The sequence below is a fragment of the Staurois parvus genome, unplaced genomic scaffold (genome assembly GCF_062004578.1).
Source record: "Staurois parvus isolate SC_StPar_1 unplaced genomic scaffold, SC_StPar_1.0 ptg000738l, whole genome shotgun sequence".
NCBI lineage: Eukaryota > Metazoa > Chordata > Amphibia > Anura > Ranidae > Staurois > Staurois parvus.
In genome coordinates, this window is record NW_028318534.1 from 446,876 (window position 1) to 591,054 (window position 144,179).

The 144,179-nt window shown below is 39.8% G+C and overlaps 1 long non-coding RNA gene across 2 annotated transcripts; it reads right to left on the reverse strand.

Moving 5' to 3' along the window:
- Nucleotides 1-33,369: 33,369 nt before the first annotated feature.
- Nucleotides 33,370-119,509, reverse strand: LOC149445221 (uncharacterized). Of its 2 annotated transcripts, XR_016306432.1 has the most exons (7): nt 119,005-119,508; nt 118,264-118,307; nt 55,610-55,721; nt 53,342-53,394; nt 51,946-52,023; nt 49,635-50,311; nt 33,370-37,588 (listed from the first exon to the last, which is right to left on the reverse strand). It is a non-coding gene; the product is annotated as an uncharacterized LOC149445221 (long non-coding RNA). The 2 variants fall into 2 exon arrangements; XR_016306433.1 differs by lacking the exon at nt 53,342-53,394 and having other exon boundaries at nt 119,005-119,509.
- Nucleotides 119,510-144,179: the final 24,670 nt, after the last annotated feature.

Sequence of the window (144,179 nt, forward strand, 5' to 3'; positions counted from 1 at the left end):
AATACATAGTTCTTGCACCTACATCCAGTTCATAATCTGCAGGCATGCCATATGTTGTAATTCTGTAATATGCAGGCAAACTTTTAACTCTTATCATTTACTGAATACATAACAGCCCTCTCTCCTGTGTTAAAACTACTCTGTTAGTACATCCCATTGCTTTCCCTCAGCTTGGCATCCTTTAGCTGTTGTTTGCCTCAGGGCTAAGGCGGTAACGCAGTTGGCAGTCAGATAGCCACCAGTTTGCCGGGTCTTTCCCCAGGAAACAAACGTCCCCAATGCTGTCCCCAGCCACCCAGCAGTATTGTATAAACATTGCACCATGCAAGCACCAACACAGCAGTTCTGTTGCTCATGAACCAGCCCAAAATAGCGCTGCTTGAGCAGTTTCTGCTTTGTGCAACAGACAATAAGCTTCACTTAAGCAGATGCAGGCTTCTGTCCCCATCTGCCACCAGTCGGACTTATAGTGCAGAACAAAGGAGGAATTTGATGTGTATTTCATATCTATGAATGGATGGTGGCAGTCAGACTGTATATTGGGTAAACTTCCAAGTGATAACAGGTAGTTGTAAGCAGCCACACTCATCTCAAAGATGTCTTATTAAACAATAAATTGTGTGTAGATCCTGTATTATACAATCTGTATACATTATCCTTTGTTGTTTAATTCAGGGGTATATTTGGTAAGCTTTGTGGAATCAGGTTGTTATTTAGTTACCATGCATCATCATCATTGACACGACCTTATTAAACTGATTACTAGGAATTAGACAAAATGTACCCTTGCAATGCCATCCTCCCTTTCCTACAAGGGTTAAATGCTTGTTAAGACTAGGGGGATGATTAAGAAGATGTATTACTTACTTTACCCCTGCTTCTGTCAGTTTCAGTGCTTTCTTTCTTCTTCCTGAAGATCCGGTCTGTGGGCGGTCTCTCGGAATCATCGCATGCGATGCAGGGCTATTAACCAAACAGTGGTGTACTAGGCTGTTTTTTTAAGGTTCCATTCACTGTTCCCTAACCTGTTTTCCAAACTCTGTGCTTGACTAGAGAATTTGGCTTTGTGGAAGAGGGTGATCCAGTGAAATGTTATGTACTGAAATAGGTGTTTAGGTCATAAACACTCACTGTTCATTATTAGACATGTGCACACTGGAAATTTTTGTTTCGTTTCGGATGCATTCATTAAATTGAAGAATTGTGTTTCGCCACATTCGTTACGTTGAACTGATTCATTTTTTTAATTGAATCATGTGACGTCATCTGAATGAAAGAAATGCATTTGTTAATTTCATTATAACTTTTTGGGGGATGTTTTTACATTCATTACTATGTCCATTTGAAAATTCGTATACATCCGGATCTCCGAAAATCTAATTTTCAAATGAAAATTTATTAATTAAGAAACAAAACACGCATGTTTATTCATTATTGTGTTGCAAGCGACTAAATGGCAGGTTTGGGTTTTCCATGTGTGATGCTGAATGACAATCAGTGGGGCTAATTTCAAGTAACCAGTGTCTTACAATATGTTTTTTGTTGCTTTATTAAAATGTATTTTTTACTAATCACTTGCCCCTATTAATAAAGCAGCCTCCAGGACCCCTATTATTAATATTGCCTGATAAGTTCCTTTTACTAAAACCTCTTTCATGGACTCTGTTAGTGATATGGTCTCATAAGTCCCTATTAGTAAGACAGACCACACTACTTCAACCTGATCCAATTTTTGTGCATGCCAGTCAGCATTACTCTCTAGTCCTGGTGTTACATCTACAGGTCATTTGTGGCTTCTCAAAGAGTTTGGCCTGTGGAACACCAAGATTAAGCATGGCAATAGGATATACACCTAAGCACAAAGTATAACTAAAATGTTATACAATACTAGTATCAGGCTGCTATATTCTGTATGTTTCTTTGCTAAGAGTCTGAGGTCGGTTGACACCAGACTGCTACAGATCAATGAGCATGATTGCATTTTATTCCATGAATATAATGAGAAAATGAACAGAAAATGACACTTCAAATAACAATTTGTTTTTGTATCTGAGTTCTAAATGGTTGTTATGAGAGTATATACAATTTGGGTCCATTTATCAGTGTCGGTATTTAATTATACTCTTCTTCTGACACCCCTAGATGTACTTGTACATCCCGCAAAAATGATTTATCAGAACCAGATGGCAAAGTTTGCTTTCTCCCCCATGTCTTTTCTATTGACTTTCACTTCAAGCCAAACAGACCACAAGCACAACAAAGGTAAAAGCTGCCACTGAAGGAAAGAAAGTAAGAAGGATAAAACACCTTGTATGCAGTTATTATGAAATGCAATGCATTATCATCACCGGATTCGTAACAAATGGGTTCACATGTGGAACGCATGAGCAAATGGTATAGTAAACATCAACTTTTATTGTTATATCTATCACATAAGAGAAACATTCATTCATGCAAGTATACCAATAATCATTAAACATTTTTGAGGTGTATGTAAAATGTATGTACACTCTAATAATGAACTTCTTTAATGTGCTCCCTTTAGGTCTATTAGATATACAAATGGAAGTGTTTTCTTATATCTGTTTGATTAATTCAGAAAAATACTTCCTGATCTTACCAGAAACATAGTCAGCAGATTTGTATGTTCTCTGCCTGTGCTTCTTCCTACTATTTTATGGAGAAAGGGTATTCTGTAGTACTGTCCTAAGGTGACAGTGCCAGGTGTCACCCTGGGACAGAAAGTGTGTTACTGGTTGGATCAAAAGATGAAAAAAAACTCATTCACTCACAGGGGCGGACTGACCATTTGGAAACTCGGGCACTGCCCGAGGGCCCGGGGTCAGTAGGGGGCCCCATGAGATGCCCCCGGTACCTTTTTCATAGGCTTTTTTGAGTTTGGGCAAGGACACAGGGGCCCCATGATCCCCTATTGCCCGGGGGCCCCATGAGTTGTCAGTCCGCCCCTGCTCACTCTCGGATCCCCTACTGATGGCAGCAGAGCAGCTCCATGTGAAAGAGCCCTAAGCCAACATGTAGCTTTAAACACTTGCCTTCTGAGCACTTTTACCCCCTTCATGCCCAGACCAATTTTCATCTTTCAGCGCTGTTGCACTTTGAATAACAATTGTGCTGTCATGCAACACTGTACCCAAACAAAATTTTTATCATTTTTTGAGACAGATAGAGCTTTCTTTTGGTGGTATTTAATTTCCACTGGGTTTTTTATTTTTTCCTAAACTAAAAAGGACTGAAAATTTTGAAAAAAAAGGGCTTTTTCTTAGTTTCTGTTATAAAATTTTGTAAATAAGTAATTTTACTCCTTCACTGATGTGCGCTAATGAGGCTGCAGTGATTGGCACTGATAGGCGGCACTGATGAGGAGGCACTGATAGGTGGCACTGTTGGGCATTGACAGGCATCACTGGTGGGCTTTGACAAGCATCACTGATGGGCACTGAAAGGCAGCACTCATATATGGCACTGATAGGCGGCACTGATTGGAACTGTTAGGCAGCACTAATGGGCACTAATAGGCGGTACTGATGAACACTGATAGGCATCACTGACTGGCACTGATAGGCAACACTGATTGGGGGCACTGATGGGCACTGATAAGAGGCACTGACTGGCACTGATATGCAGCACTGACTGGCATTGATAGCTGGCACTGAAAGGCAGCTCTGATGGGCACTGGTATGTGGCATTGATGTGCACTGATGAGCACTGATATGTGGCATTGATGTGCACTGATGGGCACTGTTATGTGGTATTGATGGGCACTGACAGGTGGCAATTATGGGAACTGACAGGTTATAGCCTAGCAAACTTTTTGAGGTTGTATATTATTTGAATGCTGAGCACTATGCGTATTCATTATATGGCTGCTGTCTAGTATAACCATACTGTACACCTGTTATTCCATCCTAGTAGCCCTGGTGCATAGTTGATATAGGTGTCCATCTAGCGGGTGTTGGGGGGGGTCTGGAGTGTCAGTGGGCTGGTGTAGTTACCCTCAGCTCCTCTCCCTCTGGTTGCAAGGGGGGTGACAGGGTGGGTGGGTTTTCCATCTGAAAGGGTGCATTGTGGGTTTTTGGGGGGGTTTGGTGGGTTGGCGGGAGTGGTTGGTTGGGTGGGAGGTGATAGGGGTTGGCTCATAGGGGTTTTTTTTATAATCGGGGTAGGTTAGACCTAGTGAATACCTTTCCATATTTGATGTCCCACTTGGAGGGTCCCCTTTTCTTCGGGGGGTTGCGCCCTCTGTGATGTTGGATTGTATGTCGTATCTCTGATGTTATTCTTTGTTTTGTGACTGATGGGGCTACACTGATCATCAGGGCACTGATGATCAGTGTAGATGTCCCCTTTGAGGAATGCCGCTTATCAGCTCTCCTCTCCTCACATGCTGTCTTCGTAAGGAGAGGACTTCTGATAACTGGCATTTCCTATTTACATGCAATCAGCTGTGATTGGACACAGCTGATCACATGATAGAGCCTACATCATTGGCTCTTTACTGCTATCGGTAATCCGCTATGTCCCAGGGACACAGTGCACCACCGATTGCCGCCCATGCACAGCTAGAGTGGAAGGATGTCATGTGACATCCTGCCAGAATGAGAGAACCGCCGCCCGTCCCTCATTTCCTTATATGGTGAGTGGGAGGCGGTTAAATATATGCATCTCTGTTAGGACATGGATAAATATCCTTTACATGATATCACATTGCTAAAATGATAACACGTATCTTTTAATTTCTGAAAATCTTATCCACGACTGTATAAAATAAGGCCACATTTTAAAATGATCAGTATAAAACTCCCTCTTTCTGTTGGGGTCCCTCAAGGTTCTGTCCTTGGACCCCTACTATTCTCCATCTACACCTCCTCCCTTGGTCACTTGATAAACTCCCGTGTCTTTAAGTATCATCGCTATGCTGATGACACACAAATCTATCTTTCTACTCCTCACCTCACCCCTTCAGTCTCCTCTCGCATTACTAACCTACTAAGTGACATATCGGCTTGGATGTCACTCCACTTCCTCAAACTCAATCTTTCCAAAACTGAGCTCTTAGTATTCCCCCCAGCCCGTGCCCCCTCCCCTGACTTCGCCATCAAGATCAATAACACAATTATCAGTCCCCCCCCTCATGCCAGGGTACTAGGTGTAATCCTAGACTCCCATCTGTCCTTTTAGCCCCAACTCCAATCACTGTCTAAATCTTGTAGACTTCACCTCCACAACATCTCCAAGATACGCCCGTTCTTAACCTCGGAAACTACTAAGCAACTTATTCACTCCCTTGTTATCTCTTGCCTTGACTATTGTAACTCCCTCCTCATTGGCCTACCTCATTGCAGGCTATCCCCTCTTCAGTCTATCATGAATGCTACTGCCAGATTCATCCACTTTACTAACCGTTCCGTATCTGCCACCCCTGTCTGCCAATCCCTCCACTGGCTTCCCATTGCCCAACGGATAAAATTCAAAACATTAACAATAACATATAAAGCCATTTAAACCTCTGCCCCAAATTAAATCACCAATCTTGTCTCCAAATATCACCCAAACCGCACTCTCCGCTCTTCACACAACCTCTCTACCTCTCTTGTCTCCTCCTCCCATGCTCGTCTCCATGACTTCTCCAGAGGTTACCCCATCTTCTGGAACTCTCTACCCCAATTTATCAGACTATTGCCTACTCTGCTCACTTTTAGGTGATCTCTGAAAACCTATCTCTTCAGGGAAGCCTATCCTACCCTCAGCTAATAATGGAATCTTCTACTTCTCCTACCAGTCCATCCCCCACAGTTACTACCTTTTGTACCACTAGCCCCTCCCTCTTAGATTGTAAGCTCCAAGGAGCAGGGCCCTCCTAACCCTCTTGTATTGAACTGTAGTTTTGCTGTATTGTCTCCTGTTATATTGTAAAGTGCTGAGCAAACTGTTGGTGCTATATAAATCCTGTATAATAATAATATAATAATTGCAGACCTCACCTTCTTCAATATTCTAAGCCTCCTTTTTTGGTCTTTGTGATGGGTATTCTCTCCGGCCTCCAGAGGGGGAAGTATAAATGCTCTCCTTCCTTTTTTACCCTAATAGGGTCACTTTAATTGTATATGATTATACCATGTAGTGGCCTTTTATTTGAGATCACACATATCATTTATATTTATTACATTTCTAATACTATTACATTTAATTGGACACAGTGAATAAACTTTAAAAACATTCTGCATACTTCACAGTGCTAATACAATTGTTTATGCTAAAATAATGAAGCAGTTAAAAATGGAAGCATGGTAGCTGGAATGTGGGAATCTCAAATATTTTTATGCTCCATTTACTTTAGTTACTCTTTGAGGTTGCCATTCAGGGGCAGGAAACACAGACTGAAGACATGGGAGAGCTCTGACAACTTTAACTCCAAATTGGGTTCTTTAATTACAAAAAGAGTACTGATGCATCACAGTATAGAATGAAGACTCTTTCTATTAAAATGTTAAACAAAGTAGTTCTTCAGTTTCACTGATCTTTGCGTCAGATATTGTGGGGTGGAAAGATAAGACCAATTCAACCCAACCATGAGTAGAAGGATAACATTAATGCTCACCACCAACATTTCACACAACCCACTGAGTATGAGGAGTGTAAAAAAGTATAAGGTTAATTTGAGATTGAAGCCCCTTTTTTTGTAGCCCCACCTATGAATATAAAGGCAAGTTTTTTTTGTTTTATTTTGTTTTTAAGCTGGCTCTTTTACAAAACACATATAAGCCCATAGCTCAAAAAAACAAAAACAACCTAAAACTAAAAAAAAAAATGCTGGTAGAATGGTTGGTGTCCCAAACAGGCCACTGCTGACAGCAAGTAGCAGCTAACCTCACGAATGTTACAAGTCTAGGAAAGCAGAAGGGCTGCTTTACCCAGTATCTGGTGGCAGTTAGGTCAATTGACTGCACAATGCAGAACATAACCCCCGTTATGTTTACACTAGTTTCTTTTTGCATAACTTATGTAGAAGACCATAGTGCTCATCAAAATACATGATTTACTTGAATATGACATTTTTTAGTACTGTACTATATGGAAAAAGCAAAGGCATTAGATTTCATTGTCACTCAAATGGTGTTTGCAGGATCAGCTTCCTCCAAATAACAGTGATATAGCCAACACTGTAGTGAATATGCACAGTCAGAATGTAAAAATAAATGTGTTCTTAGTACTACTGCATCATATAAAGAATGTGTATAAATGAGAATAAGGAATAAACTTGTTTTTATTTTGTGCTGCTTTTTAAATATTACTCTAGAGACAGTAAAGACTTTATTTAATCATATTCTGTGGAGAATTTTATTAAATCCATATGTTTTATAATAAATATGTGATGAAGAACTGCTATCCTAGCTTGTTTGCTAGTCTGCTATGCTCCCTAATTTAAAATATACAAGCAAAATTAAAAAATACATAAATAAAGAAATATATATATATATATATATATATATATATATAGGCAGCACAGTAGCTAAATAGTTAGCACTTCTACCTGGCAGTACTAGGGTCGTTGGTTCGAATCCCAGCCACAGCACCTCCTGCCTGGAGTTTGCATGTTCTACCTGTGCCTGCGTGGGTTTCCTCCTGGTACTCTGGTTTCCTCCCACACTCCAAAGACATGCTGGTAGGTTAATTGGATCCTGTCTAAATTGGCCCTTGTATATGAATGTGAGTTAGGGACCTTAGATTGTACACCCCTTGAGGGTTAGGGACTGATGTGAATATACAATATATATGTAAAGCGCTGCGTAAATTGACGGCGCTATATAAGTACCTGAAATAAATAAAAAATATATACTGTATATATATATATATATATATTCTGTACATGTATAATATATATGCTGTGAATATTTATAAAAGTGTTGATTTTTTTCGTGGGGTTCTCAACAAAATCCATACCAGACCTTAAGGGTCTGGTATAAATTTTGCAGTGACTCCACGTGTTTTTTGTTTTTAACACTATCCCTTTGTTTATATTCACCTGTCTGTAGGCAGCTGCAGTTAGCTTTCCTGCTAGAAGAAGGCTTTGTTTCCAGTATAGTATGGCAAAGGGGTATGTGCAACTGGGTATTCAGTCCCCTAGAAATGTTCCTCCTTAGTGATGTCATGGGTGTAGTCAGTGCCCATAAAAATGCCAGTATGGGAGGGACCTGAAGAGAATTGGGGCATGGGTGCCAAACACCCCAGATTTGCTAGCATGTTATTGGTTACCAACCTAAAGGGTCCTATTGTGGGGCTGATGTTCCAGGAAAGGAGGTAAGGAACTCAGTAGGAACAGCTGTAGTCATGCTGTTTCCCCTGACCCTTTTTCTGCGGGTCCTGCAGCAGGATGCAAAATGTCTTATAGGCCTATAGCCCTATGAGTAGGGATGTGAAGCATGGGAATGGGGAAGTCATATGGGAGTGTTCCCAGTTGGGCAAAGCTATTGGGATAGACTAGTATCCAATGAGGGCACCTTGACTTGATTAAGGAAGCTGAATGTTGTGTGCTGCAAAGTTACAGTAAAGTGCAGAAAATGCATCTTATGTGTGGACATTCCTTTATTCATGAATATTAAGGCCTACGGCCAGGAATGTTGTGAGTGGGCCTATGGCCTTCAGTTTGACACAATATAGTGGTGGATTCCATCATCAGCAGGTGGGTTGCTGTCCTATCCAAGAAGCAGGGAGGGGACTTGCACAGTTTGGCGCCAACACCTGTCCAATCCTAGTCCCCCTTATATGTCACCAAGGAATCCCCAGCTGATAGCTGAATGTGTCTAGCAGATATGAGTCACTGTTCTTAGGACACCAGCAGGTACCACCACCTCCACTGTAGTTGGAGGTTCAATTGGTCAAACACCCATTCATTTGACTGTTTGCAGAAGAATCTCCATAGACTGTGTACATAGTGCTCAGGTCTCCCTCATATTATTTCCCATCCTGGTTAAATGTTCCTATACTATATTGTTAGGTGTTTTTTTGTTTCTTATTGAGTGTTCTTTAACTCTTATGGTTGAATGTTCCTATACTTATTTTTCTCTTAGAATCAAAAGTTAGGGAATTGTACATTCAACCAATGAAAGGCAACAACTGGCATTACATGCATGTTATAAACATTACAAATATTATTTGTTAAATTGGCTTGAATGACGAGACATTCACAAAGCACATTTTTATAAATAGACTACTTTATTTCTTACCTTTCCTGGATTCTGCTGATTTATTAGAAATGTGCTGAGAAAAAGATGACATCTATTTAAAATGCTGATTTCCTCGCTGTTATGTTTATCAGGTATTTTGCTACTTGCTAAGTAACAGATCTAGAATAAGGGATCTGTTTGCAAAACATTCCTTGCATGAATGTCAGAAACATTCATAAAAGCTGAACAAAATTATAGCGTATATTTTCTAATTGATTAATTCCTGCCATCTACTCCATCCAGTAGCTAAAATGTGGTACATATTCACATTGAGGTATTTCAGAAATGATGTCTCATTTTGACCGTTAGATGGATCTGATGATATAGGGATTAATCTATTAGAAAGCATAAGGTGAAATTTTATTCAGCTTGCACAAATCTGTAGCCTCCCTGGCGGTATTCTCGAGTGTAGCTCGGGGTAAAATTTCAGTACCACAAGAGGTAACCCTGAGCTACACTTGTGCTTACCATGCGGCGCTGCTCCGGGATCTATTCTTCTCTTACCTTGCCCTGCGCTCCCATGATGTCCCTCCTGCAGTGTCCCCTGTAATGTCCTCCGGCGGATGCTGGCATCTGTCATCTGGGTTCCGTCCCCTGCGACGTTGGGACATACGGGGGGACGGAACGGCGGGAAATTTGAAAATGACAAAAAGTGACATTCACTAAATTCACTAAAATCACACAGTAAAACATTACTGTATCAAACCATTTCACATACATTTTGTCCCTAGTGCTTTGTCCTGTGCCCTGCCTACATTTTTACTGTTCTGTCTGCCTGGAAACTGAGAAACGTCCATGGCATCCAAAAAGCGTCCCTTTAGGTCAAAAACAGTTTTAGACCAGCTAGAGAACAGCGATAGTAAATTAGAACTACTTGCAGAATTGAGAGATAATGATTCGTGGGGACATTCGTCATCAGACACTGAAAACGATTCTGCGACTTTGCTCAGCAATGTGCGAACTTGGCGCTATATTTCAAATTTCAGTGTTTTTGGTTTGATTATATTATTGAATTAAATTTAATATTATTATATTATTATTTTTTATAATTATTTATTAAATTATAATTTATGATTTTGTGTTTCAAATTTTAACATACCCGGGATGTTTACTAGACTCTTGTTCGGACAGATTTCAGTGAGTTATTCCTAAAAATTGCAGGCATGCAATAAAAAAATACAAATTTCCATGCAAAAAAATGTACCACTCTGAGCACAGAAATATGGACATAATTAGACTGCTAGGGAGGTTAAGACCTTCCTGCAACACATTTTATAAACAGACCCCCTAAGTGTATGCCAAGTTAAATTAGGCTGAATGCAGGATTACTATATGATCCAGGCCAGTACCACAAAATATACAGACACCATTGCATCAGTCAAATATTTTTCCATGCTACTTCACATTCCGTAATCATATCTCAGGTGCTGGAGCAGCTCTTCTCCACCAAAGAAACCAATTGTATTAGCAATGTGCCTAGCACAAAGCATATCAGAATAGCACGTGTTCCTGCTGACTATTTTAGTAAAGGAAAAATACTATTTTATATCTTATTGTGCAGTATTCATGTTGCTGGTAACATTGCAAACGTGTTCACAATCTGGATTGGCAATTCCCGTCTATATTCTTTACTGAGGCAAGTTTCTTTTAAAGATAATGCATAAGCAAAAAGGCATCCAAATGTTACCTGTATACATCCTTTCCCCCAATTAGACTGCAAGCTCTCTTGTGGACTTCTCCCTCAGAAAGATTGTAAGCTGATCTTTTATGAAATAAAACACAGAGAAAAAAAGCCTGTGAGCGAGGCCAGGTGTTTGGTACCAAGTGGGGAGTAAATGCATATGGAGACCAAGGAATGCAGCACAATGTATTAACACAAACTTCCAACAAGGTGGCAATAGGGCCTGAATCACACGGCCGCAAAATTTAGCAGTTCCTTGTAGAGAGGCTTGAGGAACACAGTCTGAATACAGTAAATGACACATTATTATTTTACAGTATTTATATAGTGCCAAAAGTTCGCTCAGCGCTGTACAGTACATTAGTAAGCTTATGACACCCAACAGCTTTTGATGAAGGAGGTGGCTTCTAGGTGGTGTGGTGGCAAGAGCAGCAGATAGGCAGGAGCTCCTAGACAGAGGTTTCAGACGTGAGGACCCTACTCTCTGCCTCCTTCACCAGAGCCTTTCGCTATGCTGGACACACTTTCCCTCACCCACAGGTAGCTGTCCCTGACCTAGCCACTTCACAAATGTGCACCAACTGTAGTGGGATAGTGCTATTTATTAGCACTGCCCTCACTAAAGATGGTCACAAGGGTCATCCAGCGCAGCAGCATACAGTCGGATGGCTGCTCTCCTGAAATTGCTTACAGAGGCCTCAGAGGAAGAAGAGATCCTCCATGCTCTCTGCATGGGAGATGCCATAACAGTGCCACCTGTGCAGGGAGACTGTGCTACACCTGTATATGCAGACAAAGTGGTATGGCATGCTCAGACACAGTTGTATGAACTGCTCGAACATAGCACAGCTGTATGACCTGCTCGGATATAGTTGTATGACCCACAGATGAATATATTGGGAGTTTTCAGAATGCTACATTGCTTCAGGAATCTCCATTCTGAGACCTGATAACACCACTATGCTCTGTTCAGTTCATTTACAAAAGGAAAATATGCTGTTCAGTTCGCAGGAAATTTTCCCCAGAGCTTAGTAAATTGGAGGAAATTTTATTTTGCAAGGAATACCCAATCACACAAGAAATGCAAGCATTCAAGAAAAAAAAAAACAGCATTTTGATTGCACATGATTGGATGATGGAAGTCAGAAAAGCTTTACCTCATTCACTAAGCTATGGGGCAAATTTCTTAGTAAAATGAACAGTGTATTTTACTTTAGTAAATCAACCTCATAGGACAAGTAATAAGTCAAAACTTATTCTTCTACTCTTGAGAAAAAAGAATGAAACGGTCAGAAGAACAGTTGTGAGATTTCCCCATTTGAGAGAGCCTCTCTCGATTGAATACAGGTATAGCAAAAGCTTTTTTTTTTATTTTTGACTGTCAATTAATTTTTTTGCTATTTGTGTCATGTTGGAAGATATCAACTTACTTCCTGTACAAGAGATGCAACAGGAAGTGACATTTTCTACATAGTAAGGGGAATTCTCCTGACAGACAGGTATCATGGAAACAGTTGCCCCCAGTGGAGGATTTTCCCTCACATCTTGTCCTTGAAACAACACTAAAATTTTGAATTTACCAATAAATTCTATTTTGGTGATAATGGTTGACAGGACAGACTTGACAAGGGTTTGATCTTTGGCCAACTTTATCCAAGTATCAAACATAAGTCAGTGAGAAAGCAAAGGGGTTGAAATTTCCTCTTTCTTTGAGAACATTTCTACTCACTTTCTGTTTTGGTACAAAACAGAATGTGGCGGCATTTTACTAGTCGGGTTGATAAACACTTTAAATAATAGGAAATAGGTAATAATGTTTGTATTCATTTTCTGAAGAGAAGGCAATCTCAGCTGCAGCATGGAGAGACAATGTGAAGCAGACCATTGAGGCTGGTACTGAAAGTTTTAAATTGCTGGGTAGGCTGCAGTGGGCTGTGAAGCCTTATCATTATGATTTATGAGCAGTCAGTTTAGATTTTGTTACGCTTAATGTTTAAAAAAGCCCAGCGGCAAGAAAAACATATTTCTTAATAAAGTGTAGAGCAGAGCAGTTTTAGTACTTTTGTTATGTTTTTTTTTTTTTGCCGTCTGTTAACATTTGGGAAATTTTCCATCACTTCCTGCCCTGGTAAGGAAAAAATTCACATTGGGGATGCAGATATTAACTAAAGTGACATTAAACCCAAAACTTGAAATTCTATCTTATGATGTAAAAGTATTACATCTGATTATGTGTGCTGTTTATTTTCAATTAAAAGTTTTATTGCTTTTGTGATTACTTGGTGATCCTGCCAGATCCCTAAGTGTGGCAACACTGTTGCGGGTGATCTGCACTCTTCTGCATTGCTCCAAATTCCTTCTTTCTTTACTTTAGGTGTATGTGTTTTGTTTCACATAATGTTATTTATATTAAAATTTTTAGAGGTTTTTTTTTTAGATTTTTGTCAATCATGTGACTTCCAGTGCTCCACCCACATACTCACATAGACAGCAATGATAAACCGCAGAGCAATGAGAAAATGCTCCGTGTGTGGTAGCTGAGAAGACTTTTTTTCCCATAATAAAAGTTTGTTTACATAAATGAAAGAAAGTATTGCTTTCATGTGTTTTAATTTACATAATGCTGTTTGCGTTTAGATTATTTTTTAAAAAGTCATGTGAACACCAGAGCTCTGCCTGCATATTGCACATAGACTAATGAAGAAATGGAGTAAGATCAATTGACCTACTCTAAGACTACCTAAAAAAGGTATTTATAGGCTTTCCAATTTGCCAATATATTGACCTTGATTTATTGATACTATACACTACATATACTGTCTATTAGCTATATATTAACACCTGTGCACATGGATGTAATAACACTTTAAAAACTTACTCACTCTACTAAAAAGAAGCTTTTACTGCTGTTTGAGTCTTTCTTGGATTGATTCTGCTTACCCTTTGTCCCAGTGATCACACAGAATGCAAAAGATAATCTCTGAATTTTTGCACAGCACATGTTGGGACTTGGGAACCTGTTTATACTGTATGTTATACAAAAGAAAAACTTTATGTTTTCCTTTCCACACAATTATTCATATTTTCATGATTTTGTACAATTGAAAGTGTTGCTGTGCAATAGAGGAATGTGCAAAGCGAAAAAAGAAATTAGGAGTTATTACAGTCATCGGCTGCTATTACTCTTAGATACAGGTTTATACAATAACTGGTTGGTGAATGATTTTAAAGTGTTACTAAATGATTTGTTTTAATTTAAAATAATAAGCATGGTGTACTCACCTGCTCTGTGCAATGGTATTGCACAGAGCAGTCCCAAACCTTCTCTTCTCAGCTACCCCAATTGTGATTTCAGCTCCTCCTCTTCTCTGTGCTCCCCCATAACAAGCCTCTTGCTATAGGGGCACATGTGAGTGAATGGTCCTGAGCTGTGTGTGTCATGGAGCTGTGCTAAATGTGGCAACAACCCCCTGCTGCCTGAGTCCCTGTGTGAAATAGTAGAGAAGAGATGCAGCCGTGGATTGATAGAGGACTCGGGTAAGTATTTAGGGAGGTGGGGGAGGACAGAAAGCTGTAAAACCTTTTTTTAAACAGTACTTTAATGCAGGGAATGCATTGCATTGGCTTTAGAAACATTTTAACCTTTTGGTACAATTAAGAGACTTTTGATTCCCTGTGAAGCTGCTTATCGATTCAAATGTTAGTTTGTACATTTGTTTTTCATTTATTGAAGGACCAAGGATTTCAAGTTGTGCCAAAAATGATACATTAGAAATTCAGGATGTTTGATTTTAAAAAGAAAAGAAAAAAATATATATTTCTTTTTGCTTTGATAAAAGGTGAAAAATCATATTTGACAAAGCAGACTTTACCATCTTCCTTCTGCAAATTCTCGGATTGTACAAAGAATTGATATTCTATATACAGATGTGTGTAGACAGATGTATACAATGTATGCTTATTAAAAAAAGAAAAGAAAAAGAAAACTTACTTGTTTTTAGAATCAGAGTTTATTATATAGGACATAGACAAAAATATACCACACACATTTTGAATTGTATATTTCATATTTTTATTGCACAAATAAAGATGTGCTTATTTTGCAACATAAAGCAAAGATGAAAGAAATGAGCATACATACTCAAAGTGAGAATTTGTTGCACACCATAAAAGAAGACAGAAAATGCTCACATAAAGGTACACTGAGGGAATTGTACTGATATGTTGTTTATTAAAGAGGTTGTACAGGCAAGGGAGACAAGAGATGCATAGTATTTGATTTCTTCATCTCGCACACAACTTCCTACTTTTGTCAGCCACACTAGCCCAGTGCAAAATATTGTCCATATAAGATATATTTAGGTAGTCAGATAAAGGCACTGCCTATAATTTCACATTCCTATTAAAAGTCATTGGCAGACAATATTACAAATAAAAATCATACTTCAGCTTATCACAACCCTTTAACTATTATTTTATTTTTCAAAGCATCCATTCAAATAATATTTCTGAAGATTAATGTAAAAGTTCAAATATTTTATTTACAGTTATACAGTATTTCAGATTAAATACACAATAAAGTATATTTGACGCACATTATGAATATTGTTTTAACAAAAAAGTTCATGTTTTGTAGAAATCCTGAAACAGTTTTTGTAACAACAGTTGATAAAAAAGGTAAACAATAAACTCACAAATGTTGAAAAAAGTAATTGAAGATTTTTTTCAATGTACAACACAAATTAGTATAAGTTTATCTTTACTGAAGCAATGTAATAAAACCACTGAAGGGGAATTTACTAAGACTGGACCAGACAGAATTTGGAGCAGTTAGGCATAGCAACCAATCAGCTTCTAGCTTTCATTTTCAGAGCATAACTGAAAAAGTCGAGGCTAGAAGCTGACTCGTTACCATACACAGCTGCTCCAGATTCTGTCTGCTCCAGTTTTAGTAAATTCTTCTCTGTGTATAAGAAAAGAAGGATAAATAAAAAACAAGGCAGAAAAATGTTTTCCAAATATTGTCTTGGTTCCTTACCCCTTCCTGCTGAGTTATAAAAGCCAAGAGGCGGAGGCGGGCCTTCAGGTCAGTGACAGTGGTCACATGATCAGAAAGCACCTGATTGCATCGGGAGCTTACCGATCCCCACCAGCTACCATGCTGGGAGCAAGCAGGGAGTGCGCTCTCAGCATGGTAAGTTGATTGCACAGGGCCGCTTATATGCGGTCACTTGGCTTGGAGGCCCACACGCCAAAAGGCTGCATATATGCATGCGGCCAGTAGGAAGCGTTAAATATGGCACTGAATATTCCATATAACTTTACATGGATGTTAATGTGAAACTAAACCCACTCATTTAATGGAAGAGCATAGCCAAAGATATTTTGGCTATAATTCTCCTATGGGTCACAGGATTGCAGTTTGTTCTGTACTCCTGTGACCTGTTTTCGGCCGACAGAGGGCTAAATCCTGCTGTTGGCTGACATCACTAAGCCAGTCTAGGCTCAGAAAAGATCCTGACTTTACCATCAGGATCCACCAAGATGCCTGGCCCGGCAGCTGGCTCACCCTCTCAGTATTCAGATGAGAGCCTGTGCCAGCCGCTCCTGTCCTCTTTATAGCCTGGCACTCTAGTGAGTACTAGAAGGGTGGAGCAGGGAGCTGAAGACTGACAGTCACCACTCTCGGTTTAGAGCAGAGGGGAGAACTAGCAGTATTTGATTGCTCAGTTCTCAGGGTAGAGCCGTTAGGGGACAGCTGAAGCTGTGTTGCAGCCATCTACCGTAGGTGAGAATGAGGTTTTTTTTATCCCCGCATTTCTTTTTTAATTGTTTCCCAAACCAGTTACAAGGCAAGTTACCAGTTACAAGGCATGCAGCTACTAGTGTGATTATGTTAGCTCTCAACAGAACTGTCAAGCCATTAAACGTCTGGTGTCATAGTTGATGACATGTTCTGCAATGGCAATTGCAGATGCATTTGAGAGCATCAGATGGTATCTGTCTTGGCTGTAAATTCTAGGGGGGCTTAGTTCCACTTTAAGACATAAATATATTGGCCGTGATCACTTCTATCATTAGGAATACAGCCTATTTGAAAAGGTAATTTCCATCAAAATACCTATATGATATAACAACACATGGTGTCCTTATTCTTTTCTATCTCCTTCTCCAAGACATCTATCCTGACATGAAAAATTACTTTGGCCTATAGTATTCAATATTTGCTGTATACGATGGATCAATTTAGTGCACACATTTTTCTCAAAATCATAAGGACCAAGTTTAAAGTCCAGCTCCAGGAAAAGTAAAACTCCATCCTTGCAGTGGGGCTGCACTCCCACTGCAAGGGTAGACAGCTCCCTATAGCATAGGGGACAGAAAAAGCACTTTTACTTACCTGATTCCCCACTCTCCTGGCAGACAGCACTCTCCTATTCTCCAGAAGACTGCCCCCTAGCACCCTCACATCCAAGGCAGGGCTATGGGCTCTTTATTAGTCTTGATGGCATCATAGGATTCCAGCCCCTGGAATGTAGGAGAAAAAGGCTGCAGGGACTGGTCTAGCAGCAAAGAGTAGTGGCAGTGGAGAATCAAGTAAGTAAAACTGTTTTATCTGTGCCCCCTAGACATAAACAAGCAGTTAACCCTTGCAGTGCAGGTGCAGCCCCACCGCTAAGGAGGACTTTTACGTTTCCTGGAGCTCAGTTTTAAATAACTGTCCCTTTTATTTCATCAAGTAAATGTTATGGTTGCTAGTACCTATCCAAGAATCAGCTTCTGTTACCTAAGAGCAGCAGACACTCCCAATTCTCCAGACCACATCATCTATCCAGGACAAAACCTAACCAACATTGCTGAGGATTATATGACTGGAGCATGTAGAATAGAAGCTGATCCTTATTCTCTTGCAATTAACCTTACTGTTTATCTCTAAAGTGGAACTTCAAACTTTCTTTTAGTTTTTGATGGAGAAAAGCAAGTTTGATGCACTGGTATGTCTGTAATGATGTTTATGGCCCCAGTGGGGAGATGTTTTCACCTCTTTACTACTTTGACAACTAGAGCTTTGCTGTTAGCTGAGCTTCTTGGTCTCCTTTCTGTAGTACATTTCAGTGAAATTACCACTAAACAAAGGCTGGTGACACCAATAATATAATATCACTGGCCCCTTGTGGGCCATCCTTAAGAACATAAAAGAATATTTGACAAATATACTCCAGACAGTGGGGCCAGGAAGTTCATAATGGAAATTTTACCAGTCGGGTCAAAGATGATAGTGGGCATCTGGTGTGGATGGAACCATTTCCCAATCCATATTATAGCAAAGAAAATGTTTATAGTCAAGTTCTGCTATAAACAGCCTGGAAGGTTAAGGTAACATAAAGTCATATTTATAACAAGCACTCATTCACATTTTAGTTTTGTGCAGCTAACAAGGAAATAAAATGCACTGCCAAATCTTTAACAAAGTTCAATATTCCTGCTTCCACTGAAGAAATTTACTTTATAATTCAGTTGTCTGGGACAAGCAGCTCTGGGTGTTAGGTTACATGCACACCCTATCCACATGTTAGTAAGTTAGTGAAAATCCATGCTGCAGATCATAATGTCTGAAGACATAACTAGTTGCAGGCTGCTGACACAGGGACATCAATCATTATAAGAACTTTGTTAAGGTATTCACAAGACATCGAATGAAAAATGACAATCACCACGTAAGACTGATATGCCTTGAACCAAAACCACATTTAAAGTGTACTAAAAGCAAGAACAAAGTTTTATATATTGAAGCTTATCAGTATTTAGATGTAGTAGCTGCCTTAGTTTTCTTGTTTTTCAGGCTTTTTTTTTATTTTCACCTGTTGATCTTGTCATAAAGATATTTTCTGTTCTAGGGTTACAAGGAAGAGCAGCGTTGCAACCCCAGAATGGCATATTAGGACTATGGAATATTTTCCTCTTTCCCTATCTCTGTAGCTTAGGGGGACCTTTTATACAGTCTACAATGAGAAAATAAGAAAGGAAGATAATGTTCTTTGAGAATTAAATATTAAACACAGGAAGTTACAGGGGCAGTGGATGTCTGACAGGATCAACAGTTATTTTTCTGTATTTTCAGATAATGTACTTAGCCTTAAAAAGAAAACTAATGCTGCAACTCCATTTTAGGACTTTTAAGCTGCAATGTAATAAAACTTTATTCTTGTTTAGATAAACTTTAACTGTGAGGAAATGCAGGTGTAATTTGAAACGAATATAGCTCAAGGCTAGATTACAGAAACAAATAGCAGCATGCAATATATTGGTTTTAATGTTAAAGAAGTTAGGACTTGCCCCAAGATGTTAGTAAAACCCTGACAATCCATAGGTAAGCAATTCATGCCAGTACAACTACTGTAAAACCATAGCTTATATCATCTGGTGGAAAAGTACACCACGCAATGTGTAAACCTGAGACATCTGAGGCATCAGCCATATTTTATAGCAGCTGTAATATCAAGATTGCCTGGCTAGGGATTACAGTATATAGTCATGTCCAAAGTAGTATATTGAAAAAGAAGACAATGCTCCTTACTAAATTATAACATAACATAAGCTATGATCATTTTTATTTTAAAAGGTTGGTAAAGTATTTTTTATGAAGTTGTTTAATTTTTGTATAGGTGTATATACTTTAATAAAAGCTTTGTATTGTAAAGTGCAATGTCCTTTTATCAGTGTTGCTATATTTGCATTGATCACATTCAAGACAACTATACCTGTACTTTATGGATTGCTTTGCTTTTGTTTGTCACAATAATGCCAAAACGTCTTTAGGAGACCTTCAATATTTATGCATTTTAATGATCAAGCATTTGTTGATCATTGTTTCAATGGTGCTAGTAAACTAATGCAGCACATTGACATGCATTGGCAAAATAAAAGTCGAATATGGGCATCAAAGAGATCTTTTAGATAGAAATTTCTTTAGGTGGTATTTAATAACCATTTTTTTTATTTTTTACTATATACAGGAAACACTGTATATATCAAAGTGCCAGGACAGTACAAACATCTCCAAAATTACCCTTTTTTTGGAAAAATAGACACCCCAAGGTCATCTAATTGTTTGCCACAATATTTTAAAATTAGGATACAAGCTGGTACTAATGTGGTTAAAAAATGAATTCATGTGCACATAGCTTTTAAAAGTCACCCAGTGTATCTAAAGCTGGCCATAGATGGAGCAATTTTCTTACCTGCAACCATGGGTTGCAGGAAAGAAAATCACTTGATTCCCCCAACAGCACACTCAGTGTTGATGGGGGAATCACTTCCATGCAGTCATTGTGTTTTCCAGGCGGGGGAACTATTTACGCTCTGGAGAACACAGTGATTACTACCAGCGGCTATAATCATGGCTAGCAATAATCACCTGTAAAATCTGACATTCTGGTTGTACCCAAGTTGATCGATCAATTAAATTGGGTACATTCAGCCTGCCCATACATGGTTCAAATTTTAGCCGGTCCCTGCTGAACCAACCGAGATTCAAACTGTCTATGGCCGGCTTAAGTTCAAGTCTTCCAAGTCTTATTAGTGGAAGAAAGTTAAAAGTGTATTAAAACTGTACTGTGTGCAACGGCTAGATGTCACAGATAAACCCACAAATAACCTCAAATGTTATCTGCAATACAAATTTTTTTAAACAGCAATATTTAGGAACAGTGGTAATATCTCTGAGAATACTCTTACAAGTGGCAACTGTCTTCTTTTTCCTTAGTTTGATTTAGTGTTTAATTTGATGCAGGGTTAAAGGTCAAAAAAACTTTAAATGCAAGCAAATTTATATTTAATGGTTATAAACATACTGACACATGTAAAATCTTCTAAAGTTTATCAACCTTGGGATTACTGGACGCCAACCTAGGTATGCAATCAAAATGTTAAAATGCAGCATCTTCTGTAAAAAGGAAAACTTGCCTGCCTTTTTTCTACCTCCTGAACCTTCCTGTTGTCCAATGAGGCAGCTCTATATAGTGATCAGCTAATAGGGAATGTGTTGGGGGTGGAAAGTAGTGACAAGCTCTGACACTAATCAGAAGTGTCTGAGTTTTTCTTCTGTATTTTTTTTTTATATTGACAGAGTCTCTTTAATGGGCCAAGAATGATTTGGAGGTGCTGCCAACTTTGTTCAAGATGCATTGTTCCACTGCTTGCACCTAGCATATTTGCTATGTAATAATAAAATGCTTAATACCATGACTAATGACAGATTAGTCTGTCCGTTTGTGCTTGGCATATATACCAGCTCAGCCTTGAGCTGGCAATATCACTGTTCAGTCATGTCCCTAGGAGACTTCCGCCTGAATTGTGAATTCTTATTGAATTTAGGGATTATGTACTTTATGCTTGGAATGCACACAAGGCTTCCTGATAAAAGAATGCATTTGAAAACTGCCTATGGTATCCTGAAATTTCTTACAAGATATAATAAAAAAAATGTTCACCTTCCTTTTTCTACCTCCTTCTACCAACCTTCCTTTGGGACAGTGGGGCAGCCCTTCATATTGATAGGCCAGTTGGTAGAGGATGATAGAAGTTGGTAGGATACATCAACAGGAGCCACTAGGATGGGACATTCATACTCATGAAAGTTCATATATTTATACTGCCTATAGGTTTAAAAGGCTGGTATGTGTACCTCTTAATTTACCCATCATTTAACTATTCTGAATATTTTCTAGAGATTCTGCAATAGACCTCTACTGGTCAAAACCATGGGTAACATATACAATAAATTACACTCACCTCACCACCCTCTTATTTAGTGAGTTTAAGCTTAGTAATGCAATGGTTTGGATTTCTGAATTATACAGTCTTTCTCATTATAAGGGTTTTTACACATGGGTAGCTTTTTTCATGTGTTTCATTTGTTATCCATCTATTTTGTGTTGGCATTGCTAGCTGATAACAAAGAATCAAAAAATGCACATATAAACAGCCTAAGTGTGCTTGCATTTTATACTTATTCGACCTTTAACACCAGCAAAATGAAGCTCTCCTGGAGCCCACAGAACAGGGAAGAAGATCTAGTCATTGGAGCAACCATGGTTATTAATTTGTTAGATTTCAGTTGACTGGGCATTGTGCTGTAAATAACAGGTAAAGAACTCCACTGTTATGAGCTCTGTTTTAATAACTAAAGTGGTTCCAAACCTTTGTTAGGGGAAATCCCCATCTGTCTTACCTACTTATCAACCAAACCCAACTCTGAACTAGACACTCTTTAAAGACACACTCTATGCTAATAAAATTATTGACAAACCACATCTGTTATTACTTTAAACATCATTTTTTTTCAAATTTTGCACTGGTTGCACCCATGACAGATCCTTCTAGATAACACATTGTTAGTAAATCAGTACAGATTTTGTTAGAATTTTAGTAAGTTAATACAAATTTGTTAGAGTTTAGTAACATTAGTTTCTTTATTGGTCAGTAATAATAAGCAAATACATTCACGTTTTAGAGCAGAACATAGTTTAAAGGAGTTGGACATGCAAGCAGACACAATTCTGTCATAGAACATCAGGGCTGTGAAACTCCTTCCATTGCCAAATTGGTCCCTGCAGCAAACAGAAGTATTTAGGCTATGTGCAATGTTCCAGCTGTTATTATGGCCGTGTTTCTCAGCATTCTCTGCCAGCTAGTGGCTAGAGTAGAATGACAAGTGTTGAGACTGAATCACAGCAGTTTGCCTAAATCAGTAACAATATGCATTTATACACAATTATTTATCGAACTTACCTTACAAATTTAAAAAAAAGCATACCTTAAAACAGTGGTTTCCATGACAGAAATGAATCTTCATAATACATTTGAATTTAAATGTAACCGATTGTTAGCACTGTGTTAGTATATTAAGCACCCAGCAGGTTTCAATATACATGTTAGTTACCAAATAGTAATTAATTCATTCAATCTATTAGTAAAGCACAAATCCTTCATTTTGTGTTTAATCATAATTAGTCGAGTTACTCATCTCATCATTGTACAAATGATTTCATGCATTATCATAAACTAAAGAGTAATATAGTTAATACCAATGGCATTGGCAATCAATCAGATTCAATAAGTGATTTCTGACTGACTACCTAGAATTATTGCACACCACTTACTCTTCACACTGGAACTAAAACAAACTGAGCATGTAAAGTTAAAGCTGAAGTTTCTTCTGCTCATAAGATGCCTTCCCTGGTTCCTCCCTTCCCCTCTCATCAACATGCCAATAAAACTTTTAAATAAAACCTTTCATTTCTTATACCTCATACCTGTGCTTCTCTATGCAATTAAGGCAGATAATGGATGGTGGGAAGGGCTGGCTGGATGCTGTACACAGCTTCCTGAAAATGTCACAGCAACCTGCCTCAGGGTGCAAACAGTAGACTGGCTCCTGGGAAAAGTTTTGCAAATATCAAAATGCTTTGATGGAAAATATCAGTCTGGAGGAGTTGACATTCCTAGGCAGGTTTCATTTGTATGAAGACTGCCCTAGGTTCACATGTGATGCTAATCATCCATAATTGAACAAACTAAAATCTGATGAATGAAAGGGAGGCATAGGAGCTGTTTGGCTGGGGAGGAAAGGAAAGGCTAGATGATGCTAGACATCCTCTAGACAGGAAATAAGGCTGGCCATACATTATACAATTATCTGCAGATTTTTGGTTTAGATTTACCAAAAACCATATAATAGGAGGACAAACCTAAACAACACTTTCAGTTGTATCCAATTAGGCAGGCCCTTGCACTACATAGTTGAAGGTAAATCTAAAGGAAATTGGGCAGAAAATCTGCAGATAATTGTATAATGTATGGCCAGCCTTAGGTGCGTTATATCTCATTGTAGCAGCTTCTAATGCATACCATGAAATGCTCAATCTATTTAGCTGTTTTCCAATATAACCATGTAAAAGCATTGTACAAATATTTCAATCATTTAAATGTTATACACACCTGCTGTAACTATTTACTTAAACTAATGGAAAGTTACCTATGCCATATTTCAAACAAATACTCTATTTAGTTACCAAATTTAAAGGCATCTTATCTATACCATATGCCTGTAGTGTGTCATATGCTGGGACCACGCATGAATTAACTAGATCTGAGAGTTCGCACACTCCAAGGAATGGTTGTGCATAGACAGTGAGCAGATGTTACTGAAATCTCAGGGTTTGTAGGCATATGTAATTATGTGTTTAACGGGATATTACTTTCACACAACATGTGGTCCCTCCAAACCAAATTTACTGTAAGCATGGATAGTTTGGATGTTAAAAATCACCTTAGGCACAAAAAAGGTAATTTGTAAACCATAAAGATAAATATTAGTTGCATTGCCAGTTGTGTATATCATTTTAAAAAAGGCTCACAATCTATGGAATCTAAGACATAAATTAAATTATATTAATTATATGTTTAAAAAATTAAGAGCAATATTATAGTTATATACTCTTTCTTTTCTGTAGTGATGGCATACTTTTCTTCTAATTTTGTCCCTCTCTATGCAAACATATAGTATGTATATCAGTATGAAAATACAAAATGCAATGTCAGGCAAAGATTGCTACTATCTGCCCCTGCTGTCAGCATTGTTTTAGAAAATTTAATTGGTATTAATGACAATGACAACGTGCAGTCTCTCACGCTGCATGTTTTCTGTTTCTCCTATGCATCTCGTTTCACCTTGCCCAATTTACTGTTTAGTCATCAAATTGTGTATCTAGTAGTGTAGAGCTTTAAAATTTGAAAATAAACTATATTAAAAAACCCTCATTAAAATCCCCTTAAAATTTTTTAACAATGATAAAACAAAAATAAGTGATATAATGGTGTTTTACTATTATTTTTTTGCTGCCAATATACCGTATATATATATATGTACAGGCATATTAAAGACTGGCTGCTTTTTAATGGCTTTGATTTGATATTTTATTGTCTCAATGACAATAGTTCCATTAAGGACAATTGAATCAATAGAAATGACCCGTAGATCTTTTTGCTATAATACTGCCTATTAATGTTACCCCTGCATCCCATTTGCATTTAAACCCATGAGTAGAAAGGAAAGCAAATAGGCTAGGCTAGAAAACAATTATATTGTTTTTGATGGTATTTTTGCAATGACTAAGGCCAACTCAATGTGTAGATTAGACAATTAATTATGGGAACACAGGACATAAGACATGCTTTATGTATAGATGTGTTTCTATACAGCAACAACATTGGATATGTATACTTCTTCACAGTGAAAGTAAAATACCTTCATTAAATAATATTCATCATCACAATGAGTGCAATTTCATTACTGCATGCAAGCAAAGGAGTGTTCAATATCCTGTTAATAATGGCAGAGATGAAGCAAGAGACAGTTCATTATATTATATTCACGTTCAAGCACTTAAACATGTCAATAAACAGTAAATTCTTTAAAAAAGGTATTTTGCAACATTCCCAATTATATGTCAATGTTTATCAGCAGTAGAATAGTTCAAAGCAAATCTTGAATGACATCTTAACAAAATATTATCTGTCCTAATGGGATAGATACATGAAGATTACCAGAAGGTTTGGAGTGCATTCATCCTAAAAGAAATTCTGCTCCAGCCTGCATTCAGTGCTGGGCACAAGTGTGAAGGCTAGGCATTTGGACTGGTTCACTAAAGGAGTTAAATGGACCCTCACTTACGATTAGGACATCATAGTATCCTAACCCTCCCCCTTCCCTATTACACATTTGGAACTTTTTTGGAGGTGGTAGCAAGTATCTTTTTCAGTAGATACTTACTCCCACTTCCTCATTCCTCACCTAGGCAAGGACGTTTAACCCTCAGCCGCCCCCCACCAATAGCCTCCTGGGATGTGCCACACGTCCCAGGAGGCTTTAGAATAGTCTTCACCAGTTGACAGATCTGCCCATTGAAGGGCCAACTGTAAGTGATCAGAAAGTAACAGGCAGCTCCCTATACCAAGATGGTGGCATGGGAACAATAAGAGCTGTGAAGACTTTTAGGAAGACAGCTTTGGACTTCTTTAGCTGTTGTGTATGTTTTTAAAAGTACTTGTTCTTACTGACTTTTATTTTTTGGATAGTAGGGTAAGCTTCCTTTTTAAGAATCTTTGCACAATACATTTGTAAATATTAAATTAATTTATCTAAAATATGTGCAGATTAAGTAAACAGTACTTTGTTTTTCACATGACTGTATAATTAAAGTGAATATTCACATCCACCCTTTCAGCAAATGTCACATGACCAAATGCATAGGTCTTTAGATAAGTACCTAGCACTAAATGTAACTCGGAACAGCATTTTCTTTAGGAAAAGAAAAACCGTTAACGTATTTTTGTTAAAAGAGAAGTATGGCCAAAGCCATACTTCTCTCTTGGGTCACATGAGGGTACTTAATTTTGCTCTCCTGTGACCTAGAATCAGCTCACATGGGCAATATTCTGCTATCAGCTGATGTGGAAGAGCCATTTCAGGCTCTGGAAAGTTCCCAACATTTTTATCCGGATCCACCCAGCTGCCATGATTGACATCTGGTTCCTGCTCTCGGCACATGGCTGAAAGCCAGAGCCAGATGTGCCAGCCCCCCTCCCTGCCCAGTGCTCCAGTGGGCACTGGAGGGACAGAGTGGAGAGTGGTGACAGTCATGGCTCTCCACTACAATTAAACTGAGAACTGAGCGATCGCTATCATGTGATCGCTCAGTTCTTAGTTTTAGAGCTGAGGTGGGACAGCTGCAGCATTACACAAATGCTGCAGTATAGAGGTGAGTGTATATGTTTATTTATTTTTGCAAACCACAAAATACTTCTTTAAGTTTTGCTTTAGAATATTTGTTACAGAATTTTTATTTGTTTTGGACAAACTATTATTTCTAATCATTTTACATTTTTCAGATACAGATGGCAAATGGTCTGAAAGCTTCAAAACATGTTTTTTGCAGCACTGCTATATTTAATATTTTATAAGGAACTAAGGCAAAATTGTATGGCCAGAATAAGTCAGGTTGCTATGTCAACGCCCATTCTAATTAGCACTATGATATGCATAAAAATAACTTCACAAATCTGTTGTTAATAGATCAGTTTCAGTAATATGCTGAAAATGTCATTTGTAAAGCATTTCCCTAAATAGCAACAGTGTTTTAAATTAATCTGCCCTTTAACAATGCCATCTTTTCTGTATTGTAAACTGGTTGAAGACATTATACTGTACCTTCTTTGTATTTAACAATCATGATATTGTAATGTATGCAAAACCAAACTTAAATTAAAATTTTTTTTTAATTAAAAACTAAAGTAAAAAAATCATTAAAATTAATAGTTGCACTGCATCTTGTTTCACTTAACACAAGAAAGATGTGGTGGCTTCTACTGACTGAGCACGCTAACATATGGGCTTTCATCAAATATCAAGCAAAAATACACCAAATCAGTGACTAAATTTCTGTATGTCAGTAATCTCAACAAGCACTGCTGCATAAAAAAACATACTATTTGGCTACTAAGCAGACTTGTTTTGAAAGCAGAATGGACCCAGAATAGTATCCTTTTTTTGGAGTGTGGTGCATTTACATGCAATTATAAACGCATATTAGTAACTTCATATGAAAAAGACAATGTAGATCTTAAGAAAAAGTTGTGTTAAATTTAATATAAATTATTTATCTTATTGTATATGACATTAGCCTGCGCAAATAATTAAAAATATTTTTCATCTATACGTCAAATCATGTCTGGTTTTCATAAGACATGGGGCCCTAAATAAAACAGAGTTAGATCCTTTGTGGCCCAGAGCTCATCACTATGAACTTTTGAGGCAGAAAAATATGTTTTTCTCTCTCTTTCATTTTTGTTCACAGTCAAACTTAAAGGAAAACTTCTCTGCTTGATATTCAGGTGTTGTTACTTAAAAATGAAATGTCTCCCAGCTGGAGATTCATAATGCTCCCCCCCATAACTTATTAAAATATTTATGTGCACTCTTCTGTATGCTTCATTGTGGTTGAGAAGATTACTGTATACTTAAAAATCCATTAACGTGCTTTCCATTAATCTTTGCAGATGCATTGTGGCTTAGTGACAATGCCATTCATCCAGGTAAGGCGCAATATAACAGGATTATGGCTGCTATCTAACTAAGTCCTGTGCATGCATGTTGAAGGAATTAAAATTATCATTTAAAAGGCAAGTTAAATACAGCACATGTTTACTAGAGATACACTGAATAAACATGCAAGAAATGTACTAGTTTTACTCTGCCGGGTCTAATGAAATATTATAAGAAAACAAATAGGCCTCTATCTAAGTTTCTATTACATTACAAAGAAAGAACAAGATAAATAATATAGTATGATAACTTTTTTGGATTTTGCTTAATTTTGTAATACAGACTTTGTTATGCAGTTTTGTATTTTTAAAGAGTATGCTCAAGTGTGTAACTGTTAGTAAAGTATCTAAGTGCAATGAGTAAAATACAGAAATGTCTTAATAATCATTCATCAATATAAATTCACTTTTCATTGCGTGAGATATAATAATATGAGGAAATCTGATATGCACTTGATTTCTGGTGGTATTTTTAATAATAACACCATTGCACATTGTATTATCAAATACACACCTTGAATATTATTCAATAAAGCATTGCAAAGTACCGAGATTGTGCAAAAAGCAAAAACTCAAAGCAACCAATCACAACTCATTTAATTTTTTTAATGATCTGATATACAATGGTTGCTATTGGTTATTGCACAAAACAAACTGTGATTACGCTTTGCACTTGTGTTATTTTTTTGTGCCTGCCTTATTGAACATGGTGGTGTAATTATTGGTGACTGTCCCTTGAAACTGTTATATCTTTCTTTAATTGATTGCTAATATGTTTCTGATAATAGTATCATACTATAACAGCTTTCTTTGCTCGTAAACAAAATACTGTAGGGAAGTCGATATAAACATGTACTGTACACAGACATGCATTTATATTTTACACTGTATATCCTAATTCCATATTAGTAGGTATAAAAATATAATGGGACATACAGCAGAATACATTAGCTATAGCAAGGTCTTTAGTAGACTGTACCTAGAATAAGAATAAATTAGAAAATAAATGTTGGTTAATAAGTTACATATCCAGTAAACCTTGCAATGGTTAAGGTTAAAAACTCCAATTCTATTTAGTTGGAGATTTTAGCCAATCACATTGAAAAAGACAAAAAGATTCCAGAGATTTTTACACCAGTCATTAGCAAAGCAATTTATGGTTAGAGTCAGACAGGGTAATACACTGATAGTAGATCAAGTGTGTCATGCTTTAGATTAGTATAAGATCAGTTGATAGGTTAATTGCACAGATGCTCTCGGTAGAGCCTTCAGCATGCATCAGGAGTTAGTACGTATTAGTCATTTTCTGTACAGGGATTTAAGCATTGCCTTCTAAATTATGAAGCGTTATGCGTGCATTTTGCATTAGTATTATTGTCACAAAAAGTTGGAAGTTTTATCAGTATATTGTAAAAAATTTATAACAGTACTTTTTTTTTGCATGCATGAGTAGATCATTGTCAAACAAAAAAACATGCAGTATTTTCTGTTGGGGGAAAAAAGGAAACAGGTTTGTGTTCCACAAAGAATTAGAAAGCACATGTTAAAATTTAGCTTCTTTGGTGCACTAAAGCAAAATACTTTTTCACAAGACAGTTGAACAAAATGGCAAAATTTTCTAATCACTAAACATTTCATTTGCAGTCAGAGGAAAGACTTCAAGGTTTGGAGTTCATTTTACAAATGGTTGGGTATATATCGTATGCCAATATCTGAGTAAAAGATTGTTTCAATGTAGCTTTATACAATTAGATTCAATATTTAGTTTTCAAATAGTGCCTAAGGAAAGTGGTACTTGTGTGCTTTGTGTACTCACACATTTAAACCTTCAGCCTAGGCGCTAATACTCCTTCAGATATAATAGCTAAATGTTCACCAGACCTTCTGCTAGGGTTTTTACTTAAAAATGGTTGCTTTTGTGTTGAACCATTTTGTTTGATTTTAATTTCTTTATATGTACCTAACAAGTTGTGCAAGTAATCGGCTTTGTAAGCTGTGATGCACTTAATGAGCAGTTCCTTTAAGGGTAAATATGTGATAACACAAAACATATGTGTACCACGACCCTAAGGTTTTGAAATTAGAGGCCATATATAAAGGATATCCATGAGAAAACTATTATTTCTCCATGCAATAGCCATTATGTGATCTTTATCATATTGTAATAATCATTTTGTATTTTAAAATGATATTCTAGTGCAATACCAGGCATGAAGAATATATACAATTATCCTAAATGTATAAATATATAAAATCATCCCAAACATGTTTCAAATATAAGTTATTTAAAAGCAATCTAAAAGTTTATGAAGATGGGGTTAAAACAATCAATTGGTTAGCTACAATTTTGAAGTAGTGCAACCAAAAGCTATACTTGCTAAGGAGCATCTGAATAGGAAGCTTAGTTTACTCTCTTTGGAAAATTCCAGCATGATCATTGTAAGCTACAGCTTGGGTAAAATGTTAGCCGATATGGTCTCTGTTTACGCTGGCTTTTTTAGATCATTATACAGACCACTAATTTTAATCACCTATGCTCTTAAAGATAAACACTTACATTGTAAACAGTAAAATGCTGTTCCATGTAAAATGCTGTGTAATAAACCGTCTCCATTTCTATGCAAGGCTACTAATTTAGTATAATTAGGAATTTATTGTAACATCCTATAACACTTAAATTAAATTATGGCTAGGATGGCTGTTCTGCACTAGAAGAAGAAGTAAACTACAACAAAGACATTTAAACATAGCACTATCAGTTTTCGTAAATAGGAAAATACATATCTATAAATGACATTGCAGGAGATGTAACAGTACCATGAAACAATCCAACTTCATATGCAGCCTCAGCTACACAGAAAATATATTGGTGTACTCTTACTAAAATGTAAAACAACCATTCTTGTATTATTGCATGCAAACACAACACATGTTTTACTTGGTAAATATATACAGTTGTGTCCAAAATTATTCAACCCCCACTGAAATTGAGTGTTTTGGCCAGTTTGACATTGCTTTTGATCATTCAGTCATCTTGCTTACATTTACATTAAAGAGGCACTTGTAGGTCAGACAAATATAACATAACAGTTATAATGAAATAACCACAAATGTCTTTTCTGTGCTCACAGCATTATCAGTTTTATTCAACCCCCAAGTGACATTCAATCTTAGTACTTAGTACAGCATCCTTTTACAGTTATAACAGCTTTTAAACGTGAAGCATAGCTTGACACAAGTGTCTTGCAGCGATCTACGGGTATCTTCGCCCATTCTTCATGGGCAAAGGCCTCCAGTTCAGTCACATTCTTAGGCTTGCGCACTGCAACTGCTTTCTTTAAGTCCCACCAGAGGTTCTCAATCGGATTTAAGTCTGGTGACTGCGATGGCCACTCCAAAATGTTCCAGCCTTTCCTCTGCAACCATGCTCTAGTGGACTTGGAGGTATGCTTGGGATCATTGTCCTGTTGAAAGGTCCAACGTCTCCCAAGCCTCAGGTGTGTGACGGACTGCATCACGTTTCCATCCAATATCTCCTGGTACTGAAGAGAATTCATGGTACCTTGCACACGCTGAAGCTTCCCTGTACCTGCAGAAGCAAAACAGCCCCAAAGCATGATTGACCCTCCACCATGCTTCACAGTAGGCAAGGTGTTCTTTTCATCATAGGCCTTGTTCTTCCTCCTCCAAACATAGCGTTGATCCATGGGCCCAAACAGTTCTAATTTTGTTTCATCAGTCCACAGAACACTATCCCACAACTTTTGTGGTTTGTCCACATGGCTTTTGGCATACTGCAGTCGACTCTTCTTATTCTTTGGAGACAGCAAGGGGGTACGCCTGGGAGTTCTGGCACGGAGGCCTTCATTACGCAGTGTGCGTCTTATTGTCTGGGCTGAAACTTCTGTACCCACATCTGACAAATCTTTTCTCAGTTCCTCAGCAGTCACACGGGGACTTCTCTCCACTCTACGCTTCAGGTAGCGCACAGCAGTCGAAGTCAGCATCTTCTTTCTGCCACGACCAGGTAGCGTTTCAACAGTGCCCTTTGCCTTGAATTTGCGAATGATGCTTCCTAAGGTGTCTCTTGGTATGTTTAACATCTTTGCAATCTTCTTATAGCCATTGCCCTTCCTGTGAAGAGAAATCACCTCTTCTCTTGTCTTCCTGGACCATTCTCTTGCCTTCACCATGTTTGTAACCACACCAGTAAATGTCTAGAAGGAGCTGAGTATCACAGTCATTTTAAAGCTGCCTAATTGGTGCTTATTATGCTTGATTGCTGCTCGGTGACATCCACAGGTGTTTTCAATACCTGATGGAAAGCACCTGTATGAACCTCTGTTCTTCAGAGTGGTAGTCTTTAAGGGGTTGAATAATTGTGGCAATGAAGAAACCACATAAGAACCATTTACTACTGTATTACATAAACAATTGATGTCATTTTAGTTGCATTTGGGTAGTTACAACGTCCTTGTAGGATTTGATTCTGAATACAATTCCAAATGTACACTATAGTCCCTAAACCCCTTTACAGCATTGGGGGTTGAATAATTTTGGACACAACTGTAAAGGGAAACTAAAGGGTGTTTTGTTTATCAACCTCTGATTTTACATTCTAGTTCAAAGTGCAGAGTGTGTGTGGCGCTAATCTTGTACTGTTACAGAAGCTGTGGTGCTTGCATCTTGTTCTATTGTTTTGTCCTAGGCTGTTATCTTAAATTAAAAGATCATTGTCTTCCTCAAAAGAGATACTAACCTAGCACACCAAGCATACAGGCTGGTATCCTCATAGCGTGTGGCTTCCTGCCATATAATTACTGTGTTACCTAGGGGTTGTCCTTCAGCACCAAGTATTACAAAATATTTGGTGTGCCAAGCTGGAATCTCCTCAAAGTGGGGATGCTTTTTCTTTAACTGTGAAAACCTTAACCATGCAGGACATAGTTTAAAAAGCAAGCTGTCACCAATGATAGCTAAAAGGCCAACATTTACCAAATGAGTAACAGTGCTCAGTTCTTAATGGTTTTTACTAAGAGAACACCATTATATCTTCTGGATAACAATGTTAGAACTGTATTGGTTCCATTTCATGTAAGCTAAAACCATGTTCATTTGTCATTGCGAACAGCATTCGATTGTTAAAGTGCAACAGACATTAGTGGATTTAATACTGTTAGTGCAGTTATTAGTAGAAAATGTTAGTAAATCAGCATTGCAGACTCCAGATCTTTTCCTCTGAGTTGTCACACTCAGCTAAATCACACCACCAGACAATTGAAAAGACAGGACAGGCATTTAATGTTAGTGGGTTTGCTTTTTACAAGTTAGTAGTAAGAAGAGAAAAGACAGGCAGAGTCAGGAACTTGAACAGTTTGCTGTTTCTCTGCATGGTTAGTAGAAAGTGAGGTTAGTACAGCATGCTTTATTTCCTGGTTAGTTTTGTTAGTTGTTTGTAAGTGGTGTTAGTCATTTTTAATCAAAGCTGTAGACTCAGTGATTGCATTTACTGTGTGTCTGCAGTTGTTAGTATGTTAATACACATGCAGTTTTTCACCAATAATACGACTGGGATGCACACATAGACTGGTTAGGAAAAATATAAACGTGATTTGATTGACATTTGTTTCTTGCTGGCATCCTATCAATCTCATTTCTGAAACTTGCACTTCTCTTTGGATACATAAATAAGTGGAAATATTTGACATGAGAGTAAATTCCAAACTAGCCTATTTAACCTGTTATTGTTCAATACTCATTGCATGATGGAGGGTACCTTAAAGGCATTTCCGCCCTAAAGTGACTTTAGCTTATAGGCCTTTATACATTTGAGAAGGATCTGTACAAGCCAAAAAGGTAACGTCAGCTCAGGGTGGATGCCCGCATTTGCATACTTGCCAACCACCATGAATTCCCTGGACTGTCCACTACTGAAGGTTGGGGTTCAGGCCTGTTATGTCCTGGAATTTTTTATGGGAATATTGGCACGTATGCGTTTTTATGTTCATGTATATTTTAACTTAAAATGTGATACTAATAACACATAATTCATATATAACTCATTTGTATTTGACTTATAGGTTATAACAGTTATCATTTCCATTTTGAATAAATATGCTGTGTAACATAACTATAATTTATGAAAATATACATAAATATGTAATTGATTTGGCCTTAGTTGTGCATGTCCTATATATTGGAACCAAATAGTTAAGAAAAAAAGAGATGCATACAAGGAGAAATAAATTTGGATATGTTATTAACCAAGTAATATATACATAGGCAGCATGGGCAGCATAGTGTTTAAGCTATTAGCACTGTTGCCATTTGATTCTCTTCAGGGTTTATACCCTGAAGTATTTATGTTCTGTCACTGTTTGTAGGGACCATCGGGTGGTAAGTTAAATTGACCTAGTTTATGTTTGTCTGTAAGTCATTAACAAGGACATTAGATTGTAAGCTCCTATGGGCCATTGACTTATGTGAGTGGACTCTTATGTACTATGTGCCTCGTGGAAACGTGCAGTATATGTAATATAAAAAAAACAGAAAAATAAGTGCATCACACAAGATCAACCCATCTTGATGGCTAGAAATGTTATTTAATGAAAATGTTATGTCAGGTAGTCTGTATGGCAAGAGTTCCAACCACCCAACTGAACTGCTTGATGGATGCAATGTTGTCAGATAAGCTCACGAAAATATAAAGGTAGCAAGACAGGCATTTGCTTAAATGGGCCTAAATATAGGCCATTTACTACATACACAGATCATCATTAGATCTATAGTGCACTAATCAGTTGACATGACCATTCCCTGTTTAGGAGTCATAACATGTTAGCACAGCAAAGTGGATCATGTTTTCATTTCAAGCACTGTGGTTTAAACTGCTGATACCATTTTAAACATTAATATAATGTTCTCTGTTAGCATGCTACTGACTTAACATTGCCTCTGCTATCTGAGTATGTAGCAGTGCATTCCTAATATTCCATATATTCCCAGAAAGAGTTTCGATGCAAATCCTGAAATAATTGTACCTTTTTAAAAAATAACAATTGGTTCTAAATTATAACTTCAGACATTCTGAAGTAATGAACTGTGCTCCTGAAATGATAATGCTCACCTATAAGTGGCATTTATTTTACAATGCTTATCTTTCCCCAGATTGTAATGGTGACATTTTTATACTACCTCCTAATAATATTCTTTGGATAATGAAAAGTCTAAAGTACTAAAATAAAGAAACTTCCCTACTTTATTAATGGCTTTCACTGGAATAGTGAAACCTCCATAATGGGATGAAAGTGCATAAGATTGTTGCCATGAAACAGGTACATGTATTTTTCTCTGACCCATCATTTTCATAATAAGAGCGTTACACTGCTTTTTTCCCCTAGGTAACAAAATGTAATTAGAACCAGCAGAGAAGAGTTGGACATGTCATTGGAAAGGTGATCTGTTATAAATATATTTCTAGTCATAATTTCCATTTACTTCCAGTTCAGTAGCTCCGCATAATACATATATATATATATATATATATATATTTATATATCTTACATTTGTGCATTGAAGACCATTATGGTTTGGAGTGGGCCATTTTCAGAAGGGGAAAGGATCTTAATATATATGGTGACACTGAGGTCACAGAGGGGCTGCAGCCTATCGTCTGTCTACCTGAGTACAATTATTGTGTAATCTCTTTCTCTCCTTCCACATAGATTGCCTATTTTCTTCCTAGTACATGAACACAGTCTGTTGCTATTAAATGCTTTTCAGACAAGTGTTCAAGATACAATTTCACCACAGACAAGTGGAAAATAAACAAAAGTAATGGAGAGAGCAGATTGCTGATGCAGCTTAAACGAAGACCTACAAACAGGCTCTCTACAAAACTGAAGTGAGACTCAGCAAAGAGGTGTAATGATAGCAAGTGTTTTGGGAATAAAAACAATAACACTCCTATTGTACCTAATTTACAGTGCATGCTCTCCCACTTAAGCAAAAGCTCAAAATAAATGGAACATTAAAAGGCAAGTTCTCATGAGCTTCAACTAGATACTGTAATTATGCCTTGGCTCAAATCTCCATTAGATTATCATGAATATGTACTTGTGCATTTGCTTTACCATGCAATGGTCAAGGGCCATCTTTTATTAATCACTAGAGATACACCATCTCCATCAACCCTGCAAGAAACTAAGTGTAGCTAACTACTTTATTGTGAGCAGCAGATGAGTAATCTACTAATGCAGGCATGCTAAAAAAAAAAAAAACAATCATATAAGAGCAGATGACATTGGAAAGGTAATTAGCATAATTGTCTTTAAGCATCAAAGGAGTGTGAAAGCCTATTTCAGAATGGAATATTCTTTCCGACTTCTAGCTGCTAATTATTCCCATAAAGAAAACTGCATTTTCCAAAATAATCTACTCAAACAAAACATCTGCAGATCATTTGGAAACACAAAGGGTCTAAAAGACGCAAAGCACCTTGCAAGAAGAATTTAAAAAAAATTAAGTAAGCAGGAAAAAATACCTCCCCTTTTCCTTAATGCAGTATTGTTTTTAAAGGCCATGGAGAAATGCCAAAATCACTGTTTTATGGTCCTAAGTAGTTTAGAGAGTGGCTTTGCTGACATATAGTATTAAAGAAAGACAATGCAAAATGGAAGAAAAATGATGAGATTCCACTAACTAGCCAGTTTTACATCATGTTACAATCAGAGTTTGCCCCATTAGTTTAAAGCTCCCTCCATCTGGAATTTGATATTATACACAGGTTTCTGTTGACCCACAACTTAGATTAAGTGGGAGCAATGAAACAGGGGTCAAAAGGATCCTGAAAAACGTTGCACAAGAATTAAAATTAATTGATGGGCAGAATCAGGACATGCAACTTAAGTGATGACAAACGTATCCCCTCTCTTTCCACTGAACGCCACCTGGTGATCTTTTCCTTCAATATTTATAAATGTATAAATACTGTATATCCAAACCTAAAAGCTTCCATATAACAACACAATGCAATAATGGACAGTAACTTTAAGGGAATCTAAATGAGATTCAAATGTGTCTTTCTCTTTAAGATATTAATCATAAAAATTCCTAGTAAGGTCAATTCTATAAAGAAAAATCTAATCTGTGTATCCCTGTAAAATGATGTTTGAGTGAAATAGAAGAACTCAATTCCTAGGCTGGGTTTTCACTTGAAAATCTTTCTCCGTTCTGTTTCTAACCTTTAAAGCTGCCATTTTTTTTTGTTTTTCATTGTTATCTAATACACAAAAATTTCTGAATTGTCCTATAAAGTTCAGTTATATCTATATAAATACAGAAAAAACATTTGCATATATGCTAAAAATAAAATATAACTTTGAAGATTAAACTGTCGAATTGTACTGTTTGGGCAACGTAACGGATCATAGCTTCTTCTTCGCATGTGGAGGCGCATTGATTTCTGGAAACAGTATTCCACAGGCAAAGCACTTATCTGAAAAGAATTGAAATAAATACACCATCAGATGCCATTTAGTTGCGCCTGCAATGTTGTGTATCAGTAACTCAATTCTGCTGCCTCCTAATTACATCTGGCCCAGACTCTCTTCTTAAATGCATGCTGATTGGCAAAGTAGGTGGCAGATCATTGTCACGAATTGTATACACTTGGGTCTTCAAGACTTAAAGGATGATATTGATTAGTGCTTGTTGACATTCACACACAGGAAAAAAAATAATTGGTTCAGCAGATTATCGTACCTTTAGTTCATTTCCTTGACACAAAGAAGGTGTGACTTCTGACTGTGGTTTTAAATTTAGCTTTTCTTCATGATGAACTGACACCATCTAAATTACCATTTAACATGCTATGTGGTGCAATTTAAAAGCTGACATGCGGATGATCGCTAGCTGATTAGTAAAATTAAGTTGCTTAGTTATAGTTCCACTTACCAGCATAAATGAAAGCTGCATATTATCTATGATTTCCATATACCATGACATATCTAACATTCACAAACAGATTGGGATGTATTTCCATTACAGTTTTAAACTAAAATTTCCGTTTTAACGTTGATATTCATAAGGACTGATTTACTAAAGGCAAACAGGCTGTTCATTTTTCCAAGGAATTTTTCCTTAGCTTAAAGTGATATTAAAGGCTTGGGTTTTTTAAAATATCAAATGTCATACTTACCTGCTCTATGCAATGATTTTGCACAGAGCAGCCCCAATCATCCTCTTCTTTGGTCCCCCGTCAGGGCCCCTGGCCCCTCCCCCATGCTGAGAGCAAGCCATTTGCTCTGGGGCACATCTGCGTGCTCGCTCCCGTGTTTATAAGATACACGAAGAGCAGCTAAGCCCCATCCCCTGCTCGATCCTCACTGGCTGTGGTTGACAGCAGTGGGGGCAAATGGTTCCCACTGCTGTATCTCAACCAATGAGGAGAGAGGAACCCAGGAAAGCTGAGACTCCCGTGCACAGCGTGGATCGAGCTCTTGGGCTAGGTAAGTATTAAGGGGGGCTGTGGGGGGAGCAGCACATAGAAGGTTTTGCATGAAGGTAAAAAACCTTCAGCTTTTACAACCACTTTAATGAATAAGGTGAAGATCTGCTGACCGTTATCAACCAATCATGTGTAAGCAAAAATACAGCTATGGTTCCCCTTAAAAATGGGTGGTGCTAGGTGTGCCTTTAGGAACAAAAGTATGCATGATGATGCCCATAGAAAAACCATTTAGGGACCTCCTTCCTCCATAATCTCCTACTTAAGGTCCTATTCACATTTACATATATGTGGTGCATTGATGGTGTGGCACATTGAAAAAATGTCTTTAGTGCACCTTTGATGCCAAAGCATATATTGCATTGGCAATTAATTGAAAAATGTACCATGAATATACAATGTTGCATGCCTAAAATATGCAACAGTACACTCCTGTTCACATTTTGAGCACAATGCATTGTATACAGACATATTTATTAATACATAATGGCAATTATTTTCCTAGAAATTTCAAAGAGGTTCCAAAACAATATATACATTCATTTTATCCAAATGTATTTTACACATTCTGTTCATAAATTCACTTGTGGCTAGATAGCTCTGGGTCCTCTGTAAAAAGCAGTTGCATGGTCTTCTATGGTTATAGGTATGCCCTTGTGAGTCCTTGGCTGGTCTCCTGCCTCTTCCATCATTTTAATTACTGATCATGCTTTGGTGATACAAACATACGTGCTAATGTTACTAAAGTCCGATGAAAGATCATGGTATAGCACTTCCACATGTTTGACTACCTAATATCTATGTCTTGGCTTAGAGCTGGAAAAAACTGCGCAACTATTGACTGTCATCTATTGATATGTAGTCTCAGGCTCCATTCACATCTGGGTGAAGCAGAAACATGTAAAGAATGCACTAAAAAGTACAAATCACTTGCGGTACCATTTTTTCTTAATGATATCCCAAATTTGGGTAGTAGTCATGCGTTTTACCACGCAACAAAATCTGCAAAAACACCTATCACAAAATGCTCTTGACTCAGTGCCAAGATTTGGTACGTGAGCTTCTTCAGCACATTTGTGAAGGAGACGGAAGCCCATTCAAATGAATAGTTCTGTTCCAAAAGTGCACTATAAAAAACAGCAAAAAAAGTGCTAAAAACATGACATGGCAGTGTCACTCAGATGTGAAGGGGGCCACAGGGTTGACAAGTTATGAGACCAGAGAGTGTATAGACATTTATATATTTATAATTATATAAAGGAGGATAATGTGATCTAGATTAATGTTCAGTTCTACTACATATGTAATTATCCCATCAGAATGGATGGGTGGCACTGATCTGTCACTCAGCTCAGAATGTGTAGTCATATGTGAGTTGTTTAAAGACTGTAATGATTTTAGCCGATCACCTTTTGAACTTAATGTGGGTATGTTTAACGCATATAATTAAGCTGAATTTCATTTCATTCCACAACAGTAAAATCATTTTGTATATGCAATAAAGCATGTTTGTTATACTCACTGTGGAACCTAAGGGGTTAATCCTCTGCATTGTGTAAAACCGCTTTTGATCCTGACTTCTCTGATCCTCCCCTTCTTCCAGTGTCCCTCTCTTATCTCCTGATAAGACATATCGTGTGGAGTCACTCTGCACATGCTCAGTTTGGTGTATATTGCTAGAGAGGTTTTTTTTTTTTTTTTTCTTGGGAGAGTGCATGTGATCAGCACAGGGCCAATCAGCAGTGTCCAGACAGATGCCAGGGGTTCTGCATCCTCATAGAGCAGAATGAAAACTCTTCCTACAAGCTTTAGCATGTACTCGACTGGACACTGATATGTCACAAGACTGCTGTAACTGCTGATGAGAAAAGGTATTTAGCCATTTGTATTTACTAGAATAATTGCATTTCCATGTTCTGTGTACTGTGGGAGAACCAGATAAAGTGAATGCGGGGTCCTGGGTTTAATACCACTTTAAATGCCACAGTTAGTAGTAAAGCAGATGTTTTATATATATATATATATATATATAAATATATATATATATATCTCAGGGGCGGACTGACCATTTGGAAACTCGGGCACTGCCCGAGGGCCCGGGGTCAGTAGGGGGCCCCATGAGGTGCCCTTGGTACCTTTTTCATAGGCTTTTTTGAGTTTGGGCAAGGACACAGGGGCCCCATGATCCCCTATTGCCCGGGGGCCCCATGGGTTGTCAGTCTGCCCCTGATATATATATGTATATATTTATATATATTCTTATGTGTCTCCTAGATTGTAAGCTCGAAAGAGCAGGGCCCTCGATCCCCTCATGTTTTGCATTGTATTGGTATTGTTCTGTCACATGTTCTTTCCCCCTTTGTAATGTACAGCGCTGAGCGAACTATTGGTGCTTTATAAATACTGTATAATAATAATAATAATAATAATAATAATAATGTGCTATTGTCTTTATCAGTGTATGTTAGCAGAGTATGTTATTTTATGTGTTTATGCTGTAAAGCAATCCTAAGGGCTGGTAGCTTTAATTAGCAGCCCATAGAGATTCAGTACTAGCATTTTTGTATTTATTTATTTTTTTAAGTCTGTTCACCTTTAAAGGCTAAAGGTGTAAAACCGCTTTTGAGCCTGACTTCTCTGATCCTCCCCTTCTTCCAGTGTCCCTCTCTTATCTCCTGATAAGACATATCGTGTGGAGTCACTCTGAACATGCTCAGTTTGGTGTGTATTGCTAGAGAGGTTTTTTTTTTTTTTTTCTTGGGAGAGTGCATGTGATCAGCACAGGGCCAATCAGCAGTGTCCAGACAGATGCCAGGGGTTCTGCATCCTCATAGAGCAGAATGAAAACTCTTCCTACAAGCTTTAGCATGTACTCGACTGGACACTGATATGTCACAAGACTGCTGTAACTGCTGATGAGAAAAGGTATTTAGCCATTTGTATTTACTAAAATAATTGCATTTCCATGTTCTGTGTACTGTGGGAGAACCAGATAAAGTGAATGCGGGGTCCTGGGTTTAATAACACTTTAAATGCCACAGTTAGTAGTAAAGCAGATGTTTTATATATATATAGATATATATATATATCAGGGGCAGACTGACCATTTGGAAACTCGGGCACTGCCCGAGGGCCCGGGGTCAGTAGGGGGCCCCATGAGATGCCCTTGGTACCTTTTCCATAGGCTTTTTTGAGTTTGGGCAAGGACACAGGGGCCCCATGATCCCCTATTGCCCGGGGGCCCCATGGGTTGTCAATCTGCCCCTGATATATATATATATATATATACATATATTCTTATGTGTCTCCTAGATTGTAAGCTCGAAAGAGCAGGGCCCTCGATCCCCTCATGTTTTGCATTGTATTGGTATTGTTCTGTCACATCTTCTGTCCCCCTTTGTAATGTACAGCGCTGAGCAAACCATTGGCGCTTTATAAATATTGTATAATAATAATAATAATGTGCTATTGTCTTTATCAGTGTATGTTAGCAGAGTATGTTATTTTATGTGTTTATGCTGTAAAGCAATCCTAAGGGCTGGTAGCTTTAACTAGTAGCCCATAGAGATTCAGTACTAGCATTTTTTTATTTATTTATTTATTTTAAGTCTGTTCACCTTTAAAGGCTAAGTTCAACTTTTGTAAAAAAAAAAAAAAATAATAATGATTGATTTTATAGGTAAAAATGTGCATTTATTAAATTTTTACACTGTAGTCTGTAAAGCATTGCACCTGTGATCAGCAGATCGCGGGTGCAATGTCAGGATCCTGCAAACACTCAGTAAAGCTGTCTGATTGTACCTCCTGTACAGGCAAACAGTTACTGAACTGAAGAAAGAATCAATGAACTACAAGAGCACCTGCATGTTCCCTCATAGTTCATTGAGAACTACAGGTCATCTGCCGTGGTGGTAGACAGTCAGAGCCGTGCATAAGGGGATACCACCAGTCCACCTGTACGGGCCCAGGCCAGCAGGGGGACTCAGGCTGGGTGAAGCAGTTGTGAACAGGGAGGGTGATCTGCACGGGGGGGGCGGCAATTACTGGAACCGATCCCCTGTATGGTTCTCCCTGCAGCAGCTGAAAGCTGACTTCACTCTCTCCTGCTGGCTTTCAGCTGCTACAAAAAGAGCTATACAGGGGATCAGTTCCAGTAATTGTTCCCCTCGCCGCACTCATCTTCCTCCCTGTGCACCATATGTTCCCCCTGTGTGCCCCCACCCCCACAGTGCCGTCAGCTTCCCCCCGCTCTATCCCACCGGCAGCTGCAAGCACACCCTTCCTTTTCTGAATGAACACAATGAATAATCAGTACCAATCACTCACAGTGTTTATTTATAACTGAAGCATAGTAAACTGTTTTTTTTTTGGGGGGGGGAGGGGGCACGTTAGGTTGGCTGCATGGGGCCCCGTGGTTTCCAACAGCAGCCCTGTAGACAGTACTTGTAGTTCATTCACAGCACTCTGTGACTGAATGATGTGGCTTTGTGGGCAGAACCCAGCACAGTCACACTATTTCTTAATTGTGACAGCCGGAGTGGGGAGAAGATCCCCACCTACTGTAATGAGGGGATTTGGGGGTGTGGGCAGATGCTTTATAGTAAAATGTTACGTGTTACACCTTTAAATAAGGGTGTAACATGTAACATGTTTCAAAAGGTTGACCTATCATCTAAGGCCCTGACTAAGTGCTTGTGTACATAGGTGTTCTTCACCTGCATTTGATGTGAGTTGGAAATGTATATCATACATAAGTCAGCAAATTCCCAATTTCCTCAATTGTACCAACTGTACCTTGTGAAACTGAGTTTGACCTGCTTTGCATTGTAGTGCATTCCTCTGAATGTAGCATGTCCTATTATAAATGCATTCGCATTGCAGGCAAAGCAGCTGAAATGCAGTCTTTTGTGGTAAAACACATGTGTTTGAGCTGCACTGTTTTGAAATGTAAAAGCCTGCATTTGACAGCAATGCCTTCCACCCTTGACTTCTATTATCCAGTTATGTGCACGTAAAAATGCAGATTTTTAAAAACATTTGCTTTTCATTGAGTATTCTTGAGAGAGTGAGACTATACCACATTCACTAAGTTTTTGGGACAATTTTCCTTGTAAAGTGCAACTTCCCTTGCAAAGTGAACAGTCTCTTTGCCTATAGTAAATCAAATCTATTGTGTATGATTGTAATAGAGAGTGGCAAAGTGAACATTTACTGAGCTTATTAGGTTGAAACTGTGTTCACTTCAGTCATCCAATCATGTTACAGCAAACTCATGTTTTTTTTCTCTTGTACGTGGTTGGATATTCAAAAGTTCACCTTATTCATTAGGCTAAGTAAAGATTCACTGTGCAAACTGATTAACACTTTTCCAAGTGAACAGTCTCTATTATTTCAAACCTAAATACCTACATTTTAGGAAGGATCAGCAAAGCAGAACTATTTTGTAGCACTACAAAGCAGAGTCTCCATAGGCAATGTACAATATAGTTGCTTCAATTTACATATTTAATTACAGACTTTACATAGAAACATGTTTTTTTTTTTTAAGTTTACACACATTGATGATATGTTTTGTATCAACTGATCATTACACATGTACCTAAAAACACATTAATATGACTATACATTCCCTCTAATACATATTAACCTCTACACTACCCTGTACTAAGCGTACCCATTTCTGTTTATTTTGCAACATATACTGCTTTTCTTTCTTGTCTGGACTACTTTGGGCAATTAGACCTAACTTAAGAGCTATGGACATGCACCAAGCTGACAAATTTCTTTGTGTTTTAGAAAGGTTATATTTCTATGCAAAAGAAAGAGCAACTGAAGTAAGCTCTGTGTTAAAATTATTATTTAGTTTCGTATTCTGCTAGCTTGAACAGCAGGGTCAGTTTCTTCTTTGCATGTTGTCATAGGAGTATGTTGCTTAGAAACTATGATATATGAGGATTAAAACATCCCTTACTGTGAAATGGTAGGATATTAGGATTTACAAGGCAGATACACTGTATATCTCCGAGTAGAGTAATGCCAAAGCTGCATTAGTGAGGTGCTTTATTTTTCATCTTAGGAGTCTATTATATTACTCTTTGTAACAGTATTTTTTTGTATTTTTGCATTATTTCCATATATATATATATATTTATACAGTGCTCATCAGCATAAATGGGAACACCCCAACAGATCTGTCATAAAACCTTTATTTTCCTTTCAGAATCAACATTTTCTATGGGACACTATACCACAAAATATTCCCCCAAAAAATGGGGGCCATTGATTGCAAACAAGATTTGTTAATTTTCACACACAAAAAGGTATTTTTTTCGAACAAATTCATTCAAGACTATGTTGCAAAAATGAATACACCCCAATGAAAGTCTTAGGAGCAAAGCTAAATTTTAGACAATAAAATCCTAATTAACAAGGATTCAACACAGTGGCTAAATGGTTAGCACTTCCACCTGGCAATACTAGGGTCGTTGGTTCGAATCCCAACCACAGCACCACCTGTCTGGAGTTTGCATGTTCTCCCTGTGTCTGTGTGGGTTTCCCAGGTACTCAGGTTTCCTCCCACACTCCAAAGACATGCTGTTAGGTTAAGTGGCTCCTGCCTAAATTGGCCCTAGTATATGTATGTATGAAAGTAGGTTATGGACCTTAGATTGTATGTCCCTTGACGGTTAGAGAATGATGTGAATGCTATATATATATATATATGTATATATATGTAAAGCACTGTGTAAATTGGTGAGTCTAATTGTTCATTAAAAAGGTGTCCACCAGACAGTTGGATATAAAAGAGTGTTACTTAACAAAGAAAACCCCTTCCCATTTCATGCTGTCAGCAATGGCACCACATGGAAGAGATATGTCAAAAGGCCTGAGAATGAAAATAATTTCTCTACACAAGAAAGGTGAAGGCTACAAGAAGATCAGCAAAGCTTTACTTATTAGTCAGAAAGCTGTAGCAAAAGTGATACAAAAATTTAACAAAGATGGAACTGCAACCATTTCACGGAGCTGACCAGGCCGTCCATGGAAGTTAACACCTCAACAGGAGCATCTTTTGATGAGAAGGGTTGAAGAAAATTGCCATGCAAGTTAACTTCAGTTAGCTAAAGAAGTAGAAAGCCAAACAGGGGTGATTGTTTCCTATGACACAATACAGCGCATGCTGCATGCATGGGTGTCGTCCACAAAGGAAGCCTCTCCTAAAGCCCATGCCCAAAAAAGCCCGCCTAGAATTTGCCAAGGCCCATGCTGAAAAAGAAGAAGACTATTGGGACTCTGTACTCTGGAGTGATGAGACCAAGACAAATGTTTTTTGAACTGATGGCTTTAAAACTGTATGGTGCTGCAAAAGATTAGGAGTACAAAATTTCATGGTGCCTACAGTGAAACATAGTGGTGGCAGTGTTCTTCTGTGGGGCTGCATTAGTGCTGCTGGTGTCGGGGAGCTGCATTGCATTTATGGTATCATGAATTCACAGATGTACTGCTCTATAGTGAAATAGAAGATTCTACCATTACTCCATGCCCTTGGTCGTTGTGCACTTTTCCAATGGACAATAATCCAAAACACACATCTAAGGCCACTGTTGCATTTCTGAAGAACAGGGTGAAAGTGAATCAGTGGCCAAGTATGTCTCCTGATCTGAACCTAATCGTACACCTATGGGGAATTCTGAAAAGCATCCCCACTCTCCATCCAGCATCCAGGCTCTAAAAGAGGTCGTTTTTGAAGACTGGAAAAAGATAGATGTTGCAATATGTCGCCAACTTGTTCATTCCATGCCTAGAAGACTTGGTGCTGTCCGTACAAATCATCGAGGTCATACAAAATACTAGATAGAGTAGTTTTTGTTGTGGGGTGTGTTCATTTTTTCATCAACTAATTTGAGTAAAACTGAAGATTTTCTTATAATATTAACCTTACATTCATGTAATGAGCTAAACAACTCAGTTTTGTCAAAAATTTTAAAATTGTTCTTGTGTTCATTGAGATATTGATTAAAATCTTACTTTTAAAAAGGGGAAAAGGGGTGTATTCATTTATGCTGAGTATTATATATATATATATATATATATATATATATATATATATATATATATTCTAATATGTGTGGGGGTTTTTTTCTTATTTTCTGACACACTTAGGTGTTTATGTTGTCAATTAAATAAATTATTTCATAAAACTGTAACTTGTGAAAGAATTGTGTGTAGGAAGAAGAAAGCTATATATATAGATGATGAGTTAAAGTGGGTTATTACATTACATATAAGGTAGCAAATAACAATCAGTGCATATTGTTAAGAGTTCTGGGGCTGATTTATTAAAATAAATAGAGAGTGTTCACTTTGCAAAATGAATGTTCACTTAGTTTAGAAAATATAGTTTAGGCATATCGAAATCCAAAAACAAAAAATTTATATATATATCCGCTTAATGGTTCTTTGATATGGTGGATGCATTCGTTTTCATTTTCCAGGCTAACAACATTTTCAGCAAGTACAAAAAAAGTTTGCTGAACTTACCAAAATTATCCTTTTCCCTTTCTGTGCCATGGCTGTCCTCATACATACAAAGAACGTGTAAGACATGAAGGGACTGAAATCGTGTAATTTGCAAGATGATCAGGTGAAAATAAAGGAGGAAAAAAACTTAAAAAAGAAATCTAACGAATCCACCATATCTAGTGACTTTAAACTGCAATGTATTACATTTTTGTTTTTGGGTTTAGATATTAGGGGTTGATTTACTTATGGAAATAAACTGTTCACTTTGCAATTAAATTTGTCCCAGAGCTTAATGAGGTGAAGCACTTCTGAGATCCATCATCCTACCATGTGCAAACAAAAATTTAGCTTTTTTTTTTTTTCATTTTCCTTGCACATGATGAATAGGTACTCTTTGCAACGTAGCATGTCAGAACATTTACTATCTGGAGGATTCAGGACCCTGGTGGTGATACCTGGTAGCAGTTTCTGATGACCTTACTTCTGTGGAACCGGGATGGTGATCTGTGGGTAAACTGATCCGGGATCTGATGATCGTTCTATGGCCTGGTGACGCAGGATTACATATTGCGTATGTTAAACGCACATCTGGTGAGTGCGTTTTTCACCTATTTGTGTGGTTCACACCTATTATCACACCTTGGATCAGGACGTCCACTCACCTGGAATTAGGATCTCCCCATGATCCGCACTATTATATTGAACTTTTATATTTACAGATCACCATCAGAGTGATATCACGCATGTGTATGAATTCGCACTAATATATTGTGTGTATAAACTGTGTTTTATTATTTAGCGCTGCACCATTCTATTTGATATATAGAACATTTACTAACCTCTGGGGAAATTCTCCTGCAACTTCCCTTGCAAAGCTAGCAGCCTGTTTGTCTTTCGTAAAACAACTCCAAAGTATCACATTAGTACATGTGCATAGAGAAAATATTTGTATATGGTGTAACAGGTGACGTAAAACATAGACCCTAGTATTAGCTACTTTATTAATTTAGATCCATTGGATAGTGCCTACCACATATTTACAACTAGAACCTAGGCAAACTCCGCTTTGACTCCAAGTCAATAAAGCTTTTCTAGGATTGCAGCCACTACATCTAAGGACTTGCAATATGCTACATTTTTTGGTTTTTAGATATGCTTTTAGCTTTGTTCCCCTTGAATACATAATCATGTGCAAGGGAAAAAAAGCAGGATTTTTTTGCACATGAATGGATGACTGAAGTGAGCACTGTTTAACCTTATTCACTAAGCTAAGTGAATATTCGCTTTGCTAAGTGAACAGCCTGTACTTCTTTAGTAAACCATCTCTTTTATGTCTATACTTGTTATGGGTCAGTGGCTAAAAGTAATCAACCAAAAGAGTCAGCATGACAGCCGGGAAACCATGGCAACCAGACAATTTGCAGAATGAGAATGCAGCTCTTTCAGCCTCCATGTTTGAGGAATGATTTCCATTACACTGGTATGATTTTGATCACAGTTTATGTAGAGCTGTCATATTAACCACTGTTTGGTTTAACAGCTGTGATTGTAGTTGTATTAGTGTATCTAATCAATTGAGTATGGTGTTTGCTACATTTTTACTTTCAGTAATAAACAGTTTTCGTCCAGGCACTTTTAAGAGACTATCAAAACAGTAATTGAAAAAGACAAGGAGGTTCATTTATTAAAGGCAAATAGACTGTGGAGTTTATTTACGAAAGCTGGAGAGTGCAAAATCATTTGAACTTCTGCACAGAAACCAATCAGCTTCCAGGTTTCATTGCCAAAGCTTAACTGAACAAGCTAAAGTTAAAATCTGATTGGCTACTATGCACAGCTGCACCAGATTCTGAGTGCACCCGTTTTAGTAAATCTCCACCTGTGCACTTTGCAAGTGCAGTTCCACTCTGCAAGTGCAGTTGCTCCACAGCTTATTAAATAGGAGAATGTATGGTGACTTCCATCATCCAATCATGTGCCTGCAAAAATACTGTTTTCCTTCATTTTCCTTTCTTGTAATTAGGTATTCTTTGCAAAGTGAAAATTCTCCTCATTTTTAAAGCTCTGGAGCAAAGTGCACAGTCTAGTTGCCTTTAATAAATTAATAAATCAACCCCATTGTCTTTTGGTTGAACTTGATGGCCATGTGTCCTTTTCAACCTAACTATATAACAATGTAGAAAAATTACCTGTTAGTACAAATAGAAAAGGCTTCAAATATGTTATACAACTGTTTTGTTTAACAGCTATGAAAGATGTAATTGTTACCATTGTATTTCATGAAATAGCCACCATAGAGAAACAGCAGTATCTAATTTAAAATCCTGACTAGCATCTACCTACGATAATAATCGTTCTGATTATACATTTATCCAGACCATAGATTTTCATGATTAACTTGTTTTACATTTACAAAATAAGATTTTTATACGTTATGGATTTATGAATTAAATGTCTGGATTTCAGTTGGAATACGTACACATAACAATACTAAATAGCATCTAGTGTTTACCTTGCACTGAAATGAGATTGCCACAATAATATTGAATCATCAAGTGCTCTCTGAAATTGTACCAACAGGGAGTGGCATCATCTTCTTTCACCAGTCGGTAAAACTGGAAGAAAAAAAGAGAAAAAGCAAACGACGCAGCAGAGAGAAAATGCATGCAGCTAGTTCATGTAACAGCAAAGTGCGTTTTACAGTTGCCGACCCTCTTAATGATTAGGGCATATATTATAAAATACTATAGAGTTGCAGGCTGATCATTGACATTTAATATTAGCCTGTGTTCAGTTCACATGCTGACCATTTTCTTTCAATGGTAAATCTTACTACACATTTGAAGTGAACAAAAACTAGTAAAAAAAAAAATTTACTAATTCAGCCTCATGGTAATTTTAAAATTGGAAAATTTAGCCCATATAAACACTAGATTTTTTTTATCTAATGTTGTTAATACATTTCTGATGTTCACTTATCGTCTACATTTTTATCAGAATAAAGATCATACCTTCCTTATAATATTAAGTTTAAAATATACATGGAATTGCCCACTTTAATTAAGATAATAAATCGTAATGCTCTGATCACTGACCTTTGTCATCTTAATTTCTGTATGTGAGATCCAGATAGTCTGTTTGTGTCTCGTACTTTGGAGTGGTGACTGACATCAGCTAGTATGCTGCTTCCTATGCAATTGATTAAACTATATGGTTACTATAAGTATATCTATCAACTTAACCACCACTTTATGCAATTAACGAGACAAAGAAAAACCTGGGTTGTGATAAGAATTACCAGTAAATATATGTAATAATATATTATTTAAACTTTTTGTGTGGGAAGTGCAGGTGTGCCTGCTCACAGCTATAGGCAAATAGAGGACAATAGGTATTAGAAGATAGAAGGTAATAGAAGAGAGCTCACTGCTGAGTGGAATAGCACTGTATATGTAGCTAACATGTGCAAAATATAGAAAATATTAAAAGTGCTAAATATAAAAATATAAAATAAGGGAAAAACACTTTATTTTGTTTTTGTACCCTAATTTAAAGAGTTAGTTTACTTTTTTGCAAAAAATAAAAAGGTGAACCAACTCACTACCCCCTCCCTGCTGCTCTTATCTCCTTCCTTGATTACTTTCTTCTGCCCACAAAGCTGGTGTAGTGGTCCAGACATCTGAAAAATGCTTTGGGTAGTATCATGGTGCTCATGGTGGTAAGTGGGCATTGGTCAGCACCAGCATGTTACTTTGCTGACCAATGAGAATTGCTCTAAGCCACCCCAACATCCCAGAACAGATGTCTCCAAACGTTTTAAACAAAGGGCCATTTTAAGGGTCCTTCAGACTTTAGGGGGGCTGGATGTTGGTGTCAGTGGGAGGAATAGTACCCCATCCTTGGTGTCAATGGGAGGAATAGTACTCAGTCATTGGTAGTGGGAGGAGTAGTACTCCATTGCTGGTGTCAGTGGAAGGAATAGTACCCCATCATTGATGTCAGTAGGAAGAATGGTACCCCATCATCGGTGTCATTGGAAGGAATGGTACTCCATCATTGGTGTCAGTGGAAAGAATAGTACCCCATCATTGGTGTCATCAGGAGGAATAGTACTCAGTCATTGGTAGTGGGAGGAATAGCATCTCATTGTTGGTGTCAGTAGAAAGAATAGTACCCTATCATTGGTGTCAGTAGGAAGTATAGTGTCCCATCATTGGTATCAGTAGAAAGAATAGTACCCCATCATTGGTGTCAGTAGGAAGAATAGTGCCCCATAGTTGGTGTCAGTGGGAGGAATAGTGGCTCATATCAGTGAGAGGAACAGTGCAACAAGGGCTGGTTAAAGGCACGCAAAGGGCAGCATCTGGCCCCCGGGCCACATTTTGGAGAACACTGTCCTAGAACAAAGAAGGGTGCAGAAGAGAGCTGCTTTCAAAAGCCTGGACAGATACATCAATTAGCATGAGCAGTGAAAGTAATTATTCAAGAAGGTAAGCACAGCTAGAACGGGGATGTAGGGAGCATGTTGTTAGTCAGTTCACCTTTTCATGTTTTATGAAAATGTGAACTAAACCTTTAAAGAGATTGTGTGTGGATATATATAAATATAGCAATCACTGCCAGTGCGAACTTAAATTTAAAATTGTGTGCTCTTTGGTTGCCAGGTTGCCAACCCGGCGTTATAACCTAGTGAGTCAGTAATTGAATCAAGCATAAATATGAAAGTTCACACTTTAATATTTATTACATTTTAGGCAGTTAGTTCAGGCTGCTCTATGTTTATCCTCACAGCTTGACTGTAAAATGTTAGGTGTACACTATACCTCATGTTGGTGATACTTGAGCCAGTAATATCTCTGAACACCTCCAGTTACCAGTGTCTTGTACTATTTGCTGTGGTGCTGTATATAAAAAAATAATTGCAGAAAAGGCACTGAAGAATGAGATTTACAAATATAAGAAATAATAATAAACATAGATATTCAGGTAAATACCATAATGCTATTATAGTCTTGTTTCTAGCTTCAGGACATAGGAGCAGGGGCGGACTGACCATTTGGAAACTCGGGCACTGCCCGAGGGCCCGAGGTCAGTAGGGGGCCCCATAAGATGCCCCTGGTACCTTTTTCATAGGCTTTTTTGAGTTTGGGCAATGACACAGGGGCCACATGATCCCCTATTGCCCGGGGGCCCCATGAGTTGTCAGTCCGCCCCTGCATAGGAGATAATTATACGGCAGTTTTGTCAACTCTACTGTCTATTTATGTATCATACATGTCTGAACTCATTTTTTTATCCTTTGCAATCATATGGATAATTTAAAGGGACACTGCATTTGTTTTATATAGTTTTATTTAAACATATTCAAATATTCACATAGTCATTAATTGGTCTATTATGTTATTTTCCATTTACTTGTATAAAATCGTTTGTTTGCAAATGAATATTTAATTCAGGGTACTTCCATACAGCGCATGCTTTATTTGTAGTGCCTGTTGGAATTCCTAATAAGAAAGCCCACAAAAAATGCATATGTTGTGACTGTCTGGGATGGGGGTGTGTCCCTCTTCTGACTCTTTATATTGTATACAGTATATGTTCTGAATGCATATATTATTATAGGGCTCATGATAATGTCAGTGAGCAAACATGGCCACACATTCTAGTGACCATATTTAGTCAAGAATGTCACTTAGTTTCCCAGGCCAGTAATGCTACTGCCTCTAAATGACAGATCCCTGGCCGGTTTGCTTACAAGCAGAAGCCAACCAGGCATCTGTCATTTAGCAGTGGTAATGCTACCACTGTTCAATGACACATCATATATCGCTGGTCACTGATTGAAAAAAGTCACTTTAAAAGGGTTAACACATGCTGCTCCATGCTATAAGGCATTCCCAAGAATGTTATTTTTTTTGTTCCTTTGAGATGCATTAAAGACCCTCTATCCACTGAACATTGTATATTTGTTTTTAATTTGCATTTGTACAGCACCCAGCTACACATGTTCTTCTTAACAAAAGTTTGCAAATTGGCCTTAAAAGGGTTAGAAAATATCAAACTCTATCACAGACTTGAACTTCCAGCAAAATGAACTTTGCATGGTTCTCTCATGTCTAATTGCTTTCACGTTTGATTATTTCTTGAGGGGCTTGCAGATGCACACAGAAATCTTAATCAGGTATTTAAGAAAAATTCAAACAATACTTTGAAGTTTACCAAATTTCCTGAAGCTTCTGTACCTTCTGACGGCTTCATATTATATGGGATTTCTATAAAATAAAAGGTTTTAATGAATAAACTAAGCATATTGCCTGAAATGTATCTTGTTTATGCCGTAAATGATAGTAAATTATATTTTTTATCTTAAATTTACAATTACAATAGATGTGGGGATAATTAATATGTAAAAAGCAATGATTCAAATGATGTACCTGTTAATGTAGAACCAACAAAAAAATTAAATTCTAAAATATAGTACATTATAGTCATTCACTCATTTAAAAGACCTGATCATAGACTAGCATATTGAAGCACTCCGCAGCTTGAATGCTCAGTTAGGTTAGCTTGGCTTTGAGCTGAACAGGAAACAGTTTAGAGGTGTTCTTACAAGGCACCCAGTCTTAATTAAAATGGGATAGACAAAAATCATCTAAAAAACCCCAGTGCAACTGAAACTCTTGAAAAAAGTGAACGTTTTTCACTTGTCAGCTTTTTCTAAATAGTTTAAAATGGTAAAAATGATGTAATTAGGAACAGGTTTAATATTACTTTACACATTTTTAGTTTGTGTGAATGTAAGTATATAAATTACTGTATCCTATCAAATACCATGGTAACAGAATGATTTCCGTGAAAATGTGTAGCTTATATAATGTCTAATAGGTGTTGGAAATAGAAATGTGTGAATTTCTGCATAGTGAGATTTGCCATGCATAGTATGCACAGAGTTGGATTATCCAGTTTAGGTACAAGATTTGGAAATATATTTAATTGCAGCTAAGACTAAAGTAATTGTAGTCTTTGTTTTTTTTTTTTTCTTGGATCTTGCCAAATATAAATTTGAAATATATACAGCACATATGAACTAGTTTTATTGACAATATTTTTGTCATTTGATCCAGGATCGGCTTCTTGAAACACCCTCTGCAGCAGAGCTCAGGCTGGGAGGGGAAAGCAGCACAATAACCAATCAGTTTTTATGTAGTGCTCAGGTGCCAACATGGAACATGCTGATAGGAGGAGAGAATAGAATGACAGATGAGCTCAAAGGTGTGCTGCTTCAATTGTCACTGTCAAGTCACAGGCTGGGGGGAAGAACCTATAAGTTTTGCTTAGCTACAGCAGACAGTCTTCAACAATCCTGCCTTGACAGACAGAGCTGAGCAATCTCAGGCCTGGATGGACAGAAATACAAATACTTTGGAAGATAAAATAACGCCTTAGGGAAAGTTTTATTCACTTGATCTTTGTTAGATACTTACTGTAGACCCAAAACAAAATTAACAACAATCGTTAATAGTAAAGTACTGCTGTGATTTAAATAGGAATGGACTGTAATAGGTAGCATATAAGAAAACAAAGACTACAACTAGTACCTTAATAAACAGAAGCTAAGTTATTTAATTTTACATTTTTCTGCAACTGAACACTGTGGGGTTGATTTACTAAAACTGGAGAGTGCAAAATCTGATGCAGCTCCATGTAGAAACCAATCAGCCTCCAGGTTATATTGCCAAAACCTAATTGAACAAGCAGAAGTTAGAAGCCGATTGGCTACCATGCACAGATGCAGCTGATTTTGCACTCTCCAGATTTACAGCCCGGTCTCACCAAGCCTAACTTTGAAATCGTGTGACTTACAGTGAAGTTGCACGATTTCAAAGTCGGGGGAGATGGCGATTTCAGGTGCGATTTGCAAGACATCTGACACAGATGTTTATGCAAATCGCACCAAAAGTAGTACATGTACTACTTTAGAAATCGGTGCAACACCGACCAAGTCGTAACTGCACTGATTTAACCGCTCAGATTGTGGACAATTGGCATACGGTTTGCAAGTCGCATGGCATGCAAATCGCACCCAGTGCAACTGGGCTGTTAGTAAGTCAGTAAGTCTACCCCTTTATGTATATATGGTATATAACCATCAGGAGTGAAAAATCTTTCACAAGTTTGAAATGTTTGACACCAATATATTGACTCTAAAGAACAAAAGCAGCCAAATGAATAAATGTATTTTTTTCTCTGTGTCCTTCAAGACAACCTAAATATACCTTGCATATTTTATATTTAAAGAATAAAGAGCCAGCTCACAGAAACTGCATTGGACGTCTGACACTAGTACAAACTGACAAGGGTAAGTGCAAGTGCCAGACTTTAAAAGGTCATTTAAAACCTTGCTGTGTTCTACACGAGTATTATAATGGTTTTCAGTGACCCTTGCACATGTGACATGCATTTATTTCACATCGTTTTGAGACTCACCTTTTTAATATAGTCTGACGATTTTCACAATCCAATATATGGGCAGGAAGACACTTCTTGTAGATATATAGAACATTTCCTAATCCTGGCATTTCTTCCATCTTTACATAATCTAAAAACAAATTACAATTTTGATGAAAATATTTATTATTTTTAAATATTTAACGTATTTGTATGAATTTGCTGTTATGATTGCATAAAGATATAAAACTTTGCTTTAAAAATGCACTTTGTTCACTTAAAATCATAGCAATGACTCAATAGGTATGTTTTTGTAATGGTATATAATTAAAAAAAAGTATTAGTTACATATCATAAATAAGCACCGTCTATGTGCAATAACCACCAATCACATCACTTTGCTTTTCAAACCTGTACTAAAGGAGTGATAACTGGATTCTGGTTGGCATTGGCATGGCACACTGGTCTTACTTTAGACAGATTTGATAATTAAGTGTCAGGGTTACATAGTGGGGTCAAAGAAAAGCAAAAGTCCATCAAGTGATACTTTTAAATTCTAGTCATGCTGATCAAAAAAATTCAAATCAAAACCCCAGTGGGAACAATATCCTACTGATCATGTCTTATCCGGTAGAAATTTGAGGAGGAAATTGCAGATGTAATCATGAGCAATAACTTTGAGATACTGTGAATGAATGATATTATAGGCTTGAATGAGTACACCTAAGATGGCTGTCTCACTTTTTGCATGTTCATGACGCTTCCCCTACAATAGACTCATTTTAGGAGGATTAACACAGTACAGAAATAGCATATTGCCTCTTTCAAAATGTACAATGGATTACAATCTTCAGTGTTAAGCCGGCCATGGACCAATTCGAATTTCAATCAATCTGTGGGCAGGTTGGTTGTATTGATGTTGATCCATCAATTGACTTCAGAACAACCATCCTGTCAGGATTGTTTGCATGATCACTGCCGGTGAATATAGACGCCAGCAGCAGGGGCGGACTGACCATTCGAGCACTCGGCCACTGCCCGAGGGCCCAGGGTCAGTAGAGGGGCCCCATGAGATGCCCCTGGTACCTTTAATAGGCTTTTTTGGGTGTGGTTTGAGTTTGGGCAAGGACACAGGGGCCCCATGATCCCCTATTGCCCGGGGGCCCCATGAGTTGTCAGTAAACCCCTGGCCAGCAGTGATCATTGTATTCTGCCAGTGGGGAAGGCTTTCTGTGTTCCACACTGGCAGAACACCAAAGCGCAACAGGAGGGATTCCCCCACCAACACTGATCATGTTGATGAGGAATCAAGACATTTTCTGCCTTAGGACGCACAACACATAGCAGGACAAAAAAAGCCACTAAGAACTCAAAAGAACTCAGAGTAACATGGAGCATCATAAGTGACATACAGGACCCTTTTCTACAAAGGGAAATGTCATCCTTTTCTTCTCACGGCTAGAGGATCATGAACTATGAACTGCATAATTGACCAAATAGTTCAGAGATTTGAAAATACTAATTGGACCCAAATTGTTTTTTTTCTAAGTATATGAGATACTTGGAAAACATAAGCCAAACAGTCCTTTCTTCAAAACATTGTAAAATCTACATTTCAAAAGAAAACTTTGCACCTTGACTAACTGAGAATCTTAAATCTCTCAAGGCCATACTTTGAAATGTGCATTAGAACTTGAATACTGTACATTTATGAATTAAACATTGGTAACTAGACTGACATGTAGCTTTCATTAGTAAGCAATGAATACATATACTTCTTTATTCTATTCTTATTTTCAATGGAACTATCAAGATCTATTTTTTATATTTATAAAATCCCCATTCAGCAACCTAAAAAAGATTTGGAATCTTTTAAAAGAGCAGATTGGGGGGCAAGCCAAGACCTTCTAGTGGATCCCCATCTAGATAATGTACATTTTTTAGAAATAAGAAAGCACATCATTGCATAAATCCAGTGGTCAAAAGATGTATAAATGCCTGGTCCCTATATCCAGGAATATATCATTCATTGGTGCTTCTATTGCAGTATGTTGGTATGGTAACACTATTAAGAATGTAAAAAATAAAGGGCACAACAGCTGAAGAAATATCAAAACTAAAAAATTACATCTTTTATCACAGCTGCTAAAACAGCTCCACTATTTCATATAGTAGAACCATTCATCAGCCTAGCTGATCTAAAACCCATGGTAACTGTTTCCAGTAAAAATGAAGAAAAGTAAACAAAACTCTACCTTCCTTTTTGCAATGGGCCAGCACTTGCAAAAAAAAAGATCAATAATTTACTTCTTTTTTTATTTATTTATTTATTTTTTGCATTTTTTTTATCCCACAGACAAATTTTGACAACAGATAATGGAAACATATTGGTAAGTGCACCATCCTTGTTACCCTTGCTATTCTGCAGCTTTTGAAACTGTGGACAATACACTATTAATAGAAATATTGCAAGAACATTGATGTTTGGAAAGCAGAGCCCTCAGTTTGATCCATTTTTTCCTTTCTGGCAAGCTTTTTTTTACTAAAAGAAAATATGCCATTCAATTTACATGGAAATTTTTACTTTGGAAGGGAATTTTCCCTTAGCTTAGTGAATAAGGTGAAGCTCTGCTGGCTCTATCATCCAATCATGTGCAAGAAAAAATATTGTTTTTTTTAGTATCTTTGTGCATGCTAGGGAATAATTTGCAAAGCAAGTTTTCACTATAAGTTAAAAGCCTATTTGCCTTTAGTAAATAAACCCCAGTGTTTAGAAAACCATTGTCCTAGCTAAGCAATTTCCTGTGATGTCCACAAGTTCAGTGCTGTCACCAATACTCTTTGCGACTTATGTGCCACTCCTTGGAAACATTTTGCAGAACTTGGCTACCATTGTCATGCAAATAGATCACAAATGTAGTGAACTTTTACATGACAATTCAATTATTAACCTGACCAAAGGAACTGGGAAAATTTCAGCTGGTTGAATATGAACTCTAACAGTAAAGTGGTAAAGATCTTTCGTCTAGCTAAAAAAATGAAAAAAAAAAAATCGCATCCTTTTGCCTAACTGTTGCAAACTGTTGCAAACTCTATACTCAAACATGGGTTGGTTCGTGAAGGAAGTTTAACAATTAGACAACAAGCATCAGTTGTTCTTTCACCAGAGGAAAAATGGTGACAATAAGAATCCCTAAAGCCCTTAAGACTTACACAACAAGTTAATTAACTTGTCGCCTCCTGGTTTAGCTATTGAAAGGCTTTATAGACATAGCAAAAAGATAACGTTCTGTCAGTAGGCCAAAATTCTTAAGCTAGACTGCTAAAATACATTGCCTTCACTGTATGTCAAAAAATAGAGCACTGTTGTCTACTGACTTTCAAAGCTTTGAATAAACTCGGCTTCACATATGCAAAGGTTCTACCGACACAATATATCCAAGACCACTTCCTCCTTTCCTAATAGAGAGAAACCTGGACATTTCTATGGGCCTTTACACTAATTTTGTTTGCAAGAATCCAATTCTTGAAATCCATAAACAAATACCACTGTATCTTGGGAACTGACACACAATCACACTCACTCCTGGCTGTTGACTCAGCTTTGCTAGGCTGAGAATTTTATATACTGTACATGCAAAAATAGAGTCCACATAAGAAGCAAAACCCCAAATAGCACATACAAAAGCAAACAAATGCCTTGATGTGTTTCATGCTGTTGTGCTTAGACAGAAGGTTGCTAGAGTCGCATATGGACTGTAGTTATATCTGCTTATGCATCCATTCATCACATAATTACCATATAAACCAAGGTAAAAACATCAGATTAGTTGTTCCATGACCACAGAACACATGGACTTAGTAGCAATCAAAGATAAAAACATATCAACGTTTTCAGATCATTATAACATTGCCCTCTGGTGAATATTTCTCCCCATATGTGGAAGATCTCACAAACTACCCACATAGCCATCAATCAATCCATTCAAACTTTATTTTATGCAACTTATACAGGAGGAAACTCCTGAGGGAAGAAGGGATCAACAATTAATTAATTAAAGGAAGATACATCCTACTCAAAGTTTAATTCTAATAGGTGTCGGGAATTAAATATGCAGTTACTTGAGTCTGCATGCTCTGTGGTTATCAGACAGAAAATGAGGTGCTTTCACCTTATCTCATGCTAACAACTAAATGCATATTTGTTTATTCAAGCTAATGGAATTCAATTACAGTTACCTTTCCAAAAGTGCTTTTACATTTATCATGTTTTAAAGAAAAAAAAATAAGTTCTGAAGGAACAACATGCCATAAAAGTAGTTATTATCTAAAAGACTTAGAATAAATATGGTTCTGTTTCAGCATACCAGGTTACATTTAATTTTAGTAAGTATCTAAGCTAAAGAACCAACATAGATATCTTATAATGGATATTATAATATCCATTATCACTTATAATGGATATTGCCTGTGAATAGCTTAATTTTTGTATAGCCCAATCTTTGTTCCCTAATCAATATATCTGATCTTCTGTGTGCCATCTAATCCTCTGCCCAGCCCAATGCCTAGACCTGTAATATGACTGACAGAAGTTATTGCAAGTAAGACTTATGTCAATAACATTTGTTTTGTCCTAATTTCTAATATCAGCAGCCAGTATAGGCAACCCTATTGTCAGCATGTGTGTCAGTAGAGTGTTAAGCATTCTCTGTAAATGGTAATCATAGATAATAAATTAACTATGCTCTAAAAACAGTTTTACACTTAGGTTATATTTAGGTGCAAAGTTGTTTTTTCTGCCATTTTTTCTGCACCTCTGTGTGATATTAGCTAGTTAAAGTGCTATTGAAAATTACACTGTAAGGTGTCAGTTAGCACTTAGCACACATACAAACACACACGCACACATATAGTATATTCGTTTTAACAGTAGCTTATGGAGTGTTGATTTAAAGTTATTGTAAAGCTTATATTTTTTTCCAAAATAACAAGCATGTTATACCTACCTGCTTTGAGCAATGATTTTGCACAGAACCGTCCAGAGCCTCCTCTTCTGGGATCCCTCACTGTTTCTATCCACTCTTCCTGAGTGTAGATATGCATTTGGTTTTAAGCCTTCGTTCACAAGAAATTTCATCACCGCATGCTGTTCCATGAACGCACTAACACTGTTGTCTGCCATCTTGATTAACAGTCTCTGGACTGGCCTGCAACATGTGCACTGTCTATCAGTAATAAGACGCATTTGCCACTTGTGTAGTAGCCCTATGCTAGCATCCCTTTTTTTACCTTTAAAATTAAAAGTCTCAGTTTGACTTTAATCATACATTTGTAGTCTGGCAGTCTAGCCAGTCTTGTCATTACATAGAGGTGCCAATAGTAGCAATCTTCTGAGACTGCTTGTACCTTTTGCAATAATTTATTGGGGATAATACACACTTCTATTGATAATTTTCAAGCAATACATACACCAATAATTACAGTTCAGACTAGTTAGTACATATAAACAAGCAAATGCCTGTTTCAGAAATTGGGTTTAAAATGCACCACTTTACACTAAAGAAGAAAAGGAATTAAGCCACTATAGGATAGGACTGGTAAACAACAATATATTACATTTTTGTTATTGGGTTTAAAAACATTTTAAAGAAACCCAAACTCATGGAAATATGAAGCTTTCCATAGCTGTCCCTTTTCGAAAATGCTAGTTCTGTGACTGGAATGCGTACCCTCTGGTTGTAATACCTGTTTGAATTACTGACCTGAAACATGTTTTAGGATTAACAGTTATGACTGCACTGGCTGTTCCAGGGTTAGTAGTTGAAAGCAATGAAGCCAGAGGCAGTGGGGAAAATTACATCTTCTGAAGCAGGTCAGCAATATCCCCCCCCAATTGATTTCATATTTCCTATAAATACTCTAAGTGCAGGTTAAGTAAGTAGTCCATGCAATAAGTGATAGGACTAGCACACCATAGAATTCATGTACATTTAATGTAGATAAAATATATAACAGCCTCTAATAGACATAAATACAGACTACATGTTAGTTGTTTAAAAATTCATATGTATCTGAATCTCCAAATCACAATAGTAATGAATTTCTATGAATCCAAACTAAATTATAACGAAAACAACAAATTCATTCATATTAATTTGTTTCATTAATTTGTGACCAGAGAGATTTGTAAGTCCAGTAATATGTTTCAAACTCTGTATTGTTATGACTGGCCAAAGCAAAAGTTGCAAAAACATCAAAGTCACAAGCAAGTCACATCAAAGTTGCGAACAAGTTGCAGCAAAGTCGCAAGCAAGTCACAAGTAAGTTGCGTTAAAGTTGCAAGCAAGTCGCTGAAATAACATAACGACATAAGAATTAATCCGAATCTTCCAAAATAACTTCCAAAAATACCAATTGATTTGGAAGAACAAATATACAAATCAAATACATTATATACGCAATGAATTCTGAAAAGTAATCACAATAACAAATATGGCCAAACAAAATGATTTAATGAACGATCCTGAAAGGAAAATAAACTAATTTTTTTGCCATACACATCTGTAGTCTCTAAAAAGTATCACAGAAAAAAGGGTAAAAACAACATCTAAACTATCAAGAGTATAACTAGAATTATAAAAGCCATGAGAAACCCTTGGGCACCTTGAGGAAAGCAGTAATGTGACATGCTGAAGCATATGGTGAGTGTGGTTTATTTGCCATAAGAAGAGGGGCTTAAAAGGGTACGTTTAAATAAAATCTGAGCCTACTCACTGTATATATGAGAACATGTTCTCACAATATATGGCCTTCAGTACCCACAATATATGCTTTAATTACTGTGCCACAAGTAAAAGTCTCACTGACATAACCACAACATAATAATTAAAAAAAATTAAATGCTTTTGAAACAGTGAATACATAATGTGTTCAATTACAATACATAAAATAGAATGTATGTATGTATGTAGGAATATATGTAAATAGTGTATGGGCTAGTAGTATGTCATGTACATCATAGTTCATATCATGTAAGAGATGGAGTAAAAAGTACACAGAGTGCAAGGGTCAGGAGTATATAATGTATAGAGCACATGTGTCAAGACTAAGCAATGCACAAAGCACAAGGATCAGGAGTGAGAAAAAACACAAAGTGAAAGAGTTAGAAGTATGTAATGAACAGAGTGCAGGGGGCCAGGAGTTTATAATGTACACTGTATATGGACCACCTTAAAATGCTGGTAAGTTTAGGCATTTCTCATCCTGCCTGTTTTTTAGAACAATTTGTGTGACTGCTTGTACAGTTTTTTCTTTATTATGTACCTGTCTATATGTATTATATGTATCTAATAAATATTACTATGTGTGTTTTTTTCTAATACCGTTTATTCTGTAAGCTAATTGATGCTTGTTAGAGACTGTGATACTCACTGTTTACATTAAATGCACAGGAATTTTATGGTGTGCTAGTGCTTTCACTTTATTATTGCATGTACTTTATTTGGGGGTGTGGGATTGAAGGGACATTAATCACAAAGTTCCACCCGGCCACCAAATTACCGTTGCGGGGCTTTTGTAATTCTGGGTGGACATCATATGATGTCCTCCTGGAACAAGCTTCATGCGTGGTGGTGGGGCCATGCTGTGGGTGCGATTTGTCACCAGCTGTGTCCACTGGACATAGGCGATGACTGATAGGTGTACTGACCCGCTGCCAGTACCTTGTGATCATTGTGACCAATCACAACAGATCACATGACAATTGTAAAAAATGAATGGCTTCAATCCATGCCATTCATTGTTACAATTGTGTTGTTATCTGGGATTGGTCACAGTGATCACTTGGTACAGATAGGGCCAATCGCAGCCCATCTGTACCATGTGTGGCCAATCATAGCTAATAACAACAAAACAAACTGAATTAATTAACTTTACTCAGTAAAATGCTTGCTTATAACAGTGAAGTGCACTACAGTGATTTAAGAAAAAATAGTAAACAAAGAAAAAAATGCAATAAAAAAAAAATACAAATTGAAAACAATATATATATATAATATACATATATTTTTTTTTCATACTGTCCCCAGTGAGTGTCCCTGATCACAGCCACACCAGTTATGTGATGATGCTGTACTGCACTGATGACAGTATGCAAAAAAAAAGTCTTCATTTTCCCAAAAATTGTGACAACAAATTACAACTTTAAAAAACTCACCATGCCTCTTGTTAAATACCTTGGACTGTCTACTTTCCAAAAAGGGGTTATTTGGGGGATATCTGTATTTTCCTGACATTTGTGAACCTCAAGAAATGAGATAGGCCTTCAATACACCAGGAATAATCGATTTTAAGATATATACCATAGTTTGTGGACTCTATAACTTTCCTAAAGACTAAATAATAAACATTAATTTGGGGTATTTTACCAAAGAAATGTAGCAGAATACATTTTTGGCCTAAATTTATGAAGAACAATTATTTATTTGCAAAATGTTATAACAGAAACTAAGAAAAACACTTTTATTTCAACATGTCTGGCCTTTTGTTTGTTTATATAGCAAAAAATAAAAAATCCAGTGGTGATTAAATACCACCAAAAGAATGCTCTATTTGTGTGTAAAAAATTACAAAAATGTAGTTTGGGTACAGCATTGCACGACTGCACAATTGTCATTCAAAGTGTGAAAATTGGCCTCGACAGGAAGGGGGTTAAAGTGCCCAGCATAGAAGTGGTTATTCTCACAATTATCTTACTGTATATAGTGATTTTCTTCACTTAGAGTATTTGTGATGTGTAAGGGACATATTCATCAATTATAAAGAAGTAGTCCACGATCACAACTTAGAAATAAGTCAAAGATAGCCAGAAACTACAGTACAGTGTTCTACATTTTATAAATGCACATAGTAAGTTAAGTTAAGACCTTGGTATCTATGTTTAAAACTGAAACCCAGTTAAATAGCTAAACTGGTTTACCTGCTAAAATATGTCTAATTCTGTTAAGTCAGTCTTAGGCCAGGTTCACATCGATGTGCTGCGTTTTGGGAGCAGCACAATTGTTTGCATGTTTTACATGTGGTATTATAAGTGCACTCCCAATTACTTGCATTTTCAAGAAAGCGCATCAAAGTCCAGCATACTGCATCTTTGCACCTAAATGTCAAACGCACATTCAATCAAGCTGTGTCCAATCCACAGTGTGTCGATGTGAACACAGCCTTAGGATTCACGCATCACTGCTGCAATGTATAACCAGAAAGTGACAAACCTAGTATGTCTGACAACTAGCACAGATTACTTTTTAACACTTCTCTCCTCTATAAACAAAATTAGTTGCAGCAATAATAATAATCATATGACATAAACAATAACAATGGTCACAAAGAATCTGAGACAGTGAAAATTGTAGTGTATCTTTAAATAGGTGATCAGAGGAGAAATGCCAACTTGGACTTGTAGCAAGCGTAGAAGTGCTCCCTTACATTTCTGGTCAGAGTGGTAGTGATCATTTATATTGGTGGTTAGTGTAGTAGGGCATTCCTATGTTAGTGGTCTGTGTCTCTCCTGGTTATTGTAGTGGTTTCCATTACATTAGCAATGTTCCCCCTTTAATTGGTGGTTAGTGTAGTAGGTCTGTTTTACATTGGTGGTCAGTACAAAAATTACACTGACTAATAGGGGGAGATTTACTAAAACTGGAACACTCAGAATCTGAGGCAGCTGTGTATGGTAGCTGTGCATCAGCTTCTAACTTCAATGTGTTTAAGCTTTGACATTAAAACCTAGAAGCTGACTGGTTTCTATGCAGAGCTGCATCAGGTTTTGTAAATCTCCCCCATACTCTATTATTTCTTTCCTTGGTAGTCATGGAGAAGTATCTCCTTACATTGATGAAGAGGGAAAAGCATCTCTTTACATTGGTATTCAGTGGTGAAGTGACCCCTTATAGTGGTATTCAGTGTCGTAGGAATTCTTTACATTATTGGTCAGTGAAGAAGTGCCCCCTTATATTGGTGGTAAGTACAGTAGTGACCAGGGGCGGAATGACAGCTCATGGGGCCCCCGGGCAATAGGGGATCATGGGGCCCCTGTGTCCTTGCCCAAACTCAAAAAAGCATATGAAAAAGGTACCAGGGGCATCTCATGGGGCCCCCTACTGACCCTGGGCCCTCGGGCAGTGCCTGAGTTTCCAAATGGTCTGTCTGCCCCTGATAGTGACCCATTACATTGATGGTAAGGATGATGTGTCACTTTACATTAGTGGTGCATGGTAAAGGAACCCAACAAGGTGCTAATTCAAAATGCATTATGATTTCCTTTCATCGTAAGGTAGAGTTCAGGTATTTATACCAGTGATATTATTAAATATGGTGCATTAATTAAACCCTTGCAGATGTATGTACACAAATAGGGGGCCTATCAGAGGTAGGCTCTCTTCTGTGGCACCTCACATCTGCACAGCTGTGCTTGTGCTGGCAGTGTGCTCCATAGCACACCCCCAGCATTGAGATTAGCTATCACCAACAGCTTCAGGTCTCATACTAATGATCAACAGGTGGGAGGACCAGCCCCAGCTCACGTTTTCTGTAATAGCCTGGCATTGATTATTACAGTGATCTCTTACTGTACAACCTGCACTTGAACTCTTTCTCCTCTTGAATGGAGAAACATATAAACTGTATCTTTTTCTCCTGTTTAAAAACCAAAGAATAAAATAAAATAGTCAATGTCAGGATCAAGGTCAGGGTCTGTGTGTTTTAGGTAGGATTAAAAAAGCAAAATACACACTATTTTTTCCAGGCCGTACTACAGGTACAAACAACAAATAACGTGCACAAACTGTTCTTGGAATGGCTGTGAATGTTTGGTTTTGCTTTGATGGTGGGTCATGATAATGGGAGGATATAAATAGCTAAAGTTTTTTTTTACTAGTTTCCCTTTGATAATAAAAAATAAGGAGATACCCATTAACATTTACCACCAAATCAGAGAACAAAAACAAGGTTTATCTCAAATGGATACACTAGGTGTATGCACGGTGTTATTAACACGTGTCTAAATTGCAAAATTTGGTTTAGGTACTGAAATTGGGTTTTACCTTCAACATGTTCATCATCAAAAGATGGAATCATCATCAAAGATGGTATCATCAATAAAAAACTATTATTGTAATTTTTATTTTACAGCTCTGTCCCTGTTCTGTGGGACAAAGTACATGTACCTTGTCCCATGTTTCTAGGTGCTTTGTAAACCTAATTATGAAGGTTTTAGCTGCAGCTTGCCTTGGCTGTGAGCACTTTTTCAAACAAGCTATGGCAAGAGGCATGCAGAGGCTGACATTTGCCCCATCCCTCTCTTGCTGTTGCTTTTCTCAGGAAACTGCTCATAGCCTACACAAAATGCAGCTATGAATCTAACATCTGTTTTTTAGCTGTTGTTAGACTGGTCATGACAGAAAAGGAGAAGGGTAAGTGGGATCTCAGAAATTAGGGTTAGAGAGCATATAGAAACATAAGACTAAGTACTACATTTTCTTTTTCAACAAGGGACAAAACACACAAAAAAATAATGATAGATATTCTTTAGGGATTTAAGGGTTCTCCTTTATATTTTCTTGGTTTTCTGCAAATGCTTGGATAACAATTTCACTACAGCTTGGTTATCTCTCTTCTTATACAGACCCTCTTTTTGCTAATGCTATGAACAATGACAAGTCAAGTCTGTCCCACAAGGATAAGCAGCAGTCTTTGTTTTTGGAGATAAGGAATTAGCTTTTCCTAATCAACCGCGTGTATCACTAAGTGCTAACTAAAAATTGTCTGGGATTCCCACAGCTACCAATCAAATCTTTCCTTTTTACAGCAACTCAAGTACTAAACTGAGGGCAAAGTCACTATGTCCTTTGTTGGACTGCACCACTCACCAGTTCTCTTTCTACAGGTTTATTCTACATTTATTGCAAGAGGTATATACTGTACCTTTCATCTTGGAATCATGATTAAAACCATATTGCAGCATAACTCATAATAGATGCAAGATAAGTAGTAAAGACAGTAATGTGACAAAAAGATGATCAAAGTCAAATTCTATTGCATTGTTTCTTTAGTCCTTGTTTTTAACAAAGACTTTGCAAACAAAACTATAGCTTTTTTCTTATTAAAATGAAAGTGGTGATATTCAGTGCTCTTTGACGTTGCACAGAAAGGCCTTCTAGACTCTTCAAAACAATTACTGTCACATTTGCTAACAAGCTTCATAAATTACTTACAAGTGTCTACTTTAAAAACACATCAGATATAACTCATTAGACCCATTTAACATCACTGCCATTGGTTTATTTTGTTCAGCAAATTTCAAAGAGGCCTCTGGACATCAAGCTAACAAGGACATTTTTGTTGGCAGACAACTGACTAGCATGAGATGGAATCTAGGGATTCAAGGAAGTCTCTCTTTGCATTTATGTCATCATAAAAGAGCTAATACAAGTTATGTTTTTTACTGCTACCTTTCAAAAAAATGCTTATTGTTGAGCTCAAATATTGTATTTCTGTGGCAAAGCATTTTAACTCCCTTTTGCTAAGAAAATGGTTTTGCTTTTCAGCTTTGAGATTCTGATAAGCTTGGTAAAAGTACAATGGAATTTAAATTAGGTGACTTTCAAAATCTGTTTTATTTGCATACTTCAAATGTTTGTATTTTGGGATGAGATTTAAGTTTTTTTTCAACCATACCATTGTATGTACATAGCAGTACAGAAATAAGATTGCACACGCCTATATTTTAAGAAGTAAGGAGATCTCTCTTTTTCTTGGAACAGACCACTGAAACAGTTCAAGAGTCAAGCAATCTTGAATATCATTGAGTCTGATTTACTAAAGCATATGGAGAAGCAAATGGGGTAAATCTTTACAGTAGCTTGCATTATTATTATTGCAAGACAGGATGTATATAGTGCCACCAATTTGCGCAGTTCTCAGAAAGACTGTGTGTATGGCCATGCCCAAAGATCTGCCAGTGAACAACAGTCAAGGCTTTAGGTACATCCGCAAGTGTTTGCGCACACATATGCATTAGTGTACATGTTTGACACTGGCTTTTCACACTCAAAGCCCTATTTAAAGCTCAGCAAAATTAGGGAGAACTGCTGAGTGACCCATGACTTGACTTGTGTTCTGCTACTCTTGACTCAACTTACCTCAAGACCTCTCATTGCTAACTTTGGATTGTGTCCTGAACTTATCTTTTCCCCTCTGATTTGATACTTTTGCTGCTCAACTGATCTTGGCATAGGTTCTGACCCAGCTCTTGTCTTCTGATTTGGCACCTCTGCTACCTGGCTGACTCCAGCTTGTATGACTTCAGCTTGCTTTCTGCAGCTGCTGCCTCCTGTGCGCCATTCATGTGCTAGAGTTTTGCACAAGATCCAGTCTAAGCATCCACAGCATCCCATCAGTATGGAGACTATCCTTCTATCATCTTCCTAACATTGACTATATCTGGACCCACTGCAGGCACCTGTGCCCCTCCTCATCCTGCTATACCCTATTACCAACCCCAGGGGATATTGGAAAGGAGGTTTAAGGAAAGCCCTCTCATCAGCTCAGTCTCTACAGGGGACATGAAAGCAGTGCTTTACAATATATACTATAATGGCCTAATGGGTGTGCACATGTGCACACATAGTGAATGTGATTCCTGATCCAATCAACCAAACCATGATGTATCATTTTTGTTAAACATTCCTAGAATGCTGAGAATATTGGACATCTGAATAATGCTGCTATTGTGCTTGTGTTGTAATAAGTTACACAGAAGAAACGTGCATGTCAACATTTAACTTTGAAATTAAAAAAAAAAAAAAACAAGCATTGTGGGCATATCTGTGTATGCGGACTGTGATACCCTCAGCACATCAGACACTGTGAATTTTGGTCACTGTTAGTTGTATCAGTACACACATGCAGCTTTGTTTCTACATGAGATGCACAGGTAAAATACCTAACAGCTGTCAGATAGGGTCAAAAGCATTAGAAACCTTTTTTTTAATCTAGACACGTCACTGCTTAGCTGCTATACATTTTGACATTTGAACACTCTATAACAAACCATAAATGAATCTTATGTACACTGGAGCCCACATACATGTTCTCACACATACTGGGTGACTAGAAATTACTGTGAGGATAAGATTTTTTTGTCTGTACACAATAGATGCACCAGCATACACACATAAGCTTTGGTAAGTCAGCCTAAGTGTCTGTAAAATAGGAATAGAAATAAATGGAAATATGACATTTCCTTTTATTACTTGAAATTCTAGAGCCCCAAGTAAATGATATATTTTTATATACAGCTGTGTCCTTTTTCCATGTATGCATTTTTAAAATAAGTGATGCAGTACAAGCAGTGAATGCAAAGCAGCACATAAAACAGATTGGCCACCACAATATGTTTCTAGCCTGTGGCAAAAGAATACTCTCCGTTGCTTATTTGCATGCACTTTAAAGTGTTTTGAAATAATCCCTATATACAGCGAATACTTCCTTTTATGTTATAGCTCTCAATGGTGTCCTATTTTAAAGAGACTCTGAGAGGGACCATGAAACTACAGATGCTAGGTTCTGATGGAAGCGGCCATCCCCTGCTCAAGAATAATAATTCAAATAGATTATTTTGTGCTTCTCTGTCCCAAAATTGGTATATGGTGTATGAGTCTGGATCACTGCTTCCTAATCACATAAGTGTCTTCTACTTTGACTCATTAATTTTAAAGCATACCTATACAAACATTAAAACACCACTTCTCCAACATGACTGTCCTGCTTTCATATAACTATGAATAAGTTGTGTAATAATCCCCTGTCCTGCAGAAAATCTCTGCTTCCAGAGCAGCTACTGACAAGAACATAGTTCAGGTAGAACAGCTGATTGACTGATCCTTCCAGAAAGTCCCTAAGACCTCTATGAATGACTATCATGGAAGGCGAAAGCATCATATTCTGCAATGCAGGTTTTAGACAGCATTCCATACTTTGGTAAATCAATCCTATAAGGAACATACAATTCAGTATAAAACCTATAGAGGCAGGTTTACTAAAGAAAAATTTTACAAAGGGTTTAGCTGACTTTATATACCCAAAGACGTTTCGAGAAAATGTCCTATTTTTTATATGTATTTTTCTGAAACTGAATGGATATATAAAATTAACATAGACTAGTGTAAAATGTATCTGTTGGTAAATTAGCCTCTACAGATAGATAGATCTATATATAATTACGGAGAGAATGAGAAATAAGGTGAAAGAAATTACATTAGCGATGGAGGAGCAGGTGTTGCAGCAATTACAAATACACATAAAGCTGTTTTTCTTTTGGACCCATCAAAAATTCAAATCTAGCCATATAAATGAAATGTGAATTACCTGCTGTATCTAACTGAAAGAGCAAAAGATCCGCTCCAGGTAAGTGCCGAATCTGCATAACTCCTCCACAGACACGCCGGTGCTGGCCTGATCCGTGACCACTGATGCAATGGAAAAACAGAATGGTTGGGAATGGGATCTGCTGGCTGCTGAGAGACACCCACTAGTGGCCACTGGATCTGCACCCTTCAACTCTGGGAACCACAGTGCCACCAGCAGATGATGCAAGTCCTGACACCTCGTTAGCTTGTTCATTCACATTTTCCAAAAGACTCTAGGCTTATGCCTACATGGCCAGCCATGGCTAGCTTAACCTCACTGCAGTGAGAATAATGGATCTAAGAGCCATTGTTCAGGAACCAGGCATGTAATTCATTTGTAAAGCATGGGGTTGCAATTACGTTTTAATGACACTATTGCATTTCTTGTTCACCTTCTATCACTTTTAAGAGCCTTACTCATTTTTTTCTTGTTTAAACTTATATATCGTTTAATGTATAATTTAAACAAGTGTCAACTTTCACAGAAAAAGCAGCCTAGCTACTTTTATTTGCTTTAATTTATATGTCTTTATTACATTAGCATTACTTAAGCAGAGACATTGAAGTTGATTTACTATGGAAAAATAAGCTGTTCACTTTGCAGTGAAAGTTTTCTCTTAGCTTAGTAAAGGTGATGAAATATCACTTTGCAAGATAAGCCCAATCACGTGCAAGGAAAATAATAAATATAGTATTTTTTCTTGCACCTGAGTTGATGATAAAAGTTTAAAGAGCTTTACCACATTCACTAAGCTAGGGGAAACTTCCCTTGCAAAGTAGACAGCTTATCTGCCTTTAGAAACTCAACCCCATTGTCTTTAGCACAGTAATGAGAAGTAAAGGTCAGAACCAAATAGCCAGATTTCAGATTTCTGATCTGTTGCCAGGGCATTCTTCAATAAATATACATTTTTTAATTTGCTGTGATAGTCATCTATTTCCAAAACTGGCAAAATAATTCATGAAAATGAATATGAGAAGTAGGAGAGGAAGTTGTTTTTGTCTTGTACCATACGTTATGTTGTTCATATTACTGATCACAGTATTACTGATCTTTGAGATTAAGAGGATACTATGGTAACTATGAAGCCCTAATTACAGCTTTGTCACTATAGTTACGTTCTTACCACTTTGAAAACTGGGAAAATTCACACCACTTTTTATTGTTTTAAAAAAACTGCTATATCTATTATTAAAATGAGTCTTTATTGCAGTATGCATAAATTCAGATACTTAAGCCCCATTGGCAGCTTTACAGACATTCAACTAAATTCACTATTAGCTGAGGATCAGTGCTTCATAAAGCATTGTGTCACAGATCAGCTGCAGAGTTTATCTGTTACCTGTGGTTTTACAAGCTTGTGGTTTGTTTTCACATTGATGCTGTAGTTCCACTGATACCCATGGTTCTACAAGTATGTGAGCTGTTCTCACTTTCTTGCTGCACAAAACTAACTAGGGACGTTGACTTGCAGACTAATATGCCTTGCTTTTTTGGCCATTCCATACCCAGTCTTTTAGTTTCCCTCACTTTTTAAAGTGATGTTAAATCCTCTGTTTTTATAAGCTCTTTCAGCAGCTTATTTAATCACTTATTGAGTATGCAGCTTCTTTATCTTTTAATCCTTATGTTTCATTTTAAGCTGGTGCCATGATCATTGCCCCAGGTTTCCTGCTTCAGGGTGGATCCTTTCTCTTGCAAAATACTATGGAGCCAACCTTGCTTGCAGTAACTAAAGTTGTATCTATTTACATTGTTTCCCTCAATAGAAACACAAAGCCCTACAACCTAGGGTGTGAGTGAATACAACACTGTCCAATGTTAACTATTTGCTTTGAAGACAGGAAGTTCAGGGCAGAAGCACTTATGCCCGTACACACATTGAGAATATCGGACGAACGATCGACCATTTTTTTCGCCTGCTAGTCTCAAATCGAAAGTGAAAAGGTTACTAAAGATACAAAAATTCTCCTATAAAAGAAAAGAATTTCAAAAGTGATGTCATGTATTGTGTTGTATTTGTATTGTATTTCCAGACGACTACTCTACTGATCAAACAAAAATCGTATGTAGAATTTTTGCGCTTGTCCCTTCGGATATTGTCGTACAAATTTTCGTGATTGGCTCTCAAAAGTTGTGTACTAACGATCCGATTATCGGATGATCGGTTTCGTACGATTTTCTTATAGTGTGTACGGGGCATAAGACAGCAGCATTGAAAGTTGTAAACTGCAAGTGCTGGGGTAAGAATTGTAACAAATACTTTACTGGTCAATTTTTATATTATTGTGCTGAATGTGTTAGGCTGAAAACACAGAGGATTTCACACAACTTTGTGTACTCAGATCAGCTCTGATTGCCTGAGCAACATTATTCGTTAGTATCCAAGTTTCATCTTGTTACTCCTTGTGCCTGTTATTTTCTTAGAATGATATTCTGTGTATCGACCCTGGATTTGTCTCTTGAATTCTCTAGTCTTCCGTTGACCCTATGTTTGACCTATTTTCTCGATCTTTTCTTAATCTCTGTTCACCTGTGCTCCTGATAGCTCTCTTGTCCTCCTGCAAAGTTTGTCTCTGTACTTACAATGTGATGAACCTGCGGCTTACGACCTGGTACCAGCCAGCAGCGAAATCCATCTCCACCATCAAGAGCTATTGTGAAAATCAGCTGGTAGACCCTGCACTTAGTAGAATTCCACCTCACCTAGTAAATGTCCCTAGTATATGTATGAATGTGAGTTGTAGATCTTGGATTGTAAGCTTCTTGAGGGCAGGGACTGATGTGAATGTTCAATATATATGTAAATACATATGTAAAGTGCTGTGTAAATTGTTAGTGCTATATAAATAGCTGTAATAAATTACTATGACCATTAATGGAAATTGTAGATATTCTTTTGCCTGAAGCTTGCAGAAACATTGTGCCTTTTCTATTTTTTTGTCCATTAAATCTTACTGTGGTCTGTGGATTATTCTAAAATATGCCCTGCATTATAATACTTGGATAATGAAAGCAATTACAAATAACGTGAAGTGCAACCTTTCAGTGAAATAAAAGGAGAAATAAATAGCTTATTTGCATTAAAAACTTTAGAAAAAGGTCATGAATTGCTCATATAAATGCAAGGTACACATTATGTGCATTATAGAAGAGGATATAAAATGAGTTTGTTCCATGCAGTTGCTTCTTATGCTAGAATGCCAACTCAAACCTTGAAGGTTTCATGGGAGATATTTCAGACTGTCGATAGCTGTACATTAACAATATTTTCTTTGGTTGTCATAATGTAATGAGCTGTGAGTTCAGATACTAACAGATAGCTATTTTCCCCAAAAGGGCTGGCTTTCTCATTTTCTTGTGATTTATCTCCAGGTGTTAATATGCTCAAATAATAATAATATTCTGTTTATTCTGTTACTGGTACCTGCTTTGCTTTAGCAAATTTGCTTACTGTCCTCTCGTTTTCATGCTAGAAATCTGTCATTGGAAATTTCCAGCCATGTAGATGTCTCTGATCTTAACATAATTCAGTTATGCATCCAGTCCTTGGCATCATGCAATCTTGGCATTTTACATTTATGTTTTTAAAAGCTCAGGATTAAAAATGCATACCAAGTACTTTTTCAAGCAGCTTAGTAAATATGTTATTACTGGATTTAGTACACAGTAGACAGATACATCTCTCTCTTTATCTCTCTCCATTTTATCAAACAAAAAAAATCTTTTTAATTAAAATAATATTTAATGTAAAATAGATGCATCACTGGCCTATTTACTGTTGGTAACAAAGTGATACTATGAAAAAAATATACCATACAGGATCTACCAAAAAAGGAGTACAGCTTTTTTCTCATTCTCTCTGCGACTTGTAAAGAACACAATACCACTAACAATGACTCAGGGGATACAACCTACCTGCTGAAAGTCTTCAATGTTTATACAGTATTCATCTTTTGCATCAAGCTGCCCATTGAGCTAGAGCCTTATATTTGCTAGTATTTTCATTTTTTAATTGTTTCAAAAGACCCTGAATCAGGCTTTTCCATTAAAGAATTATGAAAACTGTAATTCCTGAGTTCTCCTTCTGAAATTGGTACTGGCATGGCTGTCATTCTGATCAGGGGCGGACTGACCATTCGAGCACTCGGGCACTGCCTGAGGGCCCGGGGGCAGTAGGGGGCCCCATGAGATGCCCCTGGGAACTTTCATTGGCTTTTTCATAGGCTTTTGTGGGTGTGGGTGAGGACACAGGGGGCCCATGATCCCCTATTGCCCTGGGGCCCCATGAGTTGTCAGTCCGCACCTGATTCTGACATAGAAATAAAGAAGTCTGGCCTTTTTCAGAATTGTTGTGAAAAATTGTCATGATTCAGAGACTCAGAATCCATTAAACATAGTCAGGTAACATGACAGCCGGTTAACTAGCATTTTCAGACGGAACCCAGCAATGGTACTATACAGATTCCCGTGACAGATCCAGTTTAATCTGAACTTGTGGAAATGAAGGTCAATGTGTTCTATGGTCTAAACCCCACCATCTCGCTAAGGTGTCCGTTTATGAACCAGCGATAAATGACCGCTGCTCAGTTCTCCGGCATTCTCGAAGAACACAGTTCTCCTGTGAATGCCTTTTATGAAGCAGTTCTCCAAACGAAGGGAGAACGGTCTCCAAACGCTGGAGAACGGTCTACAAACGCTGGAAAACGGCTGATTTTACTATAATCTCATGAGATTACAGTAAAAGATCAGTTTACTAAGCAGAGGTAAATTATCGCTGCTTAGTTTGCGGTCCCTCTGATTCTCCAGCTCTGGGCTGGAGAATCTGGAGGGAGAACACAGATCTCCAGTGAAGAGCTGAACAGTTCTCCACTGATCTCCTGAGTGTCATAAACTGTGAATGACCAGAGAATAGCTGCGATCCTCTGAATCACAGCTTTTCTCTGTGTCATAAACGGACACCTAAGTCCACTGCAGTATCTCTCATGAATTTTACAGTATTATGGTGTCCATTTATGAACCAGCGGTAATAGATCGCTGCTCAGTTCTCCGGCATTCTCGGAGAACACAGTTCTCCTGTGAATGCAGTTTATGAAGCAGTTCTCCGAACGAAGGGAGAACGGTCTCCAAACGCTAGAGAACGGTCTAAAAAACTCTGGAAAACGTCTGATTTTACTATAATCTTGCGAGATTACAGTAAAAGATCAGTTTACTAAGCAGAGGTAAATTATCTCTGCTTAGTTTGTGGTCCCTCTGATTCTCCAGCTCTGGGCTGGAGAATCTGGAGGGAGAACACAGATCTCCAGCGAAGGGCTGACATGATCTCCTGAGTGTCATAAACTGTGAATGACCAGAGAATAGCTGAGATCCATTGAATCGCAGCTATTCTCTGTGTCATAAATGGACACCTAAGTGACATGAAGCAACTACCTCTAAGAACCAAGATGTAGGATATTTTATAATACTTATATTTAGACTATGTGTACTCCATTCTATACCTTGGAAAAAATGATTGAAGTATAAACCCACAATGAACTCTAGTTTTCTATTTAAAAAACACAGCACCACATACAAAAACAGACATCAGAAAAATGAGGGAGAAAAAATATGAGATACCTGTGTTTAACCTATGTAAATACAGGTTAATCAGTAAATATGTTTAACAAAAATATACAAAAAGGTTATTCTTTGAACATTAAAGGAAACCTGTGGGAAACTGAAATCAAATAAATTAAGTTGCAAATATCTTTATTTACATGATGCACCTCATCAGCACCACTCAGAACACCACTGAAGATTGAAGATTCTATGCAAATAGCGACTTCCTCAAAGTCACTGTTCGCATACCTAAAGAAGTGAATCTCTAGCACCATGTTCAGGCTTGCTGATAGATCAAATACATAAGACATGCTCAAAATGATGCAACAAAAGCACATAATTTGGGAAAAGATATGAGATGATGGTTAATCTTGACAGTTTACAGCTGCAATTTGTATTTGATATGCATTCAGTTACATATTTTTAATATTTATCTCCTAGAAAAAAAAATATATTTATATACACTATAATACTAAAAGTATTGGGACACCCCTCCAAATCATTGGATTGTTCCAATCATCTCCATGGCCACAGGTGTATAAAATCAAGCACCTAGGCATGCAGACTGCCTTTACAAACATTTGTTAAAGAATGGGTCGCTCTCAGGAGCTCAGTGAATTCAAGCGTGTTACTGTGATAAGTTGTCATCTGTGCAATAAGTCCATCCGTGATATTTCCTTGCTATTAAATATTCCATGGTCAACTGTTAGTGGTATTATAACAAAGTGGAAGCAACTGGGAACAACAGCAACTCAGCCATGAAGTGGTAGGCCACGTAAAATGACAGAGCGGGGCCAGTGCATGCTGAAGCACAAAGTGCGCAGAAGTCACCAACTGTCTGCAGAGTCAATAACTAAAGACCTCCAAACTTCACGGGGTCTTCAGATTAGCACAACAGTGCATAGAAAGCTTCATGGAATGGGTTTCCATGGGCGAACAGCACCAAGTGCAATGCAAAGCATCGGATGCAGTGTTGTAAAGCACGCAGCCCCTGGACTCTAAAGCAATGGAGAAGTGTTCTCTGGAATTACGCTTTTCTGTCTGGCAATCCGATGGACGCATCTGGGTTTGGCGGTTATCAGGAGAATGGTATTTGCCTGACTGCATTGTGCCAAATGTAAAGTTTGGTGGAAAGGGGATTATGGTGTGGGTTGTTTTTCAGAGGTTGGGCTTGGCCCTTTAGTTCCAGTGAAGGGTACTCTAAAGGCATCACCATACCAAGACATTTTGGACAATTTCATGCTGCCAACTTTGTGGCAAAAGTTTGGGGATGGCCCCTTCCTATTCCAACATGACTACACACCAGTGCACAAAGCAAGGTCCATGGATAAAACATGGATGAGTGCGTTTGGGGTGGAAGAACTTGACTGGCATGCAAAGAGTCCTGACTCCAACCCGATAGAACACCTTTGGGATGAATTAGAGTGGAGACTGTGAGGCAGGCCTTCTTGTCCAAAACTAGTGTCTGACCTCACAAATGCACTTCAGGAAGAATGGACAAACATTCCCATAGACACATTCCTAAACCTTGTGGACAGCCTACCCAGAAGAGTTGAAGCTGTTATAGCTGCAAAGGGTTGGCCAACTCAATATTGAAACCCACAGACTAAGACTGGGATGCCATTAAATTTCATGTGCGTGTAAAGGCTGGTGTCTTTAAAATCATATTTGCTCTAAGAAAGAACACAGTTGAAACTTGAATAGTATATGTCGGACAAAAGAAAAAAAAATAATAAGTATCTTACCTTTTCCATATACTGTTCATACTAAATATTAAACTTAATATGCTAACCTATAATGATTTTTCTGTAACAAGTGTACATTTTTTCAATAAGAACTGAAAAATAACAGCTACATAGCTTAGAATAATTACCTTTATGCCAAATAACATACAGTATGTATTAAAGCTTATGAAATGGATCCAATAGCATTACCTCTTCCCACAACAGTTTTCCTGTTAAATTGTAGTGAAGAAAATTAATGATATAGGTTAAAAACTATACTACACATCAAAGCTTTTACATACATAATGCACATATTAATTTAACAAAAATATTATTTTCCCATACAGGTAGCAAAATATTTCAGCTCAATTGACTAATAATAACCATATCTTTGAATATACACATGAAAGTCCAGACTGTGACAGACAGTGCCTTAGGCTTCACTTCACTGCAGTCATTGTCTGATTGGATTTTTTACTTCAATCCTTTGAAATTTGTTCCATCAAGATGACAAAACTAGCTCACTAGATCATGAGATGTATAAAGCATTATAGACTTTATCCAAGCCAAGTTAGTGGCTGCACAATGAGAAAAGAAGAGAAGCAAATAGATATGTCAGTCTATGAAATGCTGCAAAAGATGAAGACTGTAACTAAATGAACCTTCTAAATACTGTTATTTGCTTTATTAAATTATGAATCACCAACAAATTTCACAGTATTTCACCTAGTGCATAAACCATATACATTGCTTGCTTCTCTTGAAGGACCGTACAGCCTAAAATCCCTACCACAGTGTTACATATATATATATATATATATATATATATATATATATATATATATACTATTGTCCACAGCCACTGAAAGGGAACCTGTCATAAAATATTTATGGTAGCTTTTATTACCTACTTGCTTTTAAAATCTAAGGAGGCCATCATCCTGATCCTCTTCATTGTACATGGTCAGCCTCTGACCAGGAACACATGTGAAAATATAAAATGTTGGGACACCTGATACCATTTTTATTTTGGGTTGGACGGTAAAAGATAACATCCCTATAGCTGGTACCTTCCAAAAAAGAATCATCACGAGTAGCTGTACTTATTTTGTCCTGACTGATACCCTTAAAGTATATTCATACCCAAAATTTATATTTTTACTTTTGGATAAAATAGGAAAAAGTTAGATCCCCAATCAACTTTGTATTGTTTATTGTTTCCCTGCTGGGTAGATTCACCCTTTCTGTCTGTCCTGGTGACCATCATCAGAAAGTAATGGGAAGCCAGAATTTTACAGTCATCACAAAAACAGGAGGCAAGGGCAAATCTTCCAATAAAGACACCTTTTTGGTGACAGTTGTCTAACGGGAATTCCTCTTACATTGTAGAGATTTATTTTCACTTACTTTTGCATCTCCAGAACAGGCAGCAAAGGGAAATCTCCATAACACGGACAGGGAAAAATAAATTGAGAAGTATTTTATCCCTTCTTTAAAATGAAAATTTGTGGCTATATATACTCTTTAAACATACTAGTATGCTTTTGGGCTATGCGCAGAAACCAGGGCACCAACAAGATATCCACACCAACATGTACCAATCTGCAATTTCCATGCATAGTTACTCTGGTGAAAAGTGAAACCAAAGCTAAAATAAATGAACATAACACATTTACCATTCAGTCACTATATTGACTGACAATAATAACAAATATTATTTGCACATTTTCTAAGTAGGCGATTAACTAAATATTTTCTAAGGCCACAAAATGGTTTTCTCTTAATGGTCAGTCATGGCTTTAACATTTCTCTTAAACTGAGGTGTTTGGATTGCACACAGGTCACTTGTATGGTGTATTTTTATTAAATTACTCCTAAGGCAAAATATTTTGAAATAAACATTGTCATCTCCTTCCTGCCCAGTCCCAATATCCCTTTAAATGGGTCATTACACCCACGAGGTGGAACAGACTTCCCAAGCTAGTGACCACTGTGATTGGTTGTCACATTGCTTACATGATAGTGAGCCTGATCATGACTAGAGACCGAGAGCTGTCTAGAGCCTGGTCACTGCGTGGGGAGTGTTCAGTCAGTGCGTTCTCAGCATGGTAACCTTGAACATCCATGGCTAAAGCCCACCCTTTTTGCCACTTCACATATGCATTATGTGTGGGCCAAAAGGTTAAAGTATATGTAAACTCAAAACCAAAAATGTAATTTATTGCAGGTTACTAGTCCTTAGATGTGGTGGTTGCATTAATATTCTGTTTTTTTTCTGACTTTTTTCCCCTTATTTTCATAAGGTAATCCTACAAATAACACACTTTCTGTGTATCCCTCCATCTATTTATGGAGGCAGTCATGGTCATCCTGCAAGCTGGACTTCATACGTGTTTTAACATTCCCAAGTAGTCACACAAATGATCTTTGAACATCTGTTGTTTTGCAAAGAGCCTTGATGTGAACCTGCCAATAACTACACTGGCCAATGAGGTTCTGACAATGGACTTATTTTTAAATGTAACTTACGTTACATTTTGACTTGGCAGAAAATGATGTACTTTAGACAGCCTGAGTTTAAGATCCAGAGTCATTTAACCACTTCAAGTCCGGACACTTTTACCCCCTTCCTGTCCAGGCCAGTTTTCAGCTTTCAGTGCTATCACACTTTGAATGACAATTGCACGGTCATGCACCACTGTACCCATATGAATGTTTTAGCATTTTTTTGAGACAGATAAAGCTTTATTTTGGTGGTATTTATTCACCACTGGGATTTTTATTTTTTTTGCTATATAAATGAAAATGTCCAAAAAGTTTGAAAAAAGTGTTTTTCTTATAAAATTTTGCAAATAAATAATATTTCATCATAAATCTTGGCCAAAATGTATTCAGTTATCTTTTTAGTAAAAAAAAAATTAATGAATTTATAACCAAAAATTATAATTAAAAAAAAAAATGTTTTACATTTTTTTTTTATATTATTTATGTTTTGTTTTTGTTTTTTTACATACCACCATACACCATGGTAACACTGTACTACTTGTGGGGGGTGATGAAGATTTTTTTTTTTCACACTGATTGCGTTTACACCAATAAAGGGTGTAAAAGCAATAATTTCTATTCCTCTCTGGCTGTATTCTTGCATCCATTGAGAACTACTGTGTGAGCTGTGATTGGTCACAGCTTGTCACATTGTACAAGGCTGTTGTGAATAGGCTTGTACCATGTGACCTCTGTGATCATTCTCAGATGTCACACGTAGTAAGCAATGATGTCAGAAGTGATTGCGCAATCAGTGATCACATGATCGGGACCTCTCACAGAGGTCCCGTACCACGATCGGTGTTCCACTGTGTCCGGAAGACACAGCAGGCACCAAATTGCGGTGCTGCGCGCTCCCAGGGAGTGCGCACAGTCCAAAATGGTGGGCGCCTTTTATGAACGGCAACCTGCCCCTGGACTGCCACCGTCTGGCCATTTATATACAGCGGCCAGACGGCAAGTGGTTAAAGAACAACAAAAATTAAAAATATAATTATGGCTAAAATAAATTTTTCAAGGATTTTAGGAAAGCTGTGCATGGTAGCCAATCAGCTTTTAACTTTAGCTTCTTCAGTTAAACTTTGACAAAAAAAACTGGAAGCTGGTTTCTTTGCAGAGCTGCACCAGATTTTGTACTCTCCGGTTTTAGTAAATCAACCCCTAAATGTTTCCTTTGTGAAGAAGGGCAGTACTTTTTTATGTTACAGCAGAGCCTACTTTAATTCCAGCAAAATAATTTCAAAATAATCTGTACAGAACAAAAAATGTCATGTGTTCCACTTGCACAATATGATTGATATAACAGTACAATATTTATTTCTCTAATTGGTTAACAGCTGATTTCCTTACTGCACAATAATTGCTAATTGGCTGTTTGCTGAGTTTTCTGCAGCACAATAAATGATAATTGGTTGGCTTATAGATCAGAAATACCAGTTTTAGAAAATAACTCCCTCTTCTTTTCAAGCTTTATCAAGAACGTTGAACTGGCAATGCTTGTGGTATCCTTTTATCTCTGTAGGACATCTCAGCAAAGGATTATTTGTTCAGTACATTGGTTCTTGACCCTGGGACCCCAGGGCTGTTAGCTTCCAGTGCAAGGATCCCAGCCACAAAACTAGTGTGTGAATTCTGTAGTTTCTATATGTTTTACTAACTAATAAGGTATGCCCTACACTTAAGTAAATGCTAACAGTTAATCTTGCCCTACCTAAATACTTAAGGCTGAATTCCAGCCTTACCTTCAGTCTTGCACTGTTGTACAGGCTTCTCTCCTGCACTAAAATAGCTTACCCTAATTTGACTGCACACTATGATTTTCGAATTTTGTGCATTAAAAGTCAAAGCATGTTAAAAATATCCCCCCCATTTCCTGGGTAGTGGACATCCAGCATCATCTAGCCATTCCACCCCCAGTTTTATTGTCTATGGCTGAACATCATATGTGGGCATTACTGGAGTCTGTATGCAAATGCAGCTTCCTTAGGAATGCCCACTCCTCTTGACTGAAATCCATTCATGAAGGCAATTTGAAATTCTCATTACTTCTCTTCTCGCTGGTCCACTGCTTTCAACAGGGCTGAAGGCTCATTTACAGAGAAAAGCCATAAAAGCCATGAGCTGCCTGTATTTGTATAGAAAATGATAGAGACACAGTGATAACATCACATGGTCAAAAACAGCCTTATTCAACCAGGGTGCCTAGGCACCCTGGGGTGCCTTAAGGCTTCTTTAGGGGTACCTTGGCATAATGCCTAAAAATTGCCCCCAAATTGTATACAAGTCAGCAGGTGGATCAAGCCTGACTTTTAGTTACACAAAGCCACAGGTTTTCATTGTGCACCATTACAACTTTCAAACCAATGATGTCATCAGTTGATAATAAGGATGTTGGGCATCTGCACAGCATCCTTGCTTACTCCTCCCCTGCCTGCCTCTGTCCATCGGCACTAGGGTACCATTAGGTGAATGAGGGAGAGAAACTGGGGGAAAAGAAAAACACTGGAATACTAGTCAGTACCGGTGTGCAAACGTGTATTTGCTTTGAAAGAATAAATCACCTCTGACGTTGGGTGTCCCACATGTGCAGATGTTGCTGCATTCTGAAAAACTATTAGTTTAGTTTTTTTTCATTTTGTAATGGGTGCCTGAAGAATGTTCAGAATTTTAAAGGGTGCCTCAAGATTTTGCAGAATTTTAAAGGGTGCCTTGACTGAAAAAAGGTTGAGAAATACTGGTCTGAAATAAGGTATGTAATAAAAAAAAGAAAGATTTTTTTGAGAAATGTCATTTGCATGTTGCTTAGAGGGCAAGGAGAAACCAGGAAAGGCAAAATAAAAACATATTTACTTTTAACGTTAATATCAATCCTAAACTTTAAAAGTAATTGCTAAACTCTTAACTAGAGATGAGCGAAGAAATGAAAAATTCGATTCGACTGATTCGGCGAATTCGTGGACAATATTCGATTCGAGTCGAATAAATTCGCTGTGAATTTAACTTAAAAAAGGGTGTTTCTAGGCTTCAGAGAGACTTAATATTAGTGCAGAACACTGTACCTTTAATTTAAATGCCCTTGGAGTCTGCTGGGGAAGAGAAATAATACTGTCAGTCAGTATGACATGCAGATGAGTGCCGTCGATCTTAGAATCACCGCACACTTCACTCATTTGGGCAGTCACGGGGCCAAAACCAGAGTGTGGAGCCACAGTGTGGCGGTGGAGGCAGCAGCAATGGGAGGCCATACAGCACCCTATGACAAAAATGGAAACCACCAGCAGTGTGAGGAGACCTGAAAGTGGCACATGGCAGAGTGTGGCGATAGAGACAGCAGCAATGGGAGGCCGTACAGGGACCCATGACACACTCTGGACCTGGCAGCAGCATGAGGAGGCGGTACAGGGGCCCATGACAGATTACGGGCCTGGCAGCAGCATGAGGAGTCGGTACAGGGGCCCATGGCAGATTACGGGCCTGGCAGCAGCAATGGGAGGCCGTACAGGGACCCATGACACACTCTGGACCTGGCAGCAGCATGGGGAGGCGGTACAGGGGCCCATGACAGATTACGGGCCTGGCAGCAGCATGAGGAGTCGGTACGGGGGCCCATGACACACTCTGGACCTGGCAGCAGCATGAGGAGGCGGTACAGGGGCGCATGACAGATTACGAGCCTGGCAGCAGCAACTTGGACAGGAGGACGTTCAGCTTCTGCACCGTCGGGTGCGTGCTCGCAAACTGTTGTCTCTTGGAAACGGATTCCAAGAAAGACTGCTGACGGAATCCGTGAAGAGGAGTAGCAGGAGAAGGAGCATCTGAACGAGCGGAATATGCCAACAAGCGACAACAGTGGCCCATGACAGATTACGGGCCTGGCAGCAGCATGAGGAGTCGGTACGGGGGCCCATGGCAGATTACGGGCCTGGCAGCAGCTATGGGAGGCCCGTAATCTGCCAGCACCCTATGACAAAAAATGGAACCCACCAGCAGTGTGAGGAGACCTGAAAGTGGCACATGGCAGAGTGTGGCGATGGAGACAGCAGCAATGGGAGGCCGTACAGGGACCCATGAGAGACTCTGGACCTGGCAGCAGCATGAGGAGGCGGTATAGGGGCCCATGGCAGATTAGGGGCCTGGCAGCAGCTATGGGAGGCCCGTAATCTGCCAGCACCCTATGACAAAAAATGGAACACACCAGCAGTGTGAGGAGACCTGAAAGTGGCACATGGCAGAGTGTGGCGATGGAGGCAGCAGCAATGGGAGGCCGTACAGGGACCCATGAGAGACTCTGGACTTGGCAGCAGCATGAGGAGGCGGTATAGGGGCCCATGGCAGATTAGGGGCCTGGCAGCAGCTATGGGAGGCCCGTAATCTGCCAGCACCCTATGACAAAAAATGGAACACACCAGCAGTGTGAGGAGACCTGAAAGTGGCACATGTTTGGGGCATGATTCATGGCGGATTTAGTCAGTTGTGTCAGGAACTGGTGGTTTGAAATCCAGACTAATCCACGCCTGATTCATTTTCACAAACGTGAGTCTCTCCACACTTTGGGTGGACAGTCGTGTCCTCCGCGGAGTTGCAATACCTCCTGCCGCACTAAACACGCGCTCCGATGCCACGCTACTGGCCGGGCATGACAGCCTTTCAAGGGCAAATTCAGCTAGTTGGGGCCAAAGGTCAAGTTTCGTTGCCCAGTAGTCAAGGGGATTGTCTACCTCGGTTGGCAGGGTGCTGTCCAAGTAGGCCTAAGCCTGTTGTTTGAGGTCCTGCTCCAGGTCCACCTGATGCTGCTGCTGCTGCTGCGGCTGGTTAGTAGTTTCCTCACTGCGCTGGTGAAGAAAGCTACTCATCATCGACTGCAGACTGAGGCAGCCGCTGCTGGTGGAGCTGCCACTGCTCCTACCACCCCACCCCTCCCCTGCTGCCATGGCAGCGGAACACGAGCGCACAGGGCCCACAGTGTCTGAGGATGGACGTTGGCGCAGACAGGCAGAGACCAGCTGACTACATAGGTGTTTTTTATAGTACGTTATTTTGGCCTCCCTCTCAGCAGGTGTGAAAAAGGCCACCATTTTTGAACGGTAGCGAGGGTCCAACAAGGTGGACAGCCAAAAGTCATCCCTCTGTCTGATGGTTATTATTCGGCTGTCGCTACGCAAGCAACCGAGCATGCTATGGGCCATTTGTGCCAAGGAATGCGAGGGACTCCCTGCCTCCATCTCCACAGCATACTGCCACGGTGCGTCTAGGTCCTCTGTCTCCTCTTCCTCCTCCTCTACCAGATGCTCCTGCTCCTCCACTCCTGTCCGCTGAGTGGAAAAACCACCCATTTCACTCAATAATTCCTGAGCACCAATGTCCTCCTCTACCTCCTCCTCTTCTTCCAGTCCTGCCCCCACAGGGGCCATGTGGCGTTGAGATCTGTGCGCCACGTCTACCGCACCCTGACCAGCCATTGTTAACAGCATTTGTTCCAGGACGTGCAACAGAGGAATGACGTCGTTCATCCCATAGTCCTGCCGACTCACGAATAGCGTGGCCTCCTCAAAGGGCCTGAGCAAGCGCAGGTGTCACGCATGAGCTGCCAATGGCTGACATCTAAGTTACACAGGGAGTACCTTTATCTGCTTTTAACATCAGGAAATCTGTGATGGCCTTTTGCTGTTCGTAAAGGCGGTCTAACATATGTAGGGTTGAATTCCACCTTGTTGCAACGTCACAGCATGAGGAGTCGGTATAGGGGCCCATGGCAGATTAGGGGCCTGGCAGCAGTTATGGGAGGCCCATAATCTGCCAGCACCCTATGACAAAAAATGGAACACACCAGCAGTGTGAGGAGACCTGAAAGTGGCACATGGCAGAGTGTGGCGATGGAGACAGCAGCAATGGGAGGCCGTACAGGGACCCATGAGAGACTCTGGACCTGGCAGCAGCATGAGGAGGCGGTATATAGGGGCCTACGGCAGATTAGGGGCCTGGCAGCAGCTATAGGAGGCCCGTAATCTGCCAGCACCCTATGTCAAAAAATTCAACACACCAGCAGTGTGAGGAGACCTGAAAGTGGCACATGGCAGAGTGTGGCGATGGAGACAGCAGCAATGGGAGGCCGTACAGGGACCCATGACAGACTCTGAACTTGGCAGCAGCATGAGGAGGCGGTATATAGGGGCCCATGGCAGATTAGGGGCCTGGCAGCAGCTATAGGAGGCCCGTAATCTGCCAGCACCCTATGTCAAAAAATTCAACACACCAGCAGTGTGAGGAGACCTGAAAGTGGCACATGGCAGAGTGTGGCGATGGAGACAGCAGCAATGGGAGGCCGTACAGGGACCCATGACAGACTCTGGACTTGGCAGCAGCATGAGGAGGCGGTATATAGGGGCCCATGGCAGATTAGGGGCCTGGCAGCAGCTATGGGAGGCCCGTAATCTGCCAGCACCCTATGTCAAAAAATTCTACACACCAGCAGTGTGTGAGGAGACCTGAAAGTGGCACATGGCAGAGTGTGGCGATGGAGACAGCAGCAATGGGAGGCCGTACAGGGACCCATGACAGACTCTGGACTTGGCAGCAGCATGAGGAGGCGGTATATAGGGGCCCATGGCAGATTAGGGGCCTGGCAGCAGCTATGGGAGGCCCGTAATCTGCCAGCACCCTATGTCAAAAAATTCAACACACCAGCAGTGTGTGAGGAGACCTGAAAGTGGCACATGGCAGAGTGTGGCGATGGAGAAAGCAGCAATGGGAGGCCGTACAGGGACCCATGAGAGACTCTGGACCTGGCAGCAGCATGAGGAGGCGGTATATAGGGGCCCATGGCAGATTAGGGGCCTGGCAGCAGCTATGTGAGGCCCGTAATCTGCCTGCACCCTATGTCAAAAAATTAAACACACCAGCAGTGTGAAGAGACCTGAAAGTGGCACATGGCATGAGAGACTCTGGACCTGGCAGCAGCAGGAGGAGGCGGTATAGGGGCCCATGGCTGATTAGGGGCCTGGCAGCAGCTATGTGAGGCCCGTTATCTTGCAGCACCCTATGTCAAAAAATTTAACACACCAGCAGTGTGAAGAGACCTGAAAGTGGCACATGGCAGCAGAGTGTGGCGATGGAGACAGCAGCAATGGGAGGCCGTACAGGGACCCATGAGAGACTCTGGACCTGGCAGCAGCAGGAGGAGGCGGTATAGGGGCCCATGGCTGATTAGGGGCCTGGCAGCAGCTATGTGAGGCCCGTTATCTTGCAGCACCCTATGTCAAAAAATTTAACACACCAGCAGTGTGAAGAGACCTGAAAGTGGCACATGGCAGCAGAGTGTGGCGATGGAGACAGCAGCAATGGGAGGCCGTACAGGGACCCATGAGAGACTCTGGACCTGGCAGCAGCAGGAGGAGGTGGTATATAGGGGCCCATGGCAGATTAGGGGCCTGGCAGCAGCTATGTGAGGCCCGTAATCTGCCTGCACCCTATGTCAAAAAATTTAACACACCAGCAGTGTGAAGAGACCTGAAAGTGGCACATGGCAGCAGAGTGTGGCGATGGAGACAGCAGCAATGGGAGGCCGTACAGGGACCATGACAGACTCTGGACTTGGCAGCAGCATGAGGAGGCGGTATATAGGGGCCTATGGCAGATTAGGGGCCTGGCAGCAGCTATGTGAGGCCCGTAATCTGCCTGCACCCTATGTCAAAAAATTTAACACACCAGCAGTGTGAAGAGACCTGAAAGTGGCACATGGCAGCAGAGTGTGGCGATGGAGACAGCAGCAATGGGAGGCCGTACAGGGACCATGACAGACTCTGGACTTGGCAGCAGCATGAGGAGGCGGTATATAGGGGCCCATGGCAGATTAGGGGCCTGGCAGCAGCTATGTGAGGCCCGTAATCTGCCTGCACCCTATGTCAAAAAATTAAACACACCAGCAGTGTGAAGAGACCTGAAAGTGGCACATGGCATGAGAGACTCTGGACCTGGCAGCAGCAGGAGGAGGCGGTATAGGGGCCCATGGCTGATTAGGGGCCTGGCAGCAGCTATGTGAGGCCCGTTATCTTGCAGCACCCTATGTCAAAAAATTTAACACACCAGCAGTGTGAAGAGACCTGAAAGTGGCACATGGCAGCAGAGTGTGGCGATGGAGACAGCAGCAATGGGAGGCCGTACAGGGACCCATGAGAGACTCTGGACCTGGCAGCAGCAGGAGGAGGCGGTATAGGGGCCCATGGCTGATTAGGGGCCTGGCAGCAGCTATGTGAGGCCCGTTATCTTGCAGCACCCTATGTCAAAAAATTTAACACACCAGCAGTGTGAAGAGACCTGAAAGTGGCACATGGCAGCAGAGTGTGGCGATGGAGACAGCAGCAATGGGAGGCCGTACAGGGACCCATGAGAGACTCTGGACCTGGCAGCAGCAGGAGGAGGTGGTATATAGGGGCCCATGGCAGATTAGGGGCCTGGCAGCAGCTATGTGAGGCCCGTAATCTGCCTGCACCCTATGTCAAAAAATTTAACACACCAGCAGTGTGAAGAGACCTGAAAGTGGCACATGGCAGCAGAGTGTGGCGATGGAGACAGCAGCAATGGGAGGCCGTACAGGGACCATGACAGACTCTGGACTTGGCAGCAGCATGAGGAGGCGGTATATAGGGGCCCATGGCAGATTAGGGGCCTGGCAGCAGCTATGTGAGGCCCGTAATCTGCCTGCACCCTATGTCAAAAAATTTAACACACCAGCAGTGTGAAGAGACCTGAAAGTGGCACATGGCAGCAGAGTGTGGCGATGGAGACAGCAGCAATGGGAGGCCGTACAGGGACCATGACAGACTCTGGACTTGGCAGCAGCATGAGGAGGCGGTATATAGGGGCCCATGGCAGATTAGGGGCCTGGCAGCAGCTATGTGAGGCCCGTAATCTGCCTGCACCCTATGTCAAAAAATTTAACACACCAGCAGTGTGAAGAGACCTGAAAGTGGCACATGGCAGCAGAGTGTGGCGATGGAGACAGCAGCAATGGGAGGCCGTACAGGGACCCATGAGAGACTCTGGACCTGGCAGCAGCAGGAGGAGGTGGTATATAGGGGCCCATGGCAGATTAGGGGCCTGGCAGCAGCTATGTGAGGCCCGTAATCTGCCTGCACCCTATGTCAAAAAATTTAACACACCAGCAGTGTGAAGAGACCTGAAAGTGGCACATGGCAGCAGAGTGTGGCGATGGAGACAGCAGCAATGGGAGGCCGTACAGGGACCATGACAGACTCTGGACTTGGCAGCAGCATGAGGAGGCGGTATATAGGGGCCCATGGCAGATTAGGGGCCTGGCAGCAGCTATGTGAGGCCCGTAATCTGCCTGCACCCTATGTCAAAAAATTTAACACACCAGCAGTGTGAAGAGACCTGAAAGTGGCACATGGCAGCAGAGTGTGGCGATGGAGACAGCAGCAATGGGAGGCCGTACAGGGACCATGACAGACTCTGGACTTGGCAGCAGCATGAGGAGGCGGTATATAGGGGCCTATGGCAGATTAGGGGCCTGGCAGCAGCTATGTGAGGCCCGTAATCTGCCTGCACCCTATGTCAAAAAATTTAACACACCAGCAGTGTGAAGAGACCTGAAAGTGGCACATGGCAGCAGAGTGTGGCGATGGAGACAGCAGCAATGGGAGGCCGTACAGGGACCCATGAGAGACTCTGGACCTGGCAGCAGCAGGAGGAGGCGGTATAGGGGCCCATGGCTGATTAGGGGCCTGGCAGCAGCTATGTGAGGCCCGTTATCTTGCAGCACCCTATGTCAAAAAATTTAACACACCAGCAGTGTGAAGAGACCTGAAAGTGGCACATGGCAGCAGAGTGTGGCGATGGAGACAGCAGCAATGGGAGGCCGTACAGGGACCCATGAGAGACTCTGGACCTGGCAGCAGCAGGAGGAGGTGGTATATAGGGGCCCATGGCAGATTAGGGGCCTGGCAGCAGCTATGTGAGGCCCGTAATCTGCCTGCACCCTATGTCAAAAAATTTAACACACCAGCAGTGTGAAGAGACCTGAAAGTGGCACATGGCATGAGAGACTCTGGACCTGGCAGCAGCAGGAGGAGGCGGTATAGGGGCCCATGGCTGATTAGGGGCCTGGCAGCAGCTATGTGAGGCCCGTTATCTTGCAGCACCCTATGTCAAAAAATTTAACACACCAGCAGTGTGAAGAGACCTGAAAGTGGCACATGGCAGCAGAGTGTGGCGATGGAGACAGCAGCAATGGGAGGCCGTACAGGGACCATGACAGACTCTGGACTTGGCAGCAGCATGAGGAGGCGGTATATAGGGGCCCATGGCAGATTAGGGGCCTGGCAGCAGCTATGTGAGGCCCGTAATCTGCCTGCACCCTATGTCAAAAAATTTAACACACCAGCAGTGTGAAGAGACCTGAAAGTGGCACATGGCAGCAGAGTGTGGCGATGGAGACAGCAGCAATGGGAGGCCGTACAGGGACCATGACAGACTATGGACTTGGCAGCAGCATGAGGAGGCGGTATATAGGGGCCCATGGCAGATTAGGGGCCTGGCAGCAGCTATGTGAGGCCCGTAATCTGCCTGCACCCTATGTCAAAAAATTTAACACACCAGCAGTGTGAAGAGACCTGAAAGTGGCACATGGCAGCAGAGTGTGGCGATGGAGACAGCAGCAATGGGAGGCCGTACAGGGACCATGACAGACTCTGGACTTGGCAGCAGCATGAGGAGGCGGTATATAGGGGCCCATGGCAGATTAGGGGCCTGGCAGCAGCTATGTGAGGCCCGTAATCTGCCTGCACCCTATGTCAAAAAATTTAACACACCAGCAGTGTGAAGAGACCTGAAAGTGGCACATGGCAGCAGAGTGTGGCGATGGAGACAGCAGCAATGGGAGGCCGTACAGGGACCATGACAGACTCTGGACTTGGCAGCAGCATGAGGAGGCGGTATATAGGGGCCCATGGCAGATTAGGGGCCTGGCAGCAGCTATGGGAGGCCCGTAATCTGCCAGCACCCTATGTCAAAAAATTCTACACACCAGCAGTGTGAAGAGACCTGAAAGTGGCACATGGCAGCAGAGTGTGGCGATGGAGACAGCAGCAATGGGAGGCCGTACAGGGACCCATGAGAGACTCTGGACCTGGCAGCAGCAGGAGGAGGTGGTATATAGGGGCCCATGGCAGATTAGGGGCCTGGCAGCAGCTATGTGAGGCCCGTAATCTGCCTGCACCCTATGTCAAAAAATTTAACACACCAGCAGTGTGAAGAGACCTGAAAGTGGCACATGGCAGCAGAGTGTGGCGATGGAGACAGCAGCAATGGGAGGCCGTACAGGGACCATGACAGACTCTGGACTTGGCAGCAGCATGAGGAGGCGGTATATAGGGGCCCATGGCAGATTAGGGGCCTGGCAGCAGCTATGTGAGGCCCGTAATCTGCCTGCACCCTATGTCAAAAAATTTAACACACCAGCAGTGTGAAGAGACCTGAAAGTGGCACATGGCAGCAGAGTGTGGCGATGGAGACAGCAGCAATGGGAGGCCGTACAGGGACCATGACAGACTCTGGACTTGGCAGCAGCATGAGGAGGCGGTATATAGGGGCCTATGGCAGATTAGGGGCCTGGCAGCAGCTATGTGAGGCCCGTAATCTGCCTGCACCCTATGTCAAAAAATTTAACACACCAGCAGTGTGAAGAGACCTGAAAGTGGCACATGGCAGCAGAGTGTGGCGATGGAGACAGCAGCAATGGGAGGCCGTACAGGGACCCATGAGAGACTCTGGACCTGGCAGCAGCAGGAGGAGGCGGTATAGGGGCCCATGGCTGATTAGGGGCCTGGCAGCAGCTATGTGAGGCCCGTTATCTTGCAGCACCCTATGTCAAAAAATTTAACACACCAGCAGTGTGAAGAGACCTGAAAGTGGCACATGGCAGCAGAGTGTGGCGATGGAGACAGCAGCAATGGGAGGCCGTACAGGGACCCATGAGAGACTCTGGACCTGGCAGCAGCAGGAGGAGGTGGTATATAGGGGCCCATGGCAGATTAGGGGCCTGGCAGCAGCTATGTGAGGCCCGTAATCTGCCTGCACCCTATGTCAAAAAATTTAACACACCAGCAGTGTGAAGAGACCTGAAAGTGGCACATGGCATGAGAGACTCTGGACCTGGCAGCAGCAGGAGGAGGCGGTATAGGGGCCCATGGCTGATTAGGGGCCTGGCAGCAGCTATGTGAGGCCCGTTATCTTGCAGCACCCTATGTCAAAAAATTTAACACACCAGCAGTGTGAAGAGACCTGAAAGTGGCACATGGCAGCAGAGTGTGGCGATGGAGACAGCAGCAATGGGAGGCCGTACAGGGACCATGACAGACTCTGGACTTGGCAGCAGCATGAGGAGGCGGTATATAGGGGCCCATGGCAGATTAGGGGCCTGGCAGCAGCTATGTGAGGCCCGTAATCTGCCTGCACCCTATGTCAAAAAATTTAACACACCAGCAGTGTGAAGAGACCTGAAAGTGGCACATGGCAGCAGAGTGTGGCGATGGAGACAGCAGCAATGGGAGGCCGTACAGGGACCATGACAGACTATGGACTTGGCAGCAGCATGAGGAGGCGGTATATAGGGGCCCATGGCAGATTAGGGGCCTGGCAGCAGCTATGTGAGGCCCGTAATCTGCCTGCACCCTATGTCAAAAAATTTAACACACCAGCAGTGTGAAGAGACCTGAAAGTGGCACATGGCAGCAGAGTGTGGCGATGGAGACAGCAGCAATGGGAGGCCGTACAGGGACCATGACAGACTCTGGACTTGGCAGCAGCATGAGGAGGCGGTATATAGGGGCCCATGGCAGATTAGGGGCCTGGCAGCAGCTATGTGAGGCCCGTAATCTGCCTGCACCCTATGTCAAAAAATTTAACACACCAGCAGTGTGAAGAGACCTGAAAGTGGCACATGGCAGCAGAGTGTGGCGATGGAGACAGCAGCAATGGGAGGCCGTACAGGGACCATGACAGACTCTGGACTTGGCAGCAGCATGAGGAGGCGGTATATAGGGGCCCATGGCAGATTAGGGGCCTGGCAGCAGCTATGGGAGGCCCGTAATCTGCCAGCACCCTATGTCAAAAAATTCTACACACCAGCAGTGTGTGAGGAGACCTGAAAGTGGCACATGGCAGAGTGTGGCGATGGAGACAGCAGCAATGGGAGGCCGTACAGGGACCCATGACAGACTCTGGACTTGGCAGCAGCATGAGGAGGCGGTATATAGGGGCCCATGGCAGATTAGGGGCCTGGCAGCAGCTATGTGAGGCCCGTAATCTGCCTGCACCCTATGTCAAAAAATTTAACACACCAGCAGTGTGAAGAGACCTGAAAGTGGCACATGGCAGCAGAGTGTGGCGATGGAGACAGCAGCAATGGGAGGCCGTACAGGGACCATGACAGACTCTGGACTTGGCAGCAGCATGAGGAGGCGGTATATAGGGGCCTATGGCAGATTAGGGGCCTGGCAGCAGCTATGTGAGGCCCGTAATCTGCCTGCACCCTATGTCAAAAAATTTAACACACCAGCAGTGTGAAGAGACCTGAAAGTGGCACATGGCAGCAGAGTGTGGCGATGGAGACAGCAGCAATGGGAGGCCGTACAGGGACCCATGAGAGACTCTGGACCTGGCAGCAGCAGGAGGAGGCGGTATAGGGGCCCATGGCTGATTAGGGGCCTGGCAGCAGCTATGTGAGGCCCGTTATCTTGCAGCACCCTATGTCAAAAAATTTAACACACCAGCAGTGTGAAGAGACCTGAAAGTGGCACATGGCAGCAGAGTGTGGCGATGGAGACAGCAGCAATGGGAGGCCGTACAGGGACCCATGAGAGACTCTGGACCTGGCAGCAGCAGGAGGAGGTGGTATATAGGGGCCCATGGCAGATTAGGGGCCTGGCAGCAGCTATGTGAGGCCCGTAATCTGCCTGCACCCTATGTCAAAAAATTTAACACACCAGCAGTGTGAAGAGACCTGAAAGTGGCACATGGCATGAGAGACTCTGGACCTGGCAGCAGCAGGAGGAGGCGGTATAGGGGCCCATGGCTGATTAGGGGCCTGGCAGCAGCTATGTGAGGCCCGTTATCTTGCAGCACCCTATGTCAAAAAATTTAACACACCAGCAGTGTGAAGAGACCTGAAAGTGGCACATGGCAGCAGAGTGTGGCGATGGAGACAGCAGCAATGGGAGGCCGTACAGGGACCATGACAGACTCTGGACTTGGCAGCAGCATGAGGAGGCGGTATATAGGGGCCCATGGCAGATTAGGGGCCTGGCAGCAGCTATGTGAGGCCCGTAATCTGCCTGCACCCTATGTCAAAAAATTTAACACACCAGCAGTGTGAAGAGACCTGAAAGTGGCACATGGCAGCAGAGTGTGGCGATGGAGACAGCAGCAATGGGAGGCCGTACAGGGACCATGACAGACTCTGGACTTGGCAGCAGCATGAGGAGGCGGTATATAGGGGCCTATGGCAGATTAGGGGCCTGGCAGCAGCTATGTGAGTCAAGTGCCAAGTGCGATCAACCTCCTCATCATCAAGTAGGGTCTCCGCCTCACTACTAGCCCCCTCGGCTGCGTCTGGGTCAGGAGACAGACCTGTCTCTAGACCGGCTACCGAGCCACTCTCCTCGCCAGTACTTGTTCGCTTGGCTGCTGAAAAGGCCGATGTCTCCCCCCGTTCCTGACCGCCCTCTGTTAGCTCTTCCTCACTGTACAGTGGGGCTGAGCCCACAGCATGCGATACTTCGCTTGGTGAGGGAACAGCAAAGGACAGGGGCAGGTAGAGGACACGTGATTTCAGTGGGCTTGGTCCCGGGCCATGCCAACTAACGGTTGTGTCTGACGTACCCACCGACCGTTGGCTGTAGGTGTCAGAGGTGACCTGGGAAGAGGAAGACGACCGAGCCAACCAATCAATGACGGCAGGGTTGTCGGTGGAGACACGACCGCTGGATGACACCGGGAGCACTGGCCTCTGGCTGCGAATACTGCTGCCTCGACCCCTTCCTCTGCTGCCACGTCTGCTCGCTCCTAAAACATTGCCTCCTCTGCCACTCCTCTGCATGTTGTCTGACATACTATTTAATTCAACGATTAGGTGTCCCTGAGTAACAATTCTCTGGCACTCAGTAACAATTCTGTCTGTCCCTGAGTATGAATTCTGTGGCCCTGAGTAACAATTCTGTGTCTGTGCGAGTAACAATTCTGTGTCTGTGCGAGTAACAATTCTGTGTCTGTGCAAGTAACAATTTTGTGTCTGTGCGAGTAACAATTCTCTGGCACTCAGTAACAATTCTGTCTGTCCCTGAGTAACAATTCTCTGGCACTCAGTAACAATTCTGTCTGTCCCTGAGTAACAATTCTCTGGCACTCAGTAACAATTCTGTCTGTCCCTGAGTAACAATTCTCTGGCACTCAGTAACAATTCTGTCTGTCCCTGAGTATGAATTCTGTGGCCCTGAGTAACAATTCTGTGTCTGCGCGAGTAACAATTCTGTGTCTGTGCAAGTAACAATTTTGTGTCTGTGCAAGTAACAATTTTGTGTCTGTGCGAGTAACAATTCTCTGGCACTCAGTAACAATTCTGTCTGTCCCTGAGTAACAATTCTCTGGCACTCAGTAACAATTCTGTCTGTCCCTGAGTAACAATTCTCTGGCACTCAGTAACAATTCTGTCTGTCCCTGAGTAACAATTCTCTGGCACTCAGTAACAATTGTGTGTCTGTGCAAGTAACAATTCTGTGTCTGTGCAAGTAACAATTTTGTGTCTGTGAGAGTAACAATTCTCTGGCACTCAGTAACAATTCTGTCTGTCCCTGAGTAACAATTCTCTGGCACTCAGTAACAATTCTGTCTGTCCCTGAGTAACAATTCTGTCTGTCCCTGAGTATGAATTCTGTGGCCCTGAGTAAGAATTCTCTGGCACTCAGTAACAATTCTGTCTGTCCCTGAGTATGAATTCTGTGGCCCTGAGTAACAATTGTGTGTCTGTGCAAGTAACAATTCTGTGTCTGTGCAAGTAACAATTTTGTGTCTGTGAGAGTAACAATTCTCTGGCACTCAGTAACAATTCTGTCTGTCCCTGAGTAACAATTCTCTGGCACTCAGTAACAATTCTGTCTGTCCCTGAGTAACAATTCTGTCTGTCCCTGAGTATGAATTCTGTGGCCCTGAGTAAGAATTCTCTGGCACTCAGTAACAATTCTGTCTGTCCCTGAGTATGAATTCTGTGGCCCTGAGTAACAATTGTGTGTCTGTGCAAGTAACAATTCTGTGTCTGTGCAAGTAACAATTTTGTGTCTGTGAGAGTAACAATTCTCTGGCACTCAGTAACAATTCTGTCTGTCCCTGAGTAACAATTCTCTGGCACTCAGTAACAATTCTGTCTGTCCCTGAGTATGAATTCTGTGGCCCTGAGTAACAATTCTGTCTCTGTGCGAGTAACAATTCTGTCTCTGTGCGAGTAACAATTCTGTGTCTGTGCAAGTAACAATTTTGTGTCTGTGAGAGTAACAATTCTCTGGCACTCAGTAACAATTCTGTCTGTCCCTGAGTAAGAATTCTCTGGCACTCAGTAACAATTCTGTCTGTCCCTGAGTAACAATTCTCTGGCACTCAGTAACAATTCTGTCTGTCCCTGAGTAACAATTCTGTCTGTCCCTGAGTATGAATTCTGTGGCCCTGAGTAAGAATTCTCTGGCACTCAGTAACAATTCTGTCTGTCCCTGAGTATGAATTCTGTGGCCCTGAGTAACAATTCTGTCTCTGTGCGAGTAACAATTCTGTGTCTGTGCAAGTAACAATTTTGTGTCTGTGAGAGTAACAATTCTCTGGCACTCAGTAACAATTCTGTCTGTCCCTGAGTAACAATTCTCTGGCACTCAGTAACAATTCTGTCTTCCCTGAGTAACAATTCTCTGGCACTCAGTAACAATTCTGTCTGTCCCTGAGTATGAATTCTGTGGCCCTGAGTAACAATTCTGTCTCTGTGCGAGTAACAATTCTGTGTCTGTGCAAGTAACAATTTTGTGTCTGTGAGAGTAACAATTCTCTGGCACTCAGTAACAATTCTGTCTGTCCCTGAGTAACAATTCTCTGGCACTCAGTAACAATTCTGTCTGTCCCTGAGTATGAATTCTGTGGCCCTGAGTAACAATTGTGTGTCTGTGCAAGTAACAATTCTGTGTCTGTGCAAGTAACAATTTTGTGTCTGTGAGAGTAACAATTCTCTGGCACTCAGTAACAATTCTGTCTGTCCCTGAGTAACAATTCTCTGGCACTCAGTAACAATTCTGTCTGTCCCTGAGTAACAATTCTGTCTGTCCCTGAGTATGAATTCTGTGGCCCTGAGTAAGAATTCTCTGGCACTCAGTAACAATTCTGTCTGTCCCTGAGTATGAATTCTGTGGCCCTGAGTAACAATTGTGTGTCTGTGCAAGTAACAATTCTGTGTCTGTGCAAGTAACAATTTTGTGTCTGTGAGAGTAACAATTCTCTGGCACTCAGTAACAATTCTGTCTGTCCCTGAGTAACAATTCTCTGGCACTCAGTAACAATTCTGTCTGTCCCTGAGTATGAATTCTGTGGCCCTGAGTAACAATTCTGTCTCTGTGCGAGTAACAATTCTGTCTCTGTGCGAGTAACAATTCTGTGTCTGTGCAAGTAACAATTTTGTGTCTGTGAGAGTAACAATTCTCTGGCACTCAGTAACAATTCTGTCTGTCCCTGAGTAAGAATTCTCTGGCACTCAGTAACAATTCTGTCTGTCCCTGAGTAACAATTCTCTGGCACTCAGTAACAATTCTGTCTGTCCCTGAGTAACAATTCTGTCTGTCCCTGAGTATGAATTCTGTGGCCCTGAGTAAGAATTCTCTGGCACTCAGTAACAATTCTGTCTGTCCCTGAGTATGAATTCTGTGGCCCTGAGTAACAATTGTGTGTCTGTGCAAGTAACAATTCTGTGTCTGTGCAAGTAACAATTTTGTGTCTGTGAGAGTAACAATTCTCTGGCACTCAGTAACAATTCTGTCTGTCCCTGAGTAACAATTCTCTGGCACTCAGTAACAATTCTGTCTGTCCCTGAGTAACAATTCTCTGGCACTCAGTAACAATTCTGTCTGTCCCTGAGTAACAATTCTCTGGCACTCAGTAACAATTCTGTCTGTCCCTGAGTAACAATTCTGTCTGTCCCTGAGAATGAATTCTGTGGCCCTGAGTAAGAATTCTCTGGCACTCAGTAACAATTCTGTCTGTCCCTGAGTAACAATTCTCTGGCACTCAGTAACAATTCTGTCTGTCCCTGAGTATGAATTCTGTGGCCCTGAGTAACAATTGTGTGTCTGTGCAAGTAACAATTCTGTGTCTGTGCAAGTAACAATTTTGTGTCTGTGAGAGTAACAATTCTCTGGCACTCAGTAACAATTCTGTCTGTCCCTGAGTAACAATTCTCTGGCACTCAGTAACAATTCTGTCTGTCCCTGAGTAACAATTCTGTCTGTCCCTGAGTATGAATTCTGTGGCCCTGAGTAAGAATTCTCTGGCACTCAGTAACAATTCTGTCTGTCCCTGAGTATGAATTCTGTGGCCCTGAGTAACAATTGTGTGTCTGTGCAAGTAACAATTCTGTGTCTGTGCAAGTAACAATTTTGTGTCTGTGAGAGTAACAATTCTCTGGCACTCAGTAACAATTCTGTCTGTCCCTGAGTAACAATTCTCTGGCACTCAGTAACAATTCTGTCTGTCCCTGAGTAACAATTCTCTGGCACTCAGTAACAATTCTGTCTGTCCCTGAGTAACAATTCTCTGGCACTCAGTAACAATTCTGTCTGTCCCTGAGTAACAATTCTGTCTGTCCCTGAGAATGAATTCTGTGGCCCTGAGTAAGAATTCTCTGGCACTCAGTAACAATTCTGTCTGTCCCTGAGTAACAATTCTCTGGCACTCAGTAACAATTCTGTCTGTCCCTGAGTATGAATTCTGTGGCCCTGAGTAACAATTGTGTGTCTGTGCAAGTAACAATTCTGTGTCTGTGCAAGTAACAATTTTGTGTCTGTGAGAGTAACAATTCTCTGGCACTCAGTAACAATTCTGTCTGTCCCTGAGTAACAATTCTCTGGCACTCAGTAACAATTCTGTCTGTCCCTGAGTAACAATTCTGTCTGTCCCTGAGTATGAATTCTGTGGCCCTGAGTAAGAATTCTCTGGCACTCAGTAACAATTCTGTCTGTCCCTGAGTATGAATTCTGTGGCCCTGAGTAACAATTGTGTGTCTGTGCAAGTAACAATTCTGTGTCTGTGCAAGTAACAATTTTGTGTCTGTGAGAGTAACAATTCTCTGGCACTCAGTAACAATTCTGTCTGTCCCTGAGTAACAATTCTCTGGCACTCAGTAACAATTCTGTCTGTCCCTGAGTAACAATTCTCTGGCACTCAGTAACAATTCTGTCTGTCCCTGAGTAACAATTCTCTGGCACTCAGTAACAATTCTGTCTGTCCCTGAGTAACAATTCTGTCTGTCCCTGAGAATGAATTCTGTGGCCCTGAGTAAGAATTCTCTGGCACTCAGTAACAATTCTGTCTGTCCCTGAGTAACAATTCTCTGGCACTCAGTAACAATTCTGTCTGTCCCTGAGTATGAATTCTGTGGCCCTGAGTAACAATTGTGTGTCTGTGCAAGTAACAATTCTGTGTCTGTGCAAGTAACAATTTTGTGTCTGTGAGAGTAACAATTCTCTGGCACTCAGTAACAATTCTGTCTGTCCCTGAGTAACAATTCTCTGGCACTCAGTAACAATTCTGTCTGTCCCTGAGTAACAATTCTCTGGCACTCAGTAACAATTCTGTCTGTCCCTGAGTAACAATTCTCTGGCACTCAGTAACAATTCTGTCTGTCCCTGAGTAACAATTCTGTCTGTCCCTGAGAATGAATTCTGTGGCCCTAAGAATTCTCTGGCACTCAGTAACAATTCTGTCTGTCCCTGAGTAACAATTCTCTGGCACTCAGTAACAATTCTGTCTGTCCCTGAGTAAAAATTCTGTGGCCCTAATAACGTTTCTGTGGCCCTAAGTAACAATTCTCTGGCACTGAGTAACAATTCTGTCTGTCCCTGAGTATGAATTCTGTGGCCCTAACTAGCGTTTCTTTGTCCCTAAATAACGATTCTGTGGCCCTCATTAACAAGTCTGTGTCCCTGAGTAATGGTTCTCTGTCCCTAAGTAACTTCTCTCTGTCCCCAATTCTCGTTTCTGTGGCCCTAACTCTGTCCCTGTCCCTAGTACAGAGCGGTCTGCCTCTGTTCAATGACTGCAGGCAAATGAAGATTTCCAAAATGGCCGCTATATATACCTCGACCATTACACAGTGCTGGCTGGCTGGCTGCTGATTGGCTGATGCGATCACATGTCGTTGAGGAATGCATTATGGGGCAGCGCGCCTTGTCTGCGCGCCTTCCCCGACATCCCCGCTCCGTCGCCGCACATGTCAGCCGCCATTTTCGGAAAAATTTCGATTCGCGCGTCCGAATTAGGCTGTTTTTCGGATTCGGCACGAATCGAAATTTTTCCGATATTCGACTCGAATTCCACTTCGGATACTTCGATTCGCTCATCTCTACTCTTAACCTCTAAAAATTAACCCTAGCAGGAACGTAACTCATAAACAAAGCCAAAATTAAATATTCAATCAAACCTTACCTCCCATGAACTCCATTCATAGACGCTATACTACAGCATCTATGAATGAAAAGTGCATTATGAATGGAGGAGAGATGGGTGAATCATTTTTCATTTTTATGAGTTATAGTACAGCTTCTAAGAATGGAGGAGGTGGATGTAAAGGATGAGCATAGTCAGTACTCTTGATGAGTGCATTGGACAGATTCTTCAGCTCTATTAACCTCCACCATAGCAGAAGATTATGGAGGCTGGATTGAAGGAGAGAGATTTCAACTAAACCAGGAGCCAGCAGCACAAGGGACACATCAAAATGAGAGTAAATAATGTTCCTCGTGCTGATTTGTTCTTTTACTAAACCTAGGCTTTAAATCATATTTTACATACTTATCTGACCCTGTACCAGGGCCTATCATGCCAGACCATTGCAGTATTGTGCTGGGCTGGGGAAATAGTACGCCAACACACTTTCAAAAGGTAGGTGAGCAGTAACACAGACACACCATGTACTGTACATTGTGTTGCAATGAAATGCAAAGAGCACCTATTTTTTTCATATGTTCGGGTGCATTGCAACCCATTCCTTTTGAATGGATTGCCTAACAAAGTGCTCTTCAACTACTCTGCAACACATGTGACATAAAGAAAAAGACGGTTCCACATTGAAACCACACAGCAACCAGATCCCAGTGACAGAGCACATAGATCTTGGTTGGTAAGGTCAGGTAATTGTGGATCGTGTGCTGTATTGCATATATTTTGTAAAGACTATTATACAGTAAATACACACAGAAAAAAATGTTTTATTCATCAGTCTAACCTTCATTATATCTTAACTTGTATTTTCTCAAAAGAAAAGCATTAACTATGCTAATTTGATTCTGGAGGCCAGAATAAATTCACAGAAAGAGGCAGAAGGTAAAGTATAAATTAGCATCATTTTTGTGGACATGCTTGACTTGTGAAAATTCACGCTCAACTGTAAGCTTAGCAAATGTATCTGACAATATGATAACACTTCCATCAGTTTATTATTCCAAGTAAAAATTCAAAAGAGCAAAGACGCCAGAAACGTAGTGGTGTTACCAGCAGTAACTCTTCTGGGGCAAGCAAAAGAAATCCTAAAACTGCATAAAAGAACACACAAAAAAACAGAAACAATAGCAGAGCTGTTATCCCTACTGATCAATAACATTCCTTGTTTAGTTTTCTCAGTGAATAAAAGAAGAAACCTGATAAACATGGGCAAAACTACTACTCCTATTTCTATTTTTTCTCCAGTAATTTTTTTAAATAAATTTTTATTTTTCATTAGGTATACCACTGTTTTAATTAAGGGTTTGAATAGATTTGTTTCCATGCTGAACCAGCTAAATTTTGATCTATTTATGGCTTGCTTTAAGCTGAATACTGGGAAGGTACAAAACCACTACTTTAATACATTTAAACAATTATTAAAAGTTGGCCCCAGAATAAACACTCTTGAAATGTTTTATCTCTTGTAACATAAGACAAGAGAAGCACAGTGGCCTAGTAGTTGATATTTCTGCCTTGAAGCTCTAATGTCCATAGTTTGAACCTCAGCCTGCATACAACCTGCATTAAGTTTGCATGTTCTTCCTGTGCTTGCATTAGTTTCTTCCCACACTCCAAAGGCATTCTGTTAGGTCATATTTGTATGTATACATGTGAGGTAAGGTCTTTAGATTGCAAGCTCCGAGAACAGAAATGGATGTTAAAGTATAACTAAAGGCAAAACTTTTTTTTTTCATTTAGATAAAGTGGAGAGGGATTAGAACACCTTTCAGGTATCATTGAAAATAAAAGTAAAAGAAAATCCCAAATTTGTAGTTGTCCCCAGTAAAGCAATAGAGGGGAAACCTTCTAATTGGGACACTAGTTCAGGTGATCTGGGGGTCCCCAAGAGATTCCCTTAATTTTCAGGGATTTCCTCAAACTTCCTGTTTGGCTATGGGACAGGAAGTGAAGGGACATCTCCCCAAATGGAACACAGAAGAAAAAAATAAAACTGACAGGGGTTCTAACCCTCCATTACTCTATCCAAAATGAAAGAAAAAATGTTTTGCCTATAGTTCTACTTTAATGTACTCCATGCAAAGTGCTACAAAAATTGTTGGCACTATATAAATACTTATAATAAATAATACTAATAGCCCACATAGCCCTTGTTGTTTCTGTGATCTCTACAGTGATGGTTCAGTACAAACAAATACAAACACATTCTCTTTAAATGTGAGTAAATGTAACTCTTTGAGGTGTAACTTCCAGGTTACTTTCACTTTAGATAGTTGGGCCCAAATGAAGGTGTATCAAATGAATTATTTACTATTTGATTTAGGTGCTTTACATACAGTACACAGCGCATAGTTGTGGCAATGGTATGGGAACTTCTTGTCTGCTGCTGGGACAAAATCGAGTGCCGCATATCCATTCACCTTATATTTTTATCTGGCTGAGGTGGGAAGGTGGGCAGATGATGTCATGATCTGTTATACAGTTTATACAGTGCTGACAGCAGCCACAGCAAATAGTAAAGGAAATAGTTCATTTGGCCCAAACTATTTAAAGTACAACTAAACCTGGAAATAGGTTTTAAGTATAAGTCTAGCATCCAGATCGGTATTCTGTCAGCTTGTGGCTATTAACCACTTGCCCTCCAAAGGATTTACCCCCCTTCCTGACTAGGCCATTTTTTGTAATACAGCGCTGCATTATTTTGCCTGACAATTGCGTGGTCATGCAACGCTGTACCCAAATGAAAGTTATGTCCTTTTTTCCCCACAAATGGAGCTTTATTTTGGTGGTATTTGATTGCCTGTACGTTTTTTATTTTTTGCACTATAAACAAAAAAAATCAACAATTTAAAATAAAAAAAATTGCGGTACATATACTGGAATTCTTTTTATTTTTTTTTTACTAGCAATGGCGGCGATCAGCGACTTATAGTGGGACTGCGGCAGGCATTCTGATACTGGGGGGAACTGATTTGGTGTCAATAACATCCCCAGTGACATCAATACAGTGATCAGTGCTAATAAAAAGCACTGCCACTGTACTAATGACACTGGGCAGGAAGGGGTTAACGTGGGGCTACCAAAGGGCTAACTGTTTGCTGTTTTACTATGAGGCAGTGGCCTGTGGTTCACTGTAAGCACACTGATTTCTATGGCTCTGCTATGCAGAGCCATAGAAAGCAGTGTGCAGGAGCTGACATGGGAGAGATCTGTGTTGTTTATACACAGGTTTCTCCCCCATTGGAGATACTCGGCGATCACCGGGTGCTGGCAAGAAATTACCGGCTGGGACCTGGTGATTGATAGCCGAGGCAGCGAATGGCTAGCTACTTGGAACTGCAAAATCATATATATATATATATATATATATATGTGTGTGTGTGTGTGTGATTGTGTGCACTCATGCTGTCCTGTAGCAGTATTTCTGCTCTAGGGCGACGTGGAAGAGGTAAAAGTACAACTAAACCTGGAATTAGGCTTTAAGTGTAAGTCTAGCATCCAGATTGGTGTTCTGCCAGCATGTGGCTATTAAAATGTTCTGCAAATTTGTTTTTTTTTGTAGGAAAATGTGAAGCAAATGGTCCTTGTCTGCAGCACCAAGGGGCAATATTTGCTTCAAGAGTTACAGCAGCATTTGGCAGTCACATTTTAAATGCTTTTTCATGTAACCATATTCCAACAGAACAGCACCAATCAAGGTTCTCTTCGGATGCAGGCTAACTCAAGGTCTCATCCCATCCCTCTCTTCCTTCAGTGGCAGTACAAATGAAGCTGTACACCATGCTAGTCAATGATCATTAAACTTTATTGCTCAAACTGATATATACACCACTCCAGGCACCCTGGTTCTGACACATTTTGCCCTATTGCAGAGCTGAATCATAAAAACAGAAAAGATGGGAAGAGGTGGAAGCATTTGTACATCAGCTCTAATCACACATACAGAGTTCATTACATTACAGAACTTAGGTTCTTCATCAACCCCATGTCACATCAATGGTGTTTTTGAAATAACAAAGCTCAAGATATTTGTCAATTGTCGCTCCTGAGATAGACTAGGGACTATGGACTATGGGATTTTCTGTATGCATAGAGCACACATGAATGCAACTACTGTACACTGCTCATTTCAAACATACAGAAGTGAGGAGGAAAATGAAAGGTTCAGGAGCTCATAGAGGATGTTACAGGAAGGCAGAAAAACACAGTAAAATATTAAATATTGAAAAAATAATTACAGGCCCATTAAGTAGTGGATATGTATGGATTATTTCTGGACAATAAGATTATTGTTTAGTGTCACTTTAAATGCAGACTAGTCTGCAGGGATAATAAAGATTTGGCTTTGCTTTCTAGTATTAATAAAATAAAATTTAAACTCTTAAGTGGTTTTGCAGCAGTGAGCAGCAGTAGTATAACAGCATTTCTTTAAATCCCTCCAAATTCCTTGTACCAAAAACCCCTTGTTACTCCTGGGCCTCCTATGCTACATCAAGGCCACTTCTATCACGTAATTTTCTGGACATTATATATACCTCTGTATTCTAGGTGAAGAAGCTGGATGGGTAAAGCTGGTCTGCAATTAAAGGAGAAGTATGGCCTAAGCTTTTTTGGCTGTACTTCTCCTATGGGTCACAGGAATGCAGTTCATCCTGCACTCCTTTGACCCATTTTCAGCCAACAGTGGGCTTTAGTTGACGTCACTCAGCTGGTCCAGGGTCTGGATCGATCCCAATTTTACAGTCGGGATCCACCCAGATTCGTGACTTGCAGCTGGCTCAGCCTCTAATCAAGCTTCTGAGAGCCTAATCCAGCCGCTACTGCCCCCTCCACAGTCCGGTGCTCCAGTGAGTGGGGGGGGGGGTAGAACAGAGAGCAGAGAGCAGTGATTGACAGTCACCCCTTCTCTGCTCACTGAAGACTGAGAACCAAGCAATCAGCAGTCTTTGATTGCTCAGTTCTCAGTCTTAGAAGCAGTAGGGTACATATGCAGCATCTGACCAATGTTGCATTCTCCTAGCTGAGTATTTTTTTTGTAAGAACTCTATAATTCTCTTTCAATTAAAGTGTAACTACACTTTTATTGAGAAAAATTTCCCCTTGGGTGCTCTATGTGCAGGATTAAACAAAAAATGTTGCAGATTCTTATCATTTTATGTTCTGGAACAATAGCTGTTTGTTTTTGCCATGCCCTTTCCAGACAGATTTCTAAATGGGAGGATCTTGTTCATGAAAAACCACCAGCTTTTCTAATTAGGAAAGCTGCAGCATCATTTAGAAGTAGCTATTCCTTGGGGAGTATCCCACTGAAATTGAAATTCTTAACGCAAGGTATGCCTAAAAATTGACTATTTTAGTGCAGATGACTGAGAAAATCAGTGAGCCAATGACAAAAAAAGTAAAATGACATTTCTGAGGGTGTACAGAAAGTAGCCAGGATGCCAAATTATATTGCATTTTTAGAAAATTACAGCAGTTGCAGTTTGAAATTCAAAGGTAATTTTAGCACCAGAAAATTTCAAAATGGCTTGTGCACTATTTTTAATGAAGGTGTGGAGTTCTCTTTTAATAATCAGCATAATGTAAATAGAATGGACTTTGCATTTCATTGACTGCAACTATTTGAGTAAAAGAAAAAAGTTGCTGGAGAAGTATATATAGTTGAACACAGTATACAAATTGAAAGGAGTCAGGTCAGCAGTAACATATATTTTCTAGAAGAACTTGCTATGTGTTTGATCTCATTAAATTGCACACTGGCCTCTGTTTCGGGTTTTAAATCTTTCCAATCTGCAAGTAATAGAGCGAATCCCTGATCACACCATCTGAAGACGTTTTAGACAGTTGAATAATTTGAAAGGACACTTTCTGAATTACAGGACAGCATTTTCACTAGAGAGGAAAAATTGTAAAAGGTCAAAGAGCATTCTGCAGTCATTCTACAAGGTGGAATTAGAAAAAACTGTCATCTGCATTCAGAGAAGAGAAAGGTCTACTTCTTAACATGTGAAATGGCCAAGCAAGTACCTGTTAAGAATTCAAACAAAGCAAGGTATAATTATCATGTGCAGTTCATCTGCTTTTGTGTACAATTTCATACAAATACCTCTGCCTAGTTAAAGATGACACAAAAACAATGGATTGTTTAACATTAGCCAAAGGCAACACATTTATTTAAGAATACAAATACTAGTAATAATGTTATGCAGTATATTGCATATACAGTATGTCAATAGCCTTTTTGTGGCAATCACAGGGTTTTGGTAATTAAAGTACGGAATTAAAATATTTTGCATTGATTGAAAATTAAAAAGAGAAGAGTAAATTGTGGTGGGACTACACCAGACTAGCTCCCATGTTAAAAAGTAATATGTAAAAACTTTGGTATTCTAAGGATTCTAGTTTTGCTATTTATGAAAAACATTTAAAAGGTATTTAAAGAGAACAAATATTATCATATTGTGTACTGCAGCTTACTGGTCCATAAATGTGGTGGATGCATTAGTTCTCTTTTCTCGGGCCCAGTAACGCTCTTCCTGTCCTTTGGTAGCACATTAAGACAAGGAGTGTTTTGAACTACAGAACACCTCTCCTCCACTCTTACTACTCTACTAACATAGAGGGAAGGTGTTTTGAAGTCCACAGAAAGAGCTAAGAATAAGTACTTTAGAGGCAGAGTATACAAGAAGTTACCAGCTCAAAAGCTTTCTAGCAGGAGCAACAGGTTTTTTGCACTCACCAAACAGATATCACAAAACACTTTCAATTATAGACCTAACAGGCCCAAAAGGAAAAAATAAGAGTAGTCCATTGTTAGAGTTTACACTTTAAGCATTTGCATAAGGAATGCAAAGGATTTTTACTAAAATTTGCAAAGTTCTTAAAGCCCTCTTCCCTCATTTTGTTTGCCTATTAGCCCACCACTATGATGATCATCTTCACTGACCAATAGCAAGATGTTGGAGAATTGTCTGAGCTAACATTAGTGTTTGCATAATTGAACACACTGCATGTTGTAATTGCTAGGGCACCCAGGAATAAAATATAAACCTACCTATCTAAATGCTTGCTTTGCAACCCCATTTATTGCAGACACGGGTATCATTTAAACCACCTGACAACTTCCACATTTTTTCAAGCTCATGCTTCTGGTGAGTAAAAGAACTGAGTCTCAAAATATGATGGTTGAGAGGTAGTATTGAAATAAGAAATAAGATGGACATAATAAGAAATAAGATGGACATGACAGCAATTCATACATGAAATTGTTATCAGTAATTTTTTACCTTCATAGTATAGGGTACTCTGCATTGCAAAAATAATCACACACTAATGTCTTAGCATTCAGGAATTATTTTTCTGTTGCACAACCCCAAAAAACATAATGGCAGAACCACTAAAAGAAAAGCTGTAGATGCACTAATTAGATCATGCATCAAGGAGAGTGCAAATATAAGTGTCTCTTTCTGTGTACCTTTACATACAATGCCAGTATCTTAGTTATTATAATTTGAATAGATATGCCCTATTTTCATAGTTAGCCCTAATGGGTTTTACAGTTCATTTGTTAAATGTAGATCTGCACCTACAATGTCCTTATGAGTTAGATAATAGACATTCACAGCAGCTCCTGCTTTCCCCTGGCTCATCATCCCTTGTGCACATGCAAATGTTCTTACCAGATACTGTTCTACAAATAGCTGCATGGCACTCATACAGTAAACAATGGCTTCCGGCTTTGTACATAATGGCTGCATGTGGTAAAATTAAGGTTAGAGGGCTAGCTTCAGGGAGCTTCTATAATGCTTTAACAAAAAATATAAATAAATTCAATGTCAAATGCAAGTTTACAATTAAAAATAAAATTTCATTAAAGTAATCTGATTGCTTTTCAAGGGTTATCTTTACTAATGATAAAATGAGGAATACAGTATTATTTTTTAATCAAGTTAAAGATTGTCATTTCCAGATTAAATCATATAAAAAGAAAAATAATATGACAGTAGTATTTCTTGTACCTTGTTCTAAACATTTAAATTGCACATTAGTTTACACGTATTACAAAGGTACAGACAAAACTCTTGTTTGAGCATGAAAAGGTGACAACCTCTGTCAGGTTTTTTTTTTGCTATCTTTATATTCATTCTGTAGATTTTCCCAAAATCCTGCTGTGTCATCCAGGCAATGATTAGAAACATCACAGAATATATAATCCTTACTTCATCTAAAAATCAAAAAAGGGTATTTGTCTGGAATTTTACTTTAATATAACTGTCTCTTGTGAAGGGTTACAACAAATAGTTTTTAATAAACATGTTTTAAAGATCAACTCCAGCCTGATTTTTTGTTTTGGAGTGTGGAAGCGTTGTTATTGCTGTCTGGACTCCATTGATCCATACAATTGTATTCTTACGTGTCTCATTAACACCAGGCTACAAATTAGGGGACCAGAGGTCACCAGGACAGAGCATATGCAGTTAAAAAACCTGATCAAGATTCCAACCATTCTTTGCTGTTCAAAAACTGTGTTTATATTTCTGTTTGAGACCACATTAGGAGATTTTCCATCACTAACTGTCCCTCTGGCTCTCTGTCACTTGAATGTTTCCTGAATGAAAATACAAAATAGTGAAGAGATGTGAACACCACACTAGTTTGCATAGTCCATTATTCTGCAACTATTCCAGCAGGTTTCAGGGGCTCAACACTCCCCTTTATCAGGGTTGAAATCAAGACTTTAAGGTCCCTTTCACACAGGACGGACTCCAATTTGATCAGCAGGGGATACTTCTGCTGATCCACTGCTGATCAGAGCAGAACGGGCAGATGACAGGTCCATGTCTGCTCAGTTTATCAGCCCGCTCTGCTCTATGGGCGGCCAGTAGTAAACGGACTCTGTTTGACACCTGACTACCATCCGATCTGCCTAGATGAAAGGGGATGAATCCCCTCCCATTTTTTTTTTTTTTTTTTTTTAGTGAACCAGATCGGACTGGAGGTAGGTTGGTGTAAACCGACACAAGTCCATTTACACCAATTGGTCTACAGGGGAGAATGGAGGACCTGTTCAGGTCCACCTGAAAAACTGACAGGCAGACCTGATAGGACCCTTTGTGTGAGAGTATGTACTGGTGTTCCCCATTCTGATACACTCACTTAGGTCCTTTGTTTAAAAATATCTTCAATTTGCTGTAATTTTTGGTTTATTGTGGCCCACACTATATATATATATATATATATATATATATATATAGTATAATCAGGGGTGTTAATACCCAATTGTACTCTTCTTTTCTGAAAAAACCTCAGTTAAGGAGTATAAAATGAACTTCATATAAACTCCAGTCCATACATTTTTTTTCAATTTCAGATTGCTGGTAAGATTATCATCTATAGGTTCTGAAATATTTACGACCAAGGAAGATAATTAGAATGGGTTGTGACTGGAATAGATTGCCTATTGTCTTTGATTTTAGCCCTGAAGATGAGGGAGTGTTGAGCCCTTGAAATTCATTGGGTTTTTTTGCAGAATAAAATCTTGTATGGACTGTGCAAACTAGTGAGGTGCTTCCAACTCTTCAATTTTTTAATAATCTCTTCCAATTGTTCAGTTGTTGGACAGCAGCCTCCAGTGGTGCACGCTACATATAACGTTACAACAATGTTCAGCACTCTTATTCCACAAAAAGACTAAATGGAGATACAGACAGAAATAAAAATAGAGGTTCTATTCCTCTTCCATACATTTAAAGGTAAAAGAAAAGTGTTGGCTAGAGTTGACTTTAAAACATTAGGACCAGATTGACAGTTTTGTCTGTATTGCTACATAGGAACCAATCATTTACAAACAACTAGTAAAAAGTAGTTTCCAGGAAAGAGGAGTCTGAATCTCGTGAGCAGCTGTGAGCCACACTAAACCAAAAATTACAGCAAATTAAATATATTTTTAAACAAAGGGTCCAAGTGAGTGCATCAGCATGGGGAACACCATGATGTACATACTGTACAGCTAACTGCTTAGTATAGCTCTTCATTATTATCTGAATGTAGTGAGACCACTGTATGCAGCTGTACACTTATACCATCCTTGCATCAATTCTTTTTTTTTACGTGCAAACATAAATTTTCTTAATAAGTAAATGACAATAACAACTTTATTTTAGAGGACAAAATGCATGCATACATGAATGTACCCGGGTCTTCTACACAGGTGCATCTCTCACTCTACTCATTCCTTGGTTATTGTGTATTCATAGCAACCACAACCATCCAGGACAGTACTAATTCAGCCATTAATTCAGAATTAATGAGTGTGTGCAAATGCCTCCCATACATTACTATTGTCCCATCATTCCTCAATGACTAAAAGAAGGGGGTGGGCTAACAGGTGAACTGCTTTGCTCTGACTTTACTTTATATTTATATTTCAATATGATCCTATTCAGACAATTAGAATGCACTAAATCATTAATCCTTGCCTATACTACCATGCACTTCCATGGAGTATCGCGGACAGGGGAGCAATGCCAAGAGAAAATAATTTTCATGTGCAACATCCAGATGAGTCTGATCAGGCAAGGCTAATATCTATTGTGACAATGGATATCTATGTGATAAAGGTTCACCCACTTCTGACAAATGTAACAGTGAAAAAATTTGTGTTGTAACTTCCCTTTCATAACAACCAATTATTAATTGATACTACTATTAATTGCTTGTTAGGGCCCCTTAGTGATCCAATAAAACAGGGATTCACAGATTAAGGGTTAAGGTTAAGGTGCTGTTTTACTCAAATTTTAAACTACCAAACCAAGTTTAGAGAAATAAACCAACAAAAATACAAATGACCAAAATCTAATCAAAGAGCAAAGGCTAAAAATAACTTCTTTACTAAATGTTTATATAAACCGGTCTGCTGCATTTGGAATGTACATTTTGTATTACAAATGTATACAGTATGAAAAAGAAAAACTTGAAAATTATAAAAAAAAAGGCCAACAATTTAAATCCATGTAAATTCCAACTATTATTACAGGGGACATATTATTAATGCCTCTGAGAGCCTATTATACAACTGTCACAAAACAGGCAGAACAAATTGAATAAGGATCAAATTAAAGTGGGAGGGGTTTTGTACTACCCTATGCAGCTATATGGAAGACAGGGGAGTACATGGAAGCTGATTAAACAGTGCTAGTTAAAACTGGTGATTGTGAGTTTTTCTTTTCCATGTGAGTTTTTAGTTGTTTTATTTAATAAATCTTGTTTTATGGTTTTATGCCATTCATGTGTCTTCTTACATTAAGTGTTATAAATAGTGAGATGGGAAGTTCTGTGAAGGTGGTTAGACATTTGAGAGATCTTGGAAAGAGGCACAATGGAGCATTTTTAAAATGCGCATTTTCCCAAAATTAGTAATAAAAAAATAAGATCTAGTGATTGACCATTCCCAAGGGGAAACATCATTGGAGATTCACATTAAGCATTTGTTAATGTTTGTATGCACAAACATATGCAGCTTTCATAGAGCTCTCTCTCTCTCTCTTCACATTTTTTCTCATTGATAGATGTATTTGGACACGTTAAAGCACAAATATGCTTAAACACTAATAAGGAGAGACGGGATTGAGGGTATAATTTTATTTCATTTATTTTATTTATTTGTAGAACACTAGTGTACTGTTCAGGAGCAGTGAATACATATATAAGAACAAAATAATACATACGTTCTAATCAGGCACACATATATGATGGTTTCTCACATCCTCCCTTTGCCTAAAATGAATGAAATGATGAGCACTCCATGGTGGTTGTCAACAAATTCTCCAGTTCATCATTCTGTACCTTAAAATGACTCAAATACTTACAGTATACAATCACAGCCTGTTAACTTTGTTTTATTAAACAAAATGCCCTCCAAAGATCAAATAAATTAACAAAGGGCTTTATTAAACATCAAATATTGCCTGTGCTATGTAGATTACAACTAAATGTTTTTCTTGCTCACTCTCCTCTGGCAGGGTATGTACTGTTATCTCACATCTTTATCTTATTAAGATCTTCTGTCAAGGTGTGTTCATGCTCATTGTATTTGTGTGATAGATTTAGCCTTCAAACTGCACTCTACTCCTGTGCAATGTGACACCTGGTACAATGTCCACGATCACTACAGCATCTTCACTTGTCACAATACAGTGCAGACATTAAAGTGACAGCTTCTTTGGGGGTTGAAGTGTTTAGAAAATGTCAGGTACATTATTACATTTTATAGATTAAAAAGAGAAAAGGATTGTTCTTTATAAATGGTTTGATGTATAAATTACATGGTTTGGGTAGCGCTGCAATTATTTTAAAACCAAGATATTCAGAAAATGCTGTTGGTTCTATACTAGAATTCTAGATTGTGTTGACATTACAGCTAACAGTAGTAAGAGACATGGAACCGATTGTACAATCTAAGAATCAGTCAATCCAGTCAAGGAGTATGTAATTCTATTGACAATTAAACAGCTGTGAAATGTTAAATGCCAGCTGTGTTTTTAAGATACCTTTTTTAGCTAGCAAAATTCCTTATTCAACATCTATTCTTCTGTAAATGATCCGATTTAGTAACACAATCACTAATATATCAATTTTTGCCATATATAAACTGGTTAATCCTTCCTAAGTAGTATGAATGTCTACATATACCATATGTACGGTATATTTTTCCATCCTCTGGTATCCAAGTGCGGATGGAAGTAGTGGCAACAACTAAAGACAAAACACATTAAAAAAAAAAGCTGTTCAATAGATGTATTTTTACATTACCAGCAGTTTCTTCACCTTTATTGCCAAACCTCCAACATCATGTCTCCTCCAGAAGCATGTTCACCACCGGTATGCAAATATACATTACATTTTTTTAGCCGTGATACTTTTCGGGGTTCATTTACAAAAGGAGTAGAACGTTCACTTATACCAATGAAGACATATAAATTGTTATTGAAAAATCATTTTTTTGTTTAGATCCCTCTGCGGTTGATTGGGTATAGGAAGTAAACAAAATTTTGTTGGGGTAAGCGAACTTTCTCTTCTATAGCCTATCAATCACTTACAAAAGGATTAAATTGGTTGGACTGTCTCATCCCAAACCCTTGCTGACCTGGTTCACATAATACTGCAAAATGCGTATAGGTCAGGCTGCAGTGAACTGGTTCTCGAACCATGGAACTCAATAGTCTGCATTTCCACAGGTTCTGATTAAAGTAGACCTGTCCTGAGAGAAATAAAGAGATTGTCATTACTGATCTCTCATTCTGAAAATGCTAATTACTTGCCTGTCAGGCTGATCCAATGGATTCAATACTTTCCGAGTCACTGATCTGAAATATTTATGCAGATCAGGTGTTCTGACGTAATTCGCTGCAGGTTCATTTCAAGTCATTTGGAAAAGTAATTGATTTACCAAAGAAGTAGGGACTAGTCGCTTTGTAATGCAAATGTTCCCTGAGCTTAGTGAATAAGATAAAGGTATGCTTACTTTTATTCTCCAATCGTGTCAGCAAAAATAATTTTTTTTTTTTTTTTTTTTTTGCAGATGCTTAAATACTCAAAGAGAACAATGCTTTACCTCATTCACAAACCAAAGGGAAAATTGACTTTAAGTGAACAGTCTCTATTACTTTAGAAAAGCAACCATGTTGACTTACACCATATTTAAGCCAGAGATAGCAAGGCAGATAACATTTTCAGTCAGCAATGACGACCTATATTTTTTTCAGTACAGGTTTCCTTTAAACACAAAGTACTGCCTTACAAGTGATCAACAGCATTAATGTGAAGCAATAGGAATCTGTCAGTGCCACAGACGTAGGTTTATGATTGTTTTTCAGAATTCATATGTGACACTACAGCCAAGCATTGTCAGATGTGGTGGTCTGTACAACATCAATGATTTTGCTAATGATTTCAAATACATTTTCACAACTCTAAAACTCCCATTTTCTCTGCAAGCATGCATATCATTGGTATATTTCACAACAGATCATAAAACTCTGCAATAATAAAAATAAATGTCCAAACAAGCCAAAGGCCAGATCACGTAATGGAGCCTTATTTATTACACCTGAAATAAAGATAGCTCTTATTGTCCCATATCATCATCCAAGCAGAATTATACAATTTCAGAATGAGAGGAAGCATCTGATTGGTTGTTAGAGCCTGCATAGACAATTCATCTCTGAGACAATGATAAAAGAGACCCAATAACCTGAAACCATAACATAGTTTGCTGTACTGGTTTGGGAAAAACTATAGAACTTCAGTGATCACAGTCTCAAGCTTCTGTCTGCCTGCCTACGATAAATTAAATATCTAATAAATGAGCCTTAGTCTAATGTAGTTTATAGAGTAGAAAGAGTGCTATTAAAGCATTAGAAAGATTGTTCTCATTGGCCAATGTAAGCAAAGTTTCACATTTACATGACAGCAGTTCTATTAAACTGTTTTATATTCAGTTTATAAAGACCTATAGATGCAAATAGTCATTTTCACATACATTTGCATCTGCTACAATCTCAAAGCTTTTATTATTCATCCAATCAACCAGAAAAAAATATTTTTGATTGACAGTCAGCTGCAACGCCACAATCCAATAACATAGGCAAGTGGTGGATGTAATGGGCATAAATCTTTAAATGACTAAATCATATTCTATTGAAAAATTGCCAGTTCAGATTTTTTAGTATCACTACAAAAACTAACCAACATAAAATGAAAACCTGTTAAGAATCTTATAGCCTAAGTTGTAATGTACAACATGGAAACCTGGGCAATCGTCCAATCTAATGCAATTAAAATATTCTAATTGTCCTTATTCATTATGTTTAGTATTACACCAACCATGCCATTGAAAAGTGTAACCTTAGTATCATAAAACAAATAATTGTACTATATTCTATATAGGTAATGTAGGACACACAATGACCTATATACTGTTTTCTTGTTATTATAATATTAATGGTTTAATGATACAATGCATCATAATTGGACAAAGAGACAACATGGATGTAAAATCCAAAAACCAGTCACCACAAAGCTACTTATATAATATCATCCTATCCATAAACATTATTATTATTATTATTATTATTATTAATAATAATAATAATAATAATAATAAAGGCAATAATCAATCAAGAAAAATCAGGTAATAATTGATAATATATTGATTTACAATAACTACATTTAAAATGACAGTGAATTTGTTAATAAAAGATAAAAAGTAAATTATATCTTTGACCACCTTAGAATTAAAACACTTTTTCTCATCTGTAAATCGTAAATGTAAATCATGAAAAGTATGAATTCCAATTTTGTTATGCAACATCAAAGCATTTGAACCTATATTGACTCAACATTTCCAGTTTTATGGAGTGCTATGTAAGTGCTTTGTGTGGCTATTACAATCTGTTCAAACAGTGGAATAAAAATTCTGTAATAAAACTCCTGTACAGCACTGGCTCCATGCAGCAGCTGTCGAGTATCTGGAGCAGATAGCTCTGCAAATCTTGTACTCCCAAGAGATTGTGGGACAATTAAATTCACATTTCTGCCAAATCAAAATGGGACAGATGAACAAGCCAAAGGAGAAATTTTAATGTGGGCTTTATATAGCCCGACCCTGACAATATGCTGAAATGAAAAAGTATAGCCCTTTCATGTGATTTAAGAAAACCTAACCTTTAACAGGACAATGGGAAGTCATTGTCAACAAGCAGATGAGTCAGTAGTGAAGGAGTTAATTGAAGTGTACACTGGCTGTTGTCTTCTTGTTCATGTATCACCTTTTTATTCATCATAGTATTTACTATACAAGATGGCTTAATTCCACTTTGTTTTCTACCTTTTTCATTTCACTGTATAGCTATATTGCATTGTGTGTAATTAAAGCTCCCTAAAACCATTATTCAGACTAGCAGTAGCACAAAGATAAAAACGCCTCCAAGCTAAGGGTAAATGAGAGTCAAAGAAAACTATTGTGTTCCTTTTCATTTCATCTCAAAATCCCTTCCCAGAGCTGAATCTAACAGAACAGATGAGGCTGCATTAGGAGCATTCCTGATATAATGGACATTCTGAACAACAATAAAATCTATTAGTAACCATGCATAACTTCTAATTCATTATTTTCCAATTTTAACAATGGCTTGCTGATACATACCATACTGTACTATCATAATTGTTCATTATATTCCATAATATACATGCCAGTGTACTAAAACATGATTATTGCTGTGCTGAGAAACATTAATATACACTAAAAAATTATATATAAAATACATTATGCCATAAACATATCATTAACACTGATATATATATATATATATATATATATATATATATATATATATATATATATATTGCATTCTAAGCTCTGCTGTAACTGGATCTGCAAAAAATTTGTATTCCCCTCACTGTAATACCCTCAGCTACTGGCTTGATCCCCATTTATAAGAAAGAAATGGAGGTATACCTATACACACAAAAGATACTCAGGGGTAATTGTTCTAAAAGAACTTTAGCTGTTCTATCTAATACTCAATATAAGTTATGAATAGCAATTACCTGTCCGGGAAGACATTTATTCCTTAGTAAGGAGGGTGGCTTTTCTGTAATAAAACATAGAAAACATTTTGTATTATATTATTCAGATCAATATGTTTTTATGCAATCAACCAAAACATAGATAATAAAATACAGCGTCTTTTTTAATTCAGTATTATTATCTTAGTCTAAACGCATTCAATAAGCTTTCATTCCAGAACGTATACATATCACACCAGTATCATAAGAGTTACCATTTCTCTTGTTTAATGAGTTTTAAAAATATAACTCTGAGATCTAAACACATTCAAATGATATACAAATGCTGTCATGAATCAAGTGGTCAGACACACAAGCCTAGCTAAAACGCAAGTTTGCGACAGTCATTTTATCACAATCTCACACTAGTTTGTTAAAATCCTCACAGTGCATACTGCAGAGATATCTACTTGCAAAGATCTTCTTGTTCCCATGTATATTTTTGTAATGCAGATGCACTGAATGCAGAAGATAATGTAGGAAAACATATCTAGAATACAAACATGTTTTATGCAGCGATGTATATTCCACTGTATATTTCCCCTGACAGCACAAAGTGTAGTAAATATAAATTCTGAGAACAGTCCCAAAATATAGAAGTGATCCTATCTATCTACAGAGTTAGCTTGCCTTCCTCGCAATATGTAAATATGATTAAAGGTAATGACAGCCTTAACTGATTTTCATCAGTAAAAGAGAATTACAGAGGTTCTGTGGTTTTACCTGGCAAATCTTCCCGGTCTGACAGCTTGTGCAGCGGCCAAGCGTATGATGTCTGTTGAAATACACGGATCTCTCCTTTGTACTGTAGCTTAGCTCTCAAGAAAAAAAAAAAAAATACAGGGGGAGATTTTGTCTGTCAATCTCCTCCCACTTTTCAGTAAACGGATCTCCTTATAAGCACTGCCCATAGAGAAAGCAGAGGGAAGAGAAGGAGGAAAAAAAAAATCTGCTGCAGATACTATTAAATTTTAATGCCAAAATATATCCAAGTCACCTTCGGAAGGGCCTGATCTATAAAATCGTTTGTACTTAGCGTGGCCATTTTAGCCAAGGATCTGGAGGCAGCGGTGCTTTCGGTGGCGTGTGCCCAAGACAGTGTGCTGTTTTCGCTCAGAATGCGTGCAGGTCATTGCACGACAATCCAAAGTAATTAGTGTCTACGTGAATAAAGGGGCACCACTGAAAAGCTTCGAATAATCAACCCATCTGTACTTTGTTGAATGGGCTGTGTCGAAAACCAGCTGCTTGCTTATTCAACAAAGAATGCATGTCTATTATTCACCTTCTGCTGGAGCCTAGAGTTAAGTACCATCTGTGCTGCCATAGCAACATGGCGTTTACATCGAGGGGATAGTAGGGATGAATTTTTTTTTATAAGGGAAGAGAAACTACAAAGCAGGAACCCTGTTTCATTCTTCTTTTACTGTCTTCTCCAAAGCCATCTGTCTTCAACATCACCTTAACAACTATATCAGTTACATTATGGTCTCAGCCACCATTGTTAGCCTTGCAGATAAAGTCACATCACGATTAACCCATGAATGTCCTGTGCGACAGAAGCCTCTGAGTCTGGTACCTGTCTTCCCGTGTAATCAGCCTGTTATGTATGGCAGAATAGCTGGGGAATCGACGCAAGACTTTTATCTCTTTTTAATATGTAATTATGTACATTTCTAATTTGCAGCTATTACTGCAAATATGAGCTCAGGTTAGAACAACATCCATTCTAATAATTATGCTTAATTAATTTAACATTTAAAATACACAAGCAATTCACCGTTGTGGAAATTAGGCTTCGTCATAAAAAGGCAGATAGACTTAAAACAGGACAATATAGAGCTGGTTCGTTAAAAAAAAAAAAAAAAAAACACTGAAAGAAAATGAGTATGTGGACCACAGCAACCAATCAACTTTCAGCTTTTGATCAAAATGAAAATTGCGCTTGGTTTCTTTAGGCATCATCACCACTTTTCTTCTCATTTTCTGTTCCCCGGTTTTAATAAATTGCTTTGTGTTTTTTTTTTTTTGCCTTTATGTTTAATTTTTAATCTGTTAAGGCCCCTGTCAATTTTTCAGGAAGACCCGATCATAAGGTCTGTTCATCCCTGTGGACAGGTGGACGTTTACACTCTCCTACCTCCGGTTCCTATTAGGTTCACTAAAAAAATGGAAGGGGTTTCTGTCCTTTTGCGTTTAGGGGGAGAGGATTGGAGGTGTAAATGGACAGCAGAGTCCGCTTACTCTCAGATGCTCATTAAGCTCTGCAGAAACTGAGTGGACACGGATGTGTCATCCACCCACTCTGCTCTGATCAGTGAGCTGATCCCCTGCTGATTGGAACACAATTCAAGCCTTTTGAAAGGGGCCACATTCAGATCATAAATCATCGATCGTAGGGTTATGATATATATGGGTATACTTTAAATACACTTTAAGGGTCATGCTTAGGTAGAAGGGGATAAGGTTCAGGTTATGACAGCTGTATCTTTGGTACAAGTTGTCCTTAAGGCATGCTCCCACCTCCTGCAGCCCACCAGTAGAAAAGCCTACTTTTATCCTCGATCCAGCAACCTTTGCAAAGCCAAACGTACACTGCACAGTTGTCTGTTAAATGTTAAGGGTTTATATTCAGTTAGATTGTGGGTGAAGGGTTAACTTTAGGGGATGCATTCAATGTTATTGTTAGAGTTAGGGAAACAATAAATGTTAGAGTGATAATAAGGGCTGGGTATGGATATAAGCAGAGGGGTTCTTGGGTGATAAGAGAAATATTCCTCTATAAAGCAACCAATAATATGTAATGGAGGAAATAACCAAGAATACTTACCTATCTCCATATAGCTCATTCTTCATCTTACAAGTTTTTGTTCTGCTTCTTTACTGCCTGGACCAGGGGCGGACTGACCATTTGGAAACTTGGGCACTGCCCGAGGGCCCGGGGTCAGTAGGGGGCCTCATGAGATGCCCCTGGTACCTTTTTCAAAGCCTTTTTTTAGTTTGGGCAAGGGCACAGGGGCCCCATGATCCCCTATTGCCCGGGGGGCCCCATGAGTTGTCAGTCCGCCACTGGCCTGGATCCCCATTCCCATGCCGAAATTTTTAAAATATACATCACTATTCTGTCATACTGCACATGTGCTAGGTGGTGTGCATGATGTCATGTGCCTCATCTTGCGCATGTGTCTTACAACATTACATACAACTGTTAAAATACCATGAGTGTAATTTTGCAGGACACTTGTGTGAAATAGGGTGCATGACATCATTCATTTCATGCTGTGCAAGCGCAGTATGACAATATTGTGAGATCTTGCAGTTTAGGTAAAAGATTTCCCTGAAGGAAATGGTGACATTGTGTTCCAGGGGGCCGCTGTGCTGCCAGGGATATATAAGGGGAAACCAGGAAGTGAAAAACAAAAAAGTATGCAAATTTAAAAAAAAAAAAAAAGGTAATGTTAGGCACGTAGTGATTCCTGAAACCGGTCTCAGTTATTCAGCAAAGTAGATTGAATCCTTTAACCCATAGGTGCCAAACTGGTGGCCCTCCAGCTGTTGCCAAACTACAAGTCCCATGAGGCATTGCAAGATTGACAGTTACAAGCATGACTCCCAAAGGCAGAGGCATGATGGGATTTGTAGTTTCGCAACAGCTGGAGGGCCACCAGTTTACCACCCCTGCTTTAACCTGTAAGTATTTAAAGTAGATATAAATAATTAACTTTTTTTACCTTAATGCATAATATACTTTAAGGTAAAAACCTTCTATGCTGCAGGATCTTCCTAGCTCTCCTTTATACTTACCTAAACCTGATCTCAATTCAATAATGTGCATGAGAGCAGCGGCTCTCTCATCTCCCTCCCTCCTCACTGGGCAGATGAGTCCTTATGAGTGCCCCATAGAAAGTGGTTTTCTATAGGGGCCTTTGCTGAAGAGGAGCACCGTCAGAGGAGCCAGGAGAGCAGGCGAGGGACCTAAGAAGAGGAAGTTTGGGGCTGCTCTGTGTAAAACCACTGCATAAAGTAGGTAAGTATGACGTTTATTATTTTAATAAAAAAAAGCATTGAAGCTTTACTATCACTTTAATGAGCTTCAAACTTCAGCACAGTGGTGTATTTTGGTTTTGTGCCACCCTAGGCAAGACTAAAATCAAGCACCCCCCACATCTAAATTTGTCCCACCCCTTCCTGTTTAAGATCCACCTTTTCATCTGCAAACTTCACTCCTTCATCTTTAGGCTCCACCTCATTCTATTAGAGCTCCACCTCTTAATTTATTCCATTATCTGTGTTATTTGGAGGAATAGTGCCCCATCATTGGTTTCAGTGGAAGAATAGTGCTTCATCACTGGTATCAGTGGAAGGAATAGTGTCCCATCATTGTTGTCAGTGGGAGGAATAGTGTCCCATCATTGTTATAAATGGGATGAATAGTGCCCCATCATTGCTGTCAGTGGGAGGAATAGTGCCCTATCATTAGTGTCAGTGTGGGAGGAATAGTGCCCTATCATTAGTGTCAGTGTGGGAGGAATAGTGTCCCATCATTGGTGTCAGTGGGAAGAATAGTGCCCCATCATTGGTGTCAGTGGGAGGAATAGTGCCCAGTCATTGGTGTCAGTGGGAGGAATAGTGCCCTCTCATTGTTGTCAGTGGGAGGAATAGTGCTCCATCATTAGTGTCAGTGGGAGGAATAGTGCCCCATCATTGGTGTCAGTGGGAGGAATAGTGCCCCATCATTAGTGTCAGTGGGAGGAATAGTGCCCCATCATTAGTGTCAGTGGGAGGAATAGTGCCCCATCATTGGTGTCAGTGTGAGGAATAGTGCCCCATCATTGGTGTCAGTGGGAGGAGAAGTGCCCCATCATTGGTGTCAGTTGGAGGAATAGTGCCCATCATTGGTGTCAGTGGGAGGAATAGTGCCCCATCATTGCTGTCAGTGGCAGGAATAGTGCCCCATCATTAGTGTCAGTGTGGGAGGAATAGTGCCCCATCATTGGTGTCAGTGTGAGGAATAGTGCCCCATCATTGGTGTCAGTGGGAGGAATAGTGCCCCATCATTGGTGTCAGTGGGAGGAATAGTGCCCATCATTGGTGTCAGTGGGAGGAATAGTGCCCCATCATTGCTGTCAGTGGCAGGAATAGTGCCCCATCATTAGTGTCAGTGTGGGAGGAATAGTGCCCCATCATTGGTGTCAGTGGGAGGAATAGTGCCCCATCATTAGTGTCAGTGGGAGGAATAACACCCCATCATTGGTGTCAGTGGGAGGAATAGTGCCCCATCATTAGTGTCAGTGGGAGGAATAGTGCCCCATCATTGGTGTCAGTGAGAGGAATAGTGCCCCATTATTGGTGTCAGTGGGAGGAATAGTGCCCCATCATTGCTGTCAGTGGCAGGAATAGTGCCCCATCATTGGTGTCAGTGACACCAATGATGGGGCACTATACCTCCCACACTGACACTAATGATGGGGCACTATTACTCCCACTGACACCAATGATGCTTACATCGCTGTGCTGACCCCTGCTCCAGCCCGGGCTCCCTCCCTCTCCTATCTACAGCCAGCATACCTGGCTGCAGCAGCACCATCTGCTCTGCCCAGATCCCGGCCGCACGGCACAGGCACTTACCTTACTGATCAGCTGTCTTTCTTCTCTGCCACTCTCCTCCTCTTCACAAGCTCTGGCCGCTCCCTCACTCTGATCTTCTTTCTTGATCCTCGTACTGCTGTTCGGCTACTCCTCTCTGCCTGTGTGCTTTCCCTGAGCTACAGATCCGGCAGCCAATCACCGGCGAGGAGGAGGAGCTTTCAGAGGGAGGGCAGGCTGCCATAGGCCGCCCAGTGATCCCAGGGGTGTGGCTAGATGAGAGTGGTGGCATGTCATCCTGCCCACATCGCAATCCATCCAGAAAATGAAGACACCGGATGGACACCCTCTTTACCCCTCCTCCAGCATTGCCTTCGTGGACCGGATCGAAGTGGGACACGGACACAGGTAAGACACATAACAGCAGCCCCTGTCCTAAGTGTCACATCCGTGGGAAAGGAGGGGGCGGTGTTGCCGCCAAGCCACCCCCCTGAAAAGTGCTGCCCTAGGCAAACGCCTAGTTTGCCTTGCAGCAAATACGCCCCTGCTTCAGCATAAAGGAGTTGAAGTGCTGGTACAATTTTCAAAACAAAAAGGTCATGCAACAATACAAAACCTGATTTCTAATATCTTTGGCCAGTTTGAAGCCGCATGCTGTGCAACACATTTTCAGTGCACACTGTGGGAAAGGGTAGTACTCTTTATACCAATTGTGCTCAGCAACAAAAATACTTCCATTAAAACATGGCTCTGATGAGTTGTATCGATTGCCTCTCCTGGCAAGAATAAACTGATTGTTGTCCTTGGAATGGGTCAACACTATTTTGTTTAATCTATGCATATGTAATTTGGAAGCAACATTTAGCCAGACAGGAAGTGTACAGGAATACATTTTATAGTTTTTAACTGGATCAATTGACTTTCCCACAGTAATATGCTCAAGAGTGCTTGCCAGCTACCCACAATGAGAGGGAATGCTTGAATGGATACGTCATCAAACCCCCAGAGATGAATGGCACAGGAGTGTCTTGCCAGCCTTCTCCTTTATTGACCTGAACTTGTGCAACCTGGCCAAGCCAACCATACATGTTTTCGCACATGGAATGCTTAAAGATACCTACACAAGAACTGGACGTTTTCACTGGGACAGATAGGTACAGGCAGCAATAAAAATATTGTCTGAAGTCCTGTTCCTTGCTACTATAAATGTGTTTTTTTTTTTGTCTGTATCTCTTTAGGACAGATTTTTCCTCACTTCTAGGAAATAGGGGGGATCATTCTCACAAAAGGAGACACAGACAGCAATAAAAAACAACTAACAGAGGCTTTAACCTATTCCTACACTATACAAAACAAAATATGTTTGACTGGTGCTTGACAATAATCTGAGAAAAGAAAGATTTTGCATGCACATACAACTGTCCTGTAAAATCTGTGTACCTTAAAATGAAATTAAACCTGAAAAAACATATTGACCGATAGGATTTCTATGACAGAAGGGACTCTATTGGTCTCATCAGTCATAAACCCTTCTCCCTTTCTCTCAGCTTTTATGTACTTTCAGTCACATATGTGCAGCTCAGTGCACACTTTTGGCACCTCTCTGTGCCGTGATGATGTGACTCCCATGAGCATGCATGGGAGTGACATCATTGTTGGCCAGCCAACCAAGTGGCCCAAGAGTCAGAATCTTGGAAAGACTGGGAGAAGATGACAGTACCTGTGACCAATGAGAGCACTGACAGTTCAGCACTGCAGGGGATTGCTTACCAGGTACTCTGCCATGATGTGCAAATATGCTGTGCATACTAGCACATTGTGGCTACATGTTCCTGGAGTCCAATTTAAAAAAAATGACAGAAATTTAAATCTGCTCTAAATGTTACAAAAATCAGTATAAAAGTAAGCATTTTCAGAGCACAGTACATTGAGTTGATCACCATCACTAGGACTGAATGTGATGGAAAATTTTCATTTTGAGTTCACCTGAACAGGAATAGAGGGAAATCTTCAAATAGGGGCACTTGTTTTAATGACAACGGTCTAAAAAAATTTCCCTTTGTTTTCCTCTAACTTTCTATTGTGTCTACCTGGGGCGGACTGACCATTTGGAAACTCAGGCACTGCCCGAGGGCCCGGGGTCAGTGGGGGCCCCATGAGATGCCCCTGGTACCTTTTTTTTGGCTTTTTTGAGTTTGGGCAAGGACACAGGGGCCCCATGATCTCCTATTGCCCAGGGGCCCCATGAGTTGTCAGTCCGCCCCTGGTGTCTACAGAACGTGAAGAGGAAAAAGTCTCCTCTGTGGGACATACAGGGGTAGATTTACTAAAACTGGAGAGTGCAAAATCTGGTGCAGCTGTGCATAGCAGCCAATCAGCTTTTAACTTTAGTTTGTTCAATTAAGCTTTGACAATAAAACCTGGAAGCTGATTGGTATCTATGCTGAGCTGCACCAGATTTTGCACTCTCCAGGTTTAGTAAATCAACCCCAAAGTCAACAGCAATAAATAAATACATCTGACATGGATTTTAACTATTCCCAACTCTATACATTAAAAAAAAAATGATAAAAGACATACATTTCATATTGCAGAGTTTAAAAAGGATTAAATATATAAGCATTCAACATTCTTGGGAAAAGGAACATATAAGCCACTTGAACCACTTCATTTTTTTTTTCTTTAGAGACGTAACCAATCACTGTGCACCAAAGCGTACATGCCAAGAACAAAATGTATCTTGCTGCAACAAAGAGTAAGATAATGCCTCCATGTCACAAGTGAGCATATAGAAATGTAAGTGTACTGAACTGTGAGAACTCCTGGCTGAGATCCTGGACCTCTGATTCCTAAGAGGGGAAAGTTCTCTCTGCAGTATATGGATTAGTGCAATAGATCTCAACCAATGACTTCATTCAATACCTGTATAAATAACTGCAGCAGCTGAAGCATCAAAGTACAAACAAGAAGCCATGTTGCCATTAATAAAGCCTATAGTATACAATATATCATATATTCTTGTACAATAAGCTGATATATAACAATCATATTTTTAATGCATGTTGACCAAGGAAGGTGAAAAGTATTAAAATATGTTGTTTAATTTGTTACGTTTACATATATACTTTTTCAGGGCTTTTTTTTCTCAGGGAATAGGTGCAGAAACTCTCCCCTTCTGAGTCACTTTTTGTCTCACCCCCCTACCCATCTCAGAGCACCGTTCTTTGGTTTCACCCACTACCCACCTCCCAGTACCACCCCTTTTAGAAAATACAGAGCTAAATATCACTTTGTGGTGCTAAATAATTTGTATGGAATTTGTTAATGATAACAAGAAAAGCAGTAAAATAGATCACTGCAGCCAACAGTGATAGATCCTCCCCAGCAACAATCGATTCCACCCACAGCAACAATAGATTCCACCCCCAGCAACAATAGACCCCTGGCAGCAACAACAGATTTCCCAGCAGCAAACAGCAATATATTCTCCAGCAGCCAGAACAAAAGACCACTAGCTTAATAGTAAAGATCCTCCAGCAAAAATAGACCCCCATCAGCAACAATAGATCACCCCAGCAACAGCTGTCAGTCACACAAAATAGATGCCTTCCAGCAACAATAGACCCCCAGCAGCCAACAACATTAGACCCCCTAAACGGTAGGTCCCTTCCAGCAACACAAACCCCCAGCAACAAGAGACCCCCTACCAGCAACAAAAAACCTCCACAGCAACAATAGACCAGACAAAATACATCTTACCCAGCAACAATAGACCACTCAGAAGCATTAATAGACCCTCCAGCACATGCCAGCAACCCTTGCAATTACATATATTCAGTGCTGGAGGTGCTGGAATCAGTTTTGTATTGGTTTTGTGTAGTGTGTAGTGGATATAAAGCTGCAACATCATGATTGTTAGCAATCCGTGTCCTTCGGCTGACCTAGGATACCTCTGAAGTTATCTCCTATTCACCTGAACACAATGAAAAATTAGATCTGCAGTTTGACTGTACACCTCTCGGTACTTTATCAGAGAACAGAACTTATGTGGTTATAGGTACACGGGTTATAAGGAAACACAATTACAGTGACTGTAGGAAAAAGCAGGTTCTACTGCCAGGTTATTTCTAGGCATAGGCAAGCTCTTACTAACAGTAAAGATTTTACCTCGGGCCTGATTCAGTGAATGTATGTCATTGTATATAGGGCATGGTGATGAATTGTAAGTCTGACTAAACCACTATATGTGAACTTTCTACCACTAAGCTGATCAGCTAAGAGACAGACCAAGATAGCTGAAATGAGCAAGCGTATCAGGAAATACATTAGAGTAGAACTTTCTGTGATGCACAACTTACGCACATAATTATGAACAACCTACACGCACCAAGAAGTGTTTGTATGTACCTCACCTAGAACTGTTTGTATATACCAGACTTAGAGGTGCATGTAAATACCTCACCTAAAGGTGTCTGCACATACCTCATCCAGGGTTGCCTGTACATATATCATCCAGGGGTGTCTTTACATACCTCACCTAGAGGTGTTTATACATACCTCATCCAGGGGTGTCTTTACATACCTCACCTAGAGGTGTTTGCACATACCTCACCCAGGGGTGTCTTTACATACCTCACCTAGAGGTGTTTGTACATACCTCATCCAGGGGTGTCTTTACATACCTCACCTAGAGGTGTCTGTATATACCTCATCCAGGGGTGTCTTTACATACCTCACCTAGAGGTGTCTGTATATACCTCATCCAGGGGTGTCTGTACATATCTCACCTAGAGTTGTCTGTACATACCTCATCCAGGGGTGTCTTTACATACCTCACCTAGAGGTGTCTGTACATACCTGATCCAGGGGTGTCTGTACATATCTCACCTAGAGTTGTCTGTATATACCTCATCCAGGAGTGTCTGTACATACCTCACCTAGAGGTGTCTGCGCATACCTCATCCAGAGGTGTCTTTACATACCTCATCCAGGGGTGTCCTTACATATGTCTGTACATACCTCACCTAGAGGTGTCTGTACATACCTCATCCAGGGGTGTCTGTACATATCTTACCTAGAGCTGTCTGTACATACCTCATCCAGGAGTGTCTGTACATACCTCAGAGGAGTCTGTACATACATCAATCAGGGGAGACTGTACATGTATCATCTAGAGGTGTCTGCCCATACCTCATCCAGGGGTGTCTTTACCTACCTCACCTAGAGGTGTTTGTACATACCTCATCCAGGGGTGTCCTTACATATGTCTGTACATACCTCACCTAGAGGTGCCTGTACATACCTCATCCAGAGGTGCCTGTACATACCTCATCCAGGGGTGTCTTTACATACCTCACCTAGAGGTGTTTGTACATACCTCATTCAGGGGTGTCCTTATATATGTCTGTACATACCTCACCTAGAGGTGTCTGTACATACCTCATCCAGGGGTGTCTGTACATATCTTACCTAGAGCTGTCTGTACATACCTCATTCAGGAGTGCCTGTACATACCTCACCTAGAGGTGCCTGTACATACCTCATCCAGGGGTGTCTGTACTACCTCATCCAGGCGTGTCTGTACATACCTCATCCAGGGGTGTCTGTACATGCCTCCTCCAGAGGTGCCTCCACATACATCACATAGTGGTGTCTGCACATAGTTCATCCAGAGGTGCCTGTAGGTAACTCATCCAGGGGTGCCTGTACAAACCCAATCAGTGGTGCCTGTACATACCTTACCTAGAGGTGTATGTGCATACCTCATACAGGAGTCTCTGTACATATATCTCACCTAGAGCTGTCTGTGCATATCTCATCCAGGGGTGTCAGTATATATCTCACCTAGAGGTTTTTATATATACCTCAATCAGAGATGGCTGTATGTACCTCATCCAGGGGTGTCTGTACATACCTTATCCAGGGCTGTCTGTACATACCTCATCCAGGTGTACATGTACATACATCATTCAGGGGAGACTGTACATGTATCATCTAGAGGTGTCTGCCCATACCTTGTCCAGGGGTGTCTGTACATACCTTACTTAGAGGTGTCTGCACATGCCTCATCCAGGGGTGACTTTACATACTTCATCCAGGATTATCTGTACATACCACACCTAGAGGTGTCTGTCCATGCCTTCTCCAGGGATGCTAGTACATACTGTATTTTATCCAAGGGTATCTGTTCATACCTCACCTAGAGGTGTCTGCACATAGCTCATCCAGAGTTGCCTGTACGTACCTTATCTAGGGATGTCTGTACAACCTTTATTCAGGGATGCTTGAACATACCTCCCCTAGTGGTGTCTGTGCATATCTCATCCAGGGGTACCTGTGCATACCTCACCTAGAGGTGGCTGAATATACCTCATCCAGAGGTGGCTGTATGTACCTCATCCAGGGGTGTCTAAACATATCTTATCCAGGAGTGCCTGTACATAACTCACACAGGTATCTGTACATTCCTCATCTAGGGGTCCCTTTACATACTTTATCCAGGGTCACCTAGAGATGTCTGTCTATACCTTATTCAGGGCTGCCAATACATACTTCATCCAGTGGTGTCTGTATATACCTCACCTAGAGGTGTCTGCACATGCCTCATTCCAGATGAGCCTGTACGCATCTCATTCAGTGGTGACTGTACATACTTCATTCAGGGTTACCTGTATATGCCTTCCTTAGATGTGTCTGTACACACCTCAGCCAGGGGTGACTGTACATACTACTTACAGCGGTGTCTGTACATACCTCACTTAGAGGTGTCTGCATATACCTCATCCAGATGTGCATGTACATACCTCATCCAAGGGTGTCTATACATACCCCACTTAGAGGTGTCTGCATATACCTCATGCAGAGGTCCCTGTATGTACTCATCCAGAGATGCCTGAACATAGCTCATGCAGAGGCGCTTGTACATATCTCTTGTAGGGGTGCCTGTACATATCTCACCCAGGGCCGTGTGCACATACCTCATCTAGATGTGCCTGTGCATACCTCATCCAGGATTGCCTATACATATGTCATCTAGGGCTGCAAGCAAATACCTCACCTAAAGGTTTCTACACATACCCCACCTAAAGGTGCCTGTAAATACATCAGCTAGAGGTGCCTTCACATATGTCACTTAGAAGTATCTGCACATACTTTAACCGAAGGAGGATGTACATACATCATGCTGGGATGCCTGCACATACCTCATCTAGATCTGTGCACATAATTTATCCAGAGATACCAGCACATACCTAACCTAAAGTTGCCTGCAAATGCCTCAACTAGAAGTATTTGCACACACCTTATCAAGAGACACCTGAACATGCCTCACCTAGAGGTACCAACACATACCTCACCTGGAGGTGCCTACAAATACCTCACCTGGAGGTGCCTACACATACCTCTCCTAAAAGTGCCTGTAAAACCTTTATCTATAAGTGCCAGCACATACCTCACCTAAGGGTGCCTGTTTATTCTTCATCTAGAGGTGCCAGCACATACCTCACCTAAGGGTGCCTGTACATACCTCACTTAGAGGTGCCATCACCTAAGGTGTTACCTGGATTGGGCCACAGAGAAATTGCTGTGAAGAATCCATGTTTGCAACTTTCATAATCTGTTCTGTATTATTCTGCAGTGTTTGCATGTTCTATTCTATCTTGAACCTTTGTTTTATTGCTTCTTTGTACCTACTTAGTAAACTTCAAGTTACATTTATTCTCTGCCTGATCATTCTGCAGATTACCTATTCTATTAAATTATAATACACATTAGAGTATAGGAACATCTACATATATATTTAAAAGGTTATGAAAAGTTTCCTTATATCACACAACCTGTGATTTGAATTTAGTGTCCCTTTAACAGTGTGATCCCCTTTGGATAACATATAAAAATCTATTTGTGCAGTTTTGTTTTTTGGAACCCTTTGAATCTGGCTGATTCTTCCATTTACAGTTTCTTGCCAAATTTTCACAGTACGTAGGCAAGCCCTAAACATGAGCAATAACTTGCACTTCCAGCAAACAGCTGCTGGAGATAACCACGCTTTGTGGAGATTAGCACTGTTGACATGTTCTTTTCAAATCCTAGAGGCGGTGAGTCAACCTGTTCATTGTGGGCCATTTGCCACTGACATTACTAGAAGTTGTCTATGAATTAAAAGTGAGACTAAGACTTCAAGGTGGGTTAACCCTTTTTAGCCACAGAGTCACTGTGTGTATGCTTTAAGGCAGCATCATCACTACTGGTATACTCATCTTGACGTCTCGTATAATACAAAAATAATTCCACAGCTGAATGCTATAGACATTTTATTACAGTTGTTAAATGCATTTGTTAAAAAAAAAAATGTGTATAAAATAGCAATTGTCTATTTCCCCTAACATTTTTAAAGTGTTTCTCTAGGCAAATTAAAACAGAAATGACAACCACTTTTGCTGTTAGAGTAAGGTGCACATGGAAAGTCTTTGCACAGAACAAACAAAACATATTTCTCCCATCACACTTACCAGCTATCCAAAAAAACACTCTATAACAATTTACAATAAAAACAGAGATTTTAGTTGCATAACATTTGCACAGCCACACTGTCTATTCAAGGCATAGTGCAGTTACTAACTCTAGTCTATGAGAGCTGGAGCATATATAGCAATGGATTAATTAAGGGCACACTGGAAGTACAGCAAAGCAGTTGAATGCTTCCAGTGGGTCCCTGTGTCTATGCCAGCAAGCTAAAGGAAAAATGGCCCACCCCAATGTATAACTAGCTTTCAGAGTTTTTTTTCCAAGCACACCAGTTAGCAGATAAAAAGAAATGTATTAAAAACAGAGGTTTTAGTTGCACAACATTTACATGTTCCCAGTTTCCAGTGTTCAGGACCTACCAAAATTTGTCCAGGGAAGGAAAACCTTTGAACCAGTGCAGGGTCATGGGTACCCAAGGCTCATTGATGCTCATGGGGAGCGAAGACTGACCCATATGGGCCAATAGAAGAGCTACTGTAGTTCAAATTGCTGAAAAAGTTAAGGGTGGTTATGCTAGCTCACCTGGCTCTTAAGCTCTCACTCAGCTGTAATTGTAGTACCTCTGCACTTGTCACCCAGACCACAGGTTCTTCAATGCAGACAGTTTCACTCTAAAGCACACAGCTCCTCTGCTGGTCTTAGTCCGCAGGCCTTTATCTGTCTCACTCAGCTGCACTCTGGCTCTGGGAGAGGGCTTGGAGTCCTCCTGGACCAATTCCACAGTCAGTGACAGACTGTCACTACTTTAGTACTGTCACTATATACAGTGGGACAAAAAAGTATTTAGTCAGCCACAAATTGTGCAAGTTCTCCCACTTAAAAAGATGAGAGAGGCCTGTAATTGGCATCATAGGTAGACCTCAACTATTAGAGACAAAATGAGAAAAAAAATCCAGACAATCACATTGGCTGATTTGGAAAGAATTTATTTGCAAATTATGGTGGAAAATAAGTATTTGGTTACCTACAAACAAGCAAGATTTCTGGCTCTCACAGACCTGTACCTTCTTCTTTAAGAGGCTCCTCTGTCCTGCACTCATTACCTGTATCAATGACACCTGTTTGAACTTGTTATCAGTATAAAAGACACCTGTCCACAACCTCAAACAGTCACACTCCAAACTCCACTATGGTGAAGAGCTGTCGAAGGACACCAGAAACAAAATTGTAGAACTGCACCAGGCTGGGAAGACTGAATATGCAATAGGGAAGCAGCTTGGTGTGAACAAATCAACTGTGGGAGCAAGAATTAGAAAATGGAAGACATACAAGACCACTGATAATCTCCCTCGATCTGGGGCTCCACGCAAGATCTCACCCCGTGAGGTCAAAATGATCACAAGAACGGTGAGCAAAAATCCCAGGACCACACGGGGGGACCTAGTGAATGACCTGCAGAGAGCTGGGACCAACGTAACAAAGGCTACCATCAGTAACACACTACGCCGCCAGGGACTCAGATCCTGCAGTGCCAGACGTGTCCCCCTGCTTAAGCCAGTAAATGTCCGGGCCTGTCTGAAGTTTGCTAGAGAGCATTTGGATGATCCAGAAGAGGATTGGGAGAATGTCATATGGTCAGATGAAACCAAAATAGAACTGTTTGGTAGAAACACAACTCGTCGTGTTTGGAGGAGAGAGAATGCTGAGTTGCATCCAAAGAACACCATACCTACTGTGAAGCATGGGGGTGGCAACATTATGCTTTGGGGCTGTTTCTCCGCAAAGGTACCAGGACGACTGATCCATGTACAGGACAGAATGAATGGGGCCATGTATCATGAGATTTTGAGTGCAAACCTCCTTCCATCAGCAAGGGCATTGAAGATGAAACGTGGCTGGGTCTTCCAACATAACAATGATCCCAAACATACTGCCCGGGCAATGAAGGAATGGCTTCATAAGAAGCATTTCAAGGTCCTGGAGTGGCCTAGCCAGTCTCCAGATCTCAACCCCATAGAAAACCTTTGGAGGGAGTTGAAAGTCTGTGTTGCCCAGCGACAGCCCCAAAACATCACTGCTCTAGAGGAGATCTGCATGGAGGAATGGGCCAACATACCAGCAACAGTGTGTGCCAACCTTGTGAAGACTTACAGGAAACGTTTGACCTCTGTCATTGCCAACAAAGGATATATAACAAAGTATTGAGATGAACTTTTGATATTGACCAAAATACTTATTTTCCACCATAATTTGCAAATAAATTCTTTCCAAATCAGCCAATGTGATTGTCTGGATTTTTTTTCTAATTTTGTCTCTCATAGTTGAGGTCTACCTATGATGCCAATTACAGGCCTCTCTCATCTTTTTAAGTGGGAGAACTTGCACAATTGGTGGCTGACTAAATACTTTTTTGCCCCACTGTATATATATATATATATATATATATATATATATATAGTGCTCAGCATAAATGAGTACACCCCTTTTGAAAAGTAAGATTTCAATAAATATGTCCATGAATACAAGAACAGTTTCCAAAATTTTGACAAAACTGAGTTTTATAGAACATTTGTTTAGCTCATTACATGAAAGTAAGGTTAATAATGTGACTTAGATTACAAAATCTTCAGTTTTACTCAAATTAATTGATACAAAAATGAATACACCCCACAGCAAAAACTACTACATCTAGTATTTTGTATGGCCTCTATGATTTGTAAGGACACCACCAAATCTGCTAGGCTTGAAATGAACAAGTTGGTGACATATTGCAATATCTGTCTTTTTCCATTCTTTCTTTCTGACCTCTTTTAGAGCCTGGATGCTGCATGGAGAGTGATGCTCAACTTGTCTCTTCTGAGTTCCCTACAGGTGTTCGATTGGGTTCAAATCAGAATACATACTTGGCCACTGAATCACTTTCACCCTTTCACCCTTCTTCAGAAATGCAACCATAACCTTAGATGTGTGTTTTTGATCATTGTCATGTTGGAAAAGTACACGACGACAAAGGGCATAGAGTGATGGTAGCATCTTCTCTTTCAATATAGAGCAGTACATCAGTGAATTCATGGTACCATCAATGAAATGCAGCTCCCCGACACCAGCAGCACATATGCAGCCCTACAGAAGGACACGGCCACCACCATGTTTCATGGTAGGCACCATGCATTTTTCTTTGCACTCCTCACCTTTGCGATGCCATACAGTTTTGAAGCCATCAGTTCCAAAAACATTTATGTTGGTCCCATCACTCCAGAGTACAGAGTCCCATGAGTCTTCTTCTTTTTCAGCATGGGCCCTGGCAAATTCTAGGCGGCCTTTTTGTGCATGAGCATTAAGAGAGGCTTCCTTCATGGATGACACCCATGCATGCCATTCGTCTGCAGTGTACGCCATATTGTGTCACAGGAAACAATCACCCCAGTTTGGCTTTCTACTTCTTTAGCTAACTGCACTGAACTTGCATGGCAATTTTCTTCAACCCTTCTCATCAGAAAACACTTCTGTCAAAGTGTTGCCTTCTGTGGATGGCCTGGACATCTCTGTGAGATGGTTGCAGTTCCAACTTTGGTAAATTTTTGTATCACTTTTACTACAGTATTCTCACTGATAATTAAAGCTTTGCTGATCTTCTTGTAGCCTTCACCTTTCTTGTGTAAACAAATTATTTTCTTTTTTCAGGCCTTGGGACATTTCTCTTCCATGTGGTGCCTTTGCTGACAGCATGAAATGGGAAAGGGTTTTCTTTGTTAAGTAACGCCCTTTTATAATCATCTGTTTGCTGGACACCTGTTTAATGAATAATTAAACTCATTTGTAGTTGAATTCTTGTTAATTAGAAATTGTTGTCTAAAATTTAGACTTTCTCCTAAGACTTTCATTTGGGTGTATTCATTTTTGCAACATGGTCTTGAATTAATTTGTTAGGGAAAAATACTTTTTCTGTGTGTGCAAATATTGGCCTGCCGTGAAGAGGCTCTGCAGCTTATGCATGTATTTGCAAATGTGTGCCAACTAAACCCCTGTTTTCAGCGCAAACTGTTAGGCAAGAGAATTCGGTTGTTTGCAGCCTGGTCAGTAAGTTGATATGGGAATCCTTCTCTTTTATTGTTTGACATCTGTTGCCGTTCCATGTGCTCCTTGCTGTGAAGGTCAGTTATAGATTGGGGCAGTGGCAATTTGTTTGTACTATTGATATACTAGTAAGGGGACACACTAGACACCTTGCCTGCCATTGTGCTATATCCTGGGAGCCCCTGTGCCTTTAAGGGGGGGTGGGCTCCCTTCAGGCTCACCTGCCCTCAGTCTATCCATTACGATACATGTGCTTCTACTATGGAGGCTCTCAATACTTATAGAGTTAGGAACTGCAGAATATTGGAGTGCTGTATAGAGGCTCTGCAGCTTCTGCATGTATTTGCAAATGTGTGCAAACTAAACCCAAGTGCTCAATTTGCCATATGAATATAGCACATCTTCATCTCATAATATAGACTTTGAGAGGAGGCAGTTGGAAGATTTAGGATGCTCAGCCAAAGTACTTTACATTCTGCTTTCTTCCAGAAATCGTTCCACAAAACGGGGAAATTTACTAAAACTGGTGCACTCAGAATCTGGTGCAGTTGGCATGGCAACCAATCAACTTCTAACTTCAGCTTCTTTAACTAAGCTTTGACAATAAATAAATAAAGCTGGGAAGCTGACTGATCTCTATGCAGAGCTGCACCAGATTTTGCACTCTCCAATTTTAGTAAATCCCCCTCCCCCATTGTGTCTGTTGCAGAGAGTGGGTGGTTATCCCCGAGTTCATTCAAACTCAGGGTTTTCAGCAGACTTTTAAAGACTCAAGTCTTGGACAGCTTAACCTTTACCTTTACCAAGACTAACTTTGAACTCTTAACCACTTCAATACCGGGCACTTTTACCCCCTTCCTGCCCAGGCCAGTTTTCATGTTTCAGCTCTATCACACTTTGACTGACAATTGCGCGGTCATACAACACTGTACCCAAACTAAAATTTTATAATTTTCTTCACACAACTTTCTTTTGGTGGTATTTAATCACCACTGGGGCTTTTATTTTTTGCTAAATTAATAAAAAAAAGACCGAATATTTTGAAAAAAAAAACAACGATTTTCTTTGTTTCTGTTATATAAGTTTGCAAATAAATAATTTTTCTTCATAAATTTAGGCCAAGATGTATTCTGCTACATTTCTTTTGGTGAAAATAATCCAAATTAGTATTTATTATGTAGTCTGTAGGAAAGTTATAGAGTTCACAAACTATGGAATATATCTGAATATTGATCAATCCTGAAGTACTGACAGCCAATCTAATTTCTTGAGGTCCAAGAATGTCAGAACAATACAGATATCCCCCAAATGACCCCTTTTTGCAAAGTAGACAGTTCGATGTATTTCATAAGAGACATGGCGAGTTTTTTGAAGTTGTAATTTTTTGTCATAATTTTTCAGAAAATGAAGAAATGATTTTCACTATTTTTTTTTTACATACTGTCACCAGTACAGTACAGTGTCATCATATAACTGGCATGGCAGTGATCAGGGACACTGACTGGTGACAGTACAAAAAAAATTATAATTTTTTTACAAATTTTTTATTTTTATTATTTTTAATTTGTTATTACATTTTTTTCTCTTTTTTTAAGATTTTTGACAAAAGTAGTATAATGTTACCATAGTAACATTGTACTACTTTGGGAAGGGATCAGTATTTTTTTTTTTTTTTTTACACAATTTTCTTATAGCAAAGAATTACTTTGCTATAAGCAAGCATTTACCTGAATGAAATCGATTCATTCAGGGGTTTTTTTTTGTGATTAGCTGTGATTTGGCCACGGCTAATCACATGACACAGCTGGGCTGTGATTGGCCCACCTTGTGCATGGGATTGCTGTGACCATTCACAGCTAGGCACACTTGTATACAATGAATGGCATGAAAGGAAGCCATCCATTGTATACAACTGTCATGTGACCTGCTATGACTGGTCACAGCAGGTCACATGGTACTGGCAATGGGGCCGGTACACAGATCTGTCATCGGCCGTGTCCGAGGTACACGGCCGGTGACAGATCTCGCCACAGCATGGCCCTGCAGGCATGCACAATGCGCGTTCCAGAAAGGACGCCATATGGCATCCACCCAGAGGGACGAGCTGTTTGCCCGGCCTCCATCTGGTTATAGGCCGGGCGGCAACTGGTTAAAGCAGTATTAAACCCAAAAGCAAACATTAAATATATTGCAGCTTACCAATTCTTAGATGTGATGGATGTATAAGTTTCCTTTTATAGGCTTTCTTTCTTATATTTTTATCTGGTTATCAAGACAGCAAGTCTGTTATTTTTCAAAGCACACGCTTTCCAGCAGAATGTATAATTTTACATGGATGAGACAAACCACTTAACACTGACAGGAGTGATGAAAATTATCAGCTTTTATTTATTCATACAAAACCTTTATCCCAAATAGAAAAAAAACTGGTTGCTGTAACTGATTATAAAGTGTGAGCTGGAGTTTGACTTCAAAGGTGGAAACTGCCAGGAGGAGTGGAAGGCATCTTAGACCCAAGCTTGGCTTATTGTTGAATAACTTCAGGCGGTCAACATTGCCTGTGGACAGGTGGATGCATCTGTCGGTCACCACCCCTCCAGCAGCGATGAACACCCTTTCTAAGACACTTTTAGTATCCATACTGGAGCTGATATACTCATTAATCATCATGTTGTGTGCTACCTTGGATCACGGTTCAGCTGCTGTCTTAGAAAATTTGTATGTAGGGTGTTAATTCACCTTTTATTTTTTTTTGTGAAAAGGTGAACTTACACTTTAGCTACATATTCAACTTTGTTGGTTTTAACATCAATAAGACAAACAAATGACAAAGGCCAGCACAAGCAATGTCACAGCATCACTTTGTCACTAGAGAAAACATGTATCTGTCTTATAAAAAATGAATAAACACCCCATGGCATTTTTTACAGCAATGACACAGTGACAGTGGGCTTAGAAAAAAAAATATGTTAAAAAGTTGATACTCACTTTTTCTCTCCCTGTACTATTATACTGTAACTGTATTAGAATTAGCCACACACAGAAATTACATGGTCAGAGTGGACACCTCCCTACCTAATCTAACATAATGTAAATACAGTATGGTTAGCTGCACAGCACAAAGCAATAGAAAGTATTGCTGGTCAGAGATGGATCGAAATTCAACTTCGACTTCTGTCGAATGGGAACGCTGGAAACCACCTTTTTTGGATGCAGCCACTGAGGAGTTTATTCTGACAGCATTGAGTCCCACTGTCAGACTACAATGTCTCAGCAGGGGGATTCCTCCATCTACTGTACCTTGCATGCGTATATGGAGGAATCTGTTCTTTATTTTTGTTTAGCCAACTGGCTAAATGAAAAAAAGAATTATCTATCTATGACCAGGTTAAGACAACAAAAGTCAGTACTCCTTACCCTCCCACCCAAAAAATGGCTGGTTTTTTTATAGTGATGCTAAACCCATTGCCACAATGTTTGCTTTGTATCATGGTTAAATAGTATTAAATCTGGATGCATGGCTCACATTAAAAAAAAAATCCTAAATGCCTTGTATACTCTAGTCGTGTGATTCCCCCTCCCAGCTGCACACCACAATGTGCAATCAATGGGTGGAGCTAGCAAGAGACCTTAATGCAAACTGCAACATCACTGCAAAACAATAGCAGCAAGGCTCCCTGTGTTTTTACACAAAGCTCTGCTAGTAAAGGCAATCTGTGAATCTTTCCTCAAGTCTGTGCTTTGTGTGAAACATGAGACCGGTGAACTAGGGAGAGGAATCCCCTATCAATTATGACTCCTAACTTTGGGACCACCCCCCCCCAGCTGTTACATGGGGCAGTTGGAACAGAGGAAAGTCAAGGGACTGAAAAGGAGAGATTATTGAGCATAGACAGGATGGGGACAATGCAGCAGCCACAGAATCAGCTGTTATTATGGTGACAGTGAAGGAGGGAGGAGATTAGAAAGGTAGGATCAACCAGGTATTTATCTAAATGTAAATTATGGGTTAAGAAAAGATGCATAGTATAGTTAAAGGACACATTACAAATTCAAATGCCATGAGAAAAGTTTGGGGTTTAATGACACTTTAAAGGCTTAAGTGGGGTAAAACACTTGTAAGCAGGAGCAGTTAGCTAGTCTGCCACTAGGTGGCTTTGTCCCTGAGTAGGTTGTGATGACAGAGAATAGTGTAATCAGGTGCTAGGCCCCTTTTAGTTAGAGCCCTCCTGTAGTGATACTATGGGCAAATCAGTGCCCATATATAAGCCAGTTTGGGGGAGAGCTCTTTAGTGCAGTCAGGGTAAATAGGTCAAATACACATTGTGGAGATGCAGTCACTTGCAGGGGCCCTGGAAGATAGGGTGAGATAGTTTTGCACTCAGAAGAGTCAGCAGAAGTCATCCTGTCTCTTATGGTGATGGAGGCTAGAGTGGGCTGCAAAAGACCTTTCAGGTCAGGCCAAATGTTTTCTCAAGTGAGTCTATCCCCCTTGTAGACCTGGGAGAAGTGTACTGGAACTACAGGAGCAGCTGCAGTGATCCTGTCTCTGGAATGCAAACAGGGTGTCATGAGCCCGACACAGAAAGCCTAAGGCTAGCCGGAGCCCTCTGAGTGAGTAGTAATGACTCTGGGAGGGTGAGAGGATGTAAAAGGGAAGATGGCTGAAACATGAAGTGTTGTGTGCTACCTTCACATGTGATTGTAATTGCTGTATGTAATTGATATGGTACTGTCAAGTGACCCTGAATAGTATGTCAATGTGATGTGACAGTAATTCCCATCTTCCGACATTAATGAAGTGCCACAATTATACTTCTTTTGTGTGGATGTTCCTTTCTTTGGAATATAAAGGCTAAGGGACAAGAGTGTTGGGGAAGACCTCTGGCAAGGAGTTGGGCACAAGATGGCCGAGGTAGAGGGCTACAAGCAGGCGACTTGTTGTTCTATCCAAGACGAAGTGGGCCAGGGACTTCTACTCCTTGGCGCCAACACTCAGCCAATCACAAGCCCCCTTACATATTCCTCAAACATGGTGTTAGAAGTCTATGGGGAAGTCCTGTTTCTCCCCACATAGGACTGCACATCTTCTTGTCCCTGGTCACTGATTGGCTGCTTCAATGGCTCACAGCATTATGGGAGAGTCCGCTGAATTTTCCCGTAAACATTGCAGTTGTTTTGTTCAAGCATTGCCGAATCAAATATGTGATATTCTGGGAGAATTTGACTTTTTCTTGAATATGAAAAGCAACATTGCTCTTAAGCCTAAGCCTAACTGTCTCTTAAAGCTTAATGTAGTGGCAATTCATAACAGTTTAATAAAAGAAAGACCCAATATGCTATGGCCATGGATAGCTGCATGTTTCCCACCTCAGCTGTTTACCTGTGTTTATATAGAGTGTTCACTAAAATATTTTATTGACTTACCCTTTAGTTTGACATTGTAACCTACTGTAACGAATGCCGCACTGTCATAGTAATCAGGGGTTTGCATCTCCATGAGCAGAGTGAATCAATGTGATGCTATGGGCTACTATACTACAGAATGCAGATGGAGACTTGGCATGAGTCTGTACATGTATGGTGAGCAAATTAGATTCAGTTTATGCACTGTGTCTTCCATCCATGATGATCTTTCCAAGTCACACGTTAAAAAGTAGTTATGATACATGACAATGATCGTCTGCAGCAGAGCATATGGGATTACTCCCTGGTGATGTTTTATGAAAATGATTCTTCTAGACAGTTAATCAATATTGTGTGTAGCTGGCTAACTTGCAGATAACATAATACATTTACCTTTGCTATAGGAAAATGGAAATGAATCTGCACATTGTCGTGTTCTTTGTGGAGTCTCTACAATTTCACTTTAAACATACACAGGTTTTCACAGGTAGGTATATGAAAATTATATTTTTTTTAAGTACACCTGAGTTCATTTTTGTTGTGATTTTTATATTTTTACTGCATTACAAGTTAATATTTTTATGCTGGTATTTCATACACAGATTTGTAGATTCTCTAGTTATTGGCTAAATGCATGTCAGAAGTGTGCCGCTTGCATTAAAAGGGAGAAAAAAAGAAAAGCCCAAACACTTTACAGCACTTAGAAGGTGCCCCAGCTTACCTCATACACCTCTTCCTCTTCTTCGCTTCCTTTTTCTTTAAAATTTTCACTCCTCATTAGACATGTGCAATTCATTTAATTACAAATTGAAATTCGGATGAAATTTTTGTTATAGTAATGAATTTCAACAAATTTTAAATAAATTATAATGAAAACAACAAATTCATTCATATTATTATTATACAGTATTTATATAGCGCCAACAGTTTGCTCAGCGCTGTACATTATAATGGGAGACAGTACACGAGACAGTACAGTAACTATACAATACACGAGGGGTTCAAGGGCCCTGCTCTTTGGAGCTTACAATCTAGGAGGGAGGGGATAGTGGTACAGGAGGAAATAGCTGTGGGGGATGGAGTGGAAGGAAGAGTGGAGGAGATCGGCAATTAGGTGAGGGCGGGGTAGGCTTCCCTGAAGAGATGGGTTTTCAGGGTGCGCCTAAAGGTGAGGAGGGTAGGTGACAGTCTGATGTATTGGGGAAGTGAGTTCCAGAGGATGGGGGAAGCCCCGGAGAAGTCCTCGAGAGAGGCGTGGGAGGAGGAGACCAGGGAACTAGAGAGTAGGAGGTCTTGTGAGGAGCGGAGAGTACGTTTTGGGTGGTATTTGGATATCAGATCGGTGATGTAGTTAGGGGCAGTATTATAAACAGCTTTGTACGTCAATGTTAACAATTTGAATTTTATGCATTGGAAGCCAGTGGAGGGATTGGCAGAGGGGGGTGGCGGATACGGAACGGTTAGTCATATTCATTTGTTTGCAACTTCAGAAGGTTTTGTATGTTCAATAATATGTGTCACACTCTGTATTGGATTGATTGGCCAAAGTCACAAAACATCAAATGTACACTGAAGTCGCAAGCAAGTCGCATAGAAGTTGCAAGCAAGTCACTGAAATAACAACATAATGAATGAATCTTAATCTGCAGAAATAACTTCTGAACATACAAATTAATTCGGAATAACTAATATGCAAAACGGGTTCCGAAAACAAATCATTCTAAAATGACAAATATGATGAAATGAAATGATTGACTTAAGAAATGAATCTGAAATTAAATGAAACAAATTTTTTCGTTGTGCACATCTCTACTCCCATGTATTCAAAGGGGAATCCGGATTGCTTTATGCTCACTACTGCAAACAGTGTCTTGACTTATAAGTATACTTTTCACTTTGCTAAGTAAAGCTGTATTTACCTAAACCAACAAATTATTAATTGTCATAAATTCTTCTGCACATAAATTGGTGTTCAAGTACAGGCATACTTAGTTGATTACAAAAATGTACTCTTTTAGTAACTCACCCCAATATTATCTCATTACCAGAATATCCTTGCAATTTCTTAGATGTAGTTTTCTCTGTGTTGCTCTTGACCTGTAGCAACAACAATTATTTCACGCTTTCAAGCTTGTTGTTTAACATGCCCCTATTAAGTTAAAAAAAAAATAAGGTCAAGGTCCCTGCAATATAAGAGCTTTTAAACTCCCCTCTCCAGGGGCCTTTGTCTCCTACCATCTCTCTATTTTAGAACTGCAGCCTTCGTAGGACTCCTTGACATTTGTCACTTCCACTGTATGTTTATCTAGTGAAATAGACATACAGAATACATTGTGCACTCCAAATGGTTTCTAGACCTCATG